The following is a 144,179-nucleotide window of genomic DNA, read 5'->3' as shown; positions in this document are numbered from 1 at the left end:
GTGCCCTGGCTGCCAAGAAAGTCAATGGGATCCTGGGGTGCATCAAGAAGAGTGTGGCCAGCAGGACGAGGGAGGTTCTCCTTCCCCTCTACACTGCCCTGGTGAGGCCTCATCTGGAGTACTGTGTCCAGTTCTGGGCTCCCCAGTTCAAGAAAGATGAAGAGCTACTGGAGAGAGTCCAGCGGAGGGCTACGAGGATGGTGAGGGGACTGGAGCATCTCCCCTACGAGGAGAGGTTGAGGGAACTGGGCTTGTTCAGCCTGAAGAAGAGAAGGCGGAGAGGGGACCTTATAAATGCCTACAAATATCTGAAGGGTGGGTGTCAGGAGGATGGGGCCAAGCTCTTTTCAGTGGTGCCCAGTGACAGGACAAGGGGCAATGGGCACAAACTGAAGCACAGGAAGTTCCGTCTGAACATGAGGAAGAACTTCTTCCCTCTGAGGGTGACGGAGCACTGGCACAGGCTGCCCAGGGAGGTTGTGGAGTCTCGTTCTCTGGAGATATTCAAGACCCGCCTGGACAAGGTCCTCTGCAGCCTGCTGTAGGTGACCCTGCTTTGGCAGGGGGGTTGGACTAGATGACCCACAGAGGTCCCTTCCAACCCCTACTATTCTGTGATTCTGTGAACTGATACTAATGAAGAAACTCATTGGAAAGCAAGAGGAAAAATTTCAGACGAATGAAATTGTGCAGCAGATTAGGAAGCACTATTCTCAATTAAGATTTTGAACAGTGATGCCATCACCTCACATTTTTCCAACTGGCTAGGATGCTAATGTTTCAAAACATTTCTAACCATTAATAGACGCAGTAAAATTAAAACTGAACTGCCAGGAAATATCCAGGATACCGGAGGGAACACTGTGAAGCAAGTGGCTGTGCTCCTCCTGCAATTCCTGCGAAGGCACAGAAGCCATCAGACAAAATAAAGGTTAAAAATACAGAGGCCCAGCTCAGATTTAACAGAGCAGAGATGATTTTCTTGCTGAGCTCAGACATCACAAGCAGAGCACACCATCCTCCTTTAGAGGCCTATGGGTAGCATCACTGGACCGATCTCTCACCTCAAGACCTTTGAATGCATCATGACATATCAAGGGTGGTGGAAGAGGGCTGCAGCACACTCGGTTATAAGAACTACTTTACTTTTCTTGCTTGACCCAATTTTCCCCTTTCTTTCCTCTTTTGTACGTCGTCTGTCCGTTTTCACTTTCCCCCACAGACCACAGGGCTGTGCCAGCCACTTTCTGCTCATGGTTTTTGGGATAACACACTACCACTGCCTTCCACGGGGCAAACTCTTCCTCCCAGAGCTGGAGAGTAAGGCACAGAGAAAATACAGACACTAAACACAGGCTCGGAGGGTCACACAATGGACCAGCCCTCAGATCTGTGCTGGTGGCTTAACTGCATTGGCTTGTTCAGATTTGTGCCTAGAAGAGCCAGGAGCAGCCAAGGAAAAGCCATGGCTGGAGAAACGCCAGCAAGGATGCAATGACTGGAGATTTTTTCTAAACATCAACAGAAGTACATCAGCTTCTTAAACAAACCTTTAGGGAGACTTTGTTGCTCTGCAGCTGATGTGGCAAATACGATTTTGCTGTTTAACACATGCGTAGACAACTTGCTGAGAGGAGCACCTCTTTTGCTGGGCATGAATTAGGTTCTTTTAGAGTTTTTCTTTGTAATGTTTTGTGTTCATTCAAATAATGAAAAAGGTTATAGCCTTCGTAATAATTATCTCAAACAGAGACATTAATGAATCATTCATCAAATGAAAGGGAACAAGTATAATATAAAATGCTTTAGAAAACTTGCCTTTGTTCCAGTAATTTCGCAGCTGGCAGCTGCCTCATCTTCACGCACACACACGGGGATTAAAACAACAAGCAAAAAATTCGGCTTAAAGCTACCGCAGCCAAAGACTAGAGGGTAAAATTTCCAAAAGACCCTGTGTGATTAAAAGACCCTGTGTGATTTATGCACTCACATCCTACCCAAGGGCACAAGTTTTGAATTTCCATGACACTTCTCTTGCAAAACCATTATGGAGAAATCCAGTTCCCCTGCTGGCACCGCAGCCCCGAGGCACAAAGGCAAATGCACATCCCTGCCCACAACCTTACTGTATGGGGGGGGGCTCCAGGAGCCCCTGCACCTAGACATGCTCCCCATAAGGTTGGGCTCTTCTAGGAGACTGGCGCCTAGAGAGGTAAACCAGTGTGACCAGAACAAAAGCAGTTACACTCCATGCCCAGTGCTGCTTCTCCAGGCTGAGCGTGGGAGCTCTCTTTTGCACCGTCTCATCAAATACTGCAGCTGAAACGTTCTTGCTGCCAAAAAGCCAAACCTGACCACTTGGACAGTCCTGTCTGCTTGCTTCATGCACGTGCTTTATCATCCTTAGCTGCTTAAACAGAAGGCAGATGGCTGCCATTGGGCAGGTTTGGGGATTTTTCCATTTCTCTCCCTAGTGTGATGCGCAGTGTGTTATTGAATAAACAGACAAGCCAGATCCTGGGAAAGGTCAGAATTCATTATGAGTAAGAGGAAACAACTTATCCCCCACATGCATATAATTGGGCCTGACTTCCATTAACACGAGGCAAACAAGCAACTTCCGACTGGGTATCTCAAGGGAGCGTTATAAAAATAGCTGCAGGCTCAAGGAAGTTCAGCCAGACTGGAGTGAAGACTAGCACAATAGCTAACAGGGAACCACAGAGGACATTAGAAAGAGAATCAAAGGAGACTGAAGGTGACTGCTTGCCCCCCAGACAAGTATTTTGCTCCATTTATTGTGAAGCCCCTCAGGTTAGTCTGGCAGGGACAAAACAGGGAATCTTTCCAAGTATTTTCACCACATCTTGTGTGAAGATCTAGTACTAAAGCAATACTGCTTCTTCAGGCTAATACTCGCATGTTTTTGACATTATTCTTTCCCCTGCTGTTAGTTTTCAGTCAGACAGAGTCTAACTAGGTAGTCATTACGTCAGGAAGATCACCTGGTCAGGTATCTGTTGGCTTTAGGAAGATGGGACTGTCAGCACAGTTGACACTTCAGCCACCCTTCCACTCTGGTCAGATGCAGGCACTTGTAACCAATGCCTCCAAAAAGTTAACTGAAGTCTTGTGATGACCCTGGAGAAGATAGGCAAGAGCAGTGTTTCACCAGCACACTTCTGCCTTGAACTGAGACAAAGGACAGAGAAACTCAGGCACGACCTGCCACAGAGAGCCTACATCAACGTGCTCAAACCTAGTTCGGATCAGGCTAATTGCAGCATTGTAACTCCCAGGATAAACAGCTTCACCTGCTTAAGCTGGTTTAATTTAAGTTTGCTCAGCAGATGTTTCAGAACAGCGCAAGCACTCGGTGTAGTCAGCACAGCCTGGCTTTGTACCAGCGCCTCAGAACCTTTCTTCCACGGAGAAGATGGATTCAGTACATTGGGCAGTATGTTCTGCCAGCCCTACCCTGCTGCTTCGGGAGGCATGGCCAAGCACTCGAAAACCAGACACCAACCACCTCCTGTGCACAGCCACACCAGGCAGCCGACCTGCCTTCACCTCCCTGCAGCCACGGGGACGGGGTAACTCCGTTAAGCGTCTGTCACCTCTCTGCACTTGCGGAGTGGAGTTATCTTTTTGTCTTAAATTGTCCCGAGATGTAGCGATCTCCAGTTTGTACCACATTTTTAAGCAGAGGATCACCTGTTCCAGTAGAGGCCCACACCTGGATTTACTCATGTCTTGCATAGTTTTCCATCCTTGTGCAAGGTGGAGGCACTACCTCAGAGGCTAGAGACTGACTTCTTAAGGAAAAAAAATTAAAAAAAGTGTATGCAGTTTCACAAACTTCAGTTTAAGAATAAAAGCATGACAGGCATGCCTAATGAAAAACCTCTAAACTCATTTCAGATGAGATCAATAGAAATCAGTCCTGGATGCAAAAAAAACACTGGCATTATAGAACAAGAAGTGGAAGCTCAACCCGCACTTGAAGGGGGAGCAGTGCAACTTCCAAATACACAGAGGTCCCTCTTCCAAACCTCACAAAGTCTCGTGACCCTGCTGTCTTGCAAGGTTCATGTCATAATCGTCAATGATAATACCTTTACTGCGCAAGACTGTGAATGAAAATACTGGCTCTTTGGAATACAGGTGTATGATAGTACACAATATTTCTCAGTCTTATTTATCCCAGATCTGAAGTGAGGCAACTGCAGGGTTAAAGCCCAGTAGACTCACTTTATTTTTTCCTCCCACACTAACTTTTTTCTTTCTTTTTTTTGCCACCCCAGGAGATTTTACCTTTTTAGAACTTGATCTGATGAGTCTGCAAATAGCTGTCCTAAGTTTTAGCAATCCACATCTAATTGGATGAATAGCAATGCAAAGTCATATAACTGCTGTAAGCCGCCCATGTTGGACAGTGAAGAACCAGTCCAAAGGAGTGAAAAACTGCACTGGTCACTCCCTTTGCTGACAGTAAGCATTTTTCAGATGAAAAATGCTTCCTTTTTGCTATTCCATGCCCCTGAAATTATCACAGCCTATTAATAGAAAGGAGAAAACGGCATCATTCAGGAATGCATGTTTGGAATAGAAAGTGCCATAAACAGGCCGTTAAAGTCAGACTATGCTTAAGCCTCATCCGTTTCAGAATAGATTCGGGTGCCCTTCTGAACAGATGCCTAAATACACTGTAAGTTTTGCAGAGCACCTGTGACCTCAGAGGAGGTCCGTGCTGCCTGGAAAAGCACAGCCTTCCCGCGGAGGGGCATCTCCTTTCTTGCTCAGCCCACGCACGCTCTCAGGACACCACAGAGATAACTGGTGGGTCTAGCCTCAGCCACCTGAGCATCTGAGGGAGCCCAGCTTGTGAAGCCGTGACACTAGGGAAGAACACAGCAGGCCAAACATCACTGCAGTTAGCGAGGACGGTGCGCAGATGCTCTGCGTCGGTGGAAGGGGCTGGAAACGGCAGCCACGTGTGACGAGGAAAGTTAGGAGCAGCTTTTGGCATGTGATCATTTACTAGCTCCTCCATGCAAGGTGGTAGCATTTCACCCCCCTCCCAGGCATGTTACAAAGAAATTAAGGAGAAAGTGAGTGCTACTGGTACCTCGTGCTCCCAGGCACCGCTGTCATTTATGGGAGGCCAGGGGAACTCAGTGGCAAAGGCCTGTGCTTTTGCTGGCATCCTCCAAAGCTCATCTGCCTCTCCATCGACTTCATTTGGACAAGGACAAATGCAGAACACCGGCTTTTACTCTGCGTGGGTCAGAGGGGCTGCAGCTATCTTTGTGCGATATCGAGGGAACTGCAGGTACTCCGAGCTTACCTGCTTCCCTGGGCACAGACATGGCACTGAGGGAGAGCACAGGCACTAATTAACTGGCAAAACTGGTTTGCTAAAGTGGGTGATAAAATGACGGGACTAAAGAACGTCACTAGCAGCGCTAACCCTTGCAAATGAGGTAAGCAAGTGTCCTGGTTTTGTTTTAGTGGATCTTCCCTACAGCTAAGGTCTTCTAAGTAACTGCACTTTTCTGAAGCTGGCTGCGTATTTTAGACACTGTCCTCTCCAAAGCTGGTAACACCTGGTGCTTATAGTCTTACTGAGCTAACGGTAGGAAAGGAAGGCAGAAAAAGGCCCCTGTTTATAACTATCACTACAGCAGCCAAGGTCACTGACAGATCTCTTAGGTCCCGCAAGTGAGGAGCTGTAAAGGGTCCCACTGGCAGGGAGGGGCGGACAGGACAGGTGACCCGATGCTGACCAACGCGGTGTGCCATGCCATGCACCTCGTGCTCAGGTTAAAGCTGGGGGATCAAGAGGGTCTCACTCTCTTTGTCCACGGCCAGCTTCCAAAGAGGACCCTGCTCGTTGTTCTGCCTGCCATCCTGATCCAGATCCCGATCCGTGCATTCCTGAGTCCAGCTCCTGCCCAGTGCCGAGGCCAGTCTGGGACTGCCTGGTGCTGCCCGGCAGCTGCTGGTGGGGTGCCCGCGCCCCGGCCCCCAGCTTCGGGAAACCCAGTACCGGTTTTGTATATTTTGCATTACTTCTCTCATTATTGATACTATTAGTGTCATTAGTAAAACTTTTTATATTCTAATTGTAAGTCTCACTCCCTTTTCCTCCTTTTCCCTTCCTCTGGTGGCAGGGTGGGCGTTAACAGAGAGCGTCTGTCACTCAGTTTATTGCCGCCCTGCTTTAAATGTGACAGCAAGGTCCTCCCAAATGATGATGGGTATGACTACTTTGGTTTAGGCCGGGAAGAAGCATAATTTGCTCCTGACAATATAGAAGAGAAAGGGATTAAAAGGCTTTTGATACCTTTTCTCTAGTTTCTTGTGAAAAATGTTGCTAATGCTTTCAAGTGAACAGGAACATCCTTGAAATACAATAAAAGCCCAGACTCTGGGCTTAGCTTAGCTAAGACTGTTGACTTAGCTTCTACAGGGAAGATCCTCAACACAGACACCAGGTGAGATTTTCCTGCAGGTCTTTCACTGGCAACAAAACTGGTAGGAATAAAAAAAGGGAATATATATATCTCTCTCTTACAAAAATACCATAAGAAATGCAACACGGTATTTTTCCAATGACAATTGATTAGAGACATTGCTCTGCCCTCCAAAACACTTTGGCAACTTTCCCGAAAGAGCTGTGATTTTTTTTTGTTTTAATCTTTAATGACTCTCGAGTCACGCAACAGGCAGTTCACATAACTCACTAAGCTACGTTGCTGCTTGCCTCGCCAGCAGCCAGCAGAAAGGCACAGACTTGCCCTTGCACCATTTCTGTGCCTATCGATTATCTCATTAGGTAAGCAAATTGGTTACCTCACTTCAGACTCGGTGTTAAATTACAGTCACTAAGGTTTGTCATCACCTCAATAGGGTATCGACTGCCATGAAAGGAATACATTGAAAATCCCCCATGAAGGGGCATTCCCAGCTCAGATATACTCTCAAGCACGACACACATTGTAATAAATTGTAAATTATAGCAAGGTCAAAACTCGAGCCATTGTATGTGTATCATTTTAACAGATCAAATAAGCTACCCATCAAATACTGATTTCCCTAATAGTTAAATTCCTCTGACAACGGACAGCAAACTGGCCTTCCTGCAGACAGAAGTGCTCACAATGTGTTAGTGATGGTGAACTTCCAAGGGGAAGAGATGGGGCAGATTTATGGGAGCGTCCCATGGTAGAGATGCTTACCTGGTCCTGCAGGTCCGACTCCTGGGTTTTATCTCTGGCTCTGCCACTCCTTTTGCTGAGGACTTCGGGCTCTGTTCCCCTCTGTCCTGGTGGGAAAAGAGGATCATACCAATTTCAGCCACCTGCAAAACAGTCCTGATGAGGGGAAAAATTGGTAAAAGAACTGACTAAACCTCACCAGGTGCAGGAGCAGCCTAACCCCTCGTCTGACTCTTCCTATTCAGAGTGCATGCTTTGAACAGGAGCTACAGCCAGCAAATAACCTACTTCAGCCTGCTCTCAGACCCACTTTTTGCCTTATGGCACAGATATAATGAGAGGGTTTCCTTTCTAGACAGGTCAGTTTAAAATTCTCTCGGAGCCCCAGAAGGATATACTGAGTCAGAGCGAACAGCACATCCTGACTTCAGCCTCAGGGAAAGCGCATTACCACCGCTCTGCAAAACGCCCCAGCCCACATTAAAGGGGCAAAGTCAGCAGGCAAGTTTGTTTAGGTCCTGAAAGCAGAAAGACAGGCAGAGATGGCTCCTGTTGTGGTCAGGGAAGATACCAGGCACCCCGGAGTTAAGGTCTCCATCCCGCAGCAGCCCATGCAAACACACACTCTGTTTCATCTGGGCTACTGGTGTGAAAAAGCAGATCCAGTCTTCCGGAAGGACCTCTCTGTTAGTCACAGGAAATGTCCGCTGACTTCCATTGGCTTTTAGATTAGGCCTTTAATTACAATTAACTTCGGCTTTGGTTTGCAAAGCAACTTTGCAGCAAAAAGGCTGGCGAATACCTGAACTGCTCAGTCACTCCACCAAACACCGTGTTTTGGTTCAGTTCAGGTTTGGGGTGGACACACAGGTTTTCACCCACTTAATCTAGAGAAAACAGATTGTCTGCTTTTTGGCTTTATTCTGTATCTCACACGTATTGGTATTCCTTCTCCACACCCATCCACACTTTTCATGGGGTTTTGCTAGAAAAGAGAGTTAGCCAGCAAGTTATTTTTATTTCCCAAGAAGGATCATTAAGAGTATGTGACATCGCTGCCTGCAGCAGGGGTGTGAGTGAAATGCTCAGCCCAGAAGGCTGCACAAGCAGATCATACAATGGCAAAGGAGGAACCAGAGCAGGACTCTGCACAGTTACGGTGCCAGGGCTGAAGCAAAACAGCCCCTTTGCCATCCACTAGTATCTCATCTGCCATTTTACCTAAGAAATAAGTGGAGCTGTGCACTTCCCTCTGCAATGGGAAAAAATTGTGGAGGACAAAGCACAAGAAACTGTCTTCACGGGGCAGTCCACAGGTCCAAGACAGGACAACGAACAACTGAGATCAGGGAGATTTCTCATTCCCTGCAGCTTCCCTCCGAGCTTTGAACAGACATTATGAGAAACCATTAGGCAGGCCCTTATCACACCCACGTAACCCCTGAGTACTGCCAGAACAGTTCATTACAGGACATACATATACCTGGTGTACAGCTCTATGGACTGCAGTAGCTGGATTTTAGTTAGGTTTCTCTGTAAAGATGTTAAGGAAACTTATCATCATTTCACGCATTGAATTCAATGAAAGATTCAGTCAAGCACACCCAAAAATCTAAGCAGCTCCAAGGAAAATAGATAACTTAGAAGAACTGATCTGTACCACAGGCATTAAAGAGTTTGAGGCATATATATTCATGGAACATATACTCCCTTATATACTCATTAGGTACAGCCTGATCTTTATTGAACTGATTTTTAAATAGCTTTATCAGTACCGCGTCTATCTAATGGGCATCTTCTATGATGTCTCTAGAGCAGAAACATTCCATGCAAGGACCCATGGATACTCTCAGAAAACAATTCTGTGTGGCAAGCTGACACAGACCAGATGTACTCATTCCCTGCCATCTGAATTTGAAAAGAAAATCGGTTTTTATGTTCCTTGTTTTGTTTGCTTCCATATTCCCAAGAAGCTGAAAAGCTCAGTGCTTTTTCTGGCAGGACTTCCTCACCCGAGAGCTGGAAGAGCCTCCTGTACTCTATTTAGAAATGAAAATGCAAACACACACACCTGCACAGACAATCTGTAAACACTACCTTCTCTCTCAAACACACACCAAAAGAGAGAAGCTGTAAGAACAGTGCTGCTGCCTGGGGACCCGATTGTTCCTCAGGGTTCAGTAACATCTGTGTGTCCACGCATGTGTTTTTTTAAGGAGGCCATCAGACTCGCAGGTCTTTGCTGCACCAGAGTTGATGCAAGGGCTGTTGACCCACTAACTGTGCACCAGTGCGAGGAATCAATCCCTGCTGGGATGTGGGCCAAGGCTCCCTGTGTCCCCGAGCAGTTGTTCTGCCACCTGAAATGCGAGCGGCTTCTGTGAGCTGTTGCTTGCAGCGAGGCAGCTCCTTCCCCAGCTCCAGCCACAGGACGTTGTGCATGGACACCACATCGCTCTGCCAACCCCAAACCAGCAGAGGCAGGGGCAGCGCTCTGGCCAGGCTGTGCTGTTTGTCTTCTGAAGGGAACATATCTCTTCATCCCCTGCTGTAGGATGCTCCAGAATCCCACGTGTAGGATGGACAGATGGTCCTCCAGCTGAGATGATCAAACCTGAAAAGTGACACTCCACACATATGCTGAAGAGCTCACAGCATTTTTCACTCAAGGTGCACTTTGCTGCAAGGGTCCTTAGAAAAACCACAGTGCACAGCTTTTTCAATAACACCTTGGGAACCTGAGTCCCAGTTTCACAAAGTGACACGATTCGGTGTGTCTAAGCCACTCGGGTGCTTCAAAATACTTCACCAATAGATGCTTTTTTTTACTTCCAATTCTGGGAAGAAGTAGAAATTACAGCAACATGAGGGTACCTGCACCTGGATAACAAGGGATGATGTGAGGGGGATGCAGGATTCAACAGTGCTTGCAAATAAAGACCCAAGACATCTCCATTGAGAGGGTGCCTGTCCCGAAGTTCACCTTGCCAGCAGGAAACTAACAATGACAAAATTTGCCTAAGACAGCAATCAGGTGGGTTAAACAGAAATGGGTGGGGAATTCCCACGGGACTTGAGGAAAGGTGTCAGCTAGGAAACAAGCCTGAAAGACACACGATATTTTGCAGCAGTAGGGAGTAAAGTGGTAACAGCAGCTGGCAAACCTCAGTCCAGCACACCAGAAGGTTAGGAGGGTTAGTTATAAGAGGGAATTTAGGCATTCATAGGCATTAATTAACATCTCGTAAGCATCTAGTCCCATAGTTTATCTGTTGTACTATTAATACTGATGCTGAATATACAGTTCACTGATTGCTCGTTTATTAGATGCTCATAATGAATCAACAAAGTGCTTTGATCCTGACTTGATTTAAACCATGCGAGTCAAGCAGTTTTTCCCTGCAACGCACCAGAAATTTTTGTGACTGCAAGGGAGAATGTAAGAGGAGAATCAGGCTTATGGGTCCAAACCCTTCACTCATCTCTGGAAACGTGACTCACCCAGCACTAATGGTCTCTATCATCTGGACATTTAGAGCACCATTTCAGTGCTTCATGGAGTTCTTTGAGATAAAAGATGCCCTATAAAAATATTTTATGTTTAACACTTTGGCAGGTGTGACATTCCATCTCATAAAAGATAATCAGAGATATATATGGCATAACACATTACAACTTTATCTTATCAATCAACCCCAGCAGAGCTTAAGTGCTTATCCAGCAAGTCAGACAGAGCAAAACCAGACACCACACAGGATTTTTTAAAAATTTTTAGATTTGTTTTCCTTTCAAACCCATTTTGTTTTACTACTTTTTTAAGAGCTGAAAGAAGTCAGATTAGATGTTTAAATTTAGGTGCCTTTTCAAATGGGAACAGATAAACTCAGAGCTCAACATTTAAAGCCTACGTAAACCTTAGGAGTTTCTGTAGCTTCACGCAGAACCACATTGCCATTTATGTTCCGTTCAAGGCAAGACAGATGCAGTCCCAAACCCAGATGTGCCTGGATAATAAAGAGTGTTGTAAGCCAGGCCTTTTCTGAACTTGTGCAATCAGCTGATGCTCTAATAGACACTACCTGGCAGCTTTTTTCTTTCTCCACAATGGCTTTATATATACACAGATTAAAGGGCCTAATCTTGAAGTTTTTATTCCTATGAGCTTGTGTGTACAGCTAATCTCAACCCTTATAATTATGCATTGAGATATTTTCCTTCAGTAAGTTTCTTACAACCACTGTTTTGGGTTTTTTTTTCCACAGGATTTATAAAGCTAACAGTGAAAAAAAGCCCAGGAAGAGAGAAATTTGTACATATAGGCCAGTGTATCAACTCAGTATCAACCAAGATTTGAAATATGATGGGAATCAGTAAGATTTGGGGTTTTTCTCTATGTAGGAAACAAGCTGCAGGAGAAACCTGGCTCAAAGCAGTGCCTGTAGCACATGGACAGGGAGAGAGTTTGAGGAAGCAGAGGAGTCTCTGGCTCATCTTCTGAAGCTTCTCCATGTTCTCCAAAGATGTAACTGGGCTCCAGGTAACGGACTGCAGCAAAATTAATTTATTCCCAAGATTCTTTATGAGGCTAAGGAAAACTGTACAGTCACAAAATCTTGTCAGTCTTGGATGCACTTGCATAAAAAAGCGTCTCTCTGAAAGGCTTGCCTCCAAAATGTATTCCTTGTAAGAAATTCTGTGCTGCACGTGGTCTATAAAACACATTAGCAAATCAGCCTTTCAGTGGTCAGCCAAAGGAGAAGACCACCTATCTGCTCACAGATCATATATGCACACAGATGCTGAACAAATTCCCCATTGTTTTGTAAAAAATCAAAGCCCTGCCCCTTATCATTGCAACCTCAGCCGTGTCACAGGGACGTGCCTGACCCTTGGCAGCTACGAATGAGCTTCTGGGTGCTGCAGTGACCTACTTTTAAATGAAATCTGCGCAGCAGGTCTAGGAAGCTCACCCTCATCATTCTCTTGGCCTAAACAGTCAGACCAGGTAGCAAACACCTGTAGAACACAGATATTTTCTTCATGGTTTCGTAGACTTCCAGCCACTTTCACCTCAAGGTGTCCAGAGCAAATTATTTCATAGGTAACTTTTTTTTTCCTTAAGCTATGCATGTGAACAGCTCCTGTAACTCTTTCAAGAGTATCAGCAGAACATCATTTCTCATTAAAATTATGTTCTAGACAGGCAACTTCTTTTAAAGCAAACTGCTTACCAATGACTCAAATCAGCCCATTTAGTTTCCAGGCCATCAAATCAGTGAAATTATGATTCTTTTCAGTATCTGAATGTCCTTTTACTTATGTCAGTACTACACTGATGTATCCCTGACCTGCGCACATGCAGGCTCCCGCCTTGAGGCAGATTTTAACACCCACCTAAGGATTTCTCAGCCAACCCCCTGTTTAGAAACCCCAAGACCTGAACCTTGTGCCTTTCACCAAGCAACAGCTAGCAGTACCAACAAGACAGACAAGATGCTGTAGGACTCCCACCAGGGAAGACAAAGCGATGCTAGCCAAGAGCAAACCCTCCTGCCACCTCAGTGCCCACCTCCAGCGGGGGAAGTAGGTCACCCCAAGGGCCAGATGTCTGCAGGACTCAGTCCTCCAGGCCCTGCCAGCACAAGAAGGGCTCCAACTTCCACCTACAGATGAGAACAGAAATTTTTTTAAAAAGTTAACAACCATGCTACTCATTACTTTCATAGAATTTTGTCTCCCGCTTGCTTGTATCTTATTATTCCAAAGAGCTGCTTCACAGGAAAAAGGACTACCCATGAGGAGTTCATCAAGCCTTACAGCTCACGGTCCACCTCAGCTCCCAAATCCCTTCCTCTGCCTCCGTTGCTTCCCCAACAGTCCCATGCAGGGTCTCCACCAGAAAAGCTGCTGGTTCAGGATCTTGAGTCCTGCTTTCAGGCACACGCTACAACTAGTAGCAGAGCACGAGGCAGAGACACTCAGAAAGAGCAAGCAGTATGTGCAGAACTGTTTACAACCTGACTAGTTTCAGCTGCCACGGAGCCAGCAGTACAGTCTTTTGGGTAGTTTGAGTTTCTGGGAATAAGACAAATATTAAAAATTAAAATTTTCAGTTGCAACTGAACAGTACATTCAATCTCCAGAACTGGAGAGTCTTGATCTACTAGAAGACACAGAGGGTCTACTAGACCAGATAACCAACTTCCTGTCCAAGCACGATAACCTTAATTCCACTTTATTTTAAAAACTAAAAACTCTAAAAATGTGTGTTGCTAGAAGGGTTTGCTTATGAAAAAAAAAGATCAGAGGGATGTACAAAACTCATCCTATCTTACTCTGGCACCATTTTAATTATTCAAACCAGTAAAAAAAACAATCTGTAGACGGGCTCCCTCGTAGCTAGACTTTTTATTACCAAATTCAGCTTGCCTGAGTTTGAAAGAAGACCTCTTGTGAAAGAAAGATGCACTGCCAGCACACACACCACACCACCTTCTCGGTAAGTTTCTTCTTTTCTCTCTTTCATATCAATGGGCTTTTCAGTGAACATACCCTGTTTCGTTTTCCCCATTGATTTCACCTCAGCCACCAGCATCGTGATGGGAAGAATATGTCCAGATCCTACAGGTGACAGGGATGCACAGAGCCTCCACGTCTTCAGGAAACCCGGGAAGGTTTGGACCCTGATCAATGGCTGCTACCATAATTTAATTTTGTGCTCAAATAAAAATTTCCATTTATTTCAATCAACTTGAAATCAGATCCATATATGTTTTCAAAGTGCTTTACAAGCACCTGAAAATTTTTCTTTTACATTTTTTGACTCTTCAAGAAGGAAGAATAAGAATGTTGGCAAGTTGGAGCCAGTGGAGGAAAACCAAACTATTGCAACAAGCAACAGACAGCAAAAAAGCCAGAGATGATGCACGGAAACTTATTTTCTCTAAAATGAAAAGCCCTTCTGCATCTCACAGAGTTTTGGCTCCATTTGGTTGGGTGCAGAGCTGGGTGTGTTACACACCAACAGTAACAGCGGTTGATGTAGAGTGCATGCACATCTGTAAACCCAGCTTCCATGAGGGATCCATACACACGTGCCCTTAGTAAATGGAATGCTGTGATAGTATCAGATGAGTTGTCTAAATATCAGTGCTTGAAGAGCTCGTGTACCCTGACCCAACTCTAAGGACAGCTTCCTTGTCATCACAGCCTTCCTCATCAGGAAGCTTTTTGTAGAGTGCAAGGTTAATTCAACTAGCCTTGCAAAGCAAACACACTCCTCCGAGCTCGGTGATGGTGCTTTCTTCCCCAGGATCAAGCTCCATCTTCAGCACACAGCCCCCACGGCCAGCGTGGGACAGGGACCTGCAGTCAGTGCCTCGGCGCTGCCTCGCTGCAGCCGTGGATGGCAGCAGCAGTGGGATGGCTTAAATCCACAACTTGAGAGCTCAAGTCTCAAAACTTCAGCTAAAAAAACCCACTAAAATACATGGCATGGTCTGAATCATTGCTGTATCCAGGAAACAGAGGTGGCTGCAATTGCTTTTCTGGCCATTGCAAAGGGAATAGGCCAGACTCCCTAAGTACAGTCTGAAAATAAAGGAAGAAATAAATTTGCTGTCAGACTCTGGCTGTTCATCAGTTAAGAGCAACGACGAGCCATTAAAGGACGACTGCGCACAAACAGCCCAGCGTTTCGTTCTGACATCTGTTCATTTTTAACGTAACCTGCTACGACAGTAGCATCGGTGGTCAGTGCCTTCTATATTGGAACAGCTGCTCCCAGGCAGTAATTTGGAAAAGACAACACCATCACAGCACCTGCCCCGTGCCCAGAATGAAAGCTAGTGACCACGCACTGGGCTGCTGTCTCCTGTGGTGGGGAAAGAATTGCTCACCAGCTCCTCAAAGGCCTTTTCTCTACCAGGTGCCGCATCTTCTCGTGCTGATGCTGTGCTGGGAAGCTGAGTACAGGAACTTGAAGAAGTAGAGTACGATAAAAATTGAGTATTTGGTCCTAGAGGAAGTAAGACATCGGAAGTAAGGGAGGTTGCTGAGATCCCAAGTTCTCCTCCGAGACCCTGTCTGGGGACAAAAACCCCTTTTCACCTGCCTCCTGCCTACCCCAGCAGCTTCATCTGCTTGTAAAATGCTGGTCCGGGACCACAGAGTCCAAGCTCCAGCAGCGCAGGAGCGAAGCTCCTTGGCTGTGGCTCAGAGGAAAGAAAACAGCCCACAGAGCTTAGTAAGATACAGAATAAAACAACACATTTTATCTCCAGCTTTTCCATTTACCCTCAATCTATTTATCACTCAGAGACACGACTTAAAAGACTGTCCCCTGTTCACCTCTCTTTGGATCCTCCTTGGTATCTGATGGCACCAGAGGGCACCTCTGACAACTCTTCTGCTTGTCTCGGCAATGGGCACAAATCCTGGTGTTTATCTGCAAAACAGACAAGCTGAACAGCAGGTGAGGGCGAAACAGGGGCCAAAATTGCCAGGCCTTCAAACTGTATAAAAACAAGGTGTCTTTCACTGTCGAAGGGTGTTTGCTGCAGGCATGTTTTGAACCAGTGGAACCACGCCAGGAAAAAACAGGGTGTAGGGTTTCCCAGCAGCGAAACCTCAGGGGATATCTGTGGGAGAAGGACAGAAGACTGCCCTTGCAATCCCGGTGAAGATGCCAGCCCTGTTCCCGCAGAGGCAGCTGAGGGCTCTGACTGGGAGCTGACAGGCGCTGCTGGGGTGGCTGCGACATCCCCGCTGAGACCTCCCCACCGGGACGGGCGCCGGGCGAGCTCTCCCGGGGCAGCCCCTTGGCACCCACAACGCGAGAGGGGCTTCCCAGGGATGGCGGGCGGAGGGAAGACGTCTCCTTAGTACTTCTCCCTGGGGAGATTCAGAACAAAACATCACATTTCCACAGCGGTTGTGGCACTTGTCCCGAAAGTTACCCTGGCCCACCCAGTCCGCTCTCACGCAGAAGTAGGGGCATCACCAGAGCCATCCTCCGGGCCCCACTCCCTGCCAGTGGGGTGTCAAGAAGATTCCCATTTTAAAAAACTGTCTTTTTTTTCCCCTCTGGAGGCACTGGAAGAAGATGCCTGTATTTAAACCACTTTTTCAGGACTCATTTCGAAACCAGGGGACTTTTGCGCCTCCTGGAGAAAAACAGCTGCTGGTGTCAAAGCTGGTTCGCAGATTAACGCTGCGGACAGACCAAAACCTTTGCGTGGAGCCAAACTCCCGCGCAGGGCGCAGCACCCCGGGTCGCCCCATTCCTGCGCCAAGAGCTCCACCCGGTGGTCTCCCCGGCCAAGGCTCTCTGCCTCGGAAGCCGTGATAAAACTAAAATATTTGAAGGGAAAGGAAAAATAAGGATCCTAGGGCTGTGGAAACTGCTGCATGGACAAACCGTGCAAAGCCCCTGTGTGTTACTTTGTGAAACCCAGTTAGGAAATGAGCAACGAACAAAATCCTGTATGGCGGACATCCCGTGGAAGAGGGAAGAGTCACAGGGTGGGTTTTGCTGGACCCAGCTGAATGTGCAGGGCTGCAGAGGCTTTGAGAGAGCAAGCTCCAGTCCCACTCATGGCAGGCACCTGCCTTCTCCTCCGGCACCTCACCTCCCAGGAGAGCAGCCCCGCTGCTTGTTGGGGACAAGTACCACCGTCCCAAAGGTGCTGCATCGCATAGGGATGCGTGCCCCTGCTTCACTGCAGCTCGCCAGGCCACCAGCAAGCCGAGGCAGGTCCAGTACTGCTGGCCTGGGCAGCGACGGGCACCCACCTCCCCATTTCCACCCTCCCTCCACCATCAGTTCACTTCTACAGAGGGTGTTTCACGGGCTTACTGCACGTTTCTCCGAAGCTTTGAAGATCTTAAGGCCTAAAACTGAGCATTTAACACATGCTCTGTGCTCATCAGTAGTTTTTCACACAGCTCCCACGCTTTGGCTGGAGCTGTGCACTCGCTGGGTTCCCTGGGGCGCGCTCGCCAGAGAAGACCTTGGGGTTTCTGTGTGCATCTTCCAGCTGCCGAAAGTAGGAATACGTTCAATAATTCAGTCCTGGCGAGGGAGACAGCCCTGTGGGAAATAATATTTTATACAAGTGTTATTGGCTGTTAATGGAAATCTTCGGGAAGAAAAAGAAAATGCACACTTCTATTAAGATGAAAAAGGACCGTGCCCATCTAACAAATGATTCCCGGCAGCTATGCCACGAGACCCACGCTCAAAGGATAAGAAAGCTCCAGTGCTTTTAGTATACTGCTCTGAGGAGTTTTCATAAGAGCTGAACGGATCCGAGGGAAAATTGAAACGGAGGCAAGAAAGCCACGCTCTCCCTGGCACAGGAGACCTCCTCAAGCAGGCAAGTGAACTCACCGGTCACCTGAAGTGCTAATAAGTAAAAAGACCTCGCAACGGTGTGAGCATGAAGAAGGAAAGGGTCAAGCAGGGCTAATTTGGGAGCGAGCAGCCTACACAAAGCGCCCGTGAGCTCAGTCTGGCAGCGCGGCACCGGCTGACACGCAAGTTCGGGTCACCCGACGCACTTCTAGCTCACCAGGTCACGGGACCCGCGGTGATAGCATTCAGTCAGCTTTGGCAGTCCTTCACCTCTCTTTTTCTCCCCTTTCATTTCTCTTTCCTTTCCGCTTATGCTTTCCTTAGGAGCTCAGAAAGAATGGTGTCTATGATCTGTACACAGAGCAGCTGGCAAGTCACACAGCCCGAGCTGTGACAAATACTACAAATGTGTGATAAATACATCCAGCGCGTACTTGTCCTGTTTATCTCCTGGACGTCACTTTGCCTAAATGCAGCCACATCATGAGAGGTGTTTTTTTGCTCAAATATCAAAAGCGCTTTAGTAAAGCTAGAATTACCTAACAGGCTCTTCACTTCAAGAGACACTTCAAGGCACTGCAGTGCTGTAAACCTTTATCGTTTTAGTTAACGGAAAAATCCTCTCAAGTGCTTTAACTGTAAGCAGTATAGTTTCTGGGACAAGTCAGCATCGCTGGAAGAAAATGAGGTAAGTACAAACACATACAACTGTTGGTGTCAACATGCACGTGCACACGTGTTATGTGTAACAAAATGTAGCGTCAAGCTTTAGATTCCTAACACTGCGAGGGCCCAGTTTTATAGGGAGACACTGAAAAGATAAGCCCACACTAATTTGAAACTCACAGTAATATTACCTGAGTACATGCTTTTTCCAGGTGTTAGCAGCCATCTGATGAACATCGTCACAGAAATTTCATCAGAACACCAAAAAGAAACAAGGAAGAACCCACAACTATCTCTCTCCTTCTTGAAGTTCTTTGGGAATTTATTCAGACGTTTTTGTTTTAAACTACCATTTCTTTGTTCATAAGAAATGGGTGATCACAAAAGCAGCATTTGCTTTTAAAACACAGTAACGTTATTGCATTTGATTTTTATATAAACATTCTTGATGCCGCAATATATAAAGCAACATTTTCAACAGGTTAATACAGTTTCCTAAGCCATATCCTTTCCTAAACACACTTTTTCATATAGTCATTGTTCCCCCTCTGAAATACATTTCATGCTGTAACACTTGTCAGCTTGAATCTACAGCCACATCTATTTTTCAAAGCCAAGCATCTATTTTTCAAAGCAGTTTGCATCTGCTAGCAAAGGATGCAGGCAAGAATACGGTTTCTCTGCAGCAACTGCAAAAATACTACTTGCCGCTCACTTTCACTGCGAATTTCCACAAGGATTGCTTTCATTAGTGAAATTTTGAAGAAAGGCATTGGATTTTTTTTGTTTCTAAGCTTCTGTCTACACTCTGTTTGGATCTCCCCTAGCACAAGAGTCCACTCTGGAGGGTCTCTGGATGCTGCCCTACAGACGGTATTTTAAATAGTCTTTGTAGACCTCCTTTTTCTTAAAGCTCACAGTACTGATCTAAGTACTTAAAACCTTTATATGAAAGTGCCACTAACTCTCAATGCTCGAAGGTATTCCTCCAGCAGCAATGTCCCAAGCTATAAAGGTTTGTGTGTGCTGCAGCGACACACAAAGGAAGGAGACTGCTGCAGAGGGGGAGACAAGACCCAACCTGGAAAGCGCAGGGCACTGAAATGAGGTGTAGACAGGGAAGTAAGATGAAACACGCATTTCAGCATAGATACTGAACCCACTGCAGGCTTGATCAGCTGAAGCCACTGCTAATACCTGAAAAATGACAGCAAGCCTCCTGGAGAACACACCTGAGGATGTCAAAACTTTTACTCATCTCCCAAGTATTTTCTAGATGAAGACTTGAGCCAGCCCCATCACATCTCTAGAGACATGACTGTGGACAAAACAACCTTCAGGTGCAGAAGGAGCAAGGGAATAACCTGCTCTCCAAACCTATTCTGGCCGTGAGCAGAAGCAATGAACTAAGGTTTTGGCAAGAGAGACTCACTTGGCAAGAGAGAAACTAGGAAACACTTCCTGACAGTAAGAGCCAAATACTATTACAGATTGCCTGAAAAGCACACAACTTCTTTTTCTTCAAGCTTTGGATCTCTTTCTTCTAGCTTTTAAAGAACAGGCTAGCCAGTGTCCATCAGGAATGCCACAGGCATCTTACCTTGGAAGCAGATGGAGTGGTACCTTCTTGAAATGCCTTCTAGTCCCCTGGAGAGTCACAGAAAAATCTAGGGGACACCACAGCAGATCAGCAAACTCTTCACTGCCCCCTTCAGCCTGGGCTTTTCCCTTGGCAACACTTGCCATCTCCAGTCCGCTGTTTGCGACCTTCTTCCCCTTCTCCACACCCCCATGCTAGACAGCCTGGACCTACAGCACATGGGCTCACAGCTCACGGCGCTGTGTCATGAGAGCGTGCAGTGTACAGCCCGGGCTGCGGGAAGCGCCAAGGAGGGAGATGAGTACATCGGCCCCACACTCATTGCTCAGTCTGGTGGATCTGTTCACTAAAGATGTCTTCTGACCTGAGCTCACCACTGTACCCGGCTGGCTAGGAAACGTGAGCAATAATCGTATCTGTTCACTGTATCCATCATACACATAACACTTATGACGTGCACTACTATATACGGTTATAACTAAAAATTGCCACTTATTATTCAACCCCTAACTGCCCTTAAACTCATGTGTCCCAGATAGGAGATATTTCTTCTTCTGAGTACCATCTACTGGCCCTTTAGATACTAAATACCATTCAACACCACAGTAAGAAACGTTTACGCTGGTGTATGTCAGCCTCAAGCAGGTTGCATGATGGCCTCCTGCAAGGTGTGAAGGGAAGCTGTCACTCTCTAGCAAAACAAAAGTCCAGATGAGAGAGCCTGAGCCTTTGCTTATGCATCCCTGGCTCCCTGGCTGCTCTCCCCAGATTCCCCCAGGCCCAATGCAAACAAAAGAGATGCCACAGAAAGCAGAGCAGCACAAGCTCCGTGAGGACTGCTGATCTGATGCACATGGTCCGGAGGCAGCAATTGCATGATGGAGGCTTACGAGCTTCCATCCCTTTGCCTAGCTAGGGTCTCAGACATCCCTGCTCCACAGCTGCTAAAGCCTCAGCTCCACAAACTTCTTAATGCTGAGCCACGCTTTAACATCTGCCTTGAGAAACTTTCACTCCTTGCTACTACTAGGGATTTTCTCTTTGCATTTCTCCTGTTGAAACAAAACCAGTTATGAAGACTGACTTTTTAATTTCAGGTTAATTCAAGACTCTTGGAAGATACTTTGCAGCACTGACAAAATAGCTCCTGTCTCACTGGCTGCTTTTTAAACTGCCACTGACAGCCGCCCTTGCCTTTCCCTGACTGTTTCCTCTTGCACTCCATTTTTCTCCACTGCATAATTCCCCTCCCCAGGCTAACCTTTCTTCAGCTGAACTTACTTGGGGGAATCTATCCAATTAGACACCTAAGTCAATTAGGCTGATAGACAGCAGGATTATGTCTAGCATATTCTTAATTGTGAGTGCACTCAGCTGGAATAAATACCTGCCTCATAAGGACTTGCTGAGGCTTAATTTGTTAATGTTTGTGAAGAGCTTTGAGTATATGAAGTGCTGTACAAGCACTAAGTGCTATTCTCACCTTTCCCAGTAGCAGAGGCATCAAAGTTGGACATGGCAAAGGTGAGGTGGAAGGATTTCAAGGACAGAAGGTGACCCCAACCCAAGGCCGCTGGGGACCACAGCTGTAGGAGTGAGAGGACGGATCGATGTCAGACAGGGCTTTGCTCTAACTAGTTGCTAGCATTCTGCGCCCATGAAGCCTCTCTCTCATTCCTCAGCAGGGTGGCAGCAGCCCCTGACCTCTGGACCTCCACACCAGCCCTTTTCCCCACAGACCCAGCCCAGGATCAGCTTGGCTGGCAGGGCAGGAGCAAATCTTGGATCCCAGATGTCCTGCAGCCCATGCTCCAGTTTTTCTCCCAGGAAGGAATTCAGGTTGCTGTAGTTTTATAGAAGGCCTATTGCAAAGCCATTCACTGAGGCATCAAGGCAGTAATGCCCAATAAATAAACAACAGTTAAAGTTCAATAGGGCCTCTGAGGATCCCCAGAAGCATCACTGTCATTATTGCTAGCTAACGCAATGTAGGAAAGCCACATGTTAACGAAAAACATCCACACACCTCAGCGATGTAAAGGATCCCTTTCCAAAGAACCATATACAAAGTAAGTGTCACCTGGAAAACCTAAGTATCCGTGGTTACATGGGGTTAAACATAGATCCTGATTTGTAAGTTGTATTTTTCACCAAAAAAGACCACATTTGAAAACCAGTAAAATAACTAAGCAGAGTAGCTAATACACCAATGAAAATAAATAATGTTTTTTTCAGCCCACACAGAAATGTCCTATTCAAAATAGCAAATGTGTATGCATATGTGAACTCAAAAGCTTCTAGTTTGAGTCTAGTTGACTCACAAAATATAGTTTGGACTGACATAAAAAAAAAATTCCCAGAATCCAAACCATTGTAGTCTGACAATAAGAAGGCTTCCACTTGAAAAATAAAGCTGTCCCATCCTTACCCTTCCTTTATCAGCGCATTTGACATAGAAAACAAATTGAACAGCAGCATATCTGGGTTTCTGGTGATTTACCTTGCCAGAATGAAGCTGCCGAATGCTTTGCCTATCCTTTTCCCAGAACCCTTCATACAGAACCTGTCCAAGAGTTCATCCAAAGCATCCTCCTGGTAAAGACTCTTTAGCTGTTCATACAATTCACAGCAGCCCAGTCACCAATTCATTAAAACAACAGTCTGATGACCATATTTTTGATAGCATGTTTTGAATGATGTATTCTTTTTTCTGCTACTTGGAAAAGTAGTAACACTGGCAGATATCTCTGCGAGCGCTACAGAAGAGCCAGCACAGAACACAGCATTTGTATCACTAAAACACACATGCACCCCCCACGGAAGCTGCCAACCTGAAAACCCTCAAGCAACAGTGACGTGCAACTAAGGGGCAAAAGTCTCTCTCGGTGTACACCAGCTGAAACCCATTGAAACATGCAGGAATGCCCTCATCACCAGCAGATGTTTTAATTTCAAAATACACATTTTAGAAGATGTTTCTGAGGGCATCTTTGCTGACAGCAAGTATACAGGGGTCAAGTTTAATGTCATAGAAATCTGTTTCTGTTTTTCTGAAAAACTGGATTAACAACCAGCAGAAAATATTTTAAATGGAGGGTGGGATTTTCAAATCTAATTATTGCAAAAGCATAAATAGTACCGTTATTTCACAGAAAGTGATAATCTAAAACCCTTGTTGGGGGCTTTTAAGATCCCACCCTCAGAGCTTAAAATAAAGAAAAGAAATCTTTCATCATAAAGGAAATACAGGATCATTTTCAGTGACCATCACATTCAGTGGTCTGTTTTGGCAGTTAGAGAACCGATTCATTTTCGTGATCGTTAAGGGTCTTATCCGCATACCTGTGTTCATGTTTCCCTCATATTTTCTGCAACCTTTCCCCAGGTGAACTGGGTACCTAAATACAGGTTTTAAAATATTTTAATTTTACAACCTTACCAGTCATCTGCCATCAATTTATACGAGGCTTCATCTGTCAGGAGGGGTTTATGACTGTCACATTCGAGCATCCAGCTCTGTTTGTCCCTTGCACATTAACTCTGTGAGCTATGAAAGCTTTTAAAAATAAACTTCCATAAAATTCTTGTGTGGCTGAATAATTGCTCAGTTAGTCACATGTTGGAATAGTTTTGCTCTTATTTATTTTAAGGGATTCTCCTCCCGTCCAGTTCTTAGGAAATTATGATCCAGGTGGGATAATGCTAGCAGTTGCCATAGTATCTGCCTGGAATCAGTTATCCCCAGACACACAGAAATAACTGGGGAACCATCACGGGAAGGTTACACACCAGCAAGGGAAAAGACCTTCTTTTATTTCACTCACAAAGCTTTGTTAGACTTGCCCACAGCACCGATTCACTCAAGAAAATAAAACATTTTGGAAAAAGTTACGTTTTTCTTTAGCTTTCCCTCCTCTTGGTTTTTTCCACTTTCTTTCTTTCATACTCTTGTCGTCTTATGGTGAGGGGCTACCTTACATTTGTCTCTTTCATTTTTTGTTTAAACATAGAAATAATACCTACCGGCACATGTGTTAGCCTTTAGCCAAACAGCCCACCTCCTCACATTTTTAAGGACACAACATTACACTTCCATTTGAAATACTGCTCAGCAATACATCTTTCACCCATCAGTCACCATATGAACATTATTTTTGCCAGTATGTTTCCAGCAAACCTGAAATGAACAAAATGTATTTGACTCCTTTAGTTTCGTCCTTACACTAGGCACGTAGGTTTCTCCTGAGCATGTTAAATAATAAGTTTATATGCTGAAGCATTACAATGCTATTAAAACTGTCAACATTGCAAGCTGGGTAGTTGCAAATGCTTAAGATCACAAAATTGCACTCTGAAAATCCAGCAACACAGTTTGCCTGACAACTTACCATAGCAGTTAACAATCATACACTTCCATTTTCTAGAAAAACTGTCTTCATTGTTGAAATCGTTGACATTAAACATTTCCTAAAATGTTTTACACTGAAAGTCTTCATGAGAAATGCCTTCTTACAATACAGCGGTTGTCACTGAAATCTAGAAATTTTTACCAACACAGCAATCACCAGACAGGAATAACCTTTTGTTTATGATGCATCACGTTTTTCCAGTGATTCGAAGGAGCATCCTTTACTCAATCCTGCACCCCTTTTCCGACACAGTAATCTCCAACACTTTCAGCAGCTGACTGTTCTAGCACTGAAACACTTACCCCTAGCAATGTACTACATGGCTGGGTGTTCCCGACAGGTCAAATATTCTTATTGCTTGCGTTACTGAAAGACTTACTACAGGAATAATCTTGAATTTCTCTAAGTTTTCAGGTGGTTCCAGCTCTTTGTTTCAGTTTCTGAATTCAGAAAAAGAAGTCTATTTCCCAGTGACAGATTAGAGTTATTAGCTTTACTGGTTCTGTTTTTCCAATTGCCACATTATCAAAACAGCTCCAATTTCAAAAGGTAAAATTCTGCAGGAATACACCACCGGTCTGTAACATAAGGCAACCGAGCGAATCAGCAAACTGGATGATACAAAGGATCATCTCTTCTTTTCCAAAGAAATAGCATGTAGCAGTGACAACTTTAATGGCCCATTTAAAAGAAAAAAAAATATTACCGGACTCTGATTTCAAATACTAGTAACATGGGAAACACAGCTGAATCCCACTCCTAACAGCAAAGCACTAAATCAGTTTTAATTAGCCACATATACATACGATTAAAATGCACTGCAATAAATGCGCAGGATTATCATAAAAGCGAGCCATTCCTAACAGCCTACAGTTAGTCTGAGAGTAATAGGGAGGCTGCGGTCTCTGTAAGTATCGATACGTAATAAACGCAAGCCTGTACCGAGTCTCACTGGCAGCCACTGTATCACACATGCTCACATCCTCAGAAGGTAGCTGCTTCGAAAACACCATCAATATAGCAGGTGCATTTTTATTTCCACTGCTTCAGCTGATACTGCAGGCCTGCAGGAAAACACCATGTTTAATAACAGAACCGAAATATACACAAGCTACTAAGAAACTGTGTCCTTTGAAAAAAAGCCACTTTTGCAAGCAACTCAATTTCACCCAGAATGCCTGTTTCCACAAACAAAGCATATCGTTTTCTAAATAAACCTGAATTTTACAGAGTAAGAATGATGGGACAATTCAGTTCTGCGCAAATTAAGCTTCAGTGAAACCAGTTCTGCTTGTCATGGTTGCTCTAACATCAGGGTGGACGTGATTAATGCAGTGCAGGGACAGAAACGGTGTTAGAACGAATCTCAGCTCCAGTTTTGCAAAGAATTGTATTGATTTTAATGGGATTACACACAGCAGCAAAGACAAACACATCTGTAAGTATTCAAAGGGCTGCAGCATTAAAATGGGTCCTTCGAAGTGTAAACGAAGGTACACCCAATACTTAACGAAATTGCAAACCTTTTAAAACCAGCATTTCCCAAACAGATAAATTTGCAGAGGGGCAGAAACCCCAAACAAACCACAGCTCAAAATACTTGGCCACGTGATTGCTTCCCAATTTATTGGAGAGAATATTGAAATACAATACCCACTCTACAGTTTGCCTTTATGTGCGGGAGGAACAACCACTTTTCTGCTGAAGTCTATAATGTGTTTTAGTTTAGAAAAGGACACCTTCAAGCCCAGTTGCAAACAAACTACACTGTAGAACAACTTGCTGTTAGCCCAGTTAAAGTGCCCATGTTCTTTTCCAGAGCAAGAATGTCAACAGTCAAGAATTGTACTGGTGGACTCAGAGAGGACAGAAAAGTGGATGCCCAGTGTTTTTGCCTGGCCTGGATAAATGCCAGATGCCCACCAAAACCACTCTCTCACTCCCCCTCTTCAGCTGGACAGGGGAGAAGAAATATGGTGAAAGGCTCAAGGGTCAAGATAAGGACAGGGAGACATCACTCACCAATTACTGTCACGAGTAAAACAGACTAACTTGGGGAGAAATGGAAGTTTAATTCATCACCAATCAAATCAGAGTAGGATAATGAGAAATGAAATTAAATCTTAAAACACCTCCCCCCCACCCCTCCCTTCTTCCCCAGGCTTCACTCCCGTTTCTCTCCTTCCTCCCCCTTAAGCGGTGCAGTGGGACAGGGAGTGGGGGTTATGGTCAGATCATCACACGTTGTCTCTGCCGCTCCTTCCTCCTCGGGGGAGGACTCCTCACACTCCTCCTTGGCTCCAGCGTGAGGTCCCTCCCATGGGCTGTAGCTCTTCACAAACTTCTCCAGCGCGAGTCCTTCCCACCGTGTGCGGTTCTTCACGAACTGTCCCAGTGTGGGTCCCTCCCACAGGGTGCAGTCCTTCAGGAACAGGCTGCTCCAGCGTGGGTGGCCACCAGGCCTGCCAGCAAACCTGCTCCAGCGTGGGCTCCTCTCTCCGCGGGTCCGCAGGTCCTGGCAGGAGCATGCTCCAGCGCAGACTGTTCATGGGGTCACAGCCTCCTTCAGGCATCCACCTGCTCCAGTGCGGGGTCCCTTCCACGGGCTACATGTGGATGGGCATCTACCAGTTCTCTGGGCAACCTGTTCCAGAGGTTCACCACCATCACTGTAAAAAATTTCTAACTTATATCCAGTCTAAATCTACCCTCTTGTAGTGTTAAACCACCATCCCTTGTCCTATTGCAACAGGCCCTGATGAAAAGTTTGTCCCCATCTTTCTTGTAAGCCCCCTTTAATTACTGAAAGGCTGCTATAGGGTCTCACCAGAGCTTTCTCTTCTCCAGGCTGAACAGCCCCAACTCTCTCAGCCTTTCCTCATAGAAGAGGTGCTCCAGCCCTCGGATCATCTTTGTGGCCTTCCTCCGGACCTGCTCCAACAGGTCCATGTCTTTCCTGTGCTGAGGGCTCCAGAGCTGGACACAGGGCTTCAGGTGGGGTCTCACGAGAGCGGAGTAAAGGGGCAGAATCACCTCCCTCAACCTGCTGGCCACGCTTCTCTTGATGCAGCCTAGGATACAGTTGGCTGTCTGGGCTGCAAGCACACATTGTTTGTTCAAGTCCAGCTTTTCATTCACCAGTACCACCAAGTCCTCCTCAGGGCTGCTCTCATTCCCTTCATCACCCAGCCCCTACGGATACCGGGGGTTGCCCCAACCCAGGTGCAGGACACAGCACTTGGCCTGGTTGAACCTCATGAGGTTCACACAGGCCCACTTCTCGAGCTTGTCCAGGTCCCTCTGGATGGCATTGCATCCCTCAGGCATGTCGACTGCACCACCCAGCTTGGTGTCATCTATGAACATGCTGAGGGTGCACTTGATCCCACTATGTCATTGATGAAGATATTAAACAGTACTGGTCCCAGTATGGACCCATGAGGGACACCACTTGTCACTGATCTCCATCTGGATATTGAGTTGTTGACCACTACCCTCTGGATGCAACCATCCAACCATTTCCTCATCCACCAAACAGTCCATCCATCAAACCCGTATCTCCTCAAAAAGAGAGAAGGATGTTGTGGGGGATAATGTCAAAGGCCTTACAGAAGTCGAGACAGATGACATCCATAGCTCTTCCCTCGTCCACTGACGTAGTCACTCCATCATAGAAGGCCACTAGGTTGGTCAGGCAGGACTTGCCCTTGGTCAAGACATGCTGGCTGTATCTTCCATGTGCCTTCAGCACAGCTTCTAGGAGGGTCTGTTCCATTATTTGCCCAGGCACAGAGGGGAGGCTGACAGGTCCGCAGTTCCCAGGGTCCTCCTTTCTACCCTTTTCAAAAATGGGAGCAATGTTTCCCTTTTTCCCATCACCAGGGACTTCACCTGACTGCCACGACTTCTCAAATATTGTGGAGAGTGGCTTGGCAACTACAACAGCCAATTCCCTCAGGAGTCTGGGATACATCTTGTCAGATCCCATAGATTTACATATGTTCAGGTTCCTCAGGTGGTCACAAACCTGATCCTCTCTTACAGTGGCAGGGAATTTGCTCCCTTAATTCCCATTTTGCAGTCCATCCACTCAAGAGGTGTGGGAAGAGAGGCTGCCAGTGAAGACTTTAGACAGTGGAAAGTGTACCACTGGAGAGAGCTACTGCCTAGTTTGTCAGTCACAGGCAGTTACTAAAATCCTGGACTTCATATGCTGAAACTCCTAACGCAGTCAAGGAAAGTTTATGATGCACAAAGATAGTAACACTGGCTTCCAAGGATGATCAAAATGCTTCATAGGACTCTTCAGCTGATCTCTGGGAGCAGCGCATCCTTACATAGACCCCAACTATCCTGCAGTGACCACTTTTGTTACTAACGTAGTTGAAAGCCTTGACTGATTCTAAGTCCTGACCCAGTAATAAAAAAAAAAAAAAAACAAACCACAAAAAAAACAAAAAACAAAAACCAGCTCTGACTATGAGGCATGTGTGTCACCAGGAAATTAAATACTGATGACCTAATTCTTTATGTTTGGATCTTGGTGCCTCAAAAGTCTGAGAAATCTTACAGTTAGGGCAGGAAAATATAGGAGAGTGTGCTTAAAAACTGCAGTCAACTAGAGAATAGCCAAGTCTATGGTTAAAGATAACAGACAGTCAGGGTCTCTGGTTTCTAAAGAGAGAAAAATTTTGGAATAGTCAATACCAGATAGTAATAAAATAATCCCAGAATAACTAGAACTCAGTCAGGATCTCTGGAAGCGAGACAGGAATCAACCAACACCTTTAAGAGGCATGAAAGGATTCCTACTCAGCTGATCTGCGAAAGCTTTCAGGAAACAAACAGGCTCTTCCCTTCTGTTGCCTGAGACCTAGCAAATCCCCTCTAAGCAGATCTTTTCTATTGAGGTCTGCAATATGAATTCATACTTTGCACTTAGCTTTTGGGGGTTTTTTGTTTGTTTCTTTTGGTGGTACATTCGGATTTTTTTCATTACTAGTATCTAAAGAGCTAGTATCTAAATAACTAGTTTTACTATCAGTGGAGTATATATATAAGAGTCTAAATCACAAAGATTTAATAAAGGGCAAGGAGGGTTATTTCTTCTTTCTAATAAACCAGCAAGAACTTGCTCTCTCTGAGACTTCAACCCTCCCCAGCTTTGAGCATCCTCAGACTTCCTTTAGACAAAAGAGCCAACCAAGAAATGCAAGCGTAAGCGGAAGATGACCCCAGAACACAAGGAGACAGTAATCATTGGAAAGGAAAGGAAGTAAGAACAGCAGAAATCCTCACCCCTAGAGTGTGAATTCGGTTCACATATTAGAAACTGTCTTATAGGGCATAAAGATCAGATCTGTGTTGGAATGTCACACGGTGGGAAGAGAAACGCTTGAGAAAAGGCAGTAGGAGATGAGGGGGTCACTGGAGATCTTTGAGACCTATAAGGGATTTGCACCTCTTTGTCTGAGTCCTCTCTAATCTTACCAACTTTCAACATCAGCAAGCAATACTTGAGGCTGAGCTTACCAAAATCATGTCTTCTCACTGCTTCAAGCAACTTAAACCATAATGCTTGGGGACTTAGACTCCTTAGAACAGCACATATGCAGAGCAAGAACACTGGAAGCAATGGGAGAAAAGAACGAATACCTAAACAGAAGAAAGAAAGAGGCAAAAAACCTGAGAAGTACCTGGAAGCTTTTTTCAGTCTCCAACTTGATGGACTAGGGCCTAATGCCACACATCTATTAGCAACACCAACAAACCAGTCCCTCGGCACTGCCACAGCAGTGTCTGTACTTACAGATGCAATGCAGTGACAGCACACACCACAGTTCATGTTTAGCTGTCTGGGAACCAGAGAACTTGAGAGAAAAACAAAATCTTTGAAAAAATAATTAATTTTATATTCTTTACAAGCAAACTGTCTATCTTCTGCACTGTGAATAAGGCTGTAGACATGTTCTTAAAGGTGAAAAAGGCAACTCGTAACACAATTTCCAAACTGTCAGATTCATTGCCATTTTTTGTCATTTCAAACTTTATTCCTAAACGACTATATTAAAAATAAGATAATTACAAAATATAATATTGCAAGTCAGAAGCTATTTTTACACAGCTTCCTATCCAAAATAGACTTAAATTAATGGAGGAAAAGTTATTACTAGCACTCAGACCACGTAATGCATTTAGAGTATGAGGTTACACACAGGCTTAACTCAGGAAAGCACTTAAATCCATTTTTGTTTTAAGGAAAAGGGAACATCTTCCTGACTCGTGGCCTCTAAAGCAGAGGTATGACATATTGTATACGTACTACTTGGGCATACAGTAAAGATTTGACAGGTTTGTTTCATAAATTCTTGAACTCCACAGCAAGTCTTATTCCGACGTATCAAAAATAAGCCAGCTCAACTGAAAGTGCAATTCTCATTTAGAGAGCTAAGTTGTCTCTACTTTCATACATAATTCTTGCAGCAAAACTGTCAAAACTCGAAACAGAAACACGATGACAGTACCTCACACTTTTTGGTAATTCAGAAAGTTCACAAAAAATATTAGCACTCACCAAAAATAATATTCTGGTTCATATAGTTATGAAAATGTTCTACTGATTCTGAAATGCTTCTGACATTTCTCATTATGAAATACATAGGCAGAGCAGCAGCACTGCAATTGCAAAATACCCTCAATCATTTCGACAAGCTATGAATTCAATGCTAATACCACAGATATTTTAACATCAATATTATTTGCTAGCACATGGAACTCATGGACAAAGCATTATAAAACAGACAACTCAAGTGCTTTTTGCATTTGATTAGTTAACCAAAAATTCTGAGATTCAAAAGCTATTCTCAGTCATGGCCCTTCTCAGGACTCTTTTCCCCCTAGGATTTCTTTTAAAGTGCATCCAATCAAATTACAAAAAACATATGCAATAAAGCATCTGACACCTCCCCTGAGAGACCTTTCCATAGCCAACAAGTTGTTGCTTTTCCCAGAGTTGAATTTTAATATAATCTCATCCCATTGCCCATTCTCATGGAAGCAAGGAGAAAGAGTCCCCAGGGAAGGCAACAGGGAAAAAAACACAAACAATTGCTAAACTACACTGAAAAAGTGTGTAAAAGTAATTCAGCTGTGAAGTGTGTTGATGAAAGGGGAACCATGAAGGTAAGGGTTAACTTAAGTCACAAAAGCAGCGTCCCAGCTTTCTTTTCTCCATCAGCATGGAAGAATCACAGATGCATGTGGATGGCTCCTAAGAGAAAAATCAGTACAAAAAACCACTTGGGATATCATTCCACAAATACACCTTTGGGAAAAGAACCAAAAGTTCCCTCAGAATTGCTTAACTTCCTACTTCCCAGAATAGGAAGAAAAGCACTTTGAAAGTTGTTATCACAATCTTGAAAAGGTATCAGCCATGATATCCTCCCACTTCTTCTCAAACAAATGAAACTACCATACCGCACAGCACTACCATAGTTTAACAGAAACATTGTACAGTCTGTTGGTCTGTCCATGAGAACATCCAATGAAAGATGTTGACAAGCGAGATAGCATAAAACATCTGATTCAGTCTATAAGGATTTTTCTTCCCTCACAACTTAATAAATAGTAACTTGCTGCTCATTTAACATATCCTACAGCTAAAAAATATATTTGCTTTTTCTATTCTTTCACCTTCTCCATTGCTAGCAAGAATTGGTGAAAAGAAAGTTTGGAGAATTAGTGCAGGACGTGTATGCAGACGGCTATTTTGAAAACATTGTAAACACAAAACATTATAAACACAAAACTCCTGAAAGGTACCATACAAAATGAGACAAGAGAAAGCATTTCACAGTCATCACTAGTGTCAGCCACAGAAGCAAACATTTGTGGTCTAAAAGATATAAATTTTGTAATGTAAAAGCCCAAACCAGTATTTAAAGAAAAATAATAGATACCCTCCAGGAAATATGTAGTCCCCACTGCTGTCAGCAGAGACTCCTAAGTAACATCAGAAGGAAGTGGATGTGAATTTGATCTCTGTCCTTCTTCAGAATCCTAGAATCAAAAAAAAAAAAAAAAGACATGGCAATGGCTAGGAACAGCTATACACTGAACAGCTGCTGCTGCATACTCTAAATTCATTCAGAAAACATACATAATTTGTTAACCAATAAAAAGAAGACTAAACGAGCTTGAAGAGATTTCATGTGCCTCCTTCTGCAACTTCCTTTCGGCGCTGGGCCCGGAAATGACGCTCAATGTTTATCGTCACTTCCCTCTGCAAATTTCTGCTGTTAGTTTTTCCAGCTGTTCTGATCCAAGGGTGCTGAAGTACTTGTCGTGCTGTGTAGCGCTTCTGGGGATCCACTATCAACAGCCTGGTTATGAGGTCTTTTGCTGCTATTATGAAAGAAAGAAAAGGAGAGAGGGCGAGAAGAACAGTGACATGATGACGCTGACAGTTATACCTGCACAGAACATCCCTCTTATTTTTTCTTATTACTTTTACCATGATGACTTTTGTGACTATCCTCAGGAGACATTCTGACAACTGGATTTAGAACTACTGACAGTAGATGTTAAATCTCCAGGATATCTTTTACTGATATCATCCTCCCCTTCAGAATGAGAGCAGAAAGCGAAGGGAATCTAATATGGAAAGCATGTTCAAGGCACCAGGCTAGGTGTTCAGATTCACAGGAGTTAGCATTGGGTATCTCATCCTTCAAGGAGCATAAAGGTTGTAGACTGCTGTTGAGTATGTTCTTTACAAGACTGTATAGAGATAGGGGTTTTAGGGTTTCTGATTTTGAAGAGTGCACAAAAGACACTGTACTAGCCTGAAAGAAGGAAAAAACTACTATGTGCAGACCCCACTGATCTCAATAGATATCCACACTGCGTTCTGCAGAGCAAGGATTTCATTCTCAACTTCTGAGATTTTCGCGTACATTTTTACACTCTAACATAACCCTGGAGGTTATTTTGGTACCTTTTTCTACAGAGACAATTCATATAGGCAAGGTGAGGAAAATCCTTGCTTTTGCCTCAGAAAGGGAGCAACCCATTAAATCCATCAGACCTAATATTCAGATTCACAGCCATCGATACTACCAGAGGACTAAATTCACATCTAAAGCAAACAGAATCATACAAAAGAGACCTGTAAGACACCCCCAGGTTCACTGATCTTACTGTCCTGAACAAAACGCAGTCCTTCCCACTCCAGGGAAGAAGTCTGTCACTTCTCAGATCTGCTGTACATGCCAAATCTTACCTGCAGAAATATTGTCCCAGTATGGGGAAAGGAATTCGTAGTGACCCAGCTGTATGATCTGAAACAGCTCTTCTTGATCACGTTCCTGACTGCGAAAAGGGGGAAAACCACAGAGCAGAATGTAAAGGATCACACCAGCAGCCCACATGTCTACTTCGAGACCATAGCCTAAGGAAGAAAAGACAAACAAAAAGTCCTGTTTTAGAAAGAAAACTCACAACTTGCAGAGAAATGTTTCTTTTTCATTCTATTTTCCAAGAAACAAAGCAGCTCTGCTCAATTTCTCAAAGAGATAAGGTCAGCAAAAGAATAAGTGCCTGGCACACCATGCTTAAAAGCTGAGCTGCTCTGTCTGCTAATAACTACAGCTCTCACAAAGTGCCTCTCTTCTTCAACACGTTTCACAAACACTCTCTCACAAGGCCAGTGTCAATTGGAGACTAATTGAGAAAACACAGCATGTATTTCTAAAACAGTCCTCCCCAGATTCCCTTCAAAACTGCACTAAGAGAGTGCCAAGTTTCCACTGAAATTGGATATAACTGAAGATGTGCAAACCAGCTCCACAGAACAAAAGCCAGAAATAGCTCTCCTTGAGTCATCAACAAAACTGACTCCTTTCCAGGTCTGAATCTTTTTGGATACAAAATCTCCAAAATTGCTTCTAATGCAAAACATGTTTTTTCTTGTTACATAAGATTAACATACATGTTCACAATGGTTTTGCATCATTAAGGGCCTTAGAAAGTTGTTTGGTCTACAGTTATGAAATGGGGCTGACTACCCTCAGGTTGCAACATGAACTTCTCACTTCCCCACTTCAGTAGTTACCATCTATGATATTTTATAGCTTGTCTGCTTGGAAATCAATGTTATATTGCCATAAACATTAATAATGCAAACATGACTGAAGTCATGCTTGTGTTTGTCAGAAGCTAAAAGGTTTCCTTTCCTTTCACAGATTACACTGCTAGGCAACCTCCTACCCTATAAAGACATAGCAGTAAGTTGAAACATTCTGGAATACTTCCATGATTAGAAAGTTCAGAGCAACTGTATGATTTAAGACAAATTATAAATATATACACTCACCCTTCTCAGCAAGTATCTCAGGGGCAACATACGTTGGTGTTCCACACACAGTAAAAATGGGCTTTGTAACCTGCTTTGCAAGGCCAAAATCTGCTAGTTTAAGTGTAGTAGATTTATCTGCATTGTGCTGAACCTATACTCAATGAAAAATACACATATTTAGTCCAGATGCATTTTAAGACCGCAAAAGATAAAGGAAGTAGTTAATAATAAACAGGAAGAAGTTCTAATAATAGTGCCTTCAAGTAAAGCAACATGAAGTGGAAACAGTATTTTGATAAACATTATCCAGAAAGTGTTTTTTTCCCCCATATAGTAAGAGGGTCCATATATTTAATAGGACAAGCAATAATGGAAAAAGAAAAACTTTGCTCTACAAACTCTGGCACATCGTAATTTCCAAGAAATGAAAAGCAGAAAGACAAAAAATTAAAAAAAGATTCAAATAAATGTTATTATTTCTTCTTAGGAAAGTAAACTCTTCTTTTCCCCCGGGAAAGCAAAGAAGAATGCTGTGGGCATCTTTATGTCAAGTGCAATATTCCCAGGTAAGCTACTGTCTTTAGTGTCACTTGAAAAGCACATCACCATCATATCGGTCTAATAAAACAATCCAAAACAAACAAACAAAAGCTTTACTTTCTTTGAAAATTACTCTGCTCCGCTACCTGCTGCCCTGAAAATAAACGAGTCACAGTCATCACATAGTAAGAGTTGGAGAAATAGATCCATGCAGATTGTCCTCCTAGATGGGTCTTTTCAACAGTTCCCATCTCCTACACCCACCTGGAAAGTAATCGAAACTCTTCTTCCCATTCTAATTCTGTATGCATGGGTCTTTAGCATTAATTTGTAATCCAGTTAATGAAACATTTTAAGAAACAAAATATGTCAATGATATAGACAGTGGGATCGAGTGCACCCTCAGCAAATCCACAGATGACACTAAGCTGAGCGGTGCGGTCGACATGCCTGAGGGATGCAATGCCATCCAGAGGGACCCGGACAAGCCTGAGAACTGGGCCTGTGTGAACCTCATGAGGTTCAACCAGGCCAAGTGCTATGTCCTGCACCTGGGTCGGGGCAACTCCCGGTGTCTGTAGGGGCTGGGGGATGAAGGGATTGAAAGCAGCCTTGTAGAGAAGGACCAGGGGATAATGCTGGATTAAAAGCTGGACATGAACCACCAATGAGTGCTCACAGCCCAGAAAGCCAACCGTATCCTGGGTGGCATCAGGTTGAGGGAGGTGATTCTGCCCCTCTGCTCTGCTCCGGTGAGACCTCACCTGGAGTCCTGCATCCAGCTCTGGAGACCTCAGCACAGGAAAGACATGGACCTGTTGGAACGGGTCCAGAGAAGGGCCGCAAAAACAATCAGGGGCTGGAACACCTCTTCTATGAGGAAAGGCTGAGAGAGTTGGGGCTGTTCAGCCTAGAGAAGAGAAGGCTTTGGGAAGACCTTATTGTGGCCTTTCAGTACTTAAAGGGGGCCTATAACAAAGATGGGGAAAATTTTTCAGCAGGGCCTGTTGTGATAGAACAAGGGATAACAGTTTTGAACTACAAGAGGGTAGATTTAGACTGGATAGTAGGAAGAAAGTTTTCACAATGAGAGTGGTGAAACAGTTACTTTGTAGGGCAGCATCTATCCACAGCATTTATATTTTAACAACAGAGGTAACAGTGGTGGAATGCTACAAAAACTCACAACTGAATTGCTCAGTTTTCTATGTGCTATGAAAATATGAGCATGAATATATTTTCCTATTGTATAAATAACACTTTTAAAGTTTTATAAGAAAATTATGTCATGTGGAATTTGAACTAATACCCTGCATGCTACTGTACTAAGACAAAGAATACTGAAAGGTTTATATACATTTTTAGAAGCCAGCTTGGGGGTGGGAAGGGTGGAGAACACACAGGTCTTAAACACAATCCCAAAATCAGCAGGAAATGTCTTGCTTTGTAAAACACACGGCTGTACTTTTTCTCTTATCAGGATGCCAGACTCCTAACCTCTCTTCACAGCACAAGGTGGCAACACTGCACCACCTGTTCTTCCAGGACAAAACCACCACGCTTTCATTCTACTTAACAACCGAACAGGTAGGAACAGTATGTACTTTGGGTATATTTTTACAGCTTTGTGACAATCATTTCATAGACAGCACATAACCTGCCAGCACGCCTGAAAACCTCAGCGCAGAACTCCTTGGCATCTTCACTAACACTGCTCAGAACAACTCGAAGTCAGCTCTAGCAGAGTGAGCATTCCCTTCATCCCCAACTTCATACTCTCCAGTCTACCTTTCTATCACTCAGCATCACCTTGAGCATGCAAATGTGCTTCACTGTAGAAAAAAAAGCTTCTCAGGCTGCTTTTAGTCCTTGCTGAGGCCAGACTACTTACTCATTGCAGAATCACAGAAATGTGCAACCTGCTCAAGAAGAATCTAGCCTGTGACACCTACAGTACATGCTCTGTGAAATGACCAGAACAAAGCAAAAATGGTAACATTAAATTAACATACTAGCCTTACTGTGACACCTAAAAGACAGTTATTACTGTTTCTGCATTCAAGACTACAAAGAATGGTTGCAAAAGTCCTTTTAAAAGTGTTGCCTTGTCTTACCTGCTTATAGAGTCAATTGGGGTAAGGAAGACCAGTATTCAGTAGACTTTCTACACACAGCAAAAATAGGCCATACAACTACTTATGCACTTCAAGCGCAAGGGAAGACAGTATCTGGTAGTCTTGGACCCATCAGAATTGCTCACTACTGTCTCAAATACAGATGCCATAGCAGGGTATTAGAATGCTATCTGAGAATTTCTAGCTATCCCGGTCATACATCCAGAAGATTGTAATACACTAACACAAAGTCAAATTCATCTTCAAATAAGGGATAAATTGATCTTTTCCTTTTCTCCTGTCTGTTGATGACTCCCAGTACTTCATGCTCTTGTTTGTTTTCCTACCTACCTTGTGAAATCCATCAGGGTGTTTAAGATGATTATTTATAGCACTAATATTTCTCTGTATGTACATATCTATGGTAGCCCAGATTCTTCTTGCAGGCATCATGACAGCACGCTAGCCCATAGGATGCTTTGTAATTAGAAAGAAACAGAGCTAAAGTATTGCTTATGCGTTTGAGTTTCAGGCATCCCTTGCTGTTAGCTAGAAGAATCTCTACGAAAAATCTTACAGCAAATGCCCTATGTAGGTTTATCATACTGAAAGCTCTTGACAGGTAACTGGTTAAACAGAATTTTAACCCAAATGCACTGGGAAACCTCTGACAGTGTTTTGTTTATATGTAAATAGTGTCACAAAAGCAAAGTTAAAGGACAGAAAGGCTATACTTGAAGTTCTCATACATATATGAAAACTTGGGGGGAAGCTCAAACACATAAAAAGCTGTAACACATTAATTATTAAGTTGAGCGTTAAACAATTATCACATTAGTATGTAGTATGTTTGGGAAGTGTACAAAGAGATGAGTATACAATCACAAACACAAAAAAAGCTTCCCCCTAAAAGGGGGCAAGAAGGTGATTTGTGTCTTTTACAGCTATAAGCTGGAAAAACACCACTACACTTCGAAATTAATTTCTCACTCACAAGTTAAGAAATGCTAGCACCTATAGAATTAAACAGTCCCTTAGCTAAAAATCTTGTCACAAAATTCTGCTCCTCCAGGTAGCATTAAAAAAGTCACTGGCTTCTTCTGTGGGACCAAACACATCACATTGCTCATCTTTGGTAGCAAAGGTTTTCTTGCTAAACACCTAGCCCTAAATGAGGTGATTCTGTCAGCAGATGGGAAGGAGTCGCAGCAGCTGTCTTGACACCAGCTGCCAAACAGATTTTGTTTTTGTAGCGCAAGTCACCACCCTTCTGCCTCACAGCTATGCTGCAAGGAGTCTGATCACTGTGGGCAGACATAGCAGTGAAAGAGGGAGCGGGAAAACAAAAAGGATGATGGCGGACTGTTACAGAAGTTCGTAACTAGAGGACAGTTCCGTAAGAGGAACAGTAGTGCAGCAAACCAATAATTAAACCAGGTTTCCAGCTCTCTCCTGTGTCAATAATTTTGCAATTCACTAGATATCAAAGTCAGAAAAGCCAGAATCTTGCTCAAATGGCCTGTATTTATAGGGATGCTTATTAGATAGCACGTGAGCTATCCAACACTATCAAAAGCTTATAAAGTCATTTGGCTTGTTGAACAGACTACCTTTGCAAAAAGATGCTTTATGTAAATGATATCTAATACAGGTGTTCACAGCCAATTAGCAGCAAGGTGAAAATGGAACAGGTACAATTTTCTTTCCCATAGTGTTTGGGTAACACTGTTCTCATACAACAAATGGGCGCCAGTCTGTGCTTGAAAAACATTTTCCAACTGTCAGAACAGGCAACATTATTTCAGTGCTACACAACTTTGCCACAGCCCAGCAATCTCTGTTTTGGAGTGATTTGCTATGATTTGCTGAGAACTAATGTGCGAATAACCAGAACAGACCTGTATCTTGCCTCTCTCTGCTTACGTGCATCACTGCAATGATTACATATTATAGAGGGAAAAGAAGCATCTGGTCTCAGGTGTTTCACACGCACTAGCTTATTTTCAGCAAATAGGAAGGAGCAGAGCCTGGTTCATAACAGAAAATCAGCTTCTGGAAAATCAGCCCTGCAGTTCCAAGTGAAATTCTGTTCTAATGGCAAAACAAGGCATGAAGGCAGGGCGTACAAGCCTACTTCTTCCTGCAAACCAGCCGCTTGCACTCACCATCTTTTATTCACACACAGAACACATACCAAGGATTTTCACCAGACTAAGCAGGATGCATAGCAAGACCTAGTATAGATGCTATTGGTTAGTCAAAAGGTTTGGGAGCAAACCCTTCAGGCCCAGCCTTGTTCAACCTCTGCGTGTCCTACAGGCTACACCGCTGCTTTTCTCCAGAAATTCACACCGATTTCTTCCCAAAATTAATTCCCTTCAAGAACTCAATGGCACATAGGACTAAATCGTCTATTATCTTTTTTTCTGGCTATGATCTTCCACCAGCAGATCTGATTTGTTACAGACTGGCAAATATTTGGTATCTATCTATCGGGAAATGTGGAACCCTAGTACAAGAGTGTAACACATGATTAGCCAGGGAGAGTTGCCTACTGTTACAGTTCTACAATGGGTGTCTTGTGAAGTGTCCATACTGCAAACATTTCTATGCATATTCACACTTGTGAGTAACTCTATTGACTTCAGTGCTGGATACACAGAATGTAGCCTCAGAAACGTGATTGAAAAAAGAACTTCTCTGTGGCATGAAGTTAGTATTTCATCTGACTTTAGTGCTGTATTTGACCGAAACACTCACATTTTACTGTCAGATTATTTCAATCAACTGCATCATACTTCTGCTCCTAAGAAAATAAATTGTCACAAGATAGAAATCACTACAGTAGAGGACTAGCACAGCAGTCTGCAGGACATGTGACTGCAGTGGACAAAAAGCCCCCCAAATAAACTAAATTAGAAATTTTTATAAATTTTGGTCTCCAAGGAAGATGCCTTATGATTCAGTGCATGCTTCACGCACAAAAGTTCATCCTTGCATACCTAAAAGTCAGATGCTAAGTAACAGGCCTGATTTCCAGTAAAATGCTTACCACTCCTGAAAGCCAGGTCATTTTTATTTGAATTTCTATCTGCAACCGCTGCTATCTGCAATGCACAGCAGATCTACTTGAAATAAACTGTAATGGTAATTTCACTTCAAAATTGTAACATTTTTACAAGCAGTCCAGCCACAGAGCATTATCTCTGCACAGTATTTGCTTAAAAATAATCAAAGATCCATAACTAAAAGGAAAATAAATTGAATTCCTGCATATATGCAATGTGTTTGCCAATACTTACCAAAAGATTCTCTGGTTTGAGGTCCCTGTGGACAATGTTCTTGCTGTGAATATAAACCAGTGCTTCACAGAGGTCAGTGATCATGACAGCAGCATCATGCTCCGTGAACTTCACACTTTCTATGATTGCATCAAATAAGTCTCCTCCTGGGACATACTCTAGGATTAGGTAGATCTCAGCTTCTGTCTCATACACTTCAATTAAGCTTACTATATTGGGATGAGAGAGACTCCTAATGATCAGAATTTCACTTTCCATCATCTCCTCTTTCCCCTTCAGCTTGGATTTATCAACAATTTTCATGGCATAGATCTGATTGGAGTCACAGTGACGACATTCCTTCACCACTGCAAAGTTCCCATCACCAATAGTTCTGCCAATCTCATAGTATTTTTCCACATCAGTTCTGTTTTTAATGGCATGCCTCCGGCTTGTGTTTTCCAACCCCTGAGCCTTGTTTTCTTCTTTATTCACTCTGCGCTCCGCATTTTTTTCTCGTCGCGTCATGTCACTCTCTCTGCGTGTGATATTCCCCTCTCTTCTGGCACCCTCATCTTTAGCCCTCTGTCCCTCTCTGCCCTCCCTATGCATCTTAGATGGTTTCTCAGCATCCCTCAGAGAGTCCTTCTTTAGCCAGCCACTTTGGTTCATTATGCAGCTACTTCCATTCTCCTCCTTTGCTTCATGAGTTAACTGCAGCCCTTCTACAGCATTCTTCTTGATTTTTACGACTTCCTTCCCATGGTTTTCATGTTTCTCCACATCCCTTTCCTTCTCAACGCTCCTTTTTTGCTTCTCCAGCCCTTCGTTAACATTCCTGTGTAGGGGCTTCCACGTCCTCCTACAGCCATTATCTTTCCAACCAATTTCCTCACCTTCCAGACAAGTTTCTGAAGATTTTTGGCAATTCCTGATTTTTGCATTTCTTTCTACGTGGTACCTCTGACACACACCTGTGCTCAGGTCTCTGCTCTCAAATGAGGCCCCAGCCCACCTTTCCCTTTGTAACTTTTGTCTGGCCTGCCTTTCCTGTTCACACTTCTCACACATCACCACCTCCCCTGAACTCTTTTCTAGTCCCTCCTCAGGAGTTCTCTCATGGTTAAGGTATCTCTCACTTTCCCGGGGTTTTCTAGAAGGTTTCACTCCTTGCTCACCACCCCAGCTCTCTCTGGTCCACTTTTTTTTTGTTTTCATTTTTTCCTCTTGCTTTGGCTTGGCTTCACTTTTTCCTTTATGTCCAGCTACTAATTTGGGAGACATACCATCACTGCAGTTCTTCATAATTTCTGTCTCATCAAAGCCACTGTCCACTTTTGAAGCCTTGTCATAGAGCCTGCTCTTCAGTTTTTGGGACTGCTCCTCATTCTGCTGAATGGCAGCACTGGCAGCATAAGGATTTTCAGGATAAAGTTCTTGTAATACCACCTCCAGATTCTTCAAAGTGAGGGGCTCCCTCCCCATAGCTATAAATGCATCACCTTCCCTGAAGAAGTCAGAAACGTTTCGGATTTCTCTGCCTCTCAGATTGTAAAGCTTTCTCACACGGTCATTCTTCCAGCGTGGAAATCCCAGAGCTTCTGAAATGTCAGCCATCAGCTGTTCAAAGGTCTGAACCGATCTCCTGTTGAGAAGCAGGGTTATCCTTCTGAGTGTGTGTCCACCAGGTTTCACCACTGTAATAATCCTTGGCTTCACAGGACTATGCTCTGAATGGATCGTGTGAAAACCATTACGGGGATTAAAAAATGGGGACCTATGACTGCTTTCACTCAAACATGGTTTTCCATAGTTTCCACGGCCAACAGGAGGACACGTCCCTTGTAGTTTCCTCTCTCTTACTTTTGAGCTTACATTGTGTGATGAGTGGTCAAACAAGCCTCGGCATCCTACAGGAAACAAAGAGCAGGCATATTATTCAATTCGTATCATGAGATCTTGCCAAGTAATAGTTTTCTACACATCAATGTATGTGACCTCAGAGAGTAAGAGTAGGTGCATTCAATGCTTATAAAGGACTTTACCCACCACCAAGGAGTAACTCCACACACGTGCAACTGCAAACATTTTCAAGTTTGTGAGAAAATGTAAACACACTTTGTGACAGATAAATGCTATTAAAAAAATAATATTGGAAACAAATGGATCCTTCTCCTAAATACTCCCGTCTTCCAGAAATCCCCCCCAAAAAATGGGCTTACTTGTGCTAGGACTGCATCCAGGTTGTTTAGCGTTCTCTTATGAATCTACCTACCAAGAACTCACTCCATTCCTTTCTGTACCCAGTTACAGTTTTGGCCTCTATAAACCCTGTGGCAATAAGTTCCACAATTACATTGCATGAAGTAAAAGAAACTAATTACTTCTGGTTTAAAATTGCTGCCATATGGCTATATGTGTGCAATCTTATATTCTTATAATTATCTCCACTTTCCCTGGACCATTCATTTAGTTTCTAGACTTCTATAATAAAGTAAATGAGATTCTTTTTAAACAGCATTACTTCTGCTATAATTTTACAGTGTATTTAATAGTAATGTAATTTAATTTTTCCCTAAAGAATGGACATCTTAGCTTGTCTTGATAATTGGAGTCCCGGTTTTCCAGTATTTTGGTTTGACTTTTTTATTCTAAAAATTATGTAAAATCACAAAAGTCCTGAATATTCTCCAGGGACATTAACACTTTTCCCTCAGACATCTCATCTTAGAACACCAATCAAAGAAAACAGCACCATTCACTACGTGTAATTCTGAAAAGGAAGAGCTGAAAACATAACACATGGTTATAGACAAACATAAGTCACTGTCCATAAACACAATAAGCTAAGAATAAAAATATCTGCTTGAAGTACTCTGATTTCTTGTACTTATTAAGATTAAAACAATTACAACACAATTCTTTTCAGCCTCAAGAAAAACTTTTGGAATGAGATCACAGAGTGCTTCCAATTCCGTGTAATAGTCTTGCAGTTCAGTTAGGAACAAACTTTCAATATGTATGAACAGGAGAAGACAAAAGAAAGCAGCCAGAATGATTACTGAACCATTACAAAGAAATTCCCACACACAAATGGCTTATCTCCCAGAGAATCTCACCCATTTTCATACATTACTATGATTACACAGTGCAGTGGGCAAATTCACAAAGGAAAATCTGCGCATATGAACGTTCGTCTTGGTGCTATGGTTAACACAGATATGCTCAAGAGTTCTGGCAAGCTCAAGCCTACTACATTTTGGTTTTCAACTGCTGAAAAGCCATTTTCAGTATCTCAAGCTATGTATTTTTTTTTATTTGTCCTTTTCATCAAGGCATAATAGAGCGAAAAGGAAATACACCTCCTCACCTGGAACAACAAACAAAAGGGAAAACCACAGCAAATGTTGCAGCATTCACTCGCTCTGCCTCAAAAATAGCGTATTCAAAACGCCAGGGGCTGGGTGCGGAAAGCACACGAGGAGACACTGCTACAGACCTCCAGTCTGCTGCTGGCTTTGTTCGACATACGATGATGGACACTTCTTAGTTGTAATACTCTCACCAGCTAAGTGTCGTTTGCCCCCCAGCACGCCCCTTAACTCTTGGCGGCTTCTTCTTTCTCTGCCAAATGAGACAGATACTTCTCCAAATGAATATTACACAGAAGCCCAGCTGCCAGCACGCTCACTGAGGACGTAAGCATTATATAAGAGCTACGTGTGACTAATGCTTGGTGGTTGTACACGTTATTTCTGTCTTCATTCTGCTTTTTAAGGATGATCGCTTGTTATCAGAAGATGACTACATATGCGCTAGTGATTTTTCAGCAATCAGATATTTATGTTCCACTCAGAATAAAGCCTACTATGATCGGGAAAAAGAAAAAAAAAACAACACAGATGTAATAATTGTTCTCTGAAATCTAAATCAACTCCAGAACATGTTGGTTACCAGGAACTGCTGAAGCTCTGAATTTAATCAACAAATGTTGATTAACAATTGTTCTTGAGTACCCACTGTCATCAAAGCATTACTTTGCTCATGGGAACAGCATGTGGCATTTTCACTGCTTATAATCTTGGTAGAGCATAAAAACAATACTGCACTAATAATGACTTCTCCCACATATTATGTTTCTCCCAGCTATGCTGCTATTATCACACCTTTCTACAAACCATTCATTTTAAGTGCCTGGCTCCAATGTTGATTGTTTCAATTACCCAAACATTAATATTGCTTCCTTTCTTCACTAAATTGGCTAAGCTTTAAACAGAAACCAAGCTTATTTTTTACTTCTACAACTAATGGAATAAGAGCAGTTTTATGTAATTATTAAGAACAATCCAGGAATGTGTTTTTGTGCTTTTTAAACTGGCTTAATTGCTAGCCAAAAAAAGTTTGACACAAGCCACAAGTTAATATATAATCATTTCAGGAATAAGAATAATATTGTGTATTTTTCTAATATGAAAAAGGAAGCTACGCGAATGCTTAAATCAATGCATGAAGCAATCTCCTAATGTTTTCTGAGAAAAGGGAAAAGTGTCAAATTTTGTAAAAGTGGTGGTTACAATGACTATGTATTACATAAAATAAAAAATTCATCTCAATTGCCTGCTACAACTAATTCAGTCATAATTTCTGTTATTTTCCAGTTATGCTATATTTATTTTAATTGATACACATGAAGCAAGCCTCAATCTGTCAGAAAAGTGCACACACTTAAAGCAGTAACAAGTATTTCTAGAAAGCCTTCAAAGGTCACACATACACACAAATCCTACAGCTACAGTTCATATTGCTTCAAAATCTTGTTTCCGTATTTATACACAAGTGGGAGAGGGAGGAAGAGGGAGGTGGGATCAGAAACATACTTCTATGAGTGTGAGCACTGGCAAATTGTACATCAGAAAACAAAATGTGTTTTTTCTTTTACTTACTGAGATCTAACAGTTATCAAATATACATATTTCTCATAAATGCTAATATCGATGGATGCATGCATCTATTTTTATCCATATACTCATCTATCTATATATGCTTTTGTATCACCAAGTATCAATATATAGGATGATGCAAAAGATTAAGAAGGCACAAAACTGTTGGGGAGCGGCATGGCTGAGGAGGCTGCTGAGGAAGGGCAGGGGTGAGGCAGCACAGCTGCTCAAGTGCACCATGCGTGCCACCTAAGCTGCACACGTGGGCACAGAGAAAAGAAAACTGGGACTCACAAAGCGATACAGAGCTCCAGATGATGAAGACATGGTGGTCTGGTAGGGCAAACCATCACACCAAATCCCTAGAGAAGCACGAAGGATTAGACAAACAGGGATTTGGGCGCTCAAACAGGTAGCAGGAAAAAGAAGTTAAGCACCTACTGACCAGAGCACATGCGCTCCCTGAAGAGAAAATGATTGCTGCAGGGACAGCTTCTGTGGTTCATTTTTAAAAGCCAATTCACAAACCATTTTTGATAGTCACAGTCAATCCTCCTGGGAGGAGGGGAAGGCATAGGGGGAAACCACAAAAATTCCTCTAGAAGACCTTTCCTTGTAGAGTTTTGGCTCATTCTCAGGACCTGGAGTAAAATAAATTGAATTCAGAAGACTTAAGCTCTGAATAAGGTGTGCATACAGAGCTTCAACCAATCTATATTTCAAGGAATTGCCTGGCTACACCCCTACAACAGCAGAGTAACGGGGTTTGCCAGAGGTCACCTATTCTTGAAATTAAAAATGTATTGCTGCCATTTGTCCTTCAAAACTTATCCCTTCCCTTAACCAGCCTATAAAAGTTTTTGTTCATTAATTAAAATATTTCCACTCATCTTGCATTCCTTCTTGGTTCTCCTGCTTGAGATCACAGTTTCAGTAATTAACTGAATGGCTTACCCAGCAGCTAGTTCTGCTATCAAGTCACAGGTTGCAGTGGAATTCATTTTTTACAAGGAGTATTACAACACAATTTACAATAGCAGGCAACACTGAAATGGGATCTAGTCATGGCATTGTTTTCTGTGAATAAGATGGTGCTATTTAAGCTCTGCAATTTCTTTAGAGGGCCTTGGATCAAAAAGCAAATGTGAAAACTCCCCAAAACATTAGCAGCATTCTTCACGCAATTAAAGCTGCACGTGACCGAAACTGCATATCTGGGAGTCGTTTTGATATATTTGTCTCAGTAAAGCATAAAAAAAATACTGCATCAAATGGGAAGGGCAAGTATGGCACTACAAATGTGTTTTTTCCTTAAACCCCAGCAATTTCTGGGGCATGTAAAATAAAGACCATAGGGGAAAAAATTAATCTTAATTGGAACCCAGAATATTTAATTCCTGTCAAAGTATCAACAAATATCTTAAAATACTTGAGGGTGAGGAATCTCTCTGGCCTTTAACTCTGAGCAGCCAAGTATGTAGTTCACACAAGTTACCAGTGTGCATCACCGGTCAGCTCCAGGATGCAATCGGAGTCCTCTAGAAGTGTGCCACCTTGATCTCCTCTTCTTGTTGTAAATTATTAAATTTTGCAACTTTCAGGGCTAGTGTACACTGTTAGTGCCCAAGACTGAAGTCGTAGCATGACAAGTCTCAATGTACTAAATTACTTACACGGAAACAAAATATGATCACAGGCATCCTTTTACAGCAAGTAAATTTTACATGGGCATTATTTACAGCCCCACTGTCGGAAACACTCCTAGTGAATTTTTCTTTAAAGAGCTATAGCTGTAGCACCCTCTTTTTTCTTCCTTCTTGCTCATCCTTGCCTCCCTGCCATCCTTTACAGCTTTTCAGGGTAGAGATTTTGTTTGAGTCAGGACTGGTGATTATTTCAGCAACAACAAAAGTCAGTCACACTGTGCCAGTTCTGTCCAAACAAAATCCTGAGCAGAAAAAGAAAGTCAAATTTCACAAGGACTGGATCGAGACAGTGTCAAATGTAGCAGGACAGTCCCTGCCAATTCCAGCCTGAGCAAGCTCCAAAGGCTCACACAGCTCAGAGGTATGGTGGGCCTTAAGGACCCCAGCATGCTTCAAGCCAAGCTTCAGGAATATCCTTTCCCCTGTAGCTACTTTAGTAAGTGATAGAGGAGGGTCAGGCACCAGAACTGAGAAGACAATTTGTGTCTCCGTCCTCTTGGCAATCCCACGGTGCTCCTCTGTGTAGAAGCTGTTTAATTCAGACAGAGCAGATCATGAAGGAAAGAAACATCTGAAAATTGGCCTTTCGGAGCTATGATGCAAGCCATTTTGGTGGGAAGTCAGCGTCTGGCCGCTTTCAAAAACCCCATCAGCTATCAGGTTGAGACAGTAATGTTGATAAGAAAAAGTGGAAGTTGAATAGTTGAATCAAAATTTTGAGATTGAGTAAAGGTGGTTGGGCTTCAAACACCGAGACTGAGTCAGTAAGGGAAACCAAGGAGACTGGAAATGGCTTGTCAGAAGCAACACTGGAAGAAAAAGTGGAGCACAGGGATTTTGCTACCAAAGGAAACTAAGACTACAGACAAACATGTACAGAGATAGACAAGTCAAAGGCTAGTGAAAGAATAGAGGAAGAATAGTTCCTCTGCATAAGGCAGTGCAGCCTGGAAGAACGGGATTTTCTCTCAGTCAGTTCCATAGAGTTTCAAAGCAAACGACTTATTTAGATTTCTCAGAGACGATTGCATGCTGGTGGCCAAAACAACATCCTGAGACCTGAACCACAAACCTGCTCAGTGCTAAGAACTGCAAGAGAATCTGCTGGAAGACGTACTTTAGGCACAAGGTAATATGACACAACACATAGATAATGCTATATCATCCCAAAATTCAGGACCTGGGCATCTCACATTGCATTCTTCCCCACATTCAAGTACTTTTGACCTTATTTTTTGCCCGTTAACTCCCACTGAATGCAGTTCACGGCCTCTCTTTACAGGTATCACTGAGATGCTATTCCATGTTTGTTGCTGTAGCAATAACCACAACAGAAAAGCCCACAAGTTAATAAGCCTGTATTAACAGCAGGGTTCAAAAAGAGTGCAGTAGAAATGCATGAACAGCCAGGGTAAACAGTAAGTAGATGCTCATTAGGTAAGCTTTGTCCATCATATGCACTGATGGAGCCAGAGACCCTGGGGCAAAAAAAGCAGCATCTCATAGCGTAATTAATGTTTATCTCTTAATGCACAGAGCAGGAGTTGGGGGGACAGTACTGATAATCAATAGTCATAAAGGCTTGACTTTGTAATCTGAATAATGTTAGATTATAAGTACCTGGCCTTATAGAAATACATTTTTTAATACCTTGAACAAATACATTGAAAAAATCATATGTGTTCAGAATACATTTGATGGTAAGGCAGTTATAAAATATACTATGCAATAAGATATTACTGTAAATCATACGGTATTATAACCATGGTTTGCTAAACAAAATAAAGTAAGTACAAATGAAGTATTTTTAGAAGACTAAAATGTATTTTATCCAATTACACAAAAAAAACCCTCATCGCGGTATTTGCATGAATTCTTATCTACATTACCTACTGGTGTAGAAGGAAAACAAAACCATGTTCAATATTACAAATACCATTTATCAGCTGGAATATTTCAAGAACGGATTTAATACTGTCACAATGAAAAAAAAAAAGGGGGGGGGAATCAGTTTAACTTCTGTAACATCATTTCTGCCACCCTGACAGGCATCTCCAGTCATACGCATGCCAGCACATCCATGTCCAGTTTGCACTAGTGTAATGGAGATACATTACTGACCCACTCTAACCCAATCTGTAAAAAACTAAATTCACCCAGTAGCTCAGGCAGTACTCTAAGCTCACCGAAGAAAAACTAATTTGGGTTCATCTACAAAAAGGAAAAAAATCCAGAATAATATCTTTATCTCATAAATACACAGTTTTAGTCCTAAAAGATCCTATAAAATTAGTATGATAGGATTCCAAGTTCATTATCTTTCACACTTTCACATCAAGCATGCTTAAATTCACATGCAATATTATTTTTCCTTTAACTGTCGGCCCTGCAAACTCAGTTGCGTGTCAAATTGGGTTCCTTCTGTCCCACACGTCACCAACAGAACTAAAGTTTCTCCCGGCCAAATATGTCTGGTCTCATTAAGTGAGTGCCAAAGTGTCAGCTGTGGGCAAAAAATACATCCTTAGTGCCTACTCCTAGAGTACAAGAGTACAGGAGGTGCACATATTTGTACCCACTCCCTGCCCTCATAAGGGCAGGCAAGAAAACTTCTAAACTTTGCATCATACACCGTATCTTCAATACATGTGCTTTTTATTTTAAGAATAAACATCTATTATGTCATGCAAACTGGAAACTAGAGACGTCCAAATCTTTCAGCCCCATAAACGCCCATTCTCATTCCTCCCCAGTCTTTCACTCTCGAAAAAAAGGAGGGACTCTACTCCCTTCTCCCTGCGCATTCCTCTCACTCACTTTTTTCACTTCCAGTTAAGTACCTCAGCCTTTTCCTCTTCCTTTGTCACTGTGTTTCTCCTCACATCCAATAAGGGATGGAGATTCTCCTTAACCCTCCTTTTGTTGCTAATGTATTTTATATAAACTTTTTTTATTGTCTTTTAAGACAGTAGCCAGATAAAGTTCCATTTTGTAGCGAAGGAGCTCCTAGGACTGGAAGGACCGTCTGGAGGGACTGCCTGGGTGGAAAACCTTGCAGCTGGCTGGACTTCAGCTGAGGGAGGGAGTCTGAGGGATGCCCACACTCGATCCCTCGCTACGGCTAGATGAGCTCTGGATTTTTCCACTCTGAGCACGGCTGATGCCTCTGTGTCACCCCCAGCCCCAGTGTGGGTGCCATCCCACAGCCAAATGCATGTAGGAGGCTCAGCATGTAGCAACATGTGACTGTGTTTACTGTGTGAAAACCACGAGGGATAAATGACATTTAGCAGCCACCTTTCCTTCTTTCTCTTCAAAGAGGATAAACTCGGGGTTTTCCTCGCCTCTTCCACCCCCCACGCCTTTTCCTTCGCTAAATGATAGGAGCCCCTTTGCAGCCTACCCTGCCCCACTCCTGTCCAGCTCCCCCCAGCATGGAGCACCAGGATCCAGACTGCTGCAGGGCAGCCTGGTTTGCCCTCTCAGTGTTACGTTCTCTTTTCCAACCTGGCAACAGTGGTTGGGCAAAAGCTACCTTCCCAGGCACTCACCTCCTTCCGCTGCAGGCCCACAGCCACCCCATTCTACAGTTTAAGATTTTCTAAATCAAGCCATTTGTAATTAAAAAAATAAAATATTTACAGCAAACACAGATGGCTATTGCCATGTGTTAGTGTTAAACTGAGCTGAATCACTCCCAGAGCAGCAGATGAAGGTAAAGATATGTAGTCTGGTAATGAGTCACGAGTACCATCATTTTTACTTTTTAAAAATTTTTTTTAGAGCAAAACCCCACTTCCATTATCTTCTTTCTGACATTTTAAGGGTGGCAAATTAAAAAGCGCACATAAAGAAAGCCCTTCAAAGAAGTATACAGATGCATAATCTGTAAAGACTGAGTGAAATGTAAGACTGCACGTGAAATGAATCAGTGCCTTTGGAGGTGTGAGGCTCAGTTTAATTTTTTACCCTGCATAAACCCAAAAAAGATTATTATGAAACTGCTCATTTATTTCATTTCTTCCAAAGATGACAGGCTGTGTATTTTATTGGGAACAGCCATGGCTGCTTTCTGCAGTTTGACAGCTTCGGGGTCTGCCCTGGTAACCAGGGAAGTGAGCTCTGCAGTCCAGGACCTTCCATCAAGAATCTTTCAGGAGAGGGACAGAACTGACAGAGGTAAACAAAAACATCTTACACAACTGCAATATTTGCCAGGATCCATCTGGCAAAGCCCACCATGTGTTTCTCATGGCTCAGTGTACAGCGAGTTTCACTTTCATGTTGATGCTCTTGACTCCTGAACTACCATATATTTCAAATTAATTATTCATGTTTCATCACAAAGTAAGCTTTCACTGCTTTTTAATCCTGTTAGCCAACATTGCCTCAGTCAAAGGAGCAGGATTCTGTTTCTTCTTGTGAGAGATTTTATTTGCATTGCTTCCTAAATCTCAACTTGATGACTAATCCGTTGCAACTGAGCAAACCCAGTAAAAATAAGAGGGCTTGCAGACCTGTCACTAAGGGTTTAATTAGGCTTCCAGATCCTTTATTACCAATAACCTTGTTGCATAACTAAAGGAAAGACCCAGCCATAGTCTGATTCTCCATCTGGTTTGCAAAAGGGGCAATTACAAAAAAGTTTTCTTTGGAAATTTAGCACATTTGAGAAAGGTTAACTCTCATATAAATGTAGAATTCCCAACCTCATTATTACAGAGCCACTTTTTTCAGAAGAGACTCATATATTAAAGTCAACATTGCAAAATAAATTGTTTTGCAGAACTTATAAAAGAAAATAGGTTTCTCAGGGAAAACTTTAAGCCAGTACTAATTAGACTTAAAAGCATGATGACAAGCAGAAAGATCAGGATTTCCACACCACCAGACATTTCTCAGCATTTCCATTAACTACATTATTTGGGGTGACAAGAAAACTAAAAAATTGGCATATATTTGCTGGCTAGCAATACTGATTGAGTGGGAGATGGTGTTTTCAGAATGATTATTGAGAGCTTCTCCTAAGAATACATGACATAAATAATTGTTTTGCATTCTTAATAATAATTAGATTGAGTAAACTAAACTAACAACAAATGGAAGATGGTAAACACGCCTGACTTTCCTTTGCAGTGACAGCAAACTACTGCTAGGTAATACAAACAATTTGCACTACCAAAATTCAAAATTTACTTTAGAACAAATTGAGGCAGTAGCTCCCCCTCCATTTTTTCATTGCTTCCAGTATCCGATGAACACTCCAAAGGGACAGACCCCATACCCTCAAAATGAGAAAAACCTGGAAAACAGTATACTGTTATGAAGAGAAGTGTCATTCACCTCTTTCAACTACTACATTTTCAGCTCTGATCCCAGTTGCACTGAAGCTAATTAAAAGATTCACATTACCTTCAGCAAGATCTGGATCAGATCTAACTGAGACTGCTAAAGTCACCATAATGTTCTGATGCTAAATAGATTCCCTTGCAAATATAAATAACACTGATTTCACATGTTGTTAAATGTTTAGGAACCATCAAGTCAAAGGAAAAGAGGAAAAGCAGTGACAGAAACCAATTCAATTTGCCCTAGAGCTGCCGGAAAAGAAGGAAGGACCCCTAGCTTCCCCGATTTCTGCAAAACTATAGATGTTTCTGCAGAAAACAAACTAAGCTAAGTAATCTTAGAAATGGGGAAATGAATCCCACGCAACTTCCCTTAGTCACCACATGCTGAAAGTCCCGCAGATGCCAAAATTGTGAAGCTCTGCAGAGCATGACTAGAAAAAGCAGCAGTGCAGACAGATACAAAGCGACACTACCAGATACATTCAAAACTCAGGTTAGCATGCCCAAGCTAATTAACTTGAGTATAAAAAAACAATAAAGGCAAGGTAACTTTAGCACAGCTCAAATCCAAAGACTTGAACAGCTGCCAATATCTTGAGTTAAAACCAAGTTATCTCACCTTCACTGACAGTTTAAGTCCAATTAACCAATTCAGGTTAATGAACCACAGATGGAGATTTACCAGAAGCTAGCTCTCAGGTGATGTGTCCTAACATCCTACAAACATTTTCACAGAAAGAGTCATGCCATTTCAGGAGATCCACACCCATTACACTACAAGAAAGAGACTCTAACTCTTGCAGGATCGGTTTTATCCAGAAAGCTGCAGGATGGCTTCCCGAAACATAAAATGCAGCCAGCCACCTCTTCAGAAGAGCATGACAGAGTCGCTACAATACCTGCACTTCTACTACATAAAGCAGCTGCAATATGTTTTGTAAGCTTGGTTTCACTTGCTGACTGTTTTGGGACTCGGTGCAGCTTCTCAACATTGCAAAGAGTCAAAACTGCATATAGACCATACAAAAAAACACAAGAAGTGTCAGGAGGGAAAAGGAGGGGTAAAGAAAAAGGAGACAAGGCGGTAGGAAAACAAACTTGCATGCAAACATGCATATAAGTGTATTTTCATTTCCATGTAAAGCTAGACGCAAAAGCACACACGATGAACTATGACATTTGGTGATACGCTCTTAGATTATCCCCTCACACAACGCAGGAAGCAGCCCAAAGGCTCAGAGGAAGAAGCCAGAATTTTGTTACACTATTGCGAGGGGTTGGGGTTTTTTTTTTTTCAAAAAAGGAAACCTCTCAGTACACAGCACAGCAGAAGTTTCAGTTTATGGGGTTGTTTCCCAACAGAGTGTCTCACAACCTGAAAACTGTTCCATTAACTCCAACCAGCGGCCCGTCCGGCCCCGCTGACGTTGCGCACTCAGCGTCCCCTGAGGAAGGCGGAAAATCACGCTGCACAGTGAAAAGTTATGGAACAGATTTCCTATGAACACCTGCTACGTTATTAAACAGGAGAAACGTAACCGCTACAACTGCGGAAGCCAGGGGACGGGAGGGCACGGCCAGCGCTCTCCCCCGAGCTTTGGCTGCCCGGCGCCACAGCATCCCCGTCGGGCCCAGCGGCCCTCCCCGACCTCTGAGCCCGCAACCCGCTGCAGTCGTTTCCCAGCCGAGGGAAAATTCACCACCCTGAAGCCTGTTTTAACACGTACTTTTTCGCGGGGCACCGGCGCTCTCCGAGCAGCCCGGGCAGCGTTCATGCCAAGCGAACCATCGACTATCAGGGGCGCAAGTTACTTCGAGCCTCCAACATTTCTGGCAGCGCAGCTGACACCGTGCGCGCCATCCAGCGCAGCGACCGCCGCTCTCACGGTCCGGACCCCAGAGCCCGCTCTCGCGCCTTCGGGAACCCCTCTTTTAAAATCCTTCCTTCCTTCCTTCCCTCGCGAACCCCTCGCCTCAGGCCCACCGCTCCTTTCACTCCAGCCCCCAGGGTCAAGCCCAGAAGCCACCGAAAGCCGCCCCCCCTCCCCGGCTCACCGCAACCCCACAGACACGCAGGGACCCGGGGAGGAAGCTTCGCCGCCGGCGGGGCCGCCTCACGCCTGCCGGTGCCGGGGCGCGGCGCCCCCAACTCACCCCCCCCTTCTCCCGAAGCGAGCCCCCCGCCTGGCGACCTGCCGGCCAGCGGGGCCGGCGACGGGGCTGCCCCCCGGGAAGAGAACACTCACCCGCGCAGTGGCCGTAGGGGCAGCAGGAGCCCGCCGCGGGGTGGAGCGGGGTCGGCGCGGCCGCCGGCATGGCGCGGAGGCTCGGCTCGGCTCGCCTCGGGCTGCCCACACCGCGGTCCCTCCGAGCCGCCTCCCGCCTGCCGGGGCAGCGAGAGGGAGGGGACCCGGCGGGGAAGGCGGCGCCGCGTCACGGCCGCACCGGCGGTCACACCTCCACACCCTCCCCGGCGCGGGCGGCCCTCCCGGGGCAGCCCCGCCGCCCGGCGCCTCCCCGCCGCCATCGCCTCAGGCGGCCGCCCGGGGCGGGGCACGCTGCCCGACCGCTTCCCGCCTTTCACCGGGCCCCACGCCGGGCAGCTGCTAGCAGAGGCGTCGTGCTCGGCCCTCTCCGCCGATAAGTCCCCGGTTCCCCCCTCAGCTGGGCGCCCACCGGCTGCCCCGGGTCCCCGCGGCTGCTCCCCGGGGTGGCGGGACGCCAGGAGCCGCGGCAGGCCCGCTCTCAAGGGCCGACGCTGTTGTTGCAGCCCCTTACCTGCCAAAGTAGCCTCGGCGGGTTGTTTGGTTTGCCTTGGGTTAAAAAAAGGCAAGTGTGAAGCATTGTAAATAAGGCTGGCTACGCATCTGGCACGCATAGTCGTGCAGGCACGTTTCAAAAATATGCGAGAGTCAAGCCACAAAGCTCATTTCAGGACTGTATAAAAAGAAATCAGACCGCTTACCATGCTAAGGAGGAGATGCAATTTGATAGCAGCATGCACGCACATTCATGGGGGAAAATACCAGGAATTAAAAGGCCCTTTAGTCTTGCAGAGGGAAAGAATAACAGAGAGTCGACATCTGGAAGCTGAAGTTGGACAACTTCAAATTAGAAATGGGACTAAGCCATCGTTGGCACAAAACACGGAAGGAAGCTGTGTTTTCTCCTCTGGAAATAGAATCATAGAATCATGGAGTGGTTTGAGTTGGACGCGACCTTAAAGACCACCTGGTTCCAACCCCCCTGCCGTGAGCAGGGACATCTTCCACCAGACCAGGTTGCTCAGAGCTCCATCCACCCTGGCCTTGAACACTGCCAGGGAGGGGGCATCCATAGCTTCTCTGGGCAACATGTTCCAGTGTTTCACCGCCCTCATGGTGAAGAATTTCCTCCTAATACCTGATCCAAATCTGCCCTCCTTTAGTTTAGAGCCGTTCCCTCTTGTCCTATCACCATACACCCTTGTGAATATTCTTTTCAGATGAATCTGAATACCCCATGGTGCTGGGATATTCCAAAGACTCAGGAGCCCGTGGATGCTATGGGCACATTAAACTTTGTCACATCACGTAGCGTAGAGTAGCTCTCGCCGACACAGAGCTTGAAATACAGACATGTATGACAGGCATCCTGACACTCCTGCTCCTGGCAGAACTAACAGGGATGATTTCGTCTTTGCAAAGATATCTGTATTGTAAGACGGCAGTTAATATGGCTCCCTTTAAAAAAGGCAACCCAATGTATTTAATGCAAAAATAAAGACAACAAACCTGACCTTTACAGAGGACTGAAAATAAAACCGAGTTCTCTCGAAACTATATTTCTGTCTTATGTTCTATGGTTTGAGTATATGAAATACAAGGGACAAAAGATGAAAGAATTAACCTGAATAAAGGTAATAGTAGCTTACAGTCAGCAGCTGTTAGAACGTCAGAAGAAAATCTTTCAGACCTCCTCAATAAGAAATCAAAAGCCGTCAGTAAAATAACAAAAGTGACAGGCATTATTAAAACCTCAAAAAAAAAAGCCAAAAACCTCAAAAACAAATGCTACATGTGAACTATACAGGTTTTACCCTCCACCCTGAAAAATAAATTTTAAAAAAATAAAAATCAAAAAGTTTACGACCATGCTACTCCTTAGATGTGTACTAAAAGTAACGTAGAAAGAACGTCCCAACAGAAACCAAGTCCTAATAGCTGAGTGGAACCAAGACAATGTACCATTTTGCCAGAGCAGTGATATTACTGTCATTTACACAACAACAGCTCTGAACAAATTCACAAGATCAAGAAAAAAAGATCATGATCCAAAACTTCCTCAGCCACAGTGCGCAGACCAGTAGATACTCAAAGCAAAAGCTAGACTTTGGCAACTTCTTATTACCTAACCAAGAGTAATGATAATGAACATAATTCTGTACGTCCTTCCAGAATTAACTTTCTCTTTAAAGGGCCTATTTAGAAAAAAAGCACTGTAGTTTCACCAAAGTAAGTTGTCTTATCTTCCTGTAACATGCTGCCTTATTTCGGTTTCGAAGTCATGAATATACTTAATCAGTGTCAAATTCAGATAATTAGAAGCTGCAGTGGAAAAGGGCATTGATAATAGGTATATTATAAATGGCAACATTTTGATTATGTGGGATAATTCTCAATGACTTGTTTTAGAAACTACTTAATGTATTATTTTAAGAGAGATTCATTGGTATCAAATGAGTAGAAATTGTGACCACCTGACATCCCCTGACACTCCAGATTTGAGCTTTACCTGTCAGAAACTAATACGTACAGGATTATGACTCTTGCCTTCTAGGAAGAGTCGCAGAATGGCATGATTGTCATTAGACACTTCTCGAAGGAGACATTTTATAGACTAATAATGCCTTTCATACAAGTACCTCAAAACTCATTAACATTCAGTGAAATCTCACACAATGATGTAAGGCACATAGGAACTTCATTAACAGTGACTGACCAAAACCTAGAGCTGAAGAAAAACAGTTAATGTACAGAAACCCTATTTTATTTTATTATCTTAAATGCATATTAGAAGTGAGAAGATTGAGGCACGGAGACGCAATGGGGGTCACATAGCAAGTCACAGAAATAGAAATAAATAGAAACAGAACCCAAACTGTCTGACTTTCTGTGCCTCAATATTTACCATTATTATTACAATATTTGATGCCGGATACATTTATTGAGAGTACCTTAGGTATTCAGACACCTATGCTTATACATAAGCTCCTTGTAGATTTTTAAGAAGCCGAATTCCCTGTTTGACAGTATAGCTTTAGAAATACGCTCCCTTCCTTGCTCAGGAGTGCTAAACATTCTCCTTGCTGTGAATACCTCTACTTGCTACATATCAGCATATTTAATGCCTCACGTCAAATGAAGAGGAACCTTAGCTTACGGGAGACACTGATTTTCGTTGCCACTAATGGCTCCAGCAACAGAGAATTTAGCTTCAGACAGCATGAGACAGTGTTTGTACAGATACATTTTTAAATGGCGCAATTCATAGTGTTTGGAAACAGGCAGTTTATACTTACTAATCATGTCTGTATTTTTACTGTATAAATGGAATACTGCCGGAAAAAACAAAGATGGGTGGGAAAAACAGATCACAAAACCAGAATTAACGGTGCCAGTCTGACACTGTCTTTTACCTCAAGGTCATTTAATCTAACACAGGTCAGTACTGATGAACATGTCTGACTTCTGAGTGCTGCCAGAGCAAGGCAGCTGCTACTGACAAGGCAAGAGAGGCATCACTGATTTTCTGGGCACCTCTTCAGGTAACTTGATTGGCAATATATGTTTCTCTCCCCATGTTCAGCAGCTGGGCTTGATGACTGAATTCAGTTCCTCACTTGCGTATTGAATGAAAAAGCTGGAAGAGGGAAAGTATTTCTGTTTCCAGGAGTAGGTGGACTGGACTCAAGTTGCCCAGCCTCTGTGCGTCTGTGGGAAACGTGACCACAGCCTGTTGTGTTCATACAAGCAAAAGGGAGGCGCTTACTGAGATACTGCAGTCAGTCTTCTGTGGAATATGACTGTAGATCTTTCTTAAATTATTTCTCACTTAAGTTAAAGCTTATAATTTGAAATAAGGACTTGTCACAGAAACAATGTCCTGGCTTATGGTTGGTGGGAGAAACAAGAATTTGAAAACTGCAGATTTGATCTGAGAAACCTCACAAATCATATAAAATGTGGGCTTTTGCATCATCGGAAGAAACATCCCATCTTCTGTGCCCTCATTAAGAACACTTGAAAACTGTCTCTTGCACAAGGTCCAGTCTAACTAATAATGCTTATAATTCTTAGGAAAGATGAATAAAGAGTCTGTATTTTCCTCCTCACTCTTGAATACACTCCACTGCAGTTAAAATTCAGACAGCAAACAGGGCACTATCACCATTGCTTTCTGCTTGCTTGCAGTATCACCTTTCCCTTTCTTCCCCGGGAGAGGACTTGTTGCTTCCCCATGCTTTCGCAGTGCCGACGACAGCAGAGTTTCTGGTGGCTGCCTCAGCCTCCACGTAAGAAGCATGTGTGACACAGAAGGAACACAGGCACACAGGGGTTCAGCATTTTACCACAGCTCCCCAAGGAGAATTCACGGAGTAAGCCTGCAACAGGAGATAATCTATTGCTTTCTACCCAATAGGAAGGAGGATTCAGAGCATGTAACTTACCTTCGCTTGTACTGCCCTAACCCCCAAAAGATTGCCTTGCAATCCCAACTATTCAATTTATTAGTGTCATAGCACAGTAATACTGAGAGGCGATGATGTAAAGAGGCATATCTTTGCACCTGGAATTATACAAACGCATTGCGACACACAGGTCTAACAGTCTTATGAGCTTGGTCCAAAATTACACTTTAATTAATCATTGTTTGTCAGTTATAATAGGATAAAAGGGCAAGGTTAAACCACATAGAATGAGAATGTTTCTAACGGATTACAACCTACGCAAGGAGAAGTTAACATATTTTTGTTTGTATGACTCATAACCCCTTTCATATCCACAGGAACCTGCCTTTAGCTATTTAGTTCAGAAGAACAGGGTAATAAAGACCATTTGTGATCCAAGTCAGTAACAAAGAAATGAAGGTAAAGAACATTGTGGGGAATATCACTTTGACAAGGCCAAGACACAAGACAAGCCTGTGCATGGTAAAGTTATTGCATTTACGCTAAAGATAACGTAAATGCAAATATATTTAATGGGAATATAATTATCACGAGAGGTCACAGCAGCATGACAATTCATGAGTGTCTGAAAAGCATGTGATGAATCCTTGACATCAAATTACTTTCCTCCCCCTTTTTTTCCCTTGTCTCCATAAAGATTTTAACAACCTTGCATAAAAGTGAGTGATATGGCTCACCTGCATCACAAGACACAGTGTATTTCACGTGTTTTGCACAGTTTTCTCTATTTATTAAGTATTTAGAATGTTTCCTTAAAACTTTGAGTTTTGTAACACCATATTAAAAATGCAACATTTTATCTGGGACCTTGCTATGCGGCAGGGGAGTCCAGGGAAGAGATTCTGATGGGAAGGCAGGAGACTGAGGTCTATTCTCAGCACAGACAACACTGATCTGCTCTGGAGCCAGGCGCAAGTCGCCTCATTGCATGGCACCTGTCCTTCCTCTTCCACTCTTTGCCTAATTAGCTGTGCTATTTTGATGGGAAGGGATAAACGTGAACTGGGGACAGGATCATCTCCTACAGCATGTGAATACAAAAAATAGTACCTTCAGGCACCACTTTCAGCTAGGACCTCTTGGTATTACTGAAGTATAGATAATAATATCATGCTGCAAAGCACCCTCTAATATTTAGAGGAAGATGGTGTGTAAAAACAGTCACCAGCTGTTCCTTTTCTGCATGCTTAAGACAACTGGTGCCACTCCATCAATTTTGGGAGCCCTGGTTAGAATTACCTATTTATACTGGACTTTGATGGACAAGACACCAAATCAGCAAGAGAACCAAAACAGGAGAACCTGTTCTGGCAACTTTTTTTTTAAATTAGTCTTATAACATAACAGTGATTTTTTGAAGCCTCAGCTGTAGTTACCATAAAAAAATGCTCAGCCCTCCTGATTGAGAAAGAATATCCTGAAAATGTCAGCCTTACAGGTTGAAGAAGGAGCAGACAAGTATGCAATACTGGCATTAACTGTTTCAAGCCTGCCTGCCCAAGGAAGAAAGACTTTCAAGGCTATGATTTTTATCTCCCGTTTCTTATTTGTCACTTTCCCTCTCCTTGCCCAATAATTTTGAAACCACTGGCTAACTTCTACCAAAACTGACAAGAGGATAGACATTTGAAATACAACTCTTGTATACATTTTGTGAAAACCTCAAGCTGGCTAGCACACCACAAGCCACATTGTTTTCCCTCATGGGGACTAAACAGCTAGGATGTAGCTGCTCTTCACATATGCAACTGCTGACAACCAACTGGCAGCCGAACACAGGTAATCATCCATCAGCAGCTTCACGTTAGCCCTGGCCCTGTTTTTCAGGGCAAGCATCAACAGCTGCTGCACCAACAGCACATGGTGGAGAGCTGACATTATTAAAATTGGAGGAAAGCATAAGAGGGGAGATAAAAGCCTGGAGACAAAGGCCAATTTGTAGAAAATCAGGATTGCTTAGTCCTACTGCTCACAGAACAACTTGCTTAAATCTCACCGATTTTAAGATAGGGGTCATACCACAGCAGAGTCACTCTGTCAGTTCTAGAAGAACACAGTAAAATGAGCACATGGCATTAATTTTGACCCCTCAAAGAATCACTTTAAAAGTCTTGCCACCTTTTTTTGATAGCACTTTACTTTGCTTCCTGTGCCAACATCCAGTATTACGTTATTTACAAGCTCTTGAGCTCTTTATGCATTAATTTCATTCTTTCCTGACTTTCCTTTGCAAAACAAGAGTGCAAGAAATTCATGTAACTGCACAAGGTGAAAAATAATGAGAAAGCATGTGGTTTTCCACTGGCCCTAATGAACTTTCCTCAGCCCCAGAGAACACAGGGGAAGCTGAAGTACTGAAAGTGCTTCTATATAGCTGCCAGTCTACCCATACCCAAGTAATGGAGAAAGATGTGAAAGGCAAGAGCAGGCGGTTAAGTGCTTTATCAGGATTTTGATGGAGATGGTGTTTTAGCACACAGCCACAAGGCAGCAAGCCAATTTTTTTTCTGGTTTTGCACTTCTCATGGTGCAGTGAAAGTGGAGAAAGAGTTGAGGGGCCTCCCAAGCCATAGCTACTCAGCCAAGAAGTCTCTCTCTGCCTAGTACAGCCTTTCCTTTGCTATGTGTCCTTCAGACACAGTAGTAAGCTTCTTCAGAGGGAGAGGGAAACAATCCCCTTTCCAGGCTCCTACCCACATACATTACATATCGAATGGTATGGGCACAATCCCTCTTCCCCCCTCCTAGCTCAGTCAGATCAGAGCTGCCCCTATCTCAGAGGCATCTTGTCTGAGGAGAACTTGGCATAAGATCTTCTGGATAAGAAGTTTTCTGTTCCTCCTTCCCTGGCACAGATTTGTGGTCCCAGCGTGCTCTATTCAATGCTATTTGTAAGGTCTTGCTTTCACAGGTGGCTCAAATTCAGGTGGTTAATGTAGGTGCACTGCTGCAGAGATGATCTGTTACTGCGTTAAATTCGCCATTCTGCAAGACATAAACACCTTTCCACCAGGCCTCCACTCAAACGTCATTCCTAAACAGCTAGGCTAAGCTTTGAAACTGCTTTGAACTAAGAGACCTAATACCTAAGACTAGGCCAATTTTTCTCGTGCTGAAAGGGAAGAAATTTTTCTGTACATGCTGAATAATGAGGAATAGTGCACTGATGTGAATGCTTTTTCAGTCTCCTCAGGCGGAAGACATGGATGAAGTATTACGTTTACAGACATTGCTATTTATTGTTATGGCTACAGATGGCTACAACTTTTATTTATACTTTTCTCATTTGCCAGTGTTCCTCACAGTCTCCATCTAAACGAAGGAAAACTAGACTTGACATTTCAATGGTGAAAAGGTGAGAAAAGAAAAACAGGTGGCAATTTCCTTCCCTCCGAGAAAATTCAGTCTCTTCAAAGCCATCTTAAATCCATTGCAGATCACTTCACAAAACCCCACGTGGCACCTCATTTCACACAAAGGCGCTACAAAGCAGTAGTTTGCCTGGAAAACATGCTATGTCACCCAAAAATTTAAGTTTACTTCAAAAATGATCCCTGCAGGCACCACTTTTCCTTCCCTTAAATGATCCGTAAATCTCTCTCAAGTAAGAAAGCAGGAGTGAAACAGTTCAAAGTAAGCAAACGGTTTCTAATCCCTCTACACTTGTTAGGAGCAGGCCTGCGGTGGAGCATTTGCTCACAGCCTGGGAGCCTGGGGACGGTATTTTGCTACCCAGGCAACTTACTCGCATCATCAGTAAAGCCCTGTGGATAGTATCTGCAAACTCATCTGAACGAAAAATCCTGCATCTCACCAGCTATGTCTTTATTTACCTAACAAGATACAAATACAGCATCTGTCTGATGGTTTTTGCAAAGAAAGGAGTGAAGTTTACAATGAAAACTTGATCGGAGTTGTTAGCCAGGGCTTTATCTGCCTGTGCCTGTGCTGAAGGTCACTGTAAGATTGTCAAATGCACTCCAAGGATGAATTTCCCTTACATGAAGCTGGTGTTGAAATGTGACGTAGCTTAGACCTTCGTGTGACATTGAAGATGTGATTCAAAACACTATCTTTGTATCAGGGAGTAATTAGAATTATCTGTTGACTTTTGCCATCAAAGATGAATAAAAGAGTGAGTCAGCCTTAACTAAAGATGTAAAAACTCCAAGTCCATTTGCTGAAACCAAGCAGATGAGGTACTTTTATGGATAACTATGCTCATTTTAGGGACAAACCTAGACACTGTTCTTTAAAGAGCAAATGGGCATTCCCTGTATAAATTCTACCCACTTCAAGTAATTGATTGAGGCTATCTGGGGTTTCAGATATTTTTAGATACTGAACGTATTAAATACATAGGTCATGCATGTGCCAACACATGCATTGGTCACACATCAATACTGCCCAGCGTGTGTGTGACAAATTCCCAAGAATCACAGCTGAGAAAATTAATTCAGTCTGTGTAGAACTTCCCTTAACATTATGCTCTGAAAAGAGTGCAGGCTAGCTGTTCCCCTGCCCTTTCCACTGGAAGATTTAAGGAGGCTACACCCATTATTTCGCTCAGTGCTTCACGCCATGTGGTGAGTGTGAACCGCACTTGAAACTGAAGACTAACAAAAAATTGCCTCTTCAGCAAGTTGATAAGGTAAAGAGCAGCACCATGTGAACAAATTCTTGCTTTATGTTTTAAACTTTTCTTTTTTTTAAGGCAGGAATGAGAATTCATTTATTTTAGACATTTAAAAAAATAAATGTTTTAATCAAATTTCTGTGTTAAATACATGCACCTCTATTGCAAGGACATAGAAAATACCTGGAGGCAAGATTATCAGTTTCACAGTTTTGAGTGTTCAGTGAGTGGTGCAAAGGAGGACAATTTAGAGTAATCACACTGTGGTAAATACTGAAAGTTTTCAATAAGCGTTCTTTCAGAATGGACTCTATCTGAGCCTGGATTTTACTCTGGCCACTTTGCAAGCTGAGGTTTCAGAGCAAAGCTGAATCTCTCTGTTATAAAGTGAATGTATGGGTGCTGTTAATAACTCCAGTAGGCTGGGGATGATTGCACATGACTTACAGCTTTGTTTATTCACTGCATATTTTTTTAAATGACACGGCATAAATCCAAAGGGAAACAATTAGTATGCGTGTGCTGAGAAACAAAGCAGTGCCAGTTCTTTTACTCCTAAACTCTCAGAAGAGTGACCAAGACCTAGATTTAAGAAAGAACTAAGAGTCACAGAAGTGAGACTGAAGTTCACCAACCCAAAATCAAATTCTTGAGCATCTCCCCTTCCCCTTCGCCACCTCTAAATGCTGTCAGCACCTTCGTCTTATCCAGAAGCTGTCTAGTGTAAAATGCAGAACCATTGAGAAGTGTGCAGGCTTCATAACCAAGAGACCCTTGCACTAGGCTGCAAGGTCCTGTACCCCCTCCCTTTCTCACCCATTAAGTTTCTTAATGACTGTTTGCATGAAAGGGACAGGTCCAAGAGGGAAACTTGCCTCCAGCTTGGCTTTGTGTCATGGTCTGAATATCCTGGGTGAGGAAGAGGCTGACTGTGCTCCTGCTTTGTGTCTAAATGCTCCCATCATTTCAGTGTTGTCTTCAGGATGGGTCTTCAGGTGATGCTGTAGAGAGATGGATCCCATGTAGACACGAGGGTGCCTCAGACAGAGGTTCATCCTTCTCTCCGTTATTTTCACATGCCTAGCTTGAGGCAGCTGTACATTTTAGCTGATCTCATATGGCTGCACTGAATTGCATCCTGAAGAGTTTTATTCTCTACACAAACTGTATATATTTCTGAACAGAGCATTTTGGATTTCATCGTGAAGCCAAGCACCTAGTATTTGAGCCTAACACATTCACTGGACACATATGCTTTAGTTTGCTTTCACTAAATAGAAAAGAGAGAGAGAAAGATGTACATTTTAAGGTCACCACATCATTTAGGTCATCTATTAATTGTTCATTACTCAACGGATACCAGAAAGGAAAGCTAAAAAAATTAAATATACAAGTGCAGCTATCATCAAATGCATACAAAGCCTACGAGAGCTCAAAGAGAAAGGTAACATATGGGTAAGGCTGAAAAAGCTAATTTTAACATGATTTAGTTCAGCAAAGAACACATCCTGATTCAAAATGTGGCTTTATTCTTATCTCACATTTGTTATAGTTATTTTTCTAAAGATTGATTCTCACTTTCAGCAGTTATTTAGACATGCTGTTTTGCAAGTAAGTGAGGTGTTTTTACTAAATGTGGTACTTTTTCTTTGGTAGCTAGAAGAATGTATAATTAGGTAGCTTCATTTTTAGACTGCAATCTATTAGAAAAAGGCAGATAATGCTTCTTATTTCTAAGGGAATTCCTTTTTATTCATGATTTGAAATGGAAATTTCAATACATACAAAAGGCAAAAACTTGATATGATTTAATCAGTTAGAGACAATTACATTGAATACTATGAATAATAACAAAACATTTCTTGAAATATATTTTAAAGTTAAAACTATTTGAATAAGGAATTCTTTGTGGCCATTTGTCCTTCAAGATACTTAGAAGCAGAGGAGGTTAACTCCTCCTCTTCAAGGTTTTGTCATTAGGTTATAAGTTTTCTTTACCTAGGTTTCAACTCCCAATCAACTTGTCATGTTCTGATGGTCCATGTATTGTATTTAGTTTTTCATGCAGCACAAACTAAGAGTATCTACATATAATTTATTACATCAGCAAAATCTACACACAAAATCACCAGAGGTGATTTCACCTGTTTCATTGAATGGACTTCTATGACTGACAAGAAATTCAGACTTTTTCCTAGGTGTAATTTACAAAGATTTAATAAATAAATCTAATCTACAATATACATTTTCATGGCAATATTCAGGTCATAAGCTGTAAACACATTTTAGTAGAAAGTATTCATGACAGAGGGCCCAGTTGCCTGCCTTCTTGGAAGCTATTGTTGTTTTAATCTGTCTTTTCACACTAAGGCATAAAAATAAACCACCAAACTTATATTTTAGTTTCTTTGTTAATCTACTGCTAAGTTAGTCTGGAAATGGGTCAGTTAATGCTCTTTCATTCTGCTTAAGATATTTTTTCCTATAAATAAACCAAAAGAGTTTTCTATCTCTGTTTATAAAACTGTTTTTGCTCAAGGCTCTTTATCTCTTCATATCAATCAGCCAAGACTAATATGCATGACAGAAAATAGGACAGAGATCCCCGAAGAGGGACAAAAAAATGAAATGGCAAATAAGCTGGAAAAGATGCAGGGTCATTTCCCTGTCAGCTTCAGTGAAATACCTTGCTTTATGAGTCAGCACTGAAGACACAAATAGTTTGCAAATATAAAAACAGTAAGATGATGAACACCAGACATTTGCAGAATGTATTTTGCTACCCCAGTTTAGCAAGGCAGGAGCAAACAGGACTGATTGGTCGGAGATACCACAATTGACAAGCACAAACCCAGGAGCTGAATTCACGTTTTGGATACCTAATCGAGCAGCCAGAACACCAGGCTCTTGTGCGACAGAGGCAGAACCATCTCGTGAAGAAAAACACCCAAGAAGTCGAATGCCTCAGAACCTCAGCCTGAGAAATCCTCACACGCACAGACACACTCGCCTAGCCACAGAAAGCAACATTTCTAGAGCCGGAGTAAGCAAGCAAGAGGTTCATTGCCCTGTAGCCTTCACCAGCAGTTCAATACTATTGATGGCCAGTCCAACTGCCAAGACAACATCCCTTTTTCAATTTCTGACTGTGAACAGGTCAGAGTAGTTCAGAAGGTCCACCCCAGCTTGTCCATTGAGACCTGACTGCCCCACACTAAGACTTGAAGAATCTGGGTTTGCTTGTTTTCCTTTTACACCGGTGAAACTCATCTGATTTTTACCAATTTACTTTCCCACAAGTATAAATAAGATTAAAATATGTCTGGAAGGGTTTATGCTGGATGCAAGTATACTCATGTAGTTACTTCCAGTGCATGGACAGCAGTACTTGCAGATTTCTCTGAGCTCATGTTTAAACATTTCACCCAAATACATATCTTCATGTAATGAGGATTTTGTCCTCGCTTTAAAACAGCAGTCCTTTGTTGAGGAAATGTGGAAAGCTAATTAATTTCTGTTACAACAAATTATCAGAGATGCTTTTTTCACAATTAAAACAACTGCTGGGAGGGAACGACACTAAGATTTTGCAGGTGGAAACAGTGCAGATACTCGGTGATTCTCTCCCTGCCATTCTCAGATGAGAAATTAATTTTTGCAGGAGAGCTTTAAATTCATCAGTTCTAATGAAAGTGACAGGTAAATTAAGCTTGATCAAGGAAAGTAATGGACAGTGTATTCCAGGGGAAGGCTGGGTCAGGCATGTACAGAACTGTCCATGTTAATGCCAGGCAGCCAGTCAGAGTCTGAAAAACACATACAGGGCATGAGGTTCTGCACTGGGAGCAGAAGCAGGTAGTAACACAGGGTCCAGCCCTGCAAATCAGTATTCTTGCCCACCTAAAGCTTGTCCTGTACTCTCTGTTCCCGAATTTCTCGATCTCTCAATAGAGATGATCAATCCATGTCCACCGGCATATCATAAAGCTCAGCCGCCTAATGTTTGTAAAGCATTCTGACAGTCCCAGATGGAAGCTGCTCCACAGTCATGGAGAGTTGCCTCTACCTCCTTGATGCTGCTGCACTTTCTAATCCACCCTTTTATCGACTGGCATTTCATGCACCCTCCCTTGCAGCCGAAGCAGTGAGCGAACAGAAATGACAAAGTGCGCTTCCAAACTTCCCTCCCACTCACCTCTCCTCCATCTGTCGGAGAGAGAGATTTTATTTGCTGCAGAAGTGCTGTCTGGCTAAAAATGTGAGCACTTTTTACAGCATGATCCCACTCTCTCCTCCACACACACCCACTGCCCAAGTGCTTCATTTTGAAATATGACATCGCTTCTTAGCTAACACCCTGTGTAAGAAGAGGCTTCTACAGCACATTTTATTAGGTGCTGACTAAAAAGCTGCTATAAAATCCCACACGGTGTTCACCACTGATCATCTCCACCCTACCTCTTGGGAACGGAAAGGAACAGAGGATATCCGACAATAAACACTGCATTTCTTTCTCTTTTCCCTGTCACAAACAGTCCAATTCAGTCATCACTCACCTCTCTATTTCCAAGTTTTGAGGTTTACTCTGGAGTCTCATGACCAGTTGGTATTTCTCTTTAATACCTGGCTCCTGGATGGAAGCGTGCACTTCGGATTTTCTGTTTCTTTGAAAGAAAGCAGTAAGCTGAGAACCCCTGGCTGGGGAGAAAAATTAGGTTTGGCTGAAGACACCCTGAAAGATTCAGGAAATAAAGTTATATAGAAAGCATCAAAATTCATTAAACACACAACACAATCCTTTGCTTTTAAGCCAGTATGCAACACTTCTAGATCTGTGGAACTGGCACTATGAGGAGTGGGGAAAGCTTGTGGTCATGAATCCACGACGTGTAACCAAAGGGAATATAAAAACTGTATTCTAGTCCAGATCTTAAGGTCTGGGCTTGAGACACTTTTCAAAGAGAAAGCACAAGAGTAATTAGATGAAAAAGGGAGATATTGCCTCATTTGCCTTTCAGGTAAAACCTCCCAACTTCAAAAACCTCCCAACTTCATTCTTATTCTGAATTTTGCCGATTTCATAAAGAGAAAGGTTTGTATGGTTTGGGACTTCTTTGAGTTTGAACGGTCAGAGGAAGTGTCTTTCCCAAGTATGTATAGTGGTCTGTCTATCAATTAAACTAGGTAGATACATAATTTTACTCCACTTTTTCAGCTAATTTTTAGTAATCTTTGCAGAATGAGTGCAAAATGGGGGTGGTTGGAAGATAAGCATCAGACAAGAAGTGGCATTTTCTCTTTCTCTCACTCCAGTTTTGGTTAGCAGGAATATGGAGATGGAGGTCCATAGTTCAGCTTTGAACTGGGAAAGATTGTGTCCTTCCACAGCTTCTTCAGATTGCGCTCTAATAATTCCTATCAAAAGGCTTCAAACAGAAAAGCAGATGCATCGCTGATGCCAACTGAAGGCCCAGGCTATATTACCAGGTGATTATGATTCATATTAAAAGCTCGTTACACCTAGAAGGGAATTTCTCTCTGTTTGGGGAATGGTGACCAGTCCCAAGTGGTGTCTCTAGCCTTGGACAAGCTTGAGTCAATCCTGACAGCTGCTCAAGAGAGTTACAGGTCCTCCTGGCCAAAGGGTGTTGTCTAACTTAGGTCCCCAAAACACTACTTACTGAAGGTTCGGCATCTTTACCTTGATGACTCACAATCCACAAGAGCTTCCAAGAGATCCTCCAGTAAAAACAGGCAGAGATAGCTATTTCTGAACTAGACAACACAAAATGGGCACGGTGAGGGGAAGAGGAAGGTCTTATTTCCTTAGGGCTGGTGGTGGAAATGGGCAAAATTATCTTCTCTCCATGCCCATATTCACAGTTCAGTAACAAACAGTGATCTAGTTTTAATTCCCAGCACAAATAATATTCCACACAACAACCAAAGTCTTTTCTTCCCCCTCTACAACAAGACTGCTGCAGAGCACGGGGCTATGAATACCCCAGATCACAGGTACAGTTTCTTGTACTACAAGCTTATTAATTTTTTAAATATCAGTGACTCCTCCAGCCACAGTAAAGAGTGGTGAGAAACTGTGAGTGTAACACTGGGAAACTCCTTCCTATTAGCGGGTGTTTAATCTTGTCTGAACAGCATCAGATTGAACAGCAGACACATCCAAAGTGACAGGGTCAAGAAAACGTGAGAGCTGCCCAGGCATGTTATTTACAGAGACAAGCAGAGCTACTTGGAAGCTGATGGTTTTTTTCATTACTTACCCACTTTAGCTTGATCCCTCTGTTCTTCATGCAGGTCTCCAGCCAAGAGCTCCTTGTCAACTGCTCAAAGTGCATCTTTAAGGAAACTTCACCATGTTTCATTTAGGAACTGTGGAAAATGTAGTTCTGCATGATTTGTTAAAGTAGTTAAGTGCTTTATATCTGCCTGATAACCATAGTTTAAATAAATACAATAGCACTGCTAACTTACTCCATCACTTTTAAGTGAAAAAATATCATGTAAGATTGCAAAGCACCAGTTATCCTAAAATCTCCCAACTCTAAAAATTGATGGAGTTATGCAAGCAGTATTAATGTCAGCATTTAATGGACACAAGGGCAGTAGTAGCCTCATCACTATGGGGTGGGCTGTGAAACAGCATTCCTTGCCTTGAAGGTAATGTCACTTCAAACTTGACCCTGTAAAGGAGCAGACAGACTGAGGGAAGGGAAAGGGCTTCAGAAGAAAATGGGTGGGATTAGCAATTGGCCAATACCAAAACCAAGATACCCGGCTGCACCATCTTTGGTCTAACACAGTATCCCCCCCCATTATACACCCAGAACTGTTGCATTTTGACAAGGTTGAGCAGCGCAGCACATTATCAACATGTAAGTCCAACCAGGATCCAGAAAATGCATCATTCTCATCTTCTACCTTAGTCCAGTAAAGTACTCCCCGTAAAACACAGAATGGTCACTATTGACTAGCCTCTGAGTCAGAGCACTCTCCCAGGGAACGAGAGATCCAGGTTCAACACCACATCTCCTACAGCTTTGCAGAGGATGAGCCTGGCTACCAGGCTGCTGGCATTCCCACCTCTCCTGCTGAAGCTCTTTCACTGAACAATGAATTCAGCAGTCACTTAGCAGAGAAAGGGCGCTCAGCCCTGCCCCGGTGACCAAGCACCACTAACACTGGAGCTACAGGTCCCCTTCCAAGGGCTGGTGGTTTTTTTACATGCAGGACTCCTAGCGTTGACACCTGCAACTACAATGCACATCTTCTCTTCCTGAAGGAGTCTCCTTTCCACCTTCTCTCTGGCCCAAAACTGGTGAATTTAGTCACCTTCAGCAGCACTGTAGTGAATATTCCTCTAGGCAAATCAGCACACGGCTCAGAGCATCCCCCTAGGAGGGGCGAGTTTGGAACCCGGCCGTCTCAGCAGTCTAGAGCAGTACTCCAGCCACCTGGCTGTTACGCAAGTACTCATCATCACATCCTCCTCCAAGCAAACTTTTTCTGGCTGTCTCCTGGTGAAAATAAAGAACTCTGATCCGTTACTTCGACAGAGAGACTACTGAAGGTTTCCAGGCTGCACACTTTACACGCTCTTCTACTCCAGGACTCCCCCAGTCTAAGCTCCAAAGATACAGAGGGTCTGAAGCTCGCCTTTCTGCATCTCTTTTGCAGACAATCACCACTTCAGATCACCAGTACCTCTCAGCTCAGTGCACTTTTGCTCCGTCTACCATGTTGAGGTACTCAGCTTTCTCCACAGAAAATACGCACCTCATGCACTTCTGCTTCAGCATCCTTTTAGGCAGCTGCATGTTCAAGGGCTCTTCTCTTTTTGGCGACCCTGCACAAGACTTTTAGACATGTAAACCTCCTGAGAGAAAGGCTGTGCAATGCATGTAGAGTGCTCCAAGCTATATAGATACTTTCACTGGGACATCACTAAGATTGGAGTAACTCAAAGCTCAGCGTCTCTAAGCCAACAAGGCAAGTCAGCAGCAAATCTCCTTCAAATGTTTTCCTCTAACCTGTCTATTTCTAGGGAAGCAGCCAACTTTGAAACAGCTCATATGTTCTATCCCCAGTTGTTCGAAGGTAAAAGTCTCATCCCATGTTTTCATAAAGCATCTCTAGCACAAGACAAGCAAACGTTACAATGAATAGTTCACAGGGAGGCATACAGCACTGAACTGATGTGATGTAGCTTCAGTAAAGACATACTCACCCCTTCACAAAAGTGAATCACAAGGATTTACTTCTAAAAGATTTAATGAAAACTACTTTCTGGCATCACTATTATGTTTTCCTGCAGAATGTCTAAGAGGTAAACCTAATTCTGTCAATTGTTTGCTAAAATTTCAGCACTAGCATACACTGGACAATTTAGAAACCAGTTGACCAGAAAACAAATGAAAGTAACTTATAAGTGTCTGGAGTATTGGTATTATTTAATAATTACAAGAGATTCCATCTTTATTTAAACCATGAAACTTTGTGTGCAGACTAAACGGAAAATGGGCTGTAAGCAGGTAAAAGTCTTCTACCAACTTCTTTCCAAACACTATTTCCACAGATCAAGCAGCACAGAATGACCACAATGGACTTCAAAGACATGGCACCTACCCTCTTGCACCAAGGCGGGATCAACACAGCAAAGACGACAATGTGAATACACACCCCCTATGCACATACCATGCTCAGACCACAGGTTTAAAGCAGTATCAGAAGTCCACATCAGAAAACTGAAATAAATACTCTAATTCTCACAGAGTACTTGTTTGTGATGGCTATTAGTCTGAAAATTCAACTGCTTTGGTGTTGAAGTATCTACATGGTTTTTAGACTCTTCATTTATGCATAGTCAGAAATCTTGGTGTAGGAATGTAGTCACAAAAACTACAAAACCAAATATGTAAACTCTTCCACTCCCCGCCACACCAGCTCTTATAAATGGGCATTAGGGAAGACACTCAAAATTACTTGTTTATCTTGGTGTAGTAGATGTCAGGAAAGAGTACAGGTGTTGCCTGGTGCTTTGCCAACACATTTCTGAGTTGCAAGCTAACGGAAAGCCTGAATGACAGACGTGCTACAAATCTAACACACAGCAAGACCTGGAGACAGTTCAGTAAGCGGAGGTGTGAAGGTTTTCATGAAAACTGAGTGCCCCAACAACAAAGGTGGAAGCTCAGCAGCAATGGCTGTAGTCCCCTTTCCTGTAAGCAAGGGTGCTTCATAATCAGTTACCAGCAAATAACGTCACAGGGATTGCTGGCAGCAAAACCTTTTATTTTACTTGCACCAAGATAAGACTATTTCTTCCCTCCTACATTTTCAGTGAGCATAAAGGCAAAAGGCTTCCCTTTAGAAATGAAAGCAAATACTTCAAAAACAGCGAGCGTTTAAATGTTTTGCCGAGTCTGACTTTGTAACAGCTAATTGTTAGGAAAGTGTTCTGGAATAAAACTGTGGGCAGTATTATGAAACAATGCTTAGAAGAGGAATAAAGGAAAAAGGTAGAAAGTACCCATTACTTAGCACACACAGCCCTTTGTATTAATATGAGGTTCAAGCAAGCAAGAGATTTGTTCTTGAGGAGTTTGGAATTTGGAGAAGTGTCAGCTTTTATACCATACCCCTGTCTTCCAACTACAGTAAATAGTTTGTTCTTTTTCATTTAGAGTTATTTTTGTGTCACCAGGGAGAGACATTTTAAGTCACCAGTTTCTGTGCTTCTGAAGCCTTTTCCAAATTCTTTTCAACTCAACATGGCTTAAACAGGCAGAAGTGGGTGGATCAGCTTGACAGCCTGCATCCACCACTCAGTTCCAAGGTTTCAGTGCAATATGCATCTCGCACATACCAAGGCACCTGTCATGGCTCTTAAGCCCTTTGAGTCAAAGGCATTAGCTGGTGCCAGAACACTGGAGCTTCCACCAGGGCTGAGAAAGATTTTTAAATAAACAAAAAAAATCCCATGGATATGGCCAGACAACTGCTTTTTACTAATTAAACATGCAAATAGAATTAATGCACACAGATCATTATTATCTGAAGAGATTGCCGTGGAAAAGAAAGGTTTATGTTTATTTATGCATACCATCATAGGGGAAAAAAAACCTTTAAGCACTGATAATTGGATTGGAGATCCAACCAGATTTCCCATCTCTGTTTGAACATTACTGAAATATTGGCCTAATATAGCTCTGAAACCATGAGCCCTGAAATTTGAATTGCCTTTAATTTTGGCTAGCAGTCAGTATTTCACATGCTACCGAAATAAGTTCCATCTGGGAGCGCTGATTCACAGTCAGAGAATGAGCAGTGGTTTGTATTGAACCACACCAAGGATCGTAGGTCCCTGCACCAAGGAAATGTGCCCAAGATGAAGTTCTTGATGCAACGTAACTTGTGTTCTTACTTCTTCTTTGTTTTCTCTTTGCTTAGTGTTACGCAAGAATGTTTTTAAACCTCCATTTTTCCCCATAAAGAAAAAGTATGATCACTACATCTTCAAACTGCGTCCAGAAAGGATTTTTAAATTGTAACTGTCCTTAAAAAGTTTCAGTACCATTTACTGCCACAAATGTAAATACTCAAGCTGAGAAACTAATCGGGAATGTTTCTTGGAGTAATCTCAAATGGAAAATACACATCATGATAGAAAACAAAGCCAAAGAAGTTACATTAGTGATGTAACTTTCTTAATTCTTCATTTCTAGACAGTGAAAGTGACTAGCATGACATTTCGTCAATGTATGTTTTTTAACTATCCTCTAGATGCTTGCTTCAGCAACAAGGCTTCTTTAATGAGCAGCCTTTCAGAGTTTTCTGGCAGACAACAGCAATTGCAATGCAACAGATAACTATTACTGCTGCCCATGTTGTTCCATTCTACAGCAGCATTTCATTTTTACCCATGTAAAATGTCCCACTTCAATGACATTGAGCACAATAACAAGTTACTAAGCTTTTGGCAAAAGGCAATTATTGAAACAATAGTTGTTATGTATACAAAGTGGTTCCCTTTTCAAGACAAAATTTTTCAACAACTAAATAATACTCTGATTATGTTTAACGTGAAAATGCATTAATTTAAAATGTTGCTAAAGGAAACCACAGGATGTTGGAGACATTGAAATCCCAGAAGTAAAACAGCATCAGTATGAACTGATACTCCGGGCCCAACTTGTAAATCTCACTCATGCAGTCAGTCACACACGGCTTTCAGAATGCATTCAAAAAATAAGACAAGATCGAGTGATTTTAAAAATCTTACAGGTTTTATAAAAATGTTATTATACATTACAAAAAGCCTTTTATCAATTAAAACTTACAAAACATTTAAAATGTGTAATACTCTTTTAAAGAAAGATTATCTGTATTTCAATATGTACAGGTAGCAGTTTATATCAAAACTTGATCAAATAGAAGACAACCCATAACATTCATACCTAATTAGAAGTATTTACAGTCAAAAATATGTGTTCAGAAATTATTTTTGTCTATAAAAATAGAAAAGAGAGACACTGTAAGTACCTGACCTAAAGACTCAAAAATTTCCAGACATAAGAAGACTCAGAACACAGCGGATTTACAATGGTAACCTAAAAACACCGATTCAAAAAATCAGAGAAACTATCCTACTATTTTTCTGAGTATTCCAGCACAGAGAAATGATGATGTAAATTACCAAGGAAGAAGAAAAAGAAGACCGAGTAGAAAAATACCCCTGAGATAAGGCAGGAACATTATTATTTTTTCTTACTTGTTTCTTTGGCTTTTTGTTACTTTCAAGCTACCACACAGGTTTGAAAAGAAATGTGTCCTCTCATAGGTTTTAACAACCACATCACCACCACATCGGTAATCATTCTGACACAACACATGTGATAAAAAAACAACAGCGTAAGTTGCTCTTTTTCTTCACTCTTCTCATTTCTGACCCCATCCCTCTATTTTTCTTTTTAACATTTTTTTAATTCTAAAATTAGATTAAGAGGATAGAACAGCCACCAGCATATTTTTTCTAATTATAATTTCCCACACCTTCCTTTTTTTCTTGAGAGTTTTTTATAAACAAGTTCTTCAAAAGCCATACTTTCATCTTCCACTTCTTTTTCCAAGTCTTTATCGTGCACAAAGCCTATATTAAAAAAAAGAAATTAACACAGAATGGAAAACCCTAAAACCTTTTCTTCTTAATAGTATGACAAGCTATGTCATTGCTATTTTATGTCAGCAATATACTCTCACATATGTATAATCATGTTTAAGAAGCATTGGGCTCAACATGACAATGTGCTTAGGGGCTCTGCTAGGAAACAGACTGCTAAGCCCCTTGCTACACTAGTTATTAATTTTTACACTGAAAATCTGTTTCTACTGTTACTGCTTTTGACTTTTTTAAGAAATTCTCTCTCAAGGTTCAGTTTCAGCAGACAACACATTTCCTTACTGACTTCAAAGACAGACTATAATGTTGCTTGTGAGACTACAAGAGCACTCCCATGTAGTATTATTAACTGTATCTTTCCTGGCATAGGAAGGTGTAACACAAGGCTTTATCACAATCAAATTCTCTAAAACAGAGCTACTTTAATGCTTTACATATAGCGCAATTTGTAAGCCTGATCACCTCATTGCTGCCTTTTTATGCCAGCGTTGCAGTCCCACCACCTAAATATGAGGTTAACCCTGAACATACAGGTAGGCACAATGAAGCATTAAACTTGTCCTCAGAGGTCTGTGATGCAATAGACTGCATCAACCTATGTCACTTTTGGTGTCAAACCAAGTCAAAGGGAAATGGAAACAAAAGTAAATCAACTGTATATAGTATTTTTCCACAAGCTAAGGATTAGTTTTGCTAGGAAGCTGGTTTCCAAGAACTTGGATCCACACTGCCCATAAACACACTGCCGCAGCAGAGTTAAGAAACAGCACTATCCTACCGGTGAAGATGAAGACAGTTTGTCTTCTGCCCCCCCGCCTGAGTTTCTACCCTGCAGACCGCACTTCAACCGTAGCTGCATGTGCACCTGCGTGTGCCTGCGTGCACGAACACACGCATACCTTCTGGAGCCTGGGATCCACTGAGGGCCAGGGGAGGAGGCTTGCTGTGCTCTGGCCACCCTGTCACCAGCTGTGAGGCTCGTGCTCTGGCTTAAAGAGCCACTGAGGACAGACTGGTTAACTCCTGTTTTCCGGAGTGCCCCTGCGTAACTGCCTGCTTCTGGCGAATATCCACAACACAGCTGACTGGAGACTGAAGTGATGCCAAGCAGCCATCACCAAACAGTGTCCTCTATTGGGCACAGAAGCCTGTGTAAGCTGAAAACATACCTTCTTCCTTTATGCTATGAGAGTCCATTTTCTTCAGCCACTTATGAGCCTCATCAATGGTGGCAACCAATTTGCTGGCAAGTTTGGTTACTATTTCTTCAGCTGAAATGAAGCACAATTAACATTCTGTAAGAACACTAGCTGAGAGGTGCACAGCAGCTAAAAGCCAAGCACAACACGAAGTTACACAAGAGCTGTGTTGTACAACGATGCTGCAAAGCAAGAAGTCTCAGTCACCACTGCTCTGATGCGCAGGCAAATTCACTGCTGGGGATGAAGATGCTGTATATGTACTGCTCCCCGTTCCAATCTACGTTACTAGCACTATCAGAGCAGAAGCTCTCCATCCTTGTGCTGACCATTTTAAAGTGTAACTGAAACTCCTGAAAACATTCTGGTTTATCTGTTTTTGGGCATTAAAGTTCCTGGCTTTCATTATCCCTCTGAAATTATACAAGTCAAACTAAAACATGCACCAAAGATATTGTAGCCTTTGCTTAACTGCACCATCAAGGACTTAAAAAATGCTTCCTATAAAGTGAGGTAAAATTAATCTCAAAGGTAAATAATTTCTGTAAATATATTTTCACTGAGTGGAAGAACAAGGTAATATTCCTCAAGCAACTGTCATAACAAAATCAACTATTACCTAATTAAGCCTACTACATCTATCATATTCATCACTATCATGGTTCATTAAGCAGAAAACCAACTAAATTTTATGGACTTCGTCCATGTGTAAAAACTTTCCACTAGGAGTAAAGATAAAGGTTACACAAGAAGACCACAGCCTAACATTTAGTTACAAATTTAACGTCTTTCACTGATCGGAGCTGATGAACACAGCAAATATTACAGTTTTTCACTACTGTCAGACAGCACAGGCAAAGTGACAACTTGACAGGGTTGGTGGATCTCTACAGCTAAAGCCAGAAACAATGTTTTGATTTAAAATGTCACTTTCCCACAGCAAGTACCGCAAACAATGTTGCTCCTAGACCACTCTTTCAGTTATTCAATTTTGCTTGCAAAAATCAGCATAAAGTAATGCTTTAAGCAGATGAAGGGGGGAAAAAAATCAAACATCAAAATATGTATCTCTTAAGTACCATAATTTCCTGGACTTTATAATACCAGGGTTGCCTTTGAGTGCCTGACACTCCACAGACTTGTAGTTAAGTATCCACTTTTGTTCAGCCCTAGCAAAATTACAAGTTCAAGGGCAAAGCAGTCAAAGATATCCTTAATCAAAGACTCCAAGTACTCCTAACGCTCTGCCCCTCCATATCCAAATTACTATGGGTGGCAGAACTAAATCAGTAGGAAACAGCAGAAAAATTAGTAAAGATCACCTGGTCTAATGTAACAGGCTGCTATAAGACTGTATAAATTCAGAGAACACAAAGCATCTGATCATGTAGTTAAAATTCACTTTCCTAAAATTCACCACTATTCACTTTACCTGTACTATCTGATGTATTACCTTGTGTTTGGAAGAGGCAAGAACAATTTTTTAATATTTTCAACTGTGTCAGTTCTTTTCCTCAGCTACCTGAAATACCGGGAAATGCCTTTCTCTTGACCACATAAAGATTTTCAAATGGAGCTTTGTCACGTCTAGAAGTTTGGCCACAAATGATGTATTAAATTGTTTAAAAGAAAACTGGAAAGGTCCTACCTTTAGCCCAGGCTTTTCTCTCATAGATTTCCTCTACTGCATCTGAAATCTTCTTAATATTCTCTCTGATTTTTCTTTGGCATAAGTTGGAACCTTCTTTATAGGCTAAATGGTCTCGGGTGTAAGTCTTTTCTGTAATGGCCTCCACAACTTCCAGTCCATCATAGATTATTGGATCTATATTTCTTCTGAAAAAGTCGGCATAGTATTTGTAGGCAGCATTATTATTTCGGTGTTCATCTGTGTTTCTGTGCTCTGTGTAAGCCTCACTGGCCACCGAAACTGCATCCCCTTCTGCAGGCAACTTCTCTTCCCCGCTGAGCTCCGTTAATGTCACAGCTTCAGAAGCATCTGCCGTCATGTTTTCTGACCGGCTGAAATAGTTCTCTGAGCTCTGGATAAATCTGACTCCACAGAGGTCACACTGGGTTTGGTCAATATCTGCTTTTTTGAAGATCTCTGATAAAAATTCCTCTCCTTCCATTGCAACAGGCTCAGCTTTGGAGCAGGCCTTCCTTTTCCATTTCATGCACAGAGAAACGAAATGGAAGACCCGACGCAGCTGGCGTTGAGCAGACGCTTTCTGCTCTTGCTTCTGCTGCTTGCTGAGCGCAATGACTTCCAGGGGATCCTTCTGGTCCTCTAAGCAATGAACCCTTTCAAGTTCCTCTTCTAGCTCATCAGAGTACTCTGTCTTATCCAAAGAGGTCGTAAACCTGTCAAGGTTTACGGTTTCGTACAGGATGCCCCGTATGGGTGGATGCCCCTGAGTGTACGCCGAGTCCCACTTCCACCGGCAGTCAACCAAGTACTCTGCATCTCGCTCCGTCAGCAGCTCTTGCAGGCTTGCAGCGACTTCTCTTACATGTGTAGCATCACTCACTTGTTCCACAACCCTTAGCAATCTTTCAGGCACTTTAGAGGGAGAGTCTTTTCTCATTGATTTCAGCATCGCCTTGATTTCAGGAAAGTGGTGGCATAAAAGGGATCTATACTTAGAATTCTGCACCTGGTCAGCATTCAGTAACATCACTAAGCACAGCACTACAGTCCGCTCAGCCTCCCCTGAAGTTATGCAGTCAGGATCCTCAAAAGCATTCAGAAGGACATTGAACCTTTCATGAACTCCACACAAAACTTCTGCTAGATAACAGAGATGAAATCTGAAATTCTGTGCAGCTACATATGCGTCCTTTGGTCTGTACTCCTGTATAATAGAAAATGTGTCTCTAAGTTCTTTATTATGGTCCTTGCTTCTGAACAAAAACTCCCAGTAATGAATGAGAGCAATGTAACTCTTTGGAAAGCAGAGAGTAATGTTCTTGGAGAGACGCATCAGGACAGCACAACAGAGAATATACTGGAATTCCAACAACATCACCGCATTTCCTATGCTGGGAATCAGGTATCTTGTGCATTTCTTGACCAGGACATTCATAAAACGGAAAAAAAACCTTTTACAGTTTTCTGGGTTCTTACGAACATAGAATTGCTCAAGTGAATTTTCAAGAAGTCGAATGAAGCATAGGTGCGTCCTTCCTGCATTTTCGGCATTTTTGTCAGGTAGCAACATACCGTGTCTGCCCTCTATTCCTTTGGCATTTCCTCCTTGGCCTTTACTCTTTGAAGAGTTTTTTGCCTTTGACGAAGCAAAGTTTAGCTCTTTGTTATAATCATCCTCTTCTTTATAAAGAAGTTTCTCAAATTCTTCAGGATATCCCGAAGATAAGATGAAAGCTTGCATGGCACTTAGCCACAAGTCAGTTGATTCTCTTCTGGCTGCATTGTTTTCATTTTTAAACTTAAATGTGATGTACTCCTTCAACACAGCTCTACAGGGTTTGGAAATAACATTACTGAATTCCAGTATTTCCTTGCACGCCTTTGGGTTCTCAGACAGTATTCTCAAATGAAAATGATTAGGAAAAAACACTTCTAGGAGGGCTTTACATGATGCGTATTTGTCAGCAGTCAAAATGTCATCAAAACTTTTGCACTGACTCAGCAGCTCTTTAGGGAAAGTGCGTGTGGCTTCCAACAGCAGTCCGCTTATTGCAACCAGATGCATTTTACACTGAAATATTACCTTTGCTTCGTGGCGCAACAAGGGCTTATGGTAATCCTCACAGGTTTCATCTTCACAGTTCAAGCCAACAATGAACTTTCTACAAATATCAGGGTAATGCTTGTTCAGTAACTCATGGGTGATAGAGCACAACCTGCTTAACAAGTGCTGCTTCAAAGCTGATTTTACCTCCTCTGTGCTTACTGAGAAATCACCTTTTGTCTTCTTCTCTTTTAGACTTGACTTGTCTGACAAAAACTTGAGAATGGGTTCAGCTTCATTTTGAGACACCTGGCAATGATCACCTGTTGGGACAATCCCAAAATAGGCAAAGCATGACTTTACCATATCCTTCTCCGCGTTGGTGGCTGCTTTTTTCAAACCCCTAACCAGACTCAGAAGAGCCATTAAGCCACGCGTTGCCATAAACAGTATATTCTGGCTAGGAGCACTGCAGCGAGATAACACAAAGAGAGCTTCAACTGCACCAGCAGAATGGTTCAAAGATAGGAACTGACAGTATGCGTTGCTCAGCTTTGCGAAGTCTCCCTTCAGAGCTCCCTGCAAAAACACAGCCTCAGCAATGCCAGACTTCTGCTCAGTTTCTTCACAAAGTTCGAGGGCTTCTTTTAGGATGACCTCCATGTCCACCAGGTCCAGTTCTGAACAGCGAGTCACACCGGCGCGTGCTGCAGCAAGCAAACACGATGCACGAAACTCTTTTATAGCGGTGAGGTTGGCTGCTTCCAGAGCAAACCCGTGCTGTCTCATTAACTTTGCAGCTTCTTCCTCTCGACCTTCTCTTTTCAATAAGTCTGCTGTTTGGCGCAAGCATCCACGAGACTTCAGAAACTCAAGCTGATCCTCTATATCAACTTTTGAGAGGACTTGCATCATTTCCTCCGTTCTGTTCATACTCAGGTACTTTGCGGCTGCTTCCAAATACAGCTGATTTGCTGTACATGAGAGTTTGGCAACCATCTGTCCTTTTGTATTTAACATCTCTTCATATCTGAAATAATGGACACATTAATTTACTACCATAGATGGCTAACCTAAACCAAAATACACCGCATTTTTAAAAAGCCCCTAAAACACTGAACAAATAGCTGCGCCGAGAAGCCCTTCCTTCAAAAAGGCCAACTATTTCAAGTGATATGTCTGTCATGCGAAAAACAATCATCTCACCTTAAAAGATCTACAGAGAGCATTTAGTTACAACGTAAGGCTGACTGAAGCAAGATCATTCAAACTTCTTACACAAACGAGATCAAAAGGTTTACAGCATCAGTGAATCCTTCTCCATGCTGTCAAACCACTGCACAAATTATTTTAATCACATTTTGCCAGTGATCATCTTCTGCTTATTAAAGTAAGCCTCAGGATAGAATGGTTGTTCACATGAACAGAAGCCAGAATGAAATAAATGCGAATTTCAATGAATTCTCCACAGGCCAATATAGATACTATTCTGTAAAATCTACATAAACCAGTCAGTTTAGAGAACTCTTTCAATTCTGTCATACATACCTACATATACATTGCTGTTTATTGAGTGCCTGAGCAAAGTCCCTGGTTGCATCTTTCAAAACATGGCACTTTAAAACACCCAGTTATTAATTATTCTTGGCTGATGTGAAACGATTAAGATATCCCCTAAGCCAGTCTTGCAAAAGTATTGTCTCCTGCATGCTGAGTATGAGTAATTTTTTCCTGATGGGTGAGTAAATTATCATTAGCCTTTCATTATCATCTCTTTCATGATAAACGTGGGAGTACAGATTTTTGTACCTATGCTGATGAATTTGCATGAATGATTTGGGGAAACTGATTTAAAAAAATCGTTAGTTGGTAAGGAGACTTTAATGCTTGAGCTTTTTGAGCAAACTACCTCTACATACTAAACAAGCTTTAACCCCTTCAAAAAACAGTTGCCGTTATTAAAGGTACATCACAAAGTATTTCAGTGAAAGTGTGTAACTGCAGGCCTTGCTGGAATTTTAGTTGGTATATACATTCTTTAAAAGTCATCAACCAATTTAGGTGTAATGAAAGGTATTGCCAATACATGAACTGCTTATGCAAGAATGTGCTAATAAGGTCACGGGGATGGTGCCAGATGCAAAGTTCTGTGGAGAAGATACCAATAAAATCAGGTTATCAAGCACAGCGTGAGGCAGTTCTTAACTGCCCTGAGCCAGCACAGGGGAGATGGTATGGAAAAATTCATCGCAGAGACCGGGACCAACAATGTGTCAGAGAGGCAGCACAAGCTGCTTATTTAAATTACTATTCTTTGCTCTTAAGTTAGAGATTCTGAGAGACAAATAGTTCATTTGCCACGACGACTGCTGCATTATACACCATACATCTAATGATTATACTCCTACAGAAGTAGGTGACTAAGCAGCTAAATCCATCACTATTTCACTCTTAAAAGTATTTAATACTTCTATTAAATGTTTTTTGTCATATTTACCATAAGAATGTAGTTCAGAGGACTGGCTGAAAGAGAACTTGCATGACTGGAAAAAATTCCCAGGAAAATGAAGCTAGTCACTGCTCCAGCTGTGAACGCAATAGAATGCTTTCACCATGTTATTATTACCCAAGTGAGAATTCTGATAAAGTTAATTTAACTTCATACAAAACAAAGTCACCAGCCAAAACTCCTGTGAAAATGTTATGGTGAGCCAGCTGTATTATGTTGAATTTGGAAATGGAAAAGAGAATCATATTCCAATATCATCTTGGAAGAGATACCTTTCAACTGCCTTTGCTGCTTCTTCATAGAGTTCTTCCTGACAATACATTTTAATTGCCAGATCAAACTCCTCAATTTGCTCATAACATTCAGATGCTTCTTTGTAGCACTGGCTTTTCTGATAGTAAACTGCAGCATCTTTCATCTGCAACACAGAAGTCAGCAATGAAACTGAAGTGCTCTGAACAGTCAAAACTACATGAATAGAATAAATTTAGTAATTCCATAATGTAGGTGTCTCATAGAGAAACATACTTCAATAAAATGTAATTTAAGTATCTGAATGTAATCGAACATTTACTAAAGTAACCATCATTAAAACTGAACATCTCTTTAAAAAACCTTCAAAATGTGTGTCCAAAAAACTAGAATGTAAAATCAAAGGTATTATACAGGATTTTCAAAGTACTTTTTATTCACCCAGCTCTGCCTGTTGTTAAAAAACACAACACACCTTTCTGTTTACTTCCAAATTTCTCTGAATAAACAGGATTAAGCTAGAACAGCTATGGATGGGAACCTTTACCTTGTATCTTAAACTTTAAATATTTGGGAACAATTACTTTGCATTCTTTTAGTGGAAATGCACTGCAAATTAAAAATGTCAGATATCCTCATACACTTAGGAAATGATTAGTAGCACATTACATAACCCTTGCAGGCTTCAAGGTTCCATTTAGATAGCTGTCATCAGTGAAGCTTCAGTATCATCAGAGTACTGAATGCAGTAACAGCTAAGTTTCATTAAATCAGTCATTAATTAACTTTTGACTGGAAAGCAGAAATGATTGACAATGGCATTTGAGGAAACCCAAAGAAATAAACCTAGACTGCGTAACTGCACCATTGTGCTCTTCATTCCTGTTTTGGCTATTCCGTCACAAACGCTTCCTCTTGAACGGCCCAGCTTAAAGAGCTGTTTCAGTTCAGGTACTACCATGTCACAGAAAAATACTATTACCTTGTCAGTAACAGGAGGGAAAAAAAAAAAGAACTGTAGGATAAGGAAAGTGATAAGGAGAGGATAGTTTAGAGGATTTAATACCTTTCCTAACTTTTTACACAGTTCTGCACAAAGCCGGAACTCCTTTGATTGAAACAGACATTTTAGTGATAGTTTTGGTTCTCCACATTCCAAGTAAGTTTTAGCCAATGTCATATATTCCATCTGTTTTTCCCTGTAGAAAGTAAGGGAAAATTACCACTTATATACAAATTAAGTTTAGGATCACATGATCTGTCACTGAATCCAACCAATCATGACATGATTTGTTGCTCTTCATACGTAACCTGATGAGGTATTACCTCACAATTAGTTATATTTTGGCCTGACACTGTTCTGTCCAAAATTCTGTTCCAGAATCTAACTGCTCTGTCCGTAAAAAGCTTTTATTTTTTAATAAATTCTCAAACTAAAGTATACACGTGTGGTTTTGTGCTGCTTCTCTTTCCTAGCTTAGCTCGTTTCTCCTGCCTTTCTGTGGTTTAGCAGAAATTAACACCATTAAAGACAACAATCAAATTTGTTCTCAGCCTTTGCTCTGTATAACCAAACAAGCCCAGCCTTTCTGGTATCACTGCAGCATATCTATCTTCTTCCCAGACCTAGTCTGAATCCATCATTCTTGAGCCTGGAGGATCAGAACTGTACAGAGCATTTCAAATTATAGAGCACACAGGAATCTTACTTATGTTTTGTACACAAGCATTAATACCTCTACTGAAAAAAAATACGTCACTTTCACAGCTTCATTATTACATACATTCTGCCAACTTAACATATCCTAATATTCTCATTTTTTTCTCCTCAAATTTTATCCAGTTGACAAGCACCCCAGCTTACAGCCAACTGAAAAAAAGCTTTTTCAGTCCCATCAACAAATTCTCTATGATCACAAAATTTTGTAAGTATCCTTATACTTCTAGCCAGGGCCACTACCATAAAACAGGTAATTAAAAAAGGTAAAACCTTGATTATCTCAAGTAATAACATTTCTCCAGACGTTCCCCCTTCTCCCTTCAGTGCTGGCTTCCTTTGCTGTAGTCATTCCCTACCCACCCCGATACCACTCCTCGTTTTCAGCCTTCCCAGCAAGAACAGCAGTTAATTCTCTTCGGTCTAGAGTCCTCCCCATGAAGTTTTTTCCTGTCTTTCTTGAGACGAGTTCCAAACAGTTTTTCAGCCTCCTCATGGAACTGCAAACTTTCTCCCCCATCAAACCCTTGAGCTATTTTGCCCAGCTGACAGCACAAACTGAATGATTCATCTCAAAATCTGTCCCTTTTAGACTGCCCTTTGGTTCAGACCTAGTTCTGCTTGTTCAGTTTACATTGACTTTACCACTAATTTTACCTCCAAGTTCACTTTTTGTTAGCAGCTTTTCTTCCCCAATGTACACCACCACTCCTTCTTTGTTAAGTGAATACGCAGTGGGATTAACTGCATTTGAGCACTGCTGATGGCATATCCTCTTCTATCTACATTTAAGAATAGAGAGCCTCTTGAGGTAATGCAAAGTCTGTTGCTTTTCTCTCCCATAACCAGTAAGCCCTGGCAAGGGCCCCATTTGGGCTGGACAGCCTATGGTGTACAACCACTTTCACTGCTGCCCAAAGGGAGCAGTGCCCCCGATCCTGCTGGAGCTGTGCTAGACTTTCCCATTTCTTAAATCTCTTTTGCCATCCACAGACAAAGATGTGAAGACACCTTGTTCTTCGATGTCTCCAGTCCGGTCCCACAACGGCGGTGGGAATCTCCCCCTGCACACACCCATGAGGTCTGGCACCGCACAACGACCCTCGCTTATCGGCGCTTACGCTTACCTGGGGCTGCTTTTCTTTGAGTGCACTTTGAGAACAGCATCATGTGCCAGGGCCAGTTTTGACTTCTCGGCTGCTCCTCCCTTTTGGTAACATTTGGCTGCCACCTGGGGTGAAACCATACACAGCATTCACACACGTGCATCCTGCCCGTGGCTTATCACATAAAAGTAGTACTTAATTTTACAGTCACTGTAATGGAAAACAGAAAGACTGGCAGGGGGCCTGGAAGAAGGAAAAGGCAAAACATTGCAGTATATTCTTAGGACAAAAAGAAAAGCTTTGAAGTCAGTCCACATGTGACTATCAGAATTGTAATTACAACGTTTGCATGGAAGTAGTGAAAGCAAAATTCCTGGTAGGCTGCATGCAATTTGAACGATGGCCTAAACCATTAATTGGTAAGTCAATGGGCATCTACCACATAAATTCTATTAATAAAAGTTAGGAAAACCAATGTGTGCAAAGTTAAATTGAAAAGCATGGAACACCTATTCATGCTTTTACCATACCAGGCCCTTTCTGTGATAAGCTAAAGGGAAACAGTGTGAGTTACCATGCTCCTAGCCAGGTTTGCTTCTTTATCACCTTGCTCATCCTGCAACACCATTATTTCTTTATTCTATCCATTAATTCAGTATTTGCTTCCATTTGGAAATTGCACACTGCAAGTCATTCTTAGAATGGCCAAATTCACCAGGTAATTTCTTCTTAATATAGCAATGATAAGTAAAGATCACGGTCATAAAGAAAACAAAGAACAAATAATACAGCTAATACATTTCAAGATGAAATTTTTTCAGCTGTGTGTTTTTTATCTCAACACTTTCCTGTCCATTTAGGAAATTGCCTTTGTTTTTCAAGGGGAGATAAAGACTGTTTGTATAGTGGCAGCTGATTATTTTTGATTTTTGCCTTGTTATAAATATCTATTTTCCATACAAAAAATATGTATGTTCCTGTCAGCAAAAATGGAACCTTTTCCTTCTGCCATGATCAAAGAAAATAACAAAAAATTTTATCTCATAGAATATCTTAAGTTGGAAGCGATCCATAAGGATCACTGGGTCCAACTCCCTGCTCCTTACAGGACTACCTAAAACTAAACCATATGACTAAGAGCGTCGTCCAGACGCTCCTTGAACTCTGACAGGCTTGGTGCTGTGACCACTCCCCTGAGGAGCTTCTTCCAGTGACTGACCCTCTTGGAGAAAAACCTTTTGCTAATATTCAGTCTGAACTTCCCCTGATGCAGCTTCATTCCATTTCCGCGTGTCCTGTCGCGGGTCACCAGCAAGAGGAGATCAGCACCTCCCTCTGTGCTGACCCCCTTGAGGAAGCCGTAGGCTGTGGTGCGGTCACGCCTCAGCCTTCTCTTCTCCAAGCTGAACAAGTCAAGTGACCTCAGATGCTCCTCATAACTCTTGCCCCCGAGACCTTTTACCATCTTGGTCACCCTCCTCTGGACACACTCTAATAGTCTGATGTCCTTCTTATAGTGAGGCACCCAGATCTGCACACATTACTCGAAGTGGGGCCACACCAGTGCAATGCAGAGTGGGACAATCACCTCTCCCTGGACCCGCTACCTACGCTGTGCTTGATGCACCCCAGGACACGGTTGGCCCTTTTGCTGCCAGGGCACACTGTTGATGCATATTCAGCTTGCCGTCAACCCAAATCCCCAGATCTCTTTCTGCAGGGCTGTTCTCCAGTCTCTCATCCCCCAGCTTGTACGTATAACCAGGACTACCCCGTCCCAGGTGCAGAATCCAGTACTTGCTCTTGCTAAATTTCATATCATTGGTGACTGCCCAGCTCTCTGTCCTATCCCGAACTTCCTGTAAGGGATCTCTACCTTTGAGGGAGCACACAGCTCCTCTTAGTTTAGTATCGCTGGCAAACTTACTAATGTGCATTCAACTCCTGCATCCACTTCATTTATAAAAACATTCAAGAGCGCTGGCCCTAACATTGAGGCCTGGGGAACCCCACTGGTGACTGGCTGCCAGCCTGATATAACCCAATTTACTGCAACTCTTTGAGCCTGACCCCTGAGCCAACTGCTCACCCAACATTTTATGGACTTGTCTAGCTGTGTGCCAGATATCTTGTCCAGAAGGATACTGCAACAGAGAGTATCAAAAACTTTGCTAAAATCCAAACCAAACACATCTACTGGCTTCCCTTGGTCAACTGTATCGGTGACCTCATAATAAAAGGAAATTAAGTTGGTTAAGTAGGACTTTTCCCTCATGAACCTGTGCTGGCTATGAGCAGTGACTGTGCTGTCTCTCAGTTTCAACAGCTCCCAGAATGACCTTCTCCATAATTTTACCAGGCACTGAAGTAAGATTGACAGGCCTGTAATTACCAAGGTCTTCCTTCTTACCCATGCCTGGAGAGGGACTTTTCACAAGGGTGTGTAGTGATAGGACATGGGGGAATGGCTCTAAACTAAAGGAGGGCAGATTTAGATTAGATATTAGGAGGAAATTCTTCACCATGAGGGTGGTGAAACAGTGGGACAGGTTTCCCAGAGAAGCTGTGGATGCCCCCTCCCTGGAGGTTTGGCCACGCAAATTTTCTCACTACAGTGGCAAACAGCTTCTCTGTAGTCCTCCCGTGTCACCTGTCCTTGCTTCCAACATCCACAGACTTGCCTTTTCTGCTCAAGTTCTAGAAGAAGATACCTGTTCAGCGAAGCCAGCACTGTGCCCCACTGGTTTGACTTCCAACACTTTGGAACTGCCTGCTCCTGTGCTCTTAAGAGATGACTCTGGAAAAGTGACCAGTATTCACAGACCCCAAGATGTTCAAAAGCAGATTCCCAGGGGATCTTACTAACTAGCTTCGTCAGCAGCCCAAAGTCTGCTCGTCCCACTGCCAGGGTCGAAGTTTTGCTAGCAGTTTTTCTCATATTGCCAATGATTTGAAGCTCAATTACTTCATGGTCACTGTGATGAATACAGTCACCAATCACCACTTCGCCCACAAGTCCCTCTCTGTTTACAAATAACAATCTAGGAGGGCACCTTTCCTAGTCAGCTCCCTTAGTACCTGAACCAAGAAGCTGACTTCAACGTGCTCCAGAAATTTCCTGAACCTGTTTGTGTCCACTGTATGGTATTCACAGTTGATGTCTGGGCAATTAAAATCACCCATAAGGACAAGGGCAGTTGATCTAGAGGTATCCCTTAACTCCTTCTAAAATAATTAATTGGTGTTGTCATCCCGTCTGGGTTTTGTTTCCATTCCGTTAACTGTCATCCCATATATGGACTGTATTAACTATCAATTTAGGAAATGAAAGACTGTAAAACCTCTGTGTTTTTCGAATAGTAAGGGAATGAAACCATCATTTTGCTACTTTTCCTGCCATTTGCTTAGTGCTCCCTTGGTTCTTACATGCTGTTCCTTACTGTGTGTTTTGTATCCATCCCTAATTACTGTCAAAGAAAACATAATAGGGCTCTGAGATCATCACCCAAATCAATATACTTCCAAGAAACGTTTTCGTTTTCCCACAGTAATGTGTAATGATATTGCCAAGCATGAGGTTTAGATTCACAAATTCCAGTCAATTCCAAATTGCTAATAATTGTTCTTTTCAACTGTCTTTCATTTGTGCACATTAAAATGTTTTTCCCTCATTGGACTGAAAATTTCTCAGTAGTGAATTAAAGACTAGAGACAACAGGCTTCATTTCCCTGCTTACTTCTTGCAAGGCGTTTACAAGCAGTTTGTAGACTCCTACACAACTATAAACCACAAAGATACACTGCTACAGAGATATTGAAGGCTTACAGACAATTTTATAGATGCAAAGAAAAAAAAAAATAGAAAAGAATCCTTATTTCAGATAAACATCTGCTCCTACCTCCCAGAACTGATGTTTAGCGTAGTAGTCTCCCTGTGCAATCCATTCTTCTGGAGTTGAAGTTTTAGCAAACATGCTGTCGTCTAAGTCTAGAAGGTCAGGGGTAATCATTTTATGTTAGAATGGATAAACCACAGACACCACTTATTACCAAAACTAAGCATTAACATCCCATAATGTTTCAAATTCTTTATGATTTGTGCTCACACCAGGAAGGGCAACTATGAGTTAAATCCGTTTTAACCCCCTCAATCAGCACTGAAAATCAACAAGATGGGTTTGGTTTTGAAAGACCTTTAAAAATTACGCTTGTTTTTGGACAGAATATTGAGTAAATCCACTGTCCTTATAGAAACCAAATTCTTTCATATTAGAAATCTCTTTAGTTGAGATGGTTTTCCATGAACAGCCTTCATCGCTGTGCAGGAATAGTGATACCAATGAATTAGCAATGAAGTTATGTGTTAACATATACAACTGATCTTTAGAGCCAGCAGAAACGAGGCCCACTGAAATCAGTTGAAATTTGCAAGGGTAGTTATCAATCCATAGTGTCAGACAGACCAAGGAATTTAACTTTCTTTATTACACAGTCTAAAAGCAAGAAAGCACAAGTAGACTGTCCTGTCTGACAGTCTTTTAAGAAAGTTTTAGGATAACTTTACCTTTCTTTTCATCTGCTTTGACAACCTGAACAAAATCTCTTTTGATGAAATATTTAAAAGCTGGAGCCCGTTTATCACTGTCTTCATCGAAGATCCAAAGATTGACCCTGGCTCTTGTAATGGCAGTGTACAATTGCTTTAGTTCTCCATTCAGCATCTGAAGCAGAACCAAAAAAATAAAAAAGCAACACACCAAAATAAAATAAAATAAATGAAATGCCAGATGAGCTAAATTGTTAGAAAGAAATATATGTCGCAGTTGTAAGAAGACAGTGAATATACACACAACGAATAAAAAAAAAAAGTACCTTAAGTATCTTTAAGCTAGTCTAAATATTAAATATGCGATTTTTCAATTACACAAGCCATTGTCCAGCTAATTTGCGTGCAACTACTGCTGCAAGTCTAGCAGCTGCAGGTGTGACAGTCCATTTTCCTTCTAATCACTTCTTCATTCTTAATTCTTAATTTTTTACCATACAATCCTGAAAATATCTGACTCACTAGATTCTATGAAGTCTCCTTAAGGTAGTGACACTGATCTGAAATCAGACTAAAGTAATAATAAATATTGACAACCTGATCTGCTATTGGCTTTAAGAACAGCTGTTCCATATATATACCTAGAAGTCTATTACACATACTTCTTGTTCTCTTATCAAATTACGTTCACAAAAAAACTCTTACCTTTCAAAATCGAGATTATACTATACAAATGTGAACAGCTACCAAGAAGATAAAGCAAGCTCGATAAACATGGAACTACAGGATGAAAGTATGTCTTGAAGAAATTTCCCTCCTTCTAAGATTTAAGAATTCAGCCCTTCTATTCCCATCATTATGAAAAACTCACCTTGTACATTTCTACATTAAAAGGAGTTCTTTTCTGCACACCAGTAGCATCCTCTAAAGGCATTTCTATTAGCAATTTGCTTCCTGCTTGCACATCTGAATCAGGAGTATAAGAAGAAATGATCTTCCATTCTTTACTAGCCTAAAATGTCAAGAGAATGAGGTTTACTTGTATGCTGCAATCACTGCTGCTCACACATGCAAAAGGTAAGGTCATATGTTGTGATTGACCAACACACCCCCACAACTGAAGAGGGCTCAGAGATGGGTGGGAAAATAATACGATTTAGAGAAGAATGTAAAGAACAACCACCAATTTTCATCAAGAAAGATGAACTGGATCTCAGTACAAGTGGTACTGGAATACTGGAAGGTAACGTTTCTTTGAGGTGCACAGCTGCACCAGGGAGTCATCAGGTTGAATAAACAACTTTCCCTGAAATAGCTAGTAGAAAGTAATGTCTTCCTGTGCTGGCCAGACCAACATGGGGAAATGAGAACATGGCTCAGCCCACAGTGTGTAAAAACTGAGCAAGAAACAAAAAAAACCTGGAGCAATGCAACCAGCTTGAGCTGGCTTCAAGCTACATCTTACTTCCTGGGGACTGGGGATGCGCAGCACCATGATGGTGGAGCATATAGGGAATGCTAATAGGGATCACGTCTGTATCGTGATTCTGCTGTATATTGCCACTGTTACATTATGCTTGTCTTGTGATTTCAGGATGCTGCTGTATAACTCTTCTAAATTCAAATCATATGCAACGCCTAATATACCAAATAAGTAAATTTGATATTAAACCTGAAAACCTCCTCAGGTGGACTACATATCTGCAGCTAAACTTGAAGATACCCCCCTACAATGGATGGCCTACCTATGAGTAGAAGGAAGAAATCAGGTTACCCTCACTATGGATGAGGCTCAAGGTTTAGTCCCAGGGCTGGGGATTCTCCTACAAACCCCAATACCCCAACAGGGAGACTCACTGTGGGTGTGTGCTCACTGCTGGGCCAGGCAGCTCCCTGCCAGCTCGGGGCAGGGTGAAAGGTAAATGTTGGTGGGATAACGTTTGCGAGTTGCAATCTGTCATGCTAATATCTGCTATGTAAGACATGCTGGCTAAATCCTAGCCCGTAGGTCAGGATGGGCAACCACCAAGTCTTCTTGACACTACAAGACTGACAAGCTCATTGAGTTGTAGACCAGCTGGCCCACAACTCACCAACCTCCTCATCACTGTAGCACCAAGGAGACTTGGAGCAAGGAGGATTCAGACAAAAAGAGGCAAGTGGTTGCTGTCCTTTGGTCGGTGCACCGATGAGGCAGTTCTGTGAAAAGGGACCAGATTGTTCACCTTGGCAGGAAAAGGCAGTGGATTAACAAGAGGGAAATCATCTTTGGCATGCAAGTCATCACCAGTGCTCGCGTAAACCATGACGTGGTGGATCCCATGGACAAAACCAAGGGGTCGAAGCCATGAAGGTGGACCCCTCGGTATCCCGTACAGGCATATATTCTCAGCCTCACAGTGCCCAGGCAAGAGGGCTGGTCATTCACACAATGAATGTTATTAAGCTCACTGTGCAACACCAGTAATGGCTAGAGCTGGTCTGAGCCAGCGTGTGGAATGGCACCTGCCAACACATCTCCTTGGAAGAAGGCTCAGACATGAGCAAAAAACCACTCGTAGGAAATATCTAAAATAGCCTCGTCAGAGAACATTGGACTCTGACACGGGGACAGGTGAGAAATGTCTACAAACGTGCACAGACATGCTTCAATAAATGTTAAGCGTGGTTGCAGATTGGTGTTGTGTACTCTCACGCCATGTAACAAATGACAGCTTCTAATCACACCTTTCTGCAGGTTCCTGATCCCCCACAAGACTAACAACACAGAAAATCATAAGTGTATTTTAATTGTGTTCACTTCTTCCCTTTTTACTATTTACTCGAAATCTGATTACATAGTGCCAAGTTTCTGGCACAAAAGGACAAATACTCATAACAAGGCTGAAACAGCTTTTTTTAATATATATGGTTCAGAACTTTAACCAACCTGATACAGGTTAACTGTCCTTCTATTGGGAAAAATGTAAGAAATTTTTCTTGCAAAATGTATTTTGAGGTTACGATTGCACTAAATCATCAGTCAAAACATTCCTAAGCCTGTCATGGATTATAAAATGACACCCAGCTAACGGTCTCAGTTTGGTCAACAGCCTGCTGCACTTTGGGTGTTTGGGTTTGTTTCCTTTCAGATTCTTCATTCAAATCTGCTTCTTGAAACAAGACTTCTTTCAAATTTCGTTTTCAAGCCCAATAAAAAGAAAACCCAACAAACTACAAACAGCACGCAGACATATTTGCTGTGTTTACAACGGTTCACGGATCCAGTTTTTTAAAACTAGAAAACTTCAGGGTGAGCTTCTTTCTTGCCTGGTTGTTTAACTGCTCAAATCAATTCAATTACGACTTGCAGGAAAACAGACAAATTATATGAAAATAGTTCTCTGACACAGATTAGTCTAAGTTCAAATGCTCTGCACAACTCAAATCTGTTAAACTGATTCCGCTAAATTCTGATAAACGGTTCATTGAGTTTCTGAGGACAACTTGCATCATCAAAACCAAATCAACTTCAAGACATCTACCATGGCAGCTAGTATCATACTGTGCCCAAATCTCAGCAAGCAAGATACAAGGTGATTTACCTCAAGCTCCTTCCTTCTGCCCTCATCACATAATGTTCGCTAACTTCTACAAAGAGTCACCAGAAAGCTGCCCTCAGTCTTCCTTTCTACACCTGTGGTTTTCACCTGCTGAAAACCACATCCGAGATGCTGTTTTGAGGGCTAGAGGCAGGGGGCATCTGCAACAGAGATGTTCATGCTGGGTGTTTAATTGCAGCGCAGCTCAGCTGTGGGCATTCTCGAGTCTCTGCAGGCATGTTCAGTAAGGATGCTGCCCACTGCCTGGCTGGGGGCTCACCCATGCTCCAGCAACAACAGCGAGGCTGCTGTGGTCCACAGCTCTTTGCAAGAAGCCTGGAGAACCGCACCGCTGCCAGGCCTGGAGTTACAGGAAACCCAGGAGAGACAGGGTCTGAGCTCGCCGGTGAACCACAAAGGTGGGAAAGGGAGTACGTAAAAAACACAAAACACAACACCTCCAGGAAAGAAAGCCGTCGTTATCCAAGGCCATTCTATGGGTGATCGTCTCCACTATAGACTGTGAGGCCTTCTGAAGTTTCCTGACAACTCCTGAGCTAGAGCAGAATGAGACTTCTGGAGCTAAGCTGTGGATGGCTCCAAAGCATGCTCCTCCTGCCCACTCCAGCACATAAACACACTATTTCATTCTAAACATAATTGTTTTACCAAGCTTTTAATAAAAAAAAAAAAAAAAAAAATCATTCTGTTTCATATTGTCTGGGGCTGAGAAATTATTTCCAGTCCACGAGTTAGCACACCAAAATAATTGCACTGTGAACAGAGTGGTGATGCAGAGCAGGGGGTCTGAGCTGCTTTTTTTGGGACCCAGAACCCCAGTATAAGGTAAAGAGTACGAGAGGGCGACGGAATGTCCCTCCACCAACTGCTCTGACCTGAACAGCAGCCAGGAGGGACATGCTGTAAGCTAGTGGAGCAGTCTTGGTATGCAGCAGAAACGTGCGTGTGAACCCCAAGGCTCCCCCTTAAACTGCAACAGCCAGCCTGAAGAAAAATGCAACACTAAGGGAAGACAGTCTCGACTCATAAACCTATTAGCCCGGTTTTCTACCATGATGAAACCACACGTCTTCAGAGGAAACAGCGTATTGCTTCCCCAGCTGGAAACCAATTAGATCACATGTAAAATCAAGACTTAAGAAAAAAATGCAGAAAAGGGGTAAGAATTAGATACCTCTGAGTCTGTGAAAAAGTTGTAAAGGAGTACATCATCAAACTCCAAGCCCTTTGCTTCATACACTGTCAGTACAAGTGCTAAACTGAGTTCCTCTGGTATCTTCTCCTTTGCAGTTTCATTTGCCACTAACACCACCTGTCATAAAACACATTAATAAAAAAAAAATACTAAGAAGAAAAAAGTAACAGCTGCACAGAGAAAGCATAAAAACATGTCAAGCATGTCACATCAATGCCTTCTCAAAACCAGACAACATTTAACACAGACATTCCAGCACACTCCGCAAAAAAGATCAAGACTGCCACTAGCAGACTGACAAAGGCGTGGTACGTGTAGACAGCCGTAGATCTGGTGTAAGAAAAATTGGAGTTAGAAAGAAACGGGACAGGCAACACCTCTTGCAAAAAAAGAACAGAAAGAGCCAGACGTGTATTGAGAAGAAACAGAAACCAACACAATAAAGGCTTCTAAGTTTAAAAAGAATAATTTACCTGTGAGACGCCAGGGCTTAAAAAAGAAAGTTGTGGACAGTCCATACAAAATGATGATTTTGCAACAGAGCTGGAAGAATCTGCAAAAAGCCGTATACCTAAAAAAAGCAAACCTGATGTGCTCCAAATTCAATGGGTTGTGTTTTCCTTTTGTTGCCCCTCAGCAGAATTGCTAGGTCACTAACACTGCAGGACTCCAAGACCGTAGGTTTTGGTCCATCAAAGAGACCACAGTCCTTTGGAAGCCGGTCGAAAGATTCTGGGAAATAATGCTGAAGCAAATCAACCACTCCAGATGCTAAACGGAGAATACCTGTAATAAACAGAATAGAGATTTTAAACTTCAGTCTGACTGTCTCATATGTTCTCACAAACACACTTTTAAAGGTTTTTTTTAGAATTTTGTAATTACGAAATATCACGACAGAAACCACCAGTCAGAGAAGTGAAAAGCTGTAAGGTCCACTTTTTGTTTCTGTCGTTTTGAGTGGACCTCATTCTTGGGCCTGTAAAGATCAGAATGCATGCTACTGAGGCTTAGCAGTGTCCTCACAGCACGAAGGTCCTAAATAAGAAAAAAATAAGAAAAGCAGAAGTAGCACACCAACGCTGCAAAGTCTAGCAATTTGGGGATGCGACAACAGAAATGAGTATGAATATTTATTAAGTTTGCCTTCAAACAAATACGGTCAAAACATGCAGAAAGCATGAGTTTTCAAAAAATGACAATTAAAAAAAAAAGTTCACTCTGGGTTTTCTAGTTGAGATGTCAAAATACTGAATTTGCATGTCAGAAGCAGCTCACCATCTATGTGATCCCTTAAAAAAACAGGCTGATTAAAATGCTTTGAATTAGCCAGCAGAAAGCTTCAATCATCACTGACATCCGAAGCTCACAGGCTCAAACGATAAATAAATTTGTTACTCTACCTGAATGGGACCTGTAGTTCTGGTACAGCTGATATATCCTTTTTGGTTTTCTAACACGCTGCTTCTTGTTCATGGAGTTCTTGCTTGCGTAATGAAACAGTGACCTCAGATCACTAAAACGAAAAGCAACTCCTTTCATTATGCTCTGGGCAGTGTCACCAGTTAGAAACATGGCATTAGGGTCATTGATGCATTTCATTAACAGCGCTAGCTCAGCTTGGGTGAAGTCCTGTATCTCGTCACCATAAAACTCATGGATGGACCATGGCAGCTCCCGGAGCTTTGAGAGCCTTTGAGACAAATTATACAGCAAATCTTCTTCATCAAAGTAACCTCTCTGTGATCGTATCTGCTGATAAAGACAAAAGAGGTGGTAGATTTCACTCCTGTCTTCTGTGAAGTTTGGTGATCTCTTCCGGCCTAGCTTTTTGTACTGCTCCTCAGTCAGTTTACCCCCAGAGCAACGGAGTGCCTCAAAAGAGCCTTTCAGAAATGATTTTATTTCCTTCCAAACCAGTGCTGGATTGTACAAGCTTTTACCTTTTATCATTTTTGGCCATATGTCATTTGCAAACACACTGTAAGTCACAAAAGTTCGAGGATCACTTTCCCTAGAGTATGCATCTGCAGCTCCTTCATCATCACCACGTTCTGCTTCAACATTACCTTCTTCATCCTCGTCTTGCCAATTCGGTATCACCAAGTCTTCCTGAGGACTCCAACCAACGATGATTCTTTTAAGACTTCCATCTTCATTTCTTGGAAAAAATGGGTCAGGCATGGATGCATCCAGTAACAGCAACAACTGCTTGGAGGTGACAAACAGTGGAAAATTTTCATCTTTAATGTCCTGAAGCTTGTGAACATTTGGCTCCAGAGGCTTGAAGTGACTGCTTACTTTGGAAGACTTGCTAAGTTCAATGAAATTCTTCTGAACTTCTTGGCACAAGACAGGATTTTTTGTCACAAAGATCTGGTGCAGGTGCTCCAGCCTGTTGGATGCTTCTGCGCTATGCATTTGGTCTTCTTCATGGTCATCACATGAATTCATTTCCGCACCAGCTGCGCCCACAGGAAACTTTTCATCCTCGCTGTCCTGGTCTTGCTCATCACTCACCTGCTCCTCACTCGAATCATCACTGTCCTGTTTTAGTTCACCCTCTTCCTTTTCTAACCACGCTTTTTCAACCTCACTGCACTGTCTCTGCTGCCATGTTTGTCTCTCCAGCAGAGGACCATTTGCCAAGATGGACTTTTCCCAGTATGAATAGAATTTCTTCCAAAGCCTATACAAGCAGCAAGTCGTCTTCCCTGTCCCACTTCGCCCAATTAAAATGATTGGTTCCATGGGCTTTGGATTGAGATCAATTACTGCGTACTCCAACTCCCCAACTCGGAAGGGGTATTCAACAGAAGAATGTACATCATTTATAATGTTAAGCGCCATGTTAGTACTGAAGCTGTGAAATTTCATTATATTGTATTCCAATTCTGCTGCACTAGCTGGAGGGAAATACTCAGGTATAGTAAGTTCTTTTGATTTTTCTGCCTCTAGGTCTTCAACATAACAACGTGGAACACGCTTCTGTGTTGTCACGTTGTGGTTCTGATGTCCTTCATTTATGCCCTTGAGCTTTTTCCTCAGGATGCAGGATAAACCACGATTGTAGGAAATACATATGTTATCTAAGACACGGTTCAGCTTGCAGTGGTCGAGAACAATGGCCCAAATTCTGATTATTTCTGTGTAAACTCTACCTGATTTTTCTGGATGACTTTTTGTCTGTTCTGTCTCCATAATCTTTTCTGCACTCTCGCTGCAACGAGGAGAAAAGTCAATTGCAAGTTCCCATAGCATTCTTGCACCCTTGCCCAACTTGGCTTCGTACAGCTGGATATCAGCTTTCAAGTGTTTCAGTGGCTTCTGAAGGCCCCTAGTCCATTCCCCATTGCCAAGCTGCTTAATTGTCATTATAGTTTTAGTTTTCAGATAATGAGGCACAGCTTTGCTGCCCAACGTCTTCAGCGTTTCAGGAGTGCACTCTATTTCCCAGGTCATGTTATCAAACTCCTGCACGTATGCCTCAATATCCAGGATCTTCCCCTTCTCTTCCTCTGGTTCTTCTTTCTCTCCACTAGGAAGGGCCATACTAAGTTCCCCTGCTCCCTTGTTTTTCTCCCAGTCATCCCCTTTTCCTTCAGGATAAGCTATGCTTCCACAGGGTTGTGAGGGCTCATTTCTTCCCTCTTCCAAATTAGTCTGGGCAGAAGATGGCTTTTGTACCAGAGGATGATCCTTTCTCAGGGCGTCACCCAGTTTCAATTGCTGTATTAAGGCTGTGATTGCCTGCACTAGACTTTCCTGCAGCGTTAAGGGGCTATTTATTCTTTCTGTTTCCTGCTTTGCCAACTGATCTTTTTTTGTCTTTACAGAACACGGGGTTTTTAAATCACTATGCGCTGCATTGCCAGATGGCACCTTTAATGAAGACCCAGATGAAGAACGCCCTGAGCTCTTTGGCTGTGAAATCTCAGGGGCTGGAATGGGCTTCGACGTTTTAACCGACTGCCCTGCTATATCCTGCCGGTACTTCTTCTTCTCCAGTGCAGCATTATTCCAAGCAAGTAGCAGTGGGTCATTTTTTTTAATTCTGTGCCTCACATCTCTTCCTAATTTGTTTTTTATATTAAAGTTGACGTCAAATTTTGCCAATGACTCCATTATTCTCTTAGCCTGTTTTGAAAATCCTCTCTGAAAAATAATATGCATCACTGTATTTCCATTCTCATCTTGTATATTTGGATTGAGGTATGGAAAGTCAGCAGGTCTTGAAGCAAAGAGATCAAGTAGATAGTTCAGGATGTTTAAACCAGTGCCATCTGAAAGCAAAAGAACAAATAAAAAAAAAAATCACTTGCTTTACAAAGCAGCTTTGCAGACCAACAATTTTGAATACTTTTTTTCTACAGCTATTAAATGAAAATTAATTTGCTTTCCAAACAAAAAAAAATTTCTACATTTCATCTTAGTAAAACAGGGTTATTTGAAATGGCTCAGAAGGGAGCTTTTCTAATGTGCAGCAAAAACAATGCAACAGCAGCAAAGCTTTAAAAATCCTTAGTGCTACAATTGTTCCTGTAGCATCAGTCAGTTTCATTCCTTTTTAACCTCTGGCTGCAGACAGATTTGTTCATATTCCAACATCAGCCCTGACTGACACCCAAGGTAGGCTGGTGACTGGTCACCTGGACAAACAGCAGCTCTGGGTAGCACCCTGGGATCATTTCGTTCATTTTAATATGCCACCAAGAGGTAATCTGCTGCAGATAACTTTGGTTTACCAAAATAACCTGTGCCAAATCCCTACTGTTTTCTGATGTCTGAGATCCCTGGAGCAATTTCCTACAAAATAAGATCAGTCCAATGCCTCCCTGGGAAAAAAACAAAAAGAGAAGAGATATTCTACAGCTTTCGAGATTTAATCCAGACAATATATGTCATCCAAACCAGACAATATATGTAAAACATTTCTTTTCTAACTGTAAAATAATGACACACCAAAATCATAGTAAAGAAATTCCACCTGAAAAACTTTACCCAGTGAAAAATACTTCAGAGAAGATATTGTTACTGCACTTCTTAATCTTTTGACTTAAAATTTACAACTGGCAGTATCTATGCTTTCAATCACTCTAAAGCTATTAAATGAAATGTGTGTGCTTTAAAAATTAATAAACTCAGTATTTTTTATTATTTTAATCCTTCACCTCGAAAATGTTGGGGTTTTTTAAATTTAAAATCAAACCTGATGCTGGGTCTTCATTTGGCAGTTATCTAAATTGCTTACATTTTTATGTAAACCCTACAGTCCCCTCCTACTCCACCTCCGAAACAAACTTTGCTTGATTCACAACTAAAGAAAGACAGGGAAACAGATTTCAGATGACACCCACTGTCCTTCAAAGTCCGGTGCCGTTGCTCTGTCATCACCTTTGTTTCTTCCTAGAATCCTCCCCATTTACTTCATTCCCACCTAGTACACATTTTACAGGCTTTCAAAGAGGAGACTTCCTTTCTAAACCAGCCTGATTAAACAAGAATATGTTCACAAACCAGTAACGGATGGAGACAGTACAGCTGCTTGATTCCCCCCGGTCACCTGAGCTGCCATTAACTCTCCCCATAGCCCCAGCCACTCCAACCAGCAAGCAGAAGACATCAGCTTAGCAAAGGCTGGGTGGGTATCCTCTGGCCTGCAGACCTCGGGGGCTGAGACACAGTTGAACACCCTGGTCTGCTGCTATCGCATCGGTAAACAGCAGCAGGAGGGGCAGTGGGCTGGACAGGTAAGAAAACGGGGATGTTTTCAACAGCAGTTGTGAAAACTGCTGGTGCACATCTGCCAGAGCCCTTTGCGTCCCCTGGGCCCAGGCACACAAAAGCCTTACCTCTATTATTTAGACAGATGGAAACTGCAGCATGCAAAGGAGTGTCTCCTTGTGCAATGGAGACATTTCGAGGATCTGCACCTTTGGTCAGCAGCAAATGCACCAGTTCAAAATAATTCTTTTTGAGGCATATTTGCAGTGGTATTCCAGAGTTGGTTCCAATCCCATCTGGCAAAGCTGGTGTGAAGGACATGAAAATATCAGGAGTTAAATCTGATACGCCAGATCTGCAAACTATGGAAGGTTCCAAAGAGACAAAGGTACATGCTGATTGGTGAGCAGGCAACATTTTTTTTTTTGTCAGGTTTTAACATGCCTCTGTTAAATAGCTATGGACTAAGAAAATCTTCAGAATCTCCTATGATCTCCTATTAAGCTGAGCAACCAGTCCTCCTGCTGTGATTGGAAGACAGAAAGCCCAGAACCTATCTTCAAGTCAGTCAGTCACTGATCAAAACAAGAAGCCTCCTTGCCCCGCTGGCACTCACAAGGCTGCAGCAGGACTGTGTGTCCAGAATTTGTAGCTAACATCAAGTTACAAGCTGAACTGAAAAATGACAGACCAATCCTAGGAATAAACCTCACACAAAACAAGAAAAATTACGATGTCCACGCTAGCTAAAAAAAGACAGACATCTGGTCATGCCTTTGAAATCACTGAAGTAGTCGATCACTTGTAACAACAGACTGAACCCAAAGACTCGGGCTTACGTGTTCTATCGGTCACGATAATGTTGTGGCTGAAGACACAGAAATTAAAACCCAGCAAAACTAGAAGCAAAGGAGCAACAGTAATCTTTGGCCTTTTACCTTTTACCAACCCTGACGGTCAAATTTCACTTGAAAAACACCTTCCATCCCATGTGGCCTTACTAGCTTCTCCATGTCACCAGCAGCGGATGCAGCCGACGGACTGCACTCCAGCAAGCTGCTGCACTCACGCAGAGCCACAATACACACACATTGGGTATTTCTGAAACTACATTGCTCCAAACACACCAAACAAAATACCGGATCTACTACAACACATTCATATTGCACAATTTTTCACCTCCTCGTTCAATCAAGCATCTTATGAGGTGCACTTGCTTATCCGATCTGTCACACCATTGGATGACGCTGCCAATGTCAACATCTGAAAGATTGCAGCTTTTGAAGAGTCCTCCACTCAATGGCTCTTCCCCACTGGCTTTCCCCGTTAGCAGGAGCAAAACTTTCTGCCACATTTGCTTCTCCAGCAACTGTTTTATGAAGCTGTTAGCACAGGCATTGGAGATGTTGCAATCCACCCCTTCAGGGATTTCTGCAAGACAGTGAAGACAATAGAACTCATTCAGATCACATACTAAAATCAGTCTCACTGTAAACTAATTTCAGAATAATGAACTCATTAATTTCAAAGTACACTTGCATCTTTTTGTCCCGATGCCAACAGCCAAATAAGTTTGAACACTTTGGTTCATCATACTGAAATTTTGTGCATGTTCTGGTAGCTCTAAGTGCAAAACACAGCAGTAAAAGTAAGGAAAAGCACATTGTTCAAGTAATATCAGTTCCAGAAAGAGGGAAGGGAAGCAGGGGTAAGAGAACAAAAACAATGTTAGCATCAAACACATTTTTCACAGCGATTAAGTTTTATGAAGGCGAGAAATGGGAACTTGCTGTACCTTTCACAGAAGACAGCAGTTTCAGAAATCGCTTAACTGCATCTTCCTTCAGTACATTTTTATTATGTGCTCCATTTTCAAATTTGTAGAACTGGACGAACTGTCGAAGAACATCCAGGAGAGAATCTGTATCAGCTATGGCTCTGCTTTCATTCCCCTCTGCAAAACATTACAGAAATTGAAAATCCAGCTCCTTGCTGGCATGTTTTCAGGGCAAGACTGGAATGCGTTACATGTCAGGGCTCTGAGAAATGTGTAGGGGCAGGCCAAAATCAGATGGCTTAAACTCTTACTGCCAAAGCCAGTCCTGTGATGGACTTCATATTCCAAAGGATATTTGATACACTCCTCGAACACACCCTTCACTATAACACACTAAGCTGAAAATTGTAATAGTTCACAAGCTAATCTGCATGCAGGCAGGACGCTGCTGCCTCGCAGTGATACCGTTTTTCAGAAGTTTTAGAGTAGATGACTAAAACCAGTTATCTTTTCAGCACAGTTTTAATCAGGTGTCCCCGAGCTTGTCTGATTCCTCAGTGGCATCTAAGAAATACAGCCATAAAATAATTTGTCCTCTTAAAAGAAAAAAACAAAACAAAACAAACCATCATCACACCAAAATCACATCTACAAGTTTAAGAGATACTTTGGTGATGCGCAATGGCAGATTTTAAATTATGCCCTAATAAATGCCCTTAAATGAAAACTGAAAGACTTGGCCTGCCTTTCCTAAAAGCTTTGATGAATTCAAGCACACCAAAGACCAAACAAAACAATGTCCATACTTGGGACTTATTTCTGAACAGCAGTCTAAACCATGGCTTGAAAATACCAGCTGCAGGATCTACCTCCTCAGCTTCTGAACCAGAGAGTCCCTGCAGGAACACCATGCTTAACCGGCCAGTCCATCAGTTCTCATTTGGATACTCACAAGAGCTTCTCCAAACAGCCTCCTATGACAGGATCCTCTGCTGGCAACGTCTGTGGCCCACTACAGCCTCTTTCAGACCTAGGGCATATGTGGCAACCAAGCCGTACTGCCGCGCTGCCAAGAGGGTGTATCCTGCAGGGATCCTCCAGTCCTGAGAGCAGACAGCTCCCCACCTCCTGCCCCAGCTGGCATCTCTCCAGCCGTACTGCAGCATGGGCAGCGCCGGCTTGCTCCATTTGTTAGGGCAGACAAGAAACTATGTCAGGGTTAGCCAGTCTCGATACCGTCACACTGGGGTGGTATTGCACAACTTGTGTCTTTTCTCATTCTCATTTATTGGAGTGAAAGAGGAAATCCCCATTGCCCAGGGAGGTTGTGGAGTCTCCCTTCTCTGGAGATATTCAAGACCCGCCTGGACAAGGTCCTGTGCAGCCTGCTGTAGGTGACCCTGCTTCAGCAGGGGGTTGGACTGGATGACCCACAGAGGTCCCTTCCAACCCCGAACATTCTGGGATTCTGTGATTATTTGGGCAATCACTCTTAATACGTTAGTTTCCAGAATGGAAAATTATAAAAAAACAGAGAAGTCAGAATCCTTTTCAGAACTGACAGGCTATTATAAGAAAGCAGACTGGAAACCAGTTTATCATCCCAGTTCATGAAACTTCATATTAGCACTGGAACTATTAAGATTTATGTCTTTATGCAAGACAACAGGTTCTTTGAAAACTGTGTAGAAGTATCATTAATAAATTTTAAAATGCACTTTGAAGTTTCCCCATACTTCAAGAATGTAACTAAATTTTAGCTCCCCTGTTTTGGTTATGAGAGGCTCTCCTAGTTTTAGTCTGATAGTCTGCTCTGCTACTCCTTTCCCTTAGCATGTGCAGAGGTTAAAATTTTCCAAGTAATACAGGAGTTTCAGCTGCATGTCACCGACATAGGTCAAAGATGGCTAAAATTCTGTGAACAAACAGCTCTTACTAAAATGTTATTTAGTTGTTAAAAATGTCAGCAACGTTTCACTCACATTTTCACCATTTCAAGGCTTCTCTTTTTTTTGTCAACACTTCTTGTTAGCATTTTTTATTAACATTTTTTGTTATTAAAAGCCTTTTAATATGCTATCAATATGTTAACAAAATGTTTTCTTTCACAAAAACTAAAGTAAAGGTCAAAGGTTAAAAATAAAAAAAAAACACATTAAAAAAGAAGTAGTTTCTATGGCAGGGGGAGCCTCATGTTAAGGCTGAGAAAAAAACACAGTGGCTTATAGTAACTTACAGCAACTTCTAGTTACTTCTTGGACGATATACTAAGAACATCAGGTGGACAGCATTCACCTTCAGGCAAGTACAAAACGTTCACCACTGACTGACAGATCAGCGTGACAGCTCATAGGAAAAGTTACTTATAAAACACCTACTATTACCAATTACAAATAAAACAATTTTGCATCTACAGGATGTAATTTTAAACTGGACAAGCACACAGCCCATGTAGTACCTGTCCGTTTCTCAGAGGAAATGTGTTTCTCAATGTGATTGCTGACTGCTTTTACAGCATCGAAGTTTTTGTTCTTTTTCAAGAGATCAATGACGTATCTCGACCGTGCATCTGGAACAGTGGGGTCAACCCCAAAATTCAGCAGCATGATCACATCTTCTGTTTGGTCTAAAATATAACATGAATAAACATTAGAGGAAGAATAATTCTCATTGTTCACGGGGGTTGTTCTGTTCTCCTTTGTATCTTCCATTTTCTGGCAAAATTTTAGCATGATTTAAAAAAAAAAAAATCTAAATTTTTCCAGCATTATAAGAACGAGGTATTGTTAGGTATCTTTCCCCACAAGAAACCCCTTCAAAAAAAATTAAACCTCTATCTGCATCGTTATTAATTGGGAAATGGGAGCACAGAAACACAAAGTGACTGGGTGCCTCATGAGCATCTCACCAGCCAGAGGCAATATGTGGAATTCACCTCCTGCCTTATGTCCCAACCCTCTTCTCCAGTCTCTAAAATAACTGCTCTGTACATAAAGAAAAAAAAACCACCAAAACATAAAAAACCAGGATTTTGCTACTGTTTGGAAGGTGACTCAATAAACCAGAATATTTCACATATTCAGGCACAAACATACACAACTAGGCTTTGAGTTTCTTTCCCATGCAACACAAACCACATGATTTTCTTGGTAATAAGCCTTAGAACAAAGATGTCTCATTTGACTAACGGTAGGTACCATTGCTTTCAACAGAAACTACTATCCTCTATAGCATTTCACAACAAGTATTACAGATCACACATAAACACGATAAATACAATGGTGATTTAAAGCCTCGGCACAGTATCTAATATTCTGGAAGATGACCTGCTCCATTCTCAGTATGTGATGCTGTACTACCAGGGGAAACTTCACAGCCCTGCAAGCAGCTGCCTGTACTCCTCTTGCCTCAGCTGTAACAGCTGGGGGAGTGCAGGAACACCAAACCAAGTCACGCATGCATGAGAAAACTGAGCGACAGCGAGCAAGTCAGTGCGAGACCACCACATGTCCCCTAGGCACGCCACCACAGCACACGGCCTCTGTCACTGCGCGTGCCACAGGCAAAACCTAGAGGAGGGAAAAAAAATGGTGCAGGCTAACACAAATGTCTTGCTTTGTTTGCCTAAGCCTTACCATTCAAGCTGTTGTAGGGATTATTTTTTGTTAACTGATGGGCGCAAGTGTTTATTTTTATATGTATATTTATATTTATAAATATACTTTCTCTATAATATATACACTGTATAAAGAAACTTTAACAAATATATATACTTTATATATAATATACACATTACATAAAGAAATGAACTTCAACAAATAACTACATATAAAATTACACAGCATATATAATATACACTATATAAACAAAATTATAAATAAACTTTAATATATATATACTTTAAAATGTATATATATACATACATACATGGTCTCTTCTGGAAAGGCAAGCATCATTTAGCAACAGATGGAACTGCTGCAAAAGACGTGTTACAACTTTCCAGAAAATGAAATTCTTTAGATATAGGTTGTGTGCATTTCATTCATACTATTAAGGAGAACCACCAGCATGTCACTGCATTTCATGCCCTGAAGGCTGGTGTTCTCTTGGCATTGATGCTTATTTCCTGTTGCCACCCAGCGGGCAGAGCAAGAAATACAAGAAGAAAAGCCAGGCGGAGAAGAAACCCCACAGAAAAAGTGAAGGAAAGCATTTAATGTTCCTCCTCTGACACTGTACGCTGCTACTTACATTTTCAATCCTCACCTGTTTAAAAGAACAGGACAGGTCTCCAGGCGATCTAATATGATTTTAAGGTCACATCAAACTTTAAAAGGTAACTTGTGTGTTTCTAAAAACTGCAGCACGCTTGGGGGAAAATCGTAACCAGCCAAACCAAAGAGCAAAGAAAACGGCCACAAATCAGGTATACAATTTTAAAAGGGAATTGTTGAAATGTTTAAATATTAGCTACCACTACAAAGTCTACATTCAGATAAAAGCACTTTCTCATTTTCCTGCTTTGCATGAAACAGTAAACACCAGGGTCTGAAATTTTCTGCCATTCTTCGTTTTCCCATATGAAAACAAAACACCACACACACACACACATACACACACACACACAAAGAATTATATTTACTGCGTTTCTGGGAATAGTCACTGGAAGATGCCACAACATGCAGCAGGGTGCATCCATCCCTGTCTTGCTGATTGATCCTATCCTTCAAGTCTGGCCTCTGAGTCAGTAGCCACCTGAAGAGATGGTTCTTTCCTGAAACGATAAAAAACCCCACTTGTTATACATGGTAAAGAGAGATACAAGAAAAACAGATCCTGTTTTTTTTCCCCCTATGCAGTGGCAAGATGCACCTGTGTGAAACCTTTTCTCAAAGACAGGGAGTAGGAAAGGGAAGCAATACATGAAAGAAATGAGGGTCAAGAACCAGCTGCCTTGTGGGACACATGACGCTACGTTCTCACTGTCTCGCTGCGCATGCAAACCTGAGGTTGACTCATGGCCTCTTTAGCACGTACAGAAACTGTTGCTCCACACTGAGCTGCCAGGAAGAAATCCTGTATTTTTGTCAAAGCTGATCTAGTCCGGTTATCAGAGACCCACGTCAATCACACATTGGCCTCAAACCACAGAAGAGAACAACCGTACTAGGCTTGTACCACTGTCGGGCACAGGTGATCACAGCGAGTGCTTACAACGTTTTCAAGATGGTGCCTTACTGACACCTGCAAGGTTACACCTAAATGATCGGAGCTCATTAGCTCTAAATGGGGGAAAAAAAATAAAAACATAATAATCGAAAAAGCTCTAAGCTGTCAGTTCTCCGCTGAAGGCCACCGGTGTTTTATTTTAGCTGCGGGTGCCACTCACTTGCTTTGATACACAGCCTGACGACAGCATGAAGCAGATACGCTCCGATGGTTTCAACTTTCGCCCCCATGGAAATCAGCCACTTGACTAACTCCGCTACTTCTTGCATCTTCTCACCACGCCCATACAACTCGGCAGTCTGGCAACAGAGAGAACAATTACAGCGTATTATTTTACATGCACAAAAGGCTGTTTTTTAATCCTGCTTCCATGGTGTTTTTATGACAAGAACCAGCAAAACAATAACAATTAATCCATATCCGTGGTAAAACGAAACACTTATTCTATATGAAACAGTTCCAGTAGAAGTTCAAAACAAATACTTTTCTCCTAAGTGACATTCATGAATCTTAAAATAATCTTGTCCTGCCCTGAAGACCATTGAGCCTGAAGTCAATTTTACAATATTTATTTCTATATTTCTTCTCCGTAATTGACTGCAATCTTCTGGCTTACACTTGTCTAGACAAATGTTACTGCATCTCAGTGCAAATAATGCCATAATGGGATATTGTGCCTTTTAAGATGGGATGAGGCAGATTACACATGCAGTTACCCCAAAGCAAGAAAAGGCTGGAGAAATACTTGAAACTGGGAAAAGGGAGTTAGAGACTGGGGGAAGGAGGTTTGGGGAACTCAGGTAACCAGTCCTTATACAGCTCCGGAACCTCGTGGATGGGGAACAGGGCAAAGCCCTACTCTCAGCCAGCTCAGGAAGCATCTGGCACTATTAAGACAACAGTGACAGTATGACTGCTCACACAAAGGAGTTAAGCCTTGGGAGACAGATAGTTGGCCAGATAAATTCCTAGAAGGTGCTCTGATAAAAGTATGGAATTTACAGGGAAGTTTACAGACCAAGCTTGAGAGCACAGCGGCTGAGCAGAAGGTGGCTGAACTGAAAAAGGATGTTTTAGCAAGGACTTAATGAACACAAAGCACAGCCTGCAAGGGGTACAGCAACATGGGGAACTCTGGAGGTAGGCAGAGGAAGCTCAGACAGAAATTGAGACACTGCGCCAGAAGGATCAGGACTTGAGGGGGAGCTCAGAAACAGTGTTCAGACATAATCTCTCCATTTGTGCCAGTCATCTTTTTAAATACCAGTCTTCACACATGCTTCCAACATCCACAAATAAATCTTTTTTTCTAACACCTCATGCCAAATTTTGCCTGGCAAGAACTACTGTTTGTGCACAGCTACAAAATCAAAATAGAACTAATCACAGGGAGTATGTAATGGCAGCAGGGGAAGTTCGTGTTGTCAGAAAGCCACGTTTTCTAATTTTTTCAAAAGAGAAGCAGCGCTTAGAGATCTTTCATCCTGATTTTTTCAGTCTTCTGCACGTGCGACAAACCCACCAGAATAGCTAAGACTGGTGGGGCCAATTCAGCAACACAGGGCTTGCTATTTTGCAAAGGCAATCCACACTTATCCTCCTCTCTCAATGAGGCACTTTGATTTGTTTGCCTAGGAAGGGAGATTTTTTGCTAAGACACCCTACAGGTGTCCTCTACTGCGTTGCCATGCTGTACCACCAGTGTGAGGACCACGTTCACCCCTTGCTTTGCTGCCATGCCCCAGGCCAGGGCACTGCTAAGAGCTGCAAACCATGGCAGTAGCGATGGGCACTTCTGCTTGGGAGCCGCTTCTGCTTGGGAGCTGCTTTCAGCTGAGGCTCCCACCACATCTATGCTGCTCTAGCACCACAGACACGTCAATGTCCGGTCCACGGACCCAACTGATCTAGAACTGAACCCTGGTCCACATTCCCTTCCCGCAAAAACCTGAGAGAACACCCAAGGGCTGGTGGAGGGTAGCACAAAGTCCCATACGGACTACTCCGCTGGCACTGGGACAGCACACCTGGCTAACGATAGCTAACGAAGGCATGCTTGTCTGCACTCATCCGCTAATTCTTCTGCTATCACTACAAACAAGCCTGAGAACAGACGTTCATTTATTTCCTTTGCCTTCCCCTTCTCTTTCAGAATTACTCCCACTCACTCTGTCAGGCATCTAACTGAAATACGTTTACAGAAAAAGCCCCAACTTGAAGTTATCATGACAAAGGTACCACAAGCACTGTAACAGCCAAATGGCAAATGCCAGCATATTCCACCAATATGCCCCAAACTGCTAATTTGCCAGCCTGCAAATGCCAAGCAAATGTACTGCGTAGCTTACAGTCAACATCTTCCAAAGCTTCCGTCAGGAAAACCACAGTGCTGTAAGAAATCTGGTATACTCCAGCACAAAGCCTAGTGGAATTTCTCAATGAATGTGTAACCGTATCTTTTTACGGTATGTTTATTATTGTATGTTTATTATTACATACAGCAGAACTATAGTTAATTAACTTACACACACAAAGAATAACAGAATCATAGCTTGGTTTGGGAGAAGAGAAGGCTCTGGGGTGACCTTAGAGGAGCCTTCCAGTACCTGAAGGGCCCTACAGGAAGGATGGAGAAGGGCTTTTCACAAGGGTGTGTAGTGATAGGACAAGGGGGAATGGCTCTAAACTGAAAGAGCGCAGATTTGGATTAGATATTAGGAAGAAATTCTTCACCATGAGGGTGGCGAGGCACTGGCATAGGTTGCCCAGAGAAGCTGTGGTTGCCCCCTCCCTGGAAGTGTTCAAGGCCAGGTTGGATGGAGGTCTGAGCAACCTGGTCTAGTGGCAGATGTCCCTGCTCATGGCAGGGGGGTTGGAACCAGATGATCTTTAAGGTCCCTTCCAACCCAAACCATTCTGTGATTCTATGATCTAGTTTCAACTGCCCTGCCATGGAAATGGAAGAATAAAACAAAACCAAAAAAACGCATACAGAAAGGAATTTTTTTAATGGTCCATAAGAAATGCTTTACATAACTGCAGCTGAAGCAGGCTGGGCATCCACTGCACGGTAACACACAGACACTGCGAGATGCCTGTACAAAGCTGGTACGTTGCTGCTGTGGACACCAGCTGCTCCTGCGCTGCAGAGACACTGAACTCCCAGCAGCTCCTGGTTGGCAGTTGGTCTCCAGCTACACCCCGGTTCCCAAGGGGCCAGAAGCAATGGTTGCACACCCCTTCACACTTTCAAAGTGTTCTGGCCGGACGCCCCTGCAGGGGCAAGCAGCAGTGAGCCCTGCAAGGCCACCGAGCTCGCACAGCGACGTGAGCAAAGCCCCGCTGGCATACCAGTGGGCACAGCACAGCACGTGCACCAGGCAGGCATAGCCAGCCAGCAGCAGTCAAAGTACACGTGAGCGTGGCAGTTTATCGCTGCTGGAAGATTTTATTTTGTCCTGCCAGCGTAGAAAGCTTTGGAGGTTCTCAAACGCTGCAGAACATGCGGAATCACAAAGAGCAAGTTTTAGAAGACCTACAGAAAGATCAAATTCTGCTGTCTGCAGATGCCATCACCTCAGTGAAAGGCATTAGGAATTGTGGCTATTTTGTCTACTACTACACGTCTCCATCATGCCAAAATCCTCCAAGTCATCTGGAAAGTGCCAAAGCCTTTACGGAGACAGTTTAACAGTCACTGCCTAGGTATAAAGCAACCTACCAAAACCTGGGATGTTGAGGGAAGGGAAAATTCCAACACTGCACCCACCTCAACTCCCTGTGATCATATTCGGCCCCATGAAGCAGTCCAGAGACAGGCTAGCAAAGTATAATAATACCGTATCCCAGGGACATCATAAACTGTCCTGGTTGGAAAATATATCCAACTTCACTGATGTCGGACATTTTTCAGCATTAAATTCTCAGGTTCCAAGCATGACATGAATAGCTTGAAGGAAGATGATTTCTTGTGATCATATTAAAGGAAACTTTAAATTACACACCGAAGTTATGCAAATTAAGGATTTTTTTAACGTTCAAATGAAAAAGGAGAAAATAGATGATTTAATATAATCATACAAAGTACCTGCATTTTTTCCATTTTGTTTTTCTTTGATCTGTCTTAGTCTTGCACACAAGATATAAAATCTCTCACTGAAGTAACAGGAAGAAAAGAAATTGACACAAGCAAATAGAAAGGATGCTACTTTACCTCAAAGAGATTCTTCAGTGATAACTGGTTGACTCTGAGATTGGTGGGCAACTCTTTCTTCTCAGACAACAACAACAGACAAGCCTGGAAAAAAAAAATATATTAGTGATCTTATAAGCACACTTAGAACCTTTGTTTTTCACTACCTCATCAGATCCTGCAGGAAAGCAAACAAAGGCTAACAACACTTCAGATCTCTTTTTAAGATCGTAACAGATTACTGAATCTCCCTTTCCATTTATCAACTGCACGAATGTAATACACAGTGTACTGTGGGAAGCTGTGATCGATGAAAGTTTCCTCACATAGAAACCATGAGAAAGGTCAGGCCCCGAAAGTCTCTCCAATATACTTTTGAAGTGACCCTGCGCTTTAGGAATGGGCCTTTACATTCATGGGGATGAGACTCCCCAGCTACACCAACATCCCGAGCAGAAAGCAAGAAGTGCATACTGTATCTTTTCCAATTTTCCCAGTTTCCCTAAAAACTTTACCTTGCTCCTTGAAAACCCACATAGTTTCACCAGAGAACAAGGGAAGAACTACAGATACCATCTACCCAGACTTCAGGAAGACATTTGATACAGTCCCCCACCACATTCTTAGCTCTAAATTGGAGAGATACGGGTTTGATGTATGGACTGTTGGATGGATAAGGAATTGACTGGATGGCTGCATCCAAAGAATTATAGTCAATGGCTCAGTGTCCAAGTGGAAACCAGTAATGAGTGGTGTCCCTCAAGGGTCCATACTTGGACCAGTACTATTTAATACCTTCATCAACGACATAGACAGTAGGACTGTGTGGTGCACTCAATCACTCTGTAAGTTTGCAGATGGCACCAAGCTGAGCGATGCAGTTGACACACCAGAAGGGCGGGATGCCATCCAGAGGGACCTTGACAGACTCGAGGAGTGGGGCCATGTGAATCTCAAGGGGTTCAACCAGGGCAAGTGCAGCGTCCTGCACCTGGGTCAGGGCAATCCCCATTATCAGTAAAGACTAGGAGATGAAGGGACTGAGAGCAGCCCTGCCAAGAAGGACTTGGTGATACTGGTGGAAGAAAAAATGGGTATGAGCTGGCAACGTGTGCTTCTAACCGAGAAAGCCAACTGTGTCCTGGGCTGCATCAAGAGAAGCATGGCCAGCTGGTCAAGGGAGGTGATTCTGCTCCTCTGCTCTGGTGAGACCCCACCTGGAGTCCTGTATCCAACTCTTGGGCCCTCAGCACATGAAAGACATGGACCTGTTGGAGCAGGTCCAGAGGAGGGCCACAGAAGTGATCTGAGGGCTGGAATGCCTCTCCTACAAGGAAAGGCTGAGACAGTTGGGTTGTTCAGCCAGGAGAAGAGCAGACTCTGGGGAGACCTTATTGGGGCCTTTCAGTACTTAAAGATGGCTTATGAGAAAGATGGGGACAAACTCACAGCAGGACACAAGCGGCATTTCAAGCCCATTGTATCCCTTAAGGAAATGAATTTCAGAAATTACCTACCACTAAAAGCATTTTTCAGGCCTTAAAAATCAAGATGTTTGAAGCAGGGAACAACAAATACCCATCGTTTTGGATTTCAAAGGTAACACGCGCTTACCCAGAAGAGGTAAGCTGGGAGCACCTACTGCGCAGTGGTCGGTAACGCCACAACAGACTTACCCGCCACTTCCCCTTCTGCGCCAACCTTTCTATCACTGCTTGCCAAATCAGTGCATCAAACCTTGCGCTGAAAATATAATCATATGCAGAGGAAAAAGCTGGTGGAAAGATTCGTTCATCTGCAAGAACAAGCAATTGAGAAAACTATTTAGTATACACAGCACTTTCAAAGCTGGGGTTAGCTAAATTAATTCACCACCGCACAGTGACGATTTCAGCACTGATCAATACCCAGGAGAATGCCAAATGGGGGCTCAAATATCCCTGGCCACCCAACTGATATGGCACCTTGTTATCAGTGGCCAGTCTTCATTAAGCAAGGGAAAAAATAATTAATCCCTGCCCGCAAGAAACACCTCTAAGCCCCAAGACATTGTGAACCTCGTGGTGGTTCTTCCACCTGTGGGTGAGCCCAGCTACAGATGCTGCTAAAGCTAATAAAGGTCCTTAACACAGGGCTACAAGTTCAAGTAAATGCAGCAGTGGCACACCCCAAAATCTCCTGGCATGCCTGCAGGCCCCATCAGACAAAAACTGCAAACTGGACAAAAAGGCAAGTAGAGGAGGAGAGACTGGAGACAGCAGGGAGACACAGGGTGGACACCGCTCAAAAAACCCACATAATGCTACTACAGAAAGGCCAAATTCCCTCTTGCCATTGCTGCCCATTAGCAGCTGAGGGTAAGTCACCCACACTGGAATACACTGCACTGTAAAACTCAAGTTTAAGCTGAGCATCTTCTAACTATTTTCAAATCTACCTAGCTAAAAGAAAAGCAGAGCTGTTTGGACAAAAACCACTAAAGCCTTAGGGGTCTGGAGCTCCAAACCTCCAACCTTGTCTCCCCAACTCTGAATGTTGACCTTTTCTAACTATTCCAGAGTTGACATGTTCTTGTGAAACAACACACTCCCCTGCACAGTGTTTTGGGATTGCTGGCATCTGCTGTATGCAAACTGGGCCAAGTTCATCACACCATTTTGATGAGGCCGCTCAACATATTCATAATCCTCAAACAGACCTGTGGTGCTAAGGACCAAACAAATGATCTCATGAAGGACACCCTACCAAGGACTCGAGTTGTCACCACTACTGCAAGGCTCTTAGCAAAATTAAGCTCTTAATTCGAGTTTACCATTGACACTTATGAAGATTCCTGCTATAAAATCAGCAACTTGGGTTCGATCTGCAGAAGCGTTCAGGAGAACCAGACCTTTATGAAACATAGAAATTGCCTCATGAGAGTCTGACAACATGATCAATGAGTGGCCAGCTCTATAATAAGCCTGAGGAAAAAAAGGAGACCAAAAAAGACCATTGTTGGGAAAATATCCAGAGATCTTTACTGCAGAACAAAACATTATCATTTTTTCATAAATTCTCTAATTATGCTATCAAAATGACATGCAGTGTATTTTTACAGCTTCTTACACACAAATCCAAAAAAATGCAATAAACAACCCTTGAAATATTGTATTTATCATACATAAATTATATATATGCTACATATTTATGCTATGTATTTATATATCATATATAAATTATATCTAATATGCTGATGTCATCATATATACTGTGAAAGTGGGACAAATCCTGGAATACAAAATTTGGAAAATAACTACAGGAGGAAAGACAGACTGTTAGCAACTATATTTTAACCCCCTCTGGACAGGATTTTTTTTTTTTTTTTTGTCACGAGGTCCAGAATCTATGTTTATGTCCCCTTGTCACTGCTTTTTACAGTATTTACCATAATGCATATATTCTTCAGCCAACGGCACCTGAACGCATTTGTATTCACCACTGAACTAGGCTGTACTGGCTCAGAGTCAATTGTGTGAAGTCAACTGACTCACACCAGATAACTGGCATGCTGCCACACAGCGCAAGTTAAACTGGTATTTGCATGCAACTTTACTGTATCTAAATGAAATACCTTCTACTAAAGCCTCTGGAGTCTGTAGTGGTTAGTCCAGAAGACTATTTATTGTACCTCAAAGCCAATCCAAGTGTCTGCCTCCGTATCATAAATACTGTACAACAGCTTCCCATTCCCAACAGATGAGAATTTGAGTCGATGTGTTCTTAATCAATGTGTACTTAATCACAAGCATATCTGGAGTGTATTGTTCTGTCCACTGAAAACACAATCCAACCTTGATCACCCCGTACTGTTCCCAGGAACTGTAGGCTTATGAAGACGAAAAAAATACCAGGGCACACTGCCCCAGGGAGCCTTCAAAGCTATCAGTAACTGATGAATCTGTACCGTGAGCCAGATCCTGCAAGACCACAAGTGAACGCAGAGCTGGTGAAATTCACTGCAGATGGGATCTGCGCAACGTGCCGTGGCCTGACCAGAGGCCCGGTCGATGCTGCGTCACCCCCGGGTCTCCAGCATCACAACGGCATGTAGGATTTTGTTACTTGCTATCGCCTTGTCTGAGATATTAATAAAATAATTATGTTTCTTGAAACTGTTGGTGCCTCTCTTCTGAGGACCCAGAAAGAACCAGCATATCCTGGTGCGAAAGAGAGCTGCTTCGTCTTAGTAAAAGTACTACTACAGCGGTAACTCTGATGCTCACGTACAGAGTCAGATACCAATTCCAGAATTTTATGCTCTATTTGCCTATCATACCTCAAACCCAAAACACAATAAAAAAAAAACCAACCCAGACTGACACTTGTTTTTAAAACGTAAGGCGTGCAAAAACTGCCACCTTTAACATCTGAATACCTTAACGTAATCCGGATCCCAGTGTAGGCTCTGGTAGGCTGAAAACACCGCTTCGCTCCATTTACCAAGATTGTACAGGGCAGTTGATTTGTTGCAGTGTAACACAGCTATGTCCCTGGAACACCTAAAAACACGTTTTTAGCGTAACTGTTTATTCACTTGAAAAAGGACGCATCGTACTTCATAGTTACAGTATAGGAAAAAAATAAAAGAGTCTCTATATTACCCACCTAACAACATCAGAGGTAAAAATGGAGTTGTAGAAAATAAAGATCATTTGAACATCAGCTACAAAACCTTTTAGGGACATCCTAAATGATACCTTAGTGATACCCTTGGAGATACCCTGATCTCTTCTGAAGCAGAGAGCCAACCCACCGGACTAATACAGTATGAGGACTTAAGAGTTTAAACCATCTCGACACACCTACATATGGCTCAGTGCAAGCCAATGGCCGAGAACAGGAGGAAACAAGACCCACAAATGGAAGCTGCTAGCATGATAAACACATTTTGGTCACCAAAAAAACAATCTAAAAGCACTTTTACTGTATCACCAGTTGTGAAGTCAACAGCAAGAAATACAGAAATGTATTTTAGAGAACAGAATATACTGTTTCTGGAAGCAGCTGCACACAAAGTGCAGGACTACAGCCCACAGGGTACCAGGGACCCTGGAAAGCCTGTCCTGCCTGCACTCGTACCAACAGTACGTGCCACAGAGCTGCATCCTTCATCTGTTCCCGTCTACTGATTTGCACTCAAGAAAGTTGTTTCAACCACACTGAATGTGTTCAGAGCACACTTGCATGCAAGCAAATCCTGCAAATCCTGCCGAGGTGAACGGCAAGGGGAGAGGGGATGCTCAGGAGCAGATCCCAGCGTACGACGACGAAGCCCTGCTGCCTGCGCGGGGCTGGCGCAGGAGGGAGCCTGCTCGGCTCTGTCCTTGCTCGGTCCTACTCCCCGCATACGCTCCAGACTTCTTTTACTACTTAGTCTAAACGGCTAATAGTCAAAATAAATGAACAGCTCGTGTTAAATTAGGTTAATAACAGTGCTAACAGACAGTAGTAATGACTATTTAACAGTTAACATCATACTCCAGTATTTAATCATTAGTAACGTTAGCGACTGATGTTGACTGATGCAAATAAGCACTTAACATTTGGAAAGAAACAAAGAACTCTTCCGCTGAAAAATTTTTTTTTTAACAAAGCTGAGAATACTAAGACAGACCAAGTAACAAGAACAAAGTAACTTGCATGAATCATTTTAAAGACCAGCAGATGACCCACACAACAGGCCCTCGACATTACGAGTGCATGGCAGAATCACAGCAAGATTAATCCACAGCGTGTCAGCTAAGAAACAGAAGTAATTTAATAGAAACCAACACGCTTTACGGAAAATTAATCTGAGCTTTAATTACACTGACATATAACTGATACTTATATATTCACATTATAGTCACTAACTTTTCTCCTATATATATGTCAGGAGTAGCAATTCCTTTTTAATTATAAAACACTAAAGAGCGTGACAAAAGATCCAAGAAAATCAGGTGTCAGGGCAAGAAATACAGCTCTGAGCGTATTGTAGTACTGTACAAATTTCAGACTTGTCTCACGGTTTACATCTTGTAATCCAAGAATACTTACGGGACCCATTGCATTAAACAACCGAGCATGTGCAGAGCTTGATCGTACTTTCTGATGGCCAAAGAGTAATTTCCATTCTTAAAATCCTGGTTCCCAGCTTGTCTCATAAGCTGTACATATTCCATGGTATCCATGCTAATTAGGAGCAAAAGAAATTAATCAAACAAAAGCATTGGTTTAAAACACACTTTTTTCTCTAAAATCCACTTAAGTTTTCACCTTAGTTTTTGTGTGTCTAAAAAGGAGGACAAAAGAGCATGTCTTTTTTGTTTGATGCAGTTGGAATAGTAAAATCTAACTTCGGCGACAGCCTCATCTCTGCTGTTGACACCTCAACTTCCCATCCGTGTTTTTACCAACCTCAGCTAACCAGATCTACCATTGGCATGCACTTTTTTCAGCTTTTCTCCTGAAACCATATTTTTAAAATTAAGATTCTAAATTATTTAAATGTGAGGACACACACTAAATGTGGCAGGAAATATCTGAGATAAGAAAGGGAGTCCATATGCTTAAGAAATACATCTGTCGTCATTGTTTAGCCCCAGACAGCAACTAAGTGCCATTCAGCCGCTCACTCACTCGCCCTCCCACCCCGACATGATGGGGAGAAAAATTGGAAGAAAAAGGTAAAATTCGTGGGTTGGGATAAAGACAGCTTAATAGGACAGCAGAGGAAGAGAAAAATAACAATAACATTAGTGAAAGAATATATAAAGCGAGTGACGCACAGTGCCATTGCTCGCTGACCGATGCCCAGCCCGTTCCTGAGCAGTGATCCCTGCCTCCCCCACCACCTCCTCCTCTTTATATACTGAGCATGATGTCATATCGTATGGAATATTCCTTTGGCTAATTTGGGTCAGCTGTCCTGGCTGTGTCCCCTCCCAGCTTCTTGTGAAAATTAACTCTATCCTAGCCAAAACCAGGACAATGTCTCAATTAGTTAAACACAAAACTTTATTTACTTGCTTTTTATTTACCTTTATGACTTCTCTTTCTGTCCAGCCTCTCTGGCTAGACATTCAATAATCCAGTGTATACAAGACTGCATTGAAATTTGTCATGGTTTAACCCCAGCTGGCAACTAAGCACCAGACAGCCACTCGCTCACCCCTCTCCTTCCCCCTCAGCGGGATGGGCAGGAGAAATGGACCGCGGGGACAGCTCCTGGGTTGAGAAAAAAAACCCCACAGTTTAACAGGAATAACAAAATGATACTAATATACTATTAATATATAAAATAAAATGCAGTTCCTCATGAACTCTGCCCGCGCTGAGCAGCCAGTCCCAGAAAGAGAGCACTCCGGTCCAGAAGAGCCAATCCTGCAGAGAGGGTGAAGAGACAAGAAAAGCAGGGAGGCCCAGAGACTGGCTGCAAAACGGCAGAACTACAAAACCAACCAAACAGAGCTGAACTGGAACGGTTCTCCCCCAAAAGACCGTTCTGGTGAGCCGGAAAAGCCGACTCCAATTATATACAAAGCATGACGCTGATTGTATGGAATACTCTCACTGATCAGTCTGGATGTCAGTCAAGGTCTGTCCAACTCTGCCCTCCTTCCCAGCTGCCCCACACCCGGCAGATAGGAAGCTAAGGAAGACTTATGACTTTTCCAAGAACTAATTAGCACACGTAAATGTCTTTCATGCATGTCTGTTAGCGTCCTCAGGAGGTCTTTGGGGGTCCTAAGAAGGCTTACACTTCTCATCACAGTGTCCGCTGGCTGACCTTTGTTTCTGCGCAAACTCAGTTCTAGGATCACGTATACCATGTCCTTCCAGGTTGTTTTGCTCTGGTCTCGGTGCCCTCTTGGTGCCTCTTTATCTCTGTAGCTTGGTGCATCTGCCCTCCCACAGCTGAGCTGTCCAAATAACATTATTTAGGAGCCTCTCTATCTCAGAGCTTTCCTATCCACCCCCCAAAACAGCAAGTCAAGTTTGTCTAAGTAGCATTATTTAGGAGACTCTTTATCTTAGAGCTTTCCTATCTTCTCAAAACAGCAAGGATCTACTTTAGTTTAATTACAATCACTCTACTAAGTGGAAATTGTACATTTACGGGTATCACCTTGGTTGCCCTGGTAACGGCTAAGATATCAGTAAGTTCTTACATTCCTTCTCAAACCAAGCCCAAACAACAACCAGGCCAGCCATGAGACAGAAAAGTTTCTCACTGCATGAAGAAAATTAACTCGATTTCAGTCAAACCACCACAAAACTTTACTACTGCATGAAAATGCTGCACTGTAAGTATATTAATAGTGCACGGGGACCTTGAATCAGACTTAAAACAGTTATTAAAATGAATATAGCAAGCACCCGTTGAAAACAAGGGTTGAAACAGGCATCAACTGCAACAGACTGAAAAAATATTTCATAATTAAAATTGTAAAATCAGGTTCCTCACATAAAGCTAATCACATGGTCAAGCAGCTAGATAAAGGAATGAAAGAGGAAAACCAGCTACCTGTATTTTGAGAAACAGTACATCAAAACCACAGACAAGAGAAAAATCCAACACTAAAGTCTGGTGTAGAATCATTCCTCACAGATACATTTTACGATTACGAGCCATTTCCATCACCTGCACAAACCTGTATGGATCTCACAAGTCTCCTGTTGCAGTTTAACCCGGCAGGCAGCTAAACACCACACAGCCGTTCGCTCACTCCCCCCGCACTGGGATGGGGGGGAGAAGCAGAAAAGAGGTAAACTCGTGCGCTGAGGTAAAGACAGTTTAATAGAACAGAAAAGAAAGGGAAAATGATGACGATGATAACAATAATAATGATGATAATAGAATTTACAAACCAAGTGATTCACAATGCAATTGCTCACCACCCGCTGACCGATGCTCACCAGCCCGTCCCCAGGCAGCAGTCCCCTGCCCCCCCGCCAGCTGCCCCCAGTTTATACGCTGAGCATGACGTCGTATGGTATGGAATATCCCTTCGGCCAGCTGGACTCAGCTGTCCTGGCTGCATCCCTGCCCAGCTTCTTGTGCACCCCCTGTCTCCTTGCTGGAGGGGCTGTACGAGCAGTTGAAGAGTCCCTGACTTAGCATAAGCACTGCTTAGCGACAACTAAAACATCAGTGTGTTATCAACATTATTCTCATCCCAAATCCAAAGCACAGCACTATACCAGCTACTGAGAAGAAAATTAACTCTATCCCAGCCAAAACCAGGACATCTCGGTACCATTAATTAAGCTTAATCCACCAAAGAGGAATGTGCAGATTCACTCATTATCCCAGGTATCAGCAGGCCTGGAACAAAACCAGTAACCATCTTCAACTTCACAACCTGCTACCATAATCTGCAAGATCTCTTCACTGCAGAGCACGCTAGCTATTTTTAAGCACACGAACCTACAGGAAAACCAAGAAACATGAGACATATTTTCTCTACAGTACTCCTCCTGATGGAGCCGAGACATCGAGCATCAGTGCTGTACTGTGAGCACAGAGGTACTAGCATGCACGCTACGGCCGGCACTGCCATCACCTACCCAGGCACAGGACGTGCTCGGCAGGCTGACACCTGCAGCAGCTCACAGCTCCCAAGAGGCCACCGCAAAGCTCGGATCCAGATTGCTTCAGGCAGGCTGGGAAAAGGCCTGTCGGAAGTTATGTCTTAATTAAACAAATAAACGCTCTGTGACTATGTCTGCAATCAAAATATCACCTTGTAAATTCCAGGGAAGCACCAATGTCCTGGTTTCGACCACGATACAGCTAATTTTCTTCCCAGTGGCTGCTGTGTTTTGCATTTAGTATGAGAAGAATGTTGATAACACTGATGTTTTTAGTCGTTGCTAAGAAATGAAGGACTTTGATTTTCAGTTTCCCATGTTCAGCTGATGAGCGGGTGTGCAGGAGCCGGGAGGGAGCAGAGCCAGGCAACGAGCCCAAGCTGGCCAATGGAAATACTCCATACCATAGACACCATGCTCAGTACCTAAACAGGGGGTGGCAAGGGGGGCACGAATCCACATGTTCCGCTCAGGGACAGGCTGTGCAATGAGTCATCGGGTGGTGAGAAAAACTCTGCTGCGTATTGCTTGTTTGGAATATTCTTTATTATTATTATTTCCTTTGTTGTCTTATTAAACTGTCTTTATCTCAACCCAATAGTTTCACCTTTTTGTCCGTTCTCCTCCCAACCCCTTTGGGGAGGGGAGGAGTGAGAGAGCGGCTTAGTTGCCAGCTGCCAGGTAAACACCACAACAACCAAGAACGGATGAAATTCCTGGCTATAAACTAAACTGAACTAATCCGGAGAAAAATAGGCCCCATCTACACCAGGGAGGAATGACAACCAGTCACACTACAGGACTAATTACAACCCCAGGCAAATTCAATCACCACTTCATTGAGCAATGTGCATACAATATATATTTTAAAAATACTACTTCTCCAGACAGCGAATCAAGTGTACTCATCGCATAAGGGGGACTATTTTACACTGCATAGTATGAGCACTAACGAGGCAAAGGAAAAAAACAAGAGTAACAGTGCAAAGAATAAAAAGCAAGCGCTAAAGGACCTAATAAATGCTTACAAATATCTCAAGGGCGGGTGTCAGGAGGACGGGGCCAGACTCTTTTCAGTGGTGCCCAGTGACAGGACAAGGGGCAACGGGCACAAACTGAAGCACAGGAAGTTCTGTCTGAATGTGAGGAAGAACTTCTTCCCTCTGAGGGTGACGGAGCACTGGAACAGGCTGCCCAGGGAGGTTGTGGAGTCTCCTTCTCTGGAGATATTCAAGACCCGCCTGGACAAGGTCCTGTGCAGCCTGCTGTAGGTGACCCTGCTTCGGCAGGGGGGTTGAACTAGACGACCCACAGAGGTCCCTTCCAACCCCCTACCATGCTGTAATTCTGTGAAAAGGTGGTTCTACCTTGTATTTTCATAATTCTTTCAGCTTTCAACTTTGTAGCCTCAGCAGGTTAGATAAATGATTTTCAACAAGAATAATGCCAAAGCAGTTCAGCTACACAGCAGCTTCTTCATGTAGGAATAAGAATGAAGCTGTGGTTTTCTTAATCAGTTCAATGTCAAGCTGCTTCTTTCTTTTAAGAAGGCTATGTTTCTACTTAGGGTGAAATTTTTCTTCAGAATTCTATTTAACTTACTTTTGTTTGGAGTCAACTTATAATTACAAAAAAAAGGTATTCACAAGAGGTTTAAAGGATTATTTTTGCCATCACACAGCAAAAGACCCTCAAACTCAACATATATTTTAAAAGGACTTTCAAACGTGTCACGTGTGGAGAAATTTTGGAACCGAGCTCCCTGTTTCGGTTCAGAAGGTGGCGTTCCCTCCCCGCTCTGAGCGGCAGCATTTCCAGCAGAACACAAACTCCCACCCTTTTCCAGCGCTGGAGTTTCCCAGCCAAAGCTCCAAACCGTAGGTCATTTAAACAACTGGGCTGCCTGCCGCGGGCCGTACCAACGACACCCAAGTTCGCAGACCCAAGAGACATGCAGGCTGGCCGATCTGGTATCTAAGCTAACAAGCCAAAAGAATCGCTGTGCTGACCAGTGCAGCACATCTCGCTATTGCCCAGCAGCTTCTTGAAGAATAAACAATTTGAACTCAAAGCCAGCGGACTCACTGAAGACCTATTATACAAAGCTTACTGAGTGTGGCAAGCATTAAACAAAAATGTTGTCTATTCCTCTGGCTTCACCGGCACAGGTAAAGGTCGTGACTGCATCTGAATATTAACCAGTGACAGATTTTGTCGTGCCGAGTGCTGTGGGCTAAGCCTGGTGGGTGGCTAAGCGCTCGCTCCCCCCCCACACATGTCCCAGTGGGATGGGTGAAGAGGAAAGGATGAGTAAACGCAAGAAAACTTGTGGGTCGAGATAAAAAAATGTTTAATAAGCGAAAGAGAAGCGAAAGAAGAGAGAAAGGAAACAAAGCAAGTGATGCAAAGGTAATCATTAACCAACTCCCACACGCAGTCCTATTAAGCAGAGGAATAAATCATCTTTCCATCTCCCCCCTTCACCCGACAGGCAGACATTACCAACTGGCCACAGGTAAGGAGAGAAAAAGCCCAACAACACATCCAAACTGCAGCTCAGTGGCAGCTAAACACATCTCCTCAGCACTTGGAAAATTCATGTTTTCTCATCAGGAAGCCTCTGGGCTCTCATCAGCCTTTGCCCAAGAAAAGCACGCTGAGCTCCAAGAACGCAGTTTCACCAGGAAGGAGCCGATGCGTCACCCTGACCTGCCCCATCAGAGGGACCCCCTCCAGCCACGCACCCACCACGGGCACCCTCCGTCCAGCCAGCGGACGCTGCGTCCAGCCCTTCCCAAAGATGCCTGCGGTACATCACAGACTGGTCAGGGTTGGAAGGGACCTCTGTGGGTCACCCAGTCCAACCCCCCTGCCGAAGCAGGGTCACCTACAGCAGGCTGCACAGGACCTTGTCCAGGCGGGTCTTGAATATCTCCAGAGAAGGAGACTCCACAACCTCCCTGGGCAGCCTGTTCCAGTGCTCCGTCACCCTCAGAGGGAAGAAGTTCTTCCTCATGTTCAGGTGGAACTTCCTCTGCTTCAGTTTGTGCCCATTGCCCCTTATCCTGTCGCTGGCACCAACACCGTCCTGACACCGGTGTACGGGAGCACGAGGGCAGGCACGAGTAAAGAGAGGAAGAATGAAGGAGATGAGATGGCTCCATCAGGCCGTAACACGCAGGGGCTGCGCTCTGCCCGCCAGCCAGCTTCACGTGCTTTCCTGACACCAGCGGCAGCGGCTACCACAGACGAATTCACCGAGCACAGCCTCCTCCAGATGCACGCAAGCACAACCATGACAGTGAAAAGCAGGAGGGGAAAAAAAAAAAAAAAAAAAGTCCTCCTTTCGGGAGCTTTGCTTCTCCAGCGAATGCTGAAACGGCAAACAACAACAAAAAAAAATCTTGAAACTGCATGCGCTTGGAAAATCTTGGCACTGCAGCGCTGGGGAACGGGGAGCGGCCACGGTCCCAGCAGCCACAGCAGCAAACCCCACGCAGAAGAGGGGGGCGAAGCCGCCACCCGGGCATGGCCACCCCACCCCCCCACGGCTCCGTGTCGTGAAAACGCATGGGCTGGGGTGAAGGGGCTTTAGCAGAACGGCGGAGGAAAACGAACAGCAAGAACACCGATACAAAGAATACGCAGCGCGAGGCGTACACCGCGCAGCCCCCTCACCGCGCAGCCCCCGAGCAGCGGTTCCCCTCCCCCGCCTACGCGCCGAGCGTGACGTCATACGGTACCGAATACCCCGTCTGGGTCAGCCATGCGGCTGTGTCCCCTCCTGGCTTCCCTGTGAAAATTAACTCCATCCCAGCCGAAACCAGGACAAACTCGTTTTTTTCCAAGCCTGGAAAAAGTAGTCGTAGCAGTATTTGCGAGCGTTAGAACGTTTTATTCGAATGTTCAGCCAGCATCTCACGAAGAATGACTTCAGCCCTTGTAAAATAAAATGTCTGCTCATCTTGCAGGAGCTGGACAACCCAAACAAAAATCTATCATTTAGTCCCTCATTAGACATCCCTATCATTAGGGCCACATTCAGCAGATAAGGACAGCCTGTCATTAGACAGAGTCTCACTCTGCCCTAGGAAACAAACAAAAAAACCCCCAACATTTCTCTGACCTTGCCAGATTCAGACCGTACCCTGGAAGTGCCAAAAGATTCCCAGCAAAAGCCACCACCACTCTGAAAACAAAGAATGAGATTCTAGAGCAAATTCGAAACAGAGTAGGGCAAGCAGAGCAGCGCAAGTGACAGCGTCTTATCCACACCTGCTGCCCTGAACTTAGCACAAACCGGCCCAAAAGAAGCTTCTTGATTGCTTCGGGGCCCCACAGCCAGCCAGTGTCCTACACATCGCAGTACTTCAGGGGTGAAGACAGCATGCCTCTCTGCGGCTGCCTCTAAAAGGACAAAGAAAGCCATTTCCCAGGTCAATGAACAGAGAGAAAACTTCATCAGGTTGTTTCAGTCTGAACTGGAGCCCTGAACACTGCCTCCGTAACTGGAAACAAATGACTCTGAACACCCACTCACAGAGTTTTCCTTCTCCGGGTGCCCTCCCCTCCTAAGTGTTCAGCCAGAATGGGTACCCGGGGAGCTCAGCTGGCCTTTCCGCAGCCCCACGCTGGACCGGCGCATCCTGACAGCGCGAAGCACGTCTCGCTCTCGGGACGGCATTGGCACCTGCACAGGGTCTACGGCTGCGTTTCGAAAGCCCGCTGCGAGACTTCTCAGTTGCGGCTGTGCTTGCAAGAGGCACTGAACAGCTGCTGGCGCACCCAGCGAGACCCAGCACCTCAGGCTGCCCCTGATCCCATACCAAGCGCTCCCCTCCAAACATGCTCTGTAGTGAACTGATGACTGCAGGGCGCAGACACGGTCACAAATAAGACATTAGCTCCTCCTTATCAACACCTGGGAAATGCGCCCCAGGACATGGTCAGCACAGACGTCTCCACGCTACGTACAAACCAGATAAGGAAGAGACGCGTGCAAGGTCCGGGTGAAACAAGGCGACCAAGTGGAATACAAAGACAAGAAAACTCCAGCTCTGGCCTAGGACCCTGCTCCGGGCAGGGCTGGTCTAAATAACCTCCCGAGGTCCTCCTCCTCCTCCCGCTTACCACTGCGTGTTGGTTTCTACTTACTCAAACTGTTCTAAAGCAATGACTGCTAATAACTAAGCCCAGCTGCCTGAGGTCTCCAGCTAGGCACACACTGAACTCACGCAGCTGACACTGCTTCGCAGCTCAGCTGCTTTTCAGATGCACGGCCAGCAAACCAGACCACAGAAACAGGACCCAAACCTGGCCAGAAGGATGGGGTCAGCCCTGCTGACTCTCAGTAACCCAAGCAAAACCTCAGGATAAGGACGCTACTAAAACGTTGAACATAAATCCTCAAGAGGAAGGATTTGTGGCTGACTTGCACACACGAATGGCACTGGGCCAGGAAACAACACAGCGAGGAAATGGAAATCAAAAGCAGGTCACCAAGACCAAGACAACACTTTCCAGTTCCCATCCCAGGAAACGAGACGGGTGCATGCAGCCCAGGACACCGGCTCTGTACCTGCTTTATACCTGAGCGCTCCCTGCGAAACTGGAGCGTTACATCCACGAACAGGGCAACAGAAGCCTGACAGACTGGCTCCTGCAGACCACTTGGGATGTCCTGAGCCTGCCCATCGAGTATCTGCACGTCACTGAAATTACACCCCATCTTGGAAAGCCCCCATAAAAAATTACAAGGAAAAATAACACTACTGAAAGACAAAAAATAAGAAAAAAAAAAATCACCGCGCTCTCAGTTTACAGGCAAGACCTCAGTACGTTGCCGAGATTAATCTGGCAGCACAGGTCCTCGCACACATCGCCCTGGGTTTACGGTGGCATCTCGGCACATCCCTCCTCCTCTCCTCGCAGGCTCAACTCGGGCCAAGCGCACGCGGACCAGCTTCGGCTGCGGGCTGCCTCACAGCTCGCACCGGTGGCAGTCCGGCCTTGGTCCCCAGCACACCCTGTTTGGGTCGGGGAAACAAACCAGGCTTTTTTGCTTTCAGTTTCAAACTATTCTCCCCTCTCTGTAACCTACCAGTAGAAGTTTTACACCTAAGAGAACATACGGTTAAGGCAAGTGTGGAGCTGCATTTTCAAGAAAAACTCTGTGTATTCATACATATAATTTATGCTTTCCAGTAAACTAAAGACTCGCATCTCACATTTTATACACAGCTGATGCAAAAACACGTTCGGTATTCTGTCTGCACAGCGTCACTACCAGTTCATGAAACAAAAAAGCCCTAAAACCTTGTAAAACAGTGTAAACAGTTAACCCTGCTTCCCATCCTCTGAAACGACAACCTTGAAACCCCTCGTCCAGCTCGGCCACACACCGCCCAACCCAGCCCAAGAGGGAGGCGTCTGCCCTGGTGACAGGAACGTCGCTGGGCTGAGCAAACAGAGCTGGCCGGGCGAGAAAGCGATGGTAAACAGCCCCCGTATCCCCTCCGTACAGATCAGCTCCAGACGACAGCGCATCTGGAACGGGGGGGGGGGGGGGGAAACCAAACCAAACGACAAGGTTCCCCAAGCAGTACGGTTTTCAGGGTTGCGCACCCGTTCGCAGCCAGTGCCCAGCAAGTTTAATTGCAGGATGGTGAAAACACCGGCACGTAGCGCTCCCTTTCGCGTGTTTCGTGGGAGAGGAAAGCCTCTTCCCCAGGCTGGACGGAGCTCGGAGCAAACTGGGCTGGTGGAAGGTGTCCCTGCTCAAGGTAGGGGGGTTGGAACCAGATGATCTTTAAGGTCCCTTCCAACCCAAACCATTCTATGATCTGCAATAGGCCCCCCCACCAACCCGCAGCCCATTTTCTGTAAATTGCGCCAAAAAAACCCACCAAAACACAAAGCATCACGAGACATCTTCGCGCTTATTTTCCTTTTTTCTCCTTCCGAAGCGCGCACCGTGCCCGAGCTCCTCCTCCGCTTTGGTTAACGGGGCGCTCCACCGCCTCGCCCGAGGGCTCTGCTTCCCGGGGAGAGGGCCCCACACCGCTGGGGACAACGCCGAGCCTTCCTCCTCCTCCTCCTCCTCCCCCTCCCCCTCCCCGCCCGGGCCCACCACCCCAGCTCCCCCGCGCAAGCCGCACCGGGCCGACGCCGACTCCCACGCGTGCCCGGCCGCAGCAGGAGCGCGCCCCGACCCGACCCTCCCCTCCCGCGCCCACCCGCCGCACGCCAAACCCCGCACCCGTGCTGCTCCTCGGCGGGGAGGCGCGGCCTCTCTCAGCCGCGGGAACCGCACCAGACCCCCTCCCTCCCTCTCCCCCGCAGTGGCCGGTGTCCACAACCCCCCCACGCACCCCGAGTGCCCCCGCACCTACCCGACCGCCGTCGCGCACCAAACACCCCCAGTCCGCGCGCCGGCCCCGCCCCTAAACACGGGCGGCACCGAGACCCCGCCCCCGCCGCCTACGTCACCTCGGGGGCGGGGCGTCCTCGTTTCGGTTCCCGCGGCGCGCCCCGCCCCACCGGGGAAGGGGAAGGGGGGGGGGGGTGGTACCGGGCGAGCATCTCCCGAGAGCGGGGTGAGGAGCCCTGCGAGGTGGCCCCGGGGAGAGGGGATCGACCGGGCCAAGCGTGTGCAAGAGGCCGGGCGGTGGTGTTGACACAGCTGGGAGGGCGCTGGTGACAACTGGAAGGGTGCTCACGGAGACAACTGGAAGGGTGCTGGTGTTGACACAGCTGGAAGGGTGCTGGTGACAGCTAGAAGGGTGCTGGGGACAACTGGAAGGGTGCTGGTGATGACACAGTTGGAAGGGTGCTGGTGACAGCTAGAAGGGTGCTGGGGACAAAGGGTGCTGGTGACGTGGCTGGAAAGGTGCTCATGGTGACAACTGGAAGGGCGCTGGTGACAACTGGAAGGGCGCTGGTGACAACTGGAAGGGTGCTGGTGACAAGGCAGTGGCGCTTCGGGCGCTCGTGCTGCATCACGGCCATGTCTCCTCGCCAGTGGGCCAGCTTTGGGCAAGATCTTGGGGGGAGGACACACAGCCGGGACAGCTGACCCGCACTGACCATGGAGACCATCCATGCCCCACGACGTCATGCCCAGCACTAAAGGGTGGGAGAGAGGAGGGGGAAAGGGGGACATTTGTTATTTACGACGTTTGTCTTCCGGAGAAGCCGCTACGCATACTGAAGGCTGGCTTCCCGGGAAGTGGCCGGACGTGGCCCGCTGATGGGAAGCAGAGGACAAATCGTTTTTTTCCCTTTTCTTCCTCGCGCAGCCTTTGCTTTTGCTTTATGAAACTGCCTTGAACTTGACCCACGAGTTTCTCCCCGTCTTATTTTCCCCTTCCCCTGTCCTGCTGAGGAGCAGAGCGATAGAGCGGCTTGGTGGGCGCCTGGCGTCCGGCCGAGGCCAACCCACCACATTCTCACATCAAAATGAATCATCCGCCTTCTGTGCCGAGTTTTCACGTAAATTATCCTGCTTCCCATTTAGGGACCGGAGAGACGAAGCGACGCGAACCTTAGCGTGGGTGTGTTTATCACCTCGCTCCGCGTGGAGCACTTCAAAGCCACGGGGCCAAAGCCGCTCTGAATAAAAGCAGTCGGAAGCGCAGCCGCAGTTGTTTTGGAGCTGCACCTGTACAAGGCGGGACAACTGCATGCTGCATCCCCGGGGCAACCTCGTCTGCCAAGTGACGTAGAGAAATCAAAGTCCATGGGGGGGATTTCACAGTTCTTGTTCAAGCAAAAGTGCTTGTGTGAATCAACCGAGTACAAACGTTGAGAGGAACGAGCGGCAGATGGGGACTGACGTATCTGGCATTTCGTATCACCTCTGAACTCCCTATCGTCGTTATCTGGGGGGCATTAAGAGGAGTGTGGCCAGCAGGTTGAGGGAGGTTCTCCTCCCCCTCTACTCTGCCCTAGTGAGGCCCCATCTGGAGTACTCTGTCCAGTTCTGGGCTCCCCAGTTCAAGAAAGATGAGAAGCTACTGGGCTATGAGCATGATGAGGGGACTGGAGCATCTCTCCTATGAGGAAAGGCTGAGGGAGCTGGGCTTGTTTAGCCTGAAGAAGAGAAGGCAGAGAGGGGACCAGAGATGCTCATAAATATCTCAAGGGTGGGTGTCAGAAGGATGGGGCCAGACTCTTTTCAGTGGTGCCCAGTGACAGGACAAGGGGCAACGGGCACAAACTGAAGCAGAGGAAGTTCCACCTGAACATGAGGAAGAACTTCTTCCCTCTGAGGGTGACCGAGCCCTGGAACAGGCTGCCCAGGGAGGCTGTGGAGTCTCCTTCTCTGGAGATATTCAAGACCCGCCTGGACAAGGTCCTGTGCAGCCTGCTGTAGGTCACCCTGCTTCGGCATGGGGGTTGGACTAGGTGACCCACAGAGGTCCCTTCCAACCCCCAACATTCTGTGATTCTGTGATTTAGGGGTGTTTCCCTTCAGTGCGGAGAAACCAGGGTCCAACCCACCTCAGTTCTGGCGCTGAAAGTGGAAAGCACTGCCTTTTGGCGTGGGAGGGACCTTGACCTGAACAGTGGCACAACGAAGCAGCCTTGGCTACGTCTGCTGGCAAGCCGTGGGTGTGTTTGTCAACCCAGTCACGAGACAGAAAACGAAACTTTCTGTTTTCTGGAGTCGGCTGTAGAAACGAAACTTGGCAGCTCGGGAGCCTTTCGCCGGTGCACAGCGGGGACATTTCCTTCTCGCGCGGAGCGAAGCACTGCTGAAAGCTGCCGCCCTGCCACGCGCACAGACATTGCCGGTGAACCACCGAGTCTGCAAATTTTGCTTTTCCTGACTCCAAACCAGCGGAGAAGGAACAGCAGCCGGAGCGGGTGGGCCTGCTCGGGGCGGCAGCAGGATGCATGTGAGTGCGCAGGCTCTTGGGCGGGTAACTGGGCAGGCGTACTGGCTGATACAGTGTGCTGTGATGCAGGAGAGGGAGCGCTGGGAGGAGGTGCTCGTAAAGTCCCGCAAGGCAGCGTAAAATGATGTGTAAAGTCCATTCTGCCAAGCCCGTATCCCCCTTCTCTTGCAGCTGTAGAGTAGAAGCGTTGGTGTGGGTCCATTTCCAACGGAAAGCATTCCTTTTGGATAGGGAAGTGAGTGTCAGATCCCTGCTCTGCCTCCACACATGAACCCGCGCGTAAGAGCTCATTGAGTTACAGAATCACAGAATCATTAAGGTTGGAAAAGACCTCTAAGATCTTCAAGTCCAACCGTCAACCCATCACCGCCATGCCTGCTAAACCTGAAGTGCCATGTCTACATGTTTTCTGAACACCTCCAGAGATGGTGACTCCACCATTTCCCTGGGCAGCCTGTTCCAATGCTTCATAACTCTTTCAGTAAAGAAATTTTTCCTAATATCCAGTCTAAATCTCCTCTGATGCAACTTGAGGCCATTTCCTCTTGTCCTGTTGCTTGTTACTGGGGAGAAGAGACTGACAGCCACCTCTCCAACCTCCTTTCAGGTAGCTGTAGACAGTGAGAAGGTCTCCCCTCAGCCTCCTCTTCTCCAGGCTAAACAAGCCCAGTTTCCTCGGCTGCTCCTCCTAAGACTTGTTCTCCAGACCCCTCACCAGCCTCGTTGCCCTTCTCTGGACACGCTCCAGCACCTCAATGTCCTTCTTGTAGTGAGGGGACCCAAAACTGAACACAGTTGGACAGAAGGGATGGGCCTTGGCACAAGGCTGATGCTAGAAATTGCACTTTTTAGCTCTGCTCCTTTTTCAATGATAGGAAAAGCTCACTTTGAGGGAAAGAGCACCTTTTGCAACACATCCAGGAAAGAGAATTGCAGCACGTGTTGCAAGCCCTTGGCCGTGCTGAGCTTCAGGGAGCTGCCCCACCAACAGCTCTTGCTTTCCTGAGCAGCCAGCACCTCCCGGCTCCTGAGGGCACAGCGCTGAGCCCAGGTCAGACACCACTGCATCCCACCAGAGACCTGCACCTGGTGGGATGAAGACTCTGAAGCTGAAGGTGTTGCATGTACCGTAGGGACAACATGCACCCAGCACTGACACAACCTGAACTGCTAAATCCACATTGTTTTCTCTCCCAAGGAAACCATACAATGCGTCAGGGCCCTGGGGACACCAGTGGGCCTTACTGGTCCTGACCAGCCCCGCCTGGGTCACCATGAGCCCGGCAGTCACGGGGCTGTGTCTGACCCTGGTTCCCCTCACCGGGACTGATCCTGACTCCCACCCGCGGGCTGACATCCCAGCCTGGCCTCAGCCCATTCCTCCCCCCCCAGCCTGCCCAGCTCCCTCACTGGGGGCAGTGGGACGGACCCTGCCTGGGGAAGCCACTGCCCAGCCAGTCCCTCGGGGAGCAGCTGGCTCTTGCTGCTCCCTGACACCGTACATGGGAAAACATGTTTTTCCTGGTACAGCTGACCTGCACGAGAGAGTTAGTCAACAAAAATACACCGGCCGTAAAGGATGTCCCCAGCTATTGCAGCTATGAGGGCAAAAGTCTGTGGCGTAGGTGTGGTTTCACGGAGGTATCCAAGCTGTAGCTTCTATCAGGGTGGTTATTTCAGGAAGTTTACTTGACCGTAAAAGCGTATCTCCAAAGTGACGTAGTAACACTGGCGATGAACTTCTGCTTGCCCTAGTTTATTTCTGAGGTCAAGAAACTTGTCCCAGAGAAATCAGCCACTTCAGAACCATAGCTTTAAAAGAGCTTTTCACGGAATCTTAAGCACATAATAAGTAAAGAATTATGCAACACAAGTAACTGCAAATACATGCCTGTTTTATTATTTGGCTTCTAGTTGCCCTAATGCTGAAAAATCCGTTCACCTCTCTCATCTATCTTGCCTATTATCCTTCCCTGGTACTTCTTTTTCTTAAAGCCTGGCTGCTTAACCTTGCCTGTGTCAGCATCCTATGGGCTGGTATGCTTGTAAACCATCTGAATGTCTATCGAGGCATTTCATAGCCCTCCGAGAAGCCGTCTGTATCACCATACAAGCAGCTGTCAGTGATCCACACACAATCATTTCCGCTCCTTGCAAAGCAAGGGGGTTTGTTCCTCCTGTGTTTGCCACCAGCAGAAACCACAGCCATTTTCCAGTGTTACTCTTCATACACTTAAAGCTGTTGTGGCACAGGATGTTCTGAGGCAGGACTGGAGTCCTGTGACAGCGTGCAGTGCATATCTTACTAGGAAAGCAACACAATCTTATACACCACAAGGCCTGTTGTGCATGGAAAGATTGGTCTAGGGATGTCTCTTAGCTAGACTTTAACCTGGCTATCAATAGCAGCATTAAAGCTGCAGAAGCATAAAACTCAATTAGCACTGCACAAATCGTTACCTTCCTCCACCGTCTCCTTTTATGGCTGCTAAATGGTTTGGAATAACCCAGCCAGTTCAAGACTGTTCACATGAAGTGTGGCCACTCCTGCAGCAGCAGTTCACATCGTCTTACGAGAGGCAGAAACGGAGCCAAGCAAGTGATGGAGCGAGGGTCGGGAGAGCAATAGGTGTGACCAGGGTAAAGAAACGTGCTCCTTCTGCAGCTGTCGCCCCAACCTATTTGTTCTGGAGGCAAAACAGCTGAGCAAGGAGGAGTGGGGGCAAAGGAAGAAAGACAGGTGGAGAACGGAGAAGAAGATGAAGGTTTTGGGAAAGGCACTCTCTGAGGCTTACTGGTGCAGGCTGGGACTGGTGAGTGTCCCCGGCAGCGGTGCCTGAAGGAATCTGGAGGAAGGGCAACCAACAGCTGGCAGCAACAGAACCAACAACAGCACAGAGATGAGTCATCCTGGGAGAAACTCCTAATAGTAATAAAACATAAAAAATACATACTTTTGTACTCTTCTGTTTTGAGGCAGATTCATAAATTTGCCCCAGTTCTAGTTCAGGTAATTTCGAGCCGATAACTTCAGATCCATGTCCCTGTGCTTCCATACCAGTACATTCTAATGGGGTGCAACCAGCTACGGATGGTGTGATATGGCAATGCCAAACCCCCCCCCCCCCCCCCCCAGATAACGAAGATTGCATGAAGCCAATCATGAAAATAACAGCAGCAATGGGCCATCAGCTGCTTCGGAGCATGAAGCTGAAGCTTTATTCAGCAAATAACATGTCCATCTACAGCACCGAGGACTGGATGGGATTTTAGCAAGAGAGAGTGGCACTGAGCCTTACTTCATGAGAAACAGAGGTGGCAGGCTTGGTGACACACGGGAAGAGGAATGCTCCTAGGAAGAGATGCTCAAAGGCCAGGAGATGTTTGCGCATCAGGAAACCCGTGAAGAATCTGTGCAGGCTAACCAGGAGAACTCACTCAAATGTGTTCCCACCCCGGTCCCAGCACCAGCACACTGCTAGCTGCACACCCGAAGAGACTGGCAGGATTTTCTGTGTTTGTTTTTCTAAGGAGTCCATGCCAAGTTTTAAGCAGGAGGTATTTGTTTTTTCTGCCAACTGCATCATGGGTGCAGAGGGGCGAACAGCTTTTCCAAATTCCTCTTCTCCCCTTACGTGACTCAGCCTCTCAAAACAAGCTCATGAGAGGCCACTCCTGTACGAAACTGAGCGTCCAGCCACCACGCCCCTGTGCCCGTTCCGTCCGCGCTGGACCTTCCCTCCAGCTGCAGGACTGCCTGTTCGGCCAGTCTCTAGACCTTTGCCTGGTTCTGGAGTTGCTGGCAGGATTTCCCTTCCCGAACCACTCATTCTTAGCCAAGCACTATACCCAACCCTTTCCTTCACGTACAGCCCCTCCACTAACCGTCCGCTACGTTAAGTTAAAAAAGGAAGCGGTGAGAAACGGGTTGCTTTTGCGTCCATTCCATTCCATATCCTGCAAAAACACGCATCTTGTTTACACGTTTATGGTCGGACTGCTAGAAGAAGACAATATAGCTGCGACGTGCTCTGTTTACCTTCAAAAGTGGCAGGGATCTCTTTAACTGATGTCTGAATACTACCTGCTCAAACGTCTCACCAAGTTTTCCACAGCACTTTAGCTGGCTTACAAACCTATTTAACCATAGCACAAGCAGGCAACAAATTCCGAGTTACGTTCTGCAGATATCTTAAAGCCCCAGAAGTTTCTGCAGAATGTGACGCAATTTTGTGCAATTCTGTGGGTCACTGTGCTCTGCTGGTTACGTGGCTCCTCTGAACAACAGCCACGTACTGCAGCACGAGGTCTGCCCCCGACTGGGCATGGAGCTGTTTGCTCTGGACTTTGGCGTTGTTGGGAGCAAGGTCTCTCCGCAGAAGTGAAACTCAAACATGAAAATTTGGCAGAGCTTCGGCAGCACGTTTGCCCTCCGCTAACATAAAAGCCTCTTTTTACCTCTTACGATTTCCCTCTCCTTCCTCTCTCTTCCCCCCTCCCAATTACAGCGCACGAAGAGGGTAAATCGCCCGCAAAGCCCAGGGCGTTTTTATTCAATTGCTGCTGTCAGTGTGGTCGTCGCCGTGGTGCAATCCTCAGCGCATCCAAAACCCTGCACATGTTCTCAGCTGGCTGAAGTCCGCGGTGCTTTTGCTACTCTTGCTGTCCATCGAAGAGAAATGAAATACCCCGAGAACAGCGGTGGTAAAAATTCCCCAGACCCTGCCCAGTCACCCAATAGTTGCATATTCACTAAAGTGTGACTTCTAAATTCCAGAGCATGCAGGTCACTGACTGGAGATGGGAGAGTGTGGTTTATCCGCTGTTGCACTTCTTTATGGAAATTAAGAATTTTGACTCTTTTTTTCGTTTATTTTACCTTAGAAAGTTCGGGAACGTAGAGGTCACGAGAGAGCTCTTGGTCCAAGACTCAGATGTCCCTCAAGAGCTAGCTCATCTCCTAAAGGAAAGTCTAAGGTATTGAAACTTCACCGTATGTGTCTTGTCCATTCTTGTGAGGTATTAAAGTTAAAGAGAAGAATCAAAATGGGACTTTTTCATTCTCTAGTAATCACAACAAAAATAAGGTTAAAACACCCTCAGTATTTACTGCCAAAGAAAATATTAGACAGCAATTATTTTTCCCTGCAGTCCAGTCATGCAATAATCACAGAACCATAGAAGAGCCCAGGTTGGAAGGGGCCTCCAAAGATCCTTTGGTCTGACCTTTGGTGGGAAAGGGAGCCTAGATGAGATTATCTGACATCCTGTCCAGTCGCATCTTGGAAGCCTCCAGTGATGGGGGCTCCACCACATCCCTGGGGAGGTTTTTCCAGTGATCAATTGTTCTCACTGTACAGAATTTCTTTCTTATATCCCAAGATGAGGACACCTGTATATAATTTAAAATGTTTATTCTTCATTTCCATTAATATATAATAATTCTACACAGTTAATATAGTACTTTTAAGTTCATCTTAAGCTTCCCCTAACTGAGAATATGCCAGAAGAACTGATCTTTCAGAATATACTAAATCCCAGAGGAAAAAAAAACAGTGACAGAATACATACACTGTTATGCAGTAGTATTACACCATCATAGAGAAGTTACCATCCAGAGCTGACAAAATGTTTTATAAAGATAAGTGTTACATTCTGCAGAATATACAGTCCCACTGAAAATAAGTTACAAAAATGAAGGAAAAAAAATAGAGCTTTTGTTTCGTGCTTCCTGACTGGCCCAGAAGATTTTTTGTTTCAAAAGAAAAGATAAGTAGAACACCAGAAAAATTAGCATCATTGTGAACAGTAGCTTGGAAAAATCTAAACACTGTGGAAAGATGCAGTTACTGTAATGGGAAAAAAAAAAAGTTGGCATAAGTATGGTCTCATAAATTCCATCTTTATACCATTTTAGGAACATGGAAAATGCTGCCTCCGTACCAATGCGTGATTAATTTACATAAGCGTTCTGCTTGTGACAGTTTTTAATGTCAGCTGAAGAGAAGAGCTAACAAGTAATGTGCTGGTATGTCTGCAAAGGACAATTACAGAATGCCTTGCCCACAGCAGTGCCCTCCCTAAGAATCAGGACTTCATCTGCAGCCCAGTAAATATGATTTTCGCCATTACAAGTGAAAGGCTGAAGGATTTGCACCGGCTTGGCAGTGCAGGGTCTCAGCACTTGTCTGGGTTAAGCCGGTTTTGCCTTATTTTAGTGGTGACAGCAATTATCTAGCGGTCAGGTTGTGTTTAGGTTAGTTTTAGTTTATCGTGACAACTGGTAGGGTTTGTTGTGGGGTTTTTTTGTTTTTTTTTTTTATCGCATTATGTGTTATGCTGGTACAAAATGGGAGGAACAAGAATCAAAAACGGGATGGGACCAGAGGTCTCAGGCTATGCACACAAACCACAGTGGTCATTACAAGAGAACAATCTTGTTAAACCATTTTAGGTAGAACAGAAGGAACAGATACCTGAACAACAGAGAACCGATGAAGAGCAAGTTCACATACACAGACCACATCAAGAAAATATGTAACAATAAAAGCAGGCTGTCCCCGAGACCAAAGAGGGAAGGACCTCCTCCTCCTCCCGAGGAAGAACCCGGGACGCCGGTCTGTCGATGACACCCTCAGCAGCCCCCCTGCCTGTGGCAGGCTGGGGCTGTCCCAGCGGGCACCCAGCACGACACTGGAAGAGGGAGTGTGACACCAGAGCAAGAGGGTCCGGTACCAGGGGGATTCTTCTGTGTAACAGGTTTAACCGTACCAGTGAGACTCCCCTGCATTAATCTGGACGACGGACGGCAGTGGCACTGCCACTGGGCTAGCGTTAATACTTTGTTGGCTGTTGGTTACAATGTCAAATCAGACTGACAATAAATGCTTAGCTCCACGTATTATCGTGTGCCCCATTTTATCTGTAAGGCTTGGAGTGTAACAAGTCTTCAGCTTGTACAGCAAATTGGTTTTTTTTTCCTAGGAAATGCAACTATGAATGTTTTAAGGTCCATATAAATAAATGCCCATGTTCTAGGTAGAGAAATGATACTATGGTTAACATACTGACAAAAAGAATGAACTCTGATTCCAAACTCTATCGGGAATGTCCTACTGGGCCTTGCACAAATCATCCTGCTCATCTGGGTGCACTGGGGTCCCGTGACATGGAGTTAATAATAATTGCTTACCTGACAGGACTGCATGCGCAGGGTACGATGAGGGGATACAAATACAGAGCACGTGGCCTTCAAAGTTATTTTCTCATCACGAGCTTCTGGAATCTGCTTTCCTTCAGAACTCTTAAAAATGCACTACAAATCAGGGTGAAAAATGTTAATTGGGGCGGTATTTTCTAGCAAAAACTCCTCTTGCAATATGCAAATACCCAAGGCTACACATAAAGGCGTGCAACACATACGTCTTGAGCAACCCTTCTACATGCAGAAACACATTTTCACCTAGCCCTGAACCATGAGATACCAACTCACAATGTAATTATTGCAGCTTAACAAGTGTTCCTGTGTCCGGTGAGCAACAGTAACTATCTTGAATTCATGTATGTGGCAATTTGATTTCGCTGGAGCAGAAGCCTGACGCTTTTTGCTGTCTTGAGGTGGGGTTTTTTCTGTGGGGGTTTTGTTTGGTGGGATTTTTTTAGGTAGGAACTGCATTAACCTGGAGCAGCTCCTTTTCTGTAAATAGGTTTAGTAATATCTCCGTACTGGCAGTGCTATTGCTTTTGGTATTGACACATAGCACAAATTTTGTCTTAATATTTTATTCTGTATCCTAAAGCGGCACAAAATTTCACTGCAAGATAAGTAGGTCTGCATTCAGCCACGGTAAGCGTTAAAAGAACTGCCTGGACACTCCGGGTGCTTGTCAAGACAAGCTGAAAAGAAGCAGAGAGGTCTGTGAGTCAAGGTTATTTGGTTTGCATTCTTTCAGTTATCTCTTTCTCGCCAACTGGAGACAGTTTCAAGAAACTGTCATAAACTTTGCTGCTGTCTGGCAGTAAAAACTGTAAGCAGGGTGAAAGATGCCATTTCCCATTAACAGGCACATCAAGGAAAATTAGTGAAGGGCAAATGAGAAGACATTTCCAGAGACTGGAAGATCACCTATGAAAAAAGCTGTTTGTTGCAAGGAATTTTATAAAAGTACTAGTGTAGAAAAAAAACCTTCTTATTTACTGGAATGCTGCTCAACTTGTTTCTCTTTAAAAAGAAAAAAAAAATCAGGCTTTTTTGCTCAAGTGATCCTTATCTTTTAACCTCCTATTCTGCTTGAGCTGCAGTCTAAATCCTTCATAATTTTAACCTTTTAAATTGATCTCATCACTCTTCACCGCTCTATTTGGGTCACTAACAAATCAGAAAAAAATTAAAAACTGTTTGCTGAGCTTCTTTATACATTTGAGTTGGAATAGTAAGTACATGCTGCAGATAGTAAGTGGGTAAGACTTGAAAATGGCACAGAATACAGCAGATTGAGACTATCAGACCCAAAACTAAACAGCTCTTTGCATTTTTTAAAAAAACAGATTTTGTAATAAAAATCGAAGAATTCAAAATCCATATTGTCTACTGGCACTTGGGCCACCTCTTCTCAGCTGTAAGAAAGATTTTTGGTAAGACTGCAGTTCTGCCACTGCAGTATCTTTTTCTTTTTAATAAAATGGTCCGGTGTGTCTCCAAGGGGAAAACTCACTCCATTTCTCCAGTGACTACGGGGCTGTTTCAGTTTCGTGTGTTTCTAAGAAACTAATCCTTGCTTTCTGAAATTTCTTAGCATTGATTGATAAATATATCAGCTTTCCTCTTTGGGGTCTTAAAAAGCCTGATGATTCCAACAGGCTTTTTTCATTCATTCTTCACCACTTCTGTTGCCCTGACACCACCTCTGAGCTCTGGCATCAAAACACACTGGTTAAATCTTCCTAAATTATTCAAAATGAAATCTAGATAATTTGTTTTCAATTTGCTTTAATAAAAACAAATTCATATATTCTTTATCTTCTTAGTAAAAAAAGAAGCTACAAAAAAGTGTATTTACACCTATGCCCCAACGAGGCTTCTCTGGTAAATTATTCTCAGCGATTAATTTGTGACTGACGTTTCCCTTCTATAACGGATTGTCACACAAAACAGTTTAAACTTCAATGTGTCGGAGCAAAGCTTGCAGGGTGTGAACAGGCAGGGCTGACCTCCACCTGGACCAGCTGTGATGCAAATACGAAAAAGTCTTCTGATGCCTACTTGCAGCCAAACAGAAAAATAGACTTGCTCACATCAGCTTCAACACGGAAATTGGGAGTTCGGCACAGACCACACAAGATTTCAAAGCTTTGTGCAAGCACCACTCAGTAAAATGAACTGCATCTGTATGATACAAACTATAGCACAGGTATAAATAATATCAGGTGGAAGTTTTCCTCCTGGCTGGTCTAGGGCAGACACTGACGACGCAAACAGCTGTCAGCAACACCACGGGGGCAAGGAAGAGTCTGAGTAAATGCGTTCTGTCCCAGACTCTGCGCCGAGATCCAACAGATGCCTTCTGCTTTCCCTCTCCCGGTACCAGCTGCTATGGTGAAGGCTTGTGGCAGACTGCCCAAGGCCACCGAAAGCAGATCCCTCCCCGAGGTTCAGATCCTGGAGCAGAGCCAGATGCATCTGCTCTGAAGCTGAGTGCTCCCCATGCTCCTGGTGCTCCCCAGGACGGTGCACGGTCAAGGTTAGCGCACAACCCCTCGCCTTCTCTTTGTGCTTATCAACCCCTTGCCGCCTTCCCTGCTCATGCTGTCAGGGAGGGGGGAGAGGAGGGCTTGTACCAGGGTCTCAAACTTTTTCTTGCAAGTCAAAGCAAAAGTGCAGCATGGCCCAGGTAGCTGTCACCGCAGCCAGAAGGTTCAGGAAGCCACGGCCAGGGGGGAGGCCCAGGCAGTTTTGCCAAGGACAACGCATGGGGAACCTGAAGTCAGCCTCAAAAGCAGCTTTTGTGGAGACCTTTCATGCCTATAGGACCTGCAGGCACAGTTCCACACTGGCAGGAATTAGATGGAGTGACACTTCAAGGAACCATCCTAGACAGTGCTGAGGACAAAAATGTCCTCGAAAGGCAAAGCACCTCATAGCAAGGTACCGCCAATGCATGTTTCACACACTTAATCCTTAACACTCACGAAAAAATGGTTTTGCTTCATGCTTTACACATTCCTTACAGGGCCTGTATCTCGTTCATGCCCTTGGCATGGGCATGGCCATGAGCCTCTTGTCCAAAGTGACACCTGTGAAGGTATACTTCTCAGGATATTCTTTTTTTTTTCTCCTTCTGCAAAGTGAAAACTGCTGAAAGGGGCCTACAGGAAGGATGGAGAGGGACTTTTCACAAGGGTGTGTAGTGACAGGACAAGGGGGAACAGCTTTAAACCAAAAGAGGGCAGATTTAGATTAGATATTAGGAAGAAATTCTCCATCATGAGGGTGGTGAGGCACTGGAACAGGTTGCCCAGAGAAGCTGTGGATGCCCCCTCCCTGGCAGTGTTCAAGGCCAGGTTGGATGGAGCTCTGAGCAACCTGGTCTGGTGGAAGATGTCCCTGCTCATGGCAGGGGGATTGGAACCTGATGATCTTTAAGGTCCCTTCCAACCCAAACCATTCTATGATTCTATGATTATTGATTGCTGTCAACAGTTTTGAATTAATGTATGATCCCAAACATGAATACAGATGTTTATGAAGAGAAGTCGCTGAAGTTACATTACATTAGATGAAGGGGTGCAGAGCATGAACTGGCATAATTTCTGTTCCTTGGCACTGCAGCTACAGGCAGCTCAAACGACGTGAATGTACTGTGGTGTTTGACACGGCGACGCGCCAGCCACCCCACCCTCACAAGGCAGCGCAGCAACGCGGCCTTCCCGGGGAAGCTTTTGCTTCTCTGAAGCTCCATTCGCAGCGTGCCCGTGAGAAGCGGCGCTGACTGTGCTTACAGAAATGCGACGAAGAGCTGTTTCGCACCAGGCGATGCTGGTCTGTTGCAACCCCAGTAAGAGGGGGTAAGAGACAACGGTACAGATAATCTCGCGTCCCTTTTGACGTTGGGAACCTCGAGTTGTGCAGCACTGAATGGGCCTCCAGCGCGTGCGCAGCGCACCACGCAGACCCGGTCCGTAGAAGGAGTTACCTCATTTTGGTCAGTCGAGCTATTGTGGGATTTTCTTGCACAAAAACAACTCCATTCATCATTTCTGCTGTCAAACAGAAAGGGTGGTTCACATGAGGACGTCTTGCCGCATTTCTAGGCACGGGCAAGGTCACGCAGGTGGGACAGTCGCTGGTACGGAGGGGGAGCTGCCTGCAGGGTCCTCCGCTACAGCGAGCAGAGGTTGACAAGCAGACGAGCAGAGGCTGTCCTGCAGACGAGCGGAGGCTGAGCTGCATATGAGCGGAGGTTGTCCTGCAGATGAGCGGAGGTTGTCCTGCAGACGGGCAGAGTCAAGCAGAGGTTGTCCTGCAGATGGGCAGAGGTTGTCCTGCAGCCAGGCAGAGTCAAGCAGAGGTTGTCCTGCAGACAAGCAGAGGTTGTCCTGCAGACGGGCAGAGAGAAGCAGAGGTTGTCCTGCAGACGGGCAGAGGTTGTCCTGCAGACGGGCAGAGGTTGCGTTGTGTCTCCGAGCAGTTCCCGAGCGTACAGCGCTGACGACGCGCACGGACGCGCATCGCGACGCACACCGTGACCGGCCATCACGCACCGCGGCCGGCGCGGGCACGAGGCGCGCCGCCGTCACGCCACGCCACGTATCACGCCGCTTCC

The 144,179-nt window shown here is 43.8% G+C and overlaps 2 protein-coding genes and 1 long non-coding RNA gene across 9 annotated transcripts; 1 reads left to right on the top strand and 2 right to left on the bottom strand.

Moving 5' to 3' along the window:
- Positions 1-26,439: 26,439 nt before the first annotated feature.
- DCLK3 (doublecortin like kinase 3) lies at positions 26,440-54,924 on the bottom strand. Of its 3 annotated transcripts, XM_075418703.1 has the most exons (6): positions 54,785-54,924; positions 40,563-42,451; positions 34,625-34,757; positions 33,533-33,700; positions 32,411-32,655; positions 26,440-32,310 (listed from the first exon to the last, which is right to left on the bottom strand). In XM_075418703.1, the coding sequence occupies exons 1-5, from the start codon at positions 54,852-54,854 to the stop codon at positions 32,459-32,461; spliced, it is 2,457 nt and encodes an 818-aa protein (XP_075274818.1). In that variant the 5' UTR covers positions 54,855-54,924; the 3' UTR covers positions 26,440-32,310; positions 32,411-32,458. The 3 variants fall into 3 exon arrangements, with proteins under 3 accessions (XP_075274818.1, XP_075274817.1, XP_075274819.1); XM_075418702.1 differs by having other exon boundaries at positions 26,440-32,655; XM_075418704.1 differs by having other exon boundaries at positions 26,440-32,652.
- Positions 54,925-75,208: 20,284 nt separating this feature from the next.
- TRANK1 (tetratricopeptide repeat and ankyrin repeat containing 1) lies at positions 75,209-129,909 on the bottom strand. 5 transcript variants are annotated; one of them, XM_075418697.1, is made up of 25 exons: positions 129,850-129,909; positions 119,905-120,091; positions 118,922-119,056; positions 117,261-117,384; positions 115,656-115,806; positions 114,520-114,638; positions 112,865-112,948; positions 108,812-108,950; positions 108,065-108,196; positions 105,881-106,048; positions 103,441-103,599; positions 102,825-103,076; positions 101,774-101,950; positions 97,325-100,204; positions 96,508-96,707; positions 95,901-96,038; positions 91,996-92,136; positions 91,143-91,299; positions 90,478-90,566; positions 86,600-86,703; positions 84,822-84,954; positions 83,776-83,921; positions 78,948-82,024; positions 77,270-77,371; positions 75,209-76,070 (listed from the first exon to the last, which is right to left on the bottom strand). In XM_075418697.1, the coding sequence occupies exons 3-25, from the start codon at positions 119,053-119,055 to the stop codon at positions 75,958-75,960; spliced, it is 8,919 nt and encodes a 2,972-aa protein (XP_075274812.1). In that variant the 5' UTR covers position 119,056; positions 119,905-120,091; positions 129,850-129,909; the 3' UTR covers positions 75,209-75,957. The 5 variants fall into 5 exon arrangements, with proteins under 5 accessions (XP_075274812.1, XP_075274813.1, XP_075274815.1 ...); XM_075418698.1 differs by lacking the exon at positions 129,850-129,909 and adding an exon at positions 129,364-129,525; XM_075418700.1 differs by lacking the exon at positions 119,905-120,091 and having other exon boundaries at positions 129,850-129,893.
- A 2,299-nt stretch (positions 129,910-132,208) lies between these two features.
- Positions 132,209-138,893, top strand: LOC142361155 (uncharacterized). The gene is made up of 4 exons (XR_012763716.1): positions 132,209-132,357; positions 137,242-137,334; positions 138,275-138,385; positions 138,812-138,893. It is a non-coding gene; the product is annotated as an uncharacterized LOC142361155 (long non-coding RNA).
- The last annotated feature ends 5,286 nt before the right edge of the window (positions 138,894-144,179 follow it).

The sequence above is a fragment of the Opisthocomus hoazin genome, chromosome 4, assembly GCF_030867145.1.
Source record: "Opisthocomus hoazin isolate bOpiHoa1 chromosome 4, bOpiHoa1.hap1, whole genome shotgun sequence".
In the NCBI taxonomy this organism is placed as follows: Eukaryota; Metazoa; Chordata; class Aves; order Opisthocomiformes; family Opisthocomidae; genus Opisthocomus; species Opisthocomus hoazin.
Note: the sequence above shows the minus strand (reverse complement) of the source record. Positions and strands in the feature narration are given on the sequence as shown.

Bases quoted from the DNA above. Each gene is read 5' to 3' on its own strand.
- DCLK3 (XM_075418702.1), bottom strand. From the start codon at position 54,854: ATGCCGGCGGCCGCGCCGACCCCGCTCCACCCCGCGGCGGGCTCCTGC. The intron at 42,452-54,784 runs GTGAGTGTTCTC...TGTTTCCTGTAG, and splicing joins CCCCTACGGCCACTGCGCGG to GATGCCGAGGCTTGTTTGAC. The intron at 33,701-34,624 runs GTGAGTGTATAT...TTTCTTCCTTAG, and splicing joins TGAGATACTTGCTGAGAAGG to GCTATGGTCTCGAAGTAGAC.
- TRANK1 (XM_075418697.1), bottom strand. From the start codon at position 119,055: ATGGATACCATGGAATATGTACAGCTTATGAGACAAGCTGGGAACCAG. The intron at 92,137-95,900 runs GTATCTAATTCT...TTGACATTTTAG, and splicing joins ACTTTTTCACAGACTCAGAG to GCTAGTAAAGAATGGAAGAT. The intron at 86,704-90,477 runs GTAGGAGCAGAT...GTTTCACCCCAG, and splicing joins CTAAACATCAGTTCTGGGAG to GTGGCAGCCAAATGTTACCA.